The sequence below is a fragment of the Pelodiscus sinensis genome, chromosome 4 (genome assembly GCF_049634645.1).
Source record: "Pelodiscus sinensis isolate JC-2024 chromosome 4, ASM4963464v1, whole genome shotgun sequence".
Lineage (NCBI taxonomy): Eukaryota > Metazoa > Chordata > Testudines > Trionychidae > Pelodiscus > Pelodiscus sinensis.
Window position 1 is genome coordinate 36,261,060 of NC_134714.1, and position 144,179 is coordinate 36,405,238.

Consider the following 144,179-nt stretch of genomic DNA (forward strand, 5'->3'; position numbering starts at 1 on the left):
CAGCATCCAGGTGGAGGGAATTATGAGGTAAATATGTTTTCCAGTAAGACTGATGGTGATAAGTTATTATGTGAAATAATGTTGTGTGTTCTTTGTCTCTTATTTACATTTTAAAGGTGACCTGTAGAGGCAAAGTCTGAAAATTCCAGAAACTTTAGCCTGAGCTTCACCAAACTTCACCTAAAATTTGTAGTTTTTGAAGGAGTGTAGTTTAGTACATAGAACAACAGGACTTTTGAGTTCTGTTTCCAGACAATTTGCTCTAAAGGCACTGGTATTGCTGGTCCTGAACATCCTCAACTGCTGTTAAAGTCAGTAGGTGCAACAGTGTCAGGTGCCTCTGAAAATTAGTCTCTTAGCTCCTCTGTGATTTATTTTTTCAGTGTCTGTAAATGGGGACAGTAATAGCAATACCTACCTCACTGAGAGATGAGGATGGGGGCTGCTACTGCATGAGATTTATTGTTTGCAAAATTACTTTGAGAGCTTCAAAAAGAAGGTGCTCTAAGTGAAAAGTAATAAAGATGAGCTCCCAGAAGAAAACTTGCTCTGAAACTCAGCACCGACTTAAACTTTGGAGAGATTTGAATCAAGATCCAAGCATCCCACCTGAAGCTTCTGGGATAGGCCAAAGTAAAACAGCAAAGGGTGACCCTGTAAATAGTTTGACTGTACTTAATTATTTTCATGCTTAAAAATAAGTACAGGTATAAATGTTGACGTCTCAGAGCTCATATCCAGACAGATTTTGGTGCCAGATACAGAGTTGAACTTCACATCATGGGTCTCATATTGTACCATTATTAATGATTATTATTAATAATGTTTATAAACAGATCCTGCCTATTATAACATTCCTGATTCCTTTCTGTGGTCAGGCTTGGTGCTCCAGCATAGACATAGAAATGGCAATGCCACTGCATAGTGCATGTTACAATGCATTACATTAGACCAGGGGTGGCCAACCCATTCTGGACAAAGAGCCAAGATCCAGCTGGATCCAGCACGAATAGCTGGTGCAAAAAGTTGTAGAGCAAAATAAAAAAGAGCCATTTTGATCCGGACGGCTCCCCTGCCCCAGTGAGCACAAGGGAGCTGGGAGGCATGGGCTGTGTTCAGAGGGTACAGGGGTGGCTTTGCAAGCCATAGGTTGGCCACACCTGCATTAGATTTACAGTTGGCTGGCTGTGCCGGGGAGTGAATGTGTAATCTTAACGAATCCTTTCTGGATCTCAGAAAATTTTGATTCAGATTCATTTTAAATTTGAGGCATAGAGGTGGGGAGCAGTGGCAATGTTTCTTATTGTATTGGAACTAGATCAGTTATCTTATTGATAAGTTCTTTCAATTACATTGGAAGACTGGACCAGCATGCAGGTTTGGAGGACAAACTGGCCACTTTCTGACTCACTGCTCTGTGCTGTATTTTAGGCTCCTTAGCTTTAGCTGATGGTCTGGGCCTGTGTCTCCTTGTCTGTCCTAATCTTTTAAAATATCTTTAAGTCATTCCTCCATTCATCCTTCATGATTTAATTTACAGTATATAGACCCAGATTTTCCTTTAGCTCCAATAGTGCATCTCTATGTTAACTCCACTAAAGTCTGATTTACACAGATTTGTTTCATTGAGTGACATCAGTATAAGTGAAGGCAGGACTGAACCATTTTCCCCTTTCTTCATTGGTTTAACATCCTAATTGGCTTATGCTTGTATATAAGACAGTCTTATGTCATATTGACCATAAAATGTTAATAAAAATGGAACAGGACAAATTATCAAGCTCCATTAACATTATTTAACCAAGTTGATTATACTCCTAAAAAGCAATCATGCTAACTGCAGGCTGACCAATAAAGTAGTGGGACCTTATCAAGAAAAAGAGAGTGAGAGTGAGAGCAAGCTTGATTGTGCTTTCACTTAAAATAGTGTAATGAGGAATAGCTGTATTGGAAGGAGAATTTATTTCCACTGGTCAGCAATGTTACTGACCGCACACAGTTTCAAGGTTGTAGAGCATTAGTGATTACATATTTGAAAAGATGAAACTGTTCACTGATATGAAGAACACCTTTGTTATGATAGTTGTACCTTTAAAAATCCAATTTGCTATTTGGGATTGGCTTACAAATCACAGTGTTTAGATAATAATAAATCTGTGTGTGTGTGTGGGGGGGGTCTTTTTCTCTGCCTTCTTATTTCTGAACCTTTAAACCACACCTAGGTCATGTTGCCAAAACCATAAAAGCTAGAAATATATATTTGTGAGTGAAAGATGAGGTTGTCACCTTAATAACATGACTCCAGGAGCTGGGCATGCCGCAGCATACCAAATATCACAAGCGTCATTCAGTTTATGTTTTTATTTAATCTTTATATGACACTCATTTTAGAAAGTAAAACTGGGAAATCTAGTAGAATATGTTTATATTTAGTCAGTTTCATGACCAGGTTCTCATTCATTGGCATGCAGTGTCATTCTGAAAAGGGTTTTCCTTTCGTGCTTGTGTGCATCTAAAATTAAATCATAGTATAGAATTTAATAGAGGTTTATTTCCTAACTATAGAAATCTATAGATTAGTCTATAATTCTGTAGAAAATTGATCACTTTCTTTTTGAAAGCTCAACTTTTAGGGTATGTCAACACTACTGAGTTTTGTCAGAAAATCAGACATTTTTGTGACAAAACTTGATGAACATCCACACTGAAATCATATTCTTCTTCAAGAAAATTAAAAAGAAAACAGAGAGGTTTTTCTGGCATCTGTAATCCTCATTCTATGAGGAAGAAGCCTTTTTATGAAAGAGTTCTTTCGCAAAAAGGCATGAGTAGATGGGGAAGAGGGAGTTCTTTTGGAAGAAGAGGAAAGAGGAAAAAGAACAGGTGCCCTGGTGGCCATTCTGTCCATAGCAATCACAGCTTACATGCGAGAGAGCGTCTGGATGCTCTCTTTGAAAAAAGCAGATCACTTTTTTTGATGCACTTTTGCTGTGTAGATGCTCTCTACTGGAAAAAGTTTTTTTGGAAGATCTCTTCCGAAAAAAGCTTCATCTGAAAGAACCCTGTAGTCTAGACATAGCTTTAAAGTGAATTCATATTGCTCTGAGAAATGAAAAGCAGAAGCTTTACTAGAATAGAAAGCGTTATTATATCACAGTGTAACTAAACAGAATGAAACACTCTCATTTTAATGATGCTTGTACGTATGACAAAATATCTATGAAAATTGTTCATGTGTGTTGTAAATATAAAATCAGAAAGAAGATAATAATTTAAACCCCTATTGAAAATAATCCTACATTAGGTGAAAGAGTAATTTAGGTGTGCAACAATTCTGTTATTTATTATGTAAACAGCACACTCGCTTCAAGAAGAAACCCTGTTTTCATAACTAAAAACAAGTAATGAGATAAGTGATAATTCTTAACAAGTTATATGCCCTCATTCCTCTGTGCACTGGTTTCTATAGTGGTATGTATGCTTTTTGCAATGAATAATGCAAACACAGAGAAAAGGTATGTTCTGAAAGATTCTGAGATCTGTAGTCTGTTCATATTTGGGAATCCTGTAGTCTAGCTTTGCTATGGAGCTGAAGATCCCTTCTTTCCTCATCTAGTTAGTTTCATCTAGCTCCCCCTAGAGGAAGTGATATGGAGTAATTCTTTCTCCCTTCCTCTTCACAGTGGAGGGGAAAGGGAATTGGATTTGTGACTAATCACTTGTTCTTTCTTCCTGTCCTACAATAGAGCTAGCAGGTCTTCTTTTCACCTACGCAAATAAGGGCTTGAACGTCTTTTCCCGTCCTTCTCACAGAAGCCATAGTTAACTTCTCTTTTTTATCTCAGAGATATCAGGTAGATTTGTTGTATTAAGTTACCACAACTTCAGCCAAAGGAATGGGAGAATGTTGCTCAAACACATTTAGTTCTTCAACAAAGAAAAGATTATCCCAAGCTATGATTTGCTAGCTATGAGTGGTTTCAAATAAGTGGTATTTAGATCCCTCAATTACAGTAAAAAGCACAATGGATGCAGAATATTGCTTCAGAATAATCCAAAATCAACACATATAAGTAAGCAAATGACTGTTTCTGAATCAAAATATTCAAGAAATTCACACAAAAAATAGTCCTTTAAAAAGCAGAAGTTAAATTTTAGTGAGGAAAATGGAAAAATGCTTAAACTCTGACAAATGAGGTATAAAAATATAATAAGGAAGGTCATAAAAGAATTTAAAGAACAGCTGACTGAACATACCAAAACTAATAGCAATTGTTTAAAATATACCAATAATAAGAAGTCTGCTAAACAATCAGTAGTGCCTCTGGATAATCAAGATGCTAACGGAGCACTCAAGGATAATAAGGATATTTGTGAGAAACTAAATTAATTCTTTGCATCAGTCTTCACAACTGAGGATGGAAGGCTACATCTGGACTACAAAGGTAAGTTGAAAAAAGATATGTAAACAGTGAATCACAATTTGCGTATCTTTTTCTGCTTTTCTGTCAAAAGAGGCTTTTCTGAAATGTGATGCATCTTCATGGTGCCAAAATTTCAGAAAAATGTGCTCTTTTGATACATCCCTTATTCTTTGTAGAATGAGGTTTGCAGGGATGGGGAAAGCTTTCCAAAAATTGCTTTTCCAGTGTCCCTGAAAAGCACTACAATCTAGATGTAGCCTTTGGGCGATTCCCAAAACTGAGCCATTGTTTTTACGTAACATATCTGAAGAGCTTCCTAGACTGACCTGTAATGAGAGGAGTGTACTAAGTCAGCGTGGCCTCCCGCTGACCCAGAAGAAGAAGCTCCTAAGACCCCTTGGTGGGCAGTGCCAGAGCACCCTGGCCTCAACCACAGGCAGTATGAAAGGCTGAGCTCAGTGCTCAGCATGTGGAAAAGAGGGATCCAGTGGATATAGTGTACTTAGACTTTTGGAGAGCATTTGACAAGATCCTTACCAAAGGATCTTAAGTAAAATAAGCTGTCATGGGATAAGAGGAAAGGTCCTCTCATGGACTGACAACCGGTTAAAAGACAGGAAACAAAGAGTAGGAATAAAAGGTGAATTTTCAGAATGGAGAGAGGCAAATAGTGGTGTACTCCAGGGGTCTGTACTGAGATCAATCCTATTCAACATATTTATGAATGATCTGGAAAAAAAGGGATAAATAGTATGGTGACAAAATGTGCATATCATACAAAACTACTCAAGACAGTTAAGTCCAAACCAGACTGTGAAGAGCTACAAAAGGATCTCTCAAAATGGGATGAATAGCAACAAAATGGCAGATAAAACTAATGTTGTTACATACAAATTAATGCACATTGGAAAACATAATCCCAACTATAGATGCAAAATGATAGGACCTAAATTAGTAGTACTCTCTCTCAAAAGAGTCATTGTGGATAGTTATCTAAAAACAACTACTCAATGTGTAGGGGCAGTCAAAAAGCAAAGTGAATGTTGGGAATCATTAAGAAAGAGAGAGATAATAACACCAAAAATACCATATTGCCTCTAAATAAATCCATGGTACACTCCCATCTTGAATACTGTGCAGATTTGGTTGCCCATCACAAAAAGATATATAAGAACTGGAAAAGGACTGAAAAGGGAAACAAAAATGATTAGGAGTATGGAATGGCTTCAGCAGGAAGAGAGATTAGTAAAACTGTTACTTTTTAGATTGGAAAAGAAACAGGTAAGTGGTGGGATATGATAGAGGTTTATAAAATCATGACTGGTGTGGAGAATGTATTTAAGGAGGTGTTACTTATTCCTTCTTATAACACAAGAACTAAGGGTCACCTAAATAAAGTTAAAAGGCAGAAGGTTTAAAATAATTTTTTTTTCATAATGCACAGTGAACCAATGGAATTCCTTGCCAGAGTGTTGTGAAGGCTAACACTATAATAGCCATTGATGGGCCTATCTTCCATGAATTTCTCTAGTTCTTTTTTGAATACTATTTGCATATATGAGTAGGGATGATGACTCTAGCCATTGTCAGAAGCTGAGAATGAGTGATAGGGGACATATCACTTGGTGACATACCTATTAGTTTTATTCTTTCTGGGGTACTTGGCATTGGCCACTGTCAGAAGACAGGATATTGGGCTAGATGGACCTTTGGTCTGATCAATATGGCTGTTCTTGTGTTAATTCAACTGTCACATACACCTGTATAATGGACAGTGAACCATCTTTTTTATGGGCAAATTTTCCAAACCAAATCATAGACATACAGGGATTGAAGGAATATCAAGAAGTTGTTTAGTCCAGCATCCTGTGATGAGTCAGAGCCAAAGTAACCGAGACCATTTCTGACATGTGTTTGTTCAACATGCTCTTGAAAACCACCAATAATGGGGATTATACAACTGCCTTTGGTAACATAATCCAGTGCTTAACTATACTCATAGGCTGTGTCCAGACTCAGGGTTTTTTTCGGGAAAAGTAGCCTTTTTCCGAAAAAACTTCCCCTGCGTCCAGACTCAAGCCGCGTTCTTTCGAAATTAAATCAAAAGAACGCGGCTTTTCTTTCGATGGCGGTAAACCTCATTCCACGAGGAAGAACGCCTTCTTTCGAAAGTTCCTCTTTCGAAAGAAGGCGTTCTTCAATGTAAATAGGGCTTCTTCAAAAGAGAGCATCCAGACTCACTGGATGCTTTCTTTCGAAAAAGCAAGCCACTTTTTCGAAAGTTCAACGTGCAGTCTAGACGCTCTCTTTCGAAAGAGGCTTGCAGTCTAGACATAGCCATAGTTAGGAACCTTTTCCAATATCTAACCAAATTAAGGTGTTTCTTCTTGTCTTGTCTGCAGTGGATGTATATAATAATTAATTATTACTCTCTTTATGAGAGCCCTTAACATATCCGAAGAGTGTTACCTGATTCTCCATCCAATTTTCTTTTCTCAAAACTGAATATACATAGTTGTTTTAAACTTTTCTCATAGGATGAGTTTTCTAAAACTTTTTTTTAATCATTTTTGGTTTTGCTTTTGTAGTTACATGGCCTCAATGAAAGTGAAAAGAATAAAATAAGGCCACATAGATGTCATTATGCTCAAAGTTCACATTCCGTGAAGTGCATGTATGTCCAGAAGAGTCGGTAGAAAACTAATGTAAAATTAAGTTTATCCACAAAGGATCTATGTGTTGCTCTTGGACTGGCATGTGTAGCTGCAGGCAAGAGGTATTACAGAGAATAACATAAAGTGGTATTAATGAGCAGAGCTGGACGGCTGTCATGGAACTGAAAAGAAACCCAGTCGGAAAAGCGACAAGCGAAGATAGAGTAGTCATAGTGCATCAAAACATCAGAGAAAGAGGCATACATTTTTGGGTGGACTTTGTGCTTTGCTGTTTTCTGGAATGGTATTTTCTATATACAAGGAATACTTTATTTACCTTGAAGAGGATTGCTTTGTCTGAATTGCCATCTTAGGTTGTATTTCTTTTTTATCATATAAAATCCAGGCCCAGTGATATGTTTTATTTAGATGTGCCACAAATCACATTTTTTCTGCCATTCAGGAAGTCCTTGACTAGTCTATACTTTCTCAACACATTTCCCTACTACTCTTTGCTTCTAACATACTATAGGTGAAGAATAAAATGCAGCTTTTTAGGGTTTCATACTTCACAGAGCCTTATCTCATTATGAATCACTTTCTTCTAACAACTTTGAAAACAGACATGCATGAATCAAAAATGTACAGTGTAAACATCAATTACTTTTATATTCATATTATGCCTTGAGAGATAGAGGAACTGTCTTCATTGGAGATTTCCAAAAGGAGGCTGAATAATCATTTATCCTGGATGATTTTGACACAACAAATCCTGCATCTCAGCAGGGAGATAGACTAGATGACCCTGGTGGTTCTTTCTAGCCCTATGATTCTATGATTTTAAGTAACTTTGGAATCCCAGAGCATCATATTGATTTCCTGAAAAAGTAGCCTTTTTTCGAAAAAACTTCACCTGCGTCTAGACTGCAACCACGTTCTTTCGAAATTAAATCGAAAGAACGCGGCTTTTCTTTCAACGGCGATAAACCTAATTTCACGAGGAAGAACACCTTTTTTCGAAAGTGCTCTTTCAAAAAAAGGCGTTCTTGAAAGCAAACAGGGCTTTTTAGAACGAGAGCATCCAGACTCACTCGCTGCTTTCTTTCGAAAAAGCGGCTTGCTTTTTTGAAATTTCCGCGTGCAGTCTAGACGCTCTCTTTCGAAAGAGGCTTTTTCGAAAGTATCTTTCAAAAAAGCCTCTTTCAAAAGAGGCTTTCAGTCTAGACATAGCCTTGGTGTTTTCTCTCTGCCATTCCATAAAGATTTGTTTGTAGAAATCACTGGTGGTTCTGCTATCAGGTCCCGTATAGCTCAATGGAACTGGAAAAAGACAGGACTGTGGAGGCCTGGCCCACCTGCTAGAGTTGCCAAGGATGACAAAGGAGGTGCATGGCTTGGGTTTGCTTTTCCATCTTCCACCTCTTAGGGTACATCTTCACAGCAACATTATTTCGAAATAACTAGAGTTATTTTGAAAAAACTTATTTTGCATCTACACAGCAGGCAGTTATTTCAAAATAAATTCATAATCCTGTAAAGCTGGAGGACTTCTTACTCTGACTCCTGTAACCCTCATTGTACAAGGAGTAAGGAAAGTCAGAGGATGACTGCTCTATTTCTAAATAAGTACTGTGTAGACACTCCCAATTTTGAAATAAGCTATTTTCATATAAGCTGTGCAATTGATGTAGCTCAATTTGCATGGCTTATTTTAAGTTAAGCCCTGCTGGGTTATAAGCACCCTTAGAAGCCAATCTGAAAGGCTATTCCATGCTATGGAAATGGACCACTTGAAAGTAATTCCAGTCTTGGGCTTTATTTGCTGTTCCCTAAATTCCCTGTGGACTTGGTACATTTTAGGGAAGAAATTTAAAAAAAATAAAAGGAAAATGTTTAAAATTTCAGTACTAAAAATGTAACAATGTAAAACCAACCAACCAACCAAATAAAAAAGTAATTGGGTCTGAGAAATAAAACCCATTTTAGCCCTGGGTCAGACACAGCGAAAATGATGTCTTCCGATTTTCCTATGTTCATTTAAACAGCTCTTCAGAACCCCAGGATGCTCAAGGACCCCCTAGCACACCCCTTTTATTTTAAATGGACTTTTCACTGTTCAGATTTTCCAGGGAAACAAGGCATGTGTCTTCAATTGGACCCCTGAGAACTATTAATGAGGTTCCTAAAAATAAGCACAGGTGGGTTTCCCACCACATTAGACAACAAAATAGCTCACAGAAATTCTTCTGTAGCAGAGGTCACTGCAGAAGGAATCCACTTTAGTCCAATTCAGATTTTGGTTAGCAGATGTCTTTGGACGATTAATCCCTTTTCAAGTTTCCCTGACTTTGACAGAATGTTCATTTTAGCATTCTGAAAGTCTCTCTGTTTCTCATTGATAAAAAGTGATGGAAAGAATTAAGAACAACATATCTTTCCAAAGCCCATGCAGCTAATAATTATGGAATAGTAGTAATTAAGAATAATAAGTAACATATGCATCAACAAATGCAGTTCATAGTTTCTGGGGTATAGTTCTACCAATGACTATATGAATGGTCACATTTTAGATGAATTAAACCAAGTTTCTTAAAAAAGTATCTACCATTTCCAACAATTGGCTTGTGTGAGCTATTTGTGTTCATAGTGTAAGTGGTGCAAATTCTACTTTCTTGGCTAAATTGTGTATTTTCTCAGACCAGAAATTTGCTATTCAGGTGGGATTTTTTTTCCAGTGAAAATACATATCTGTAGGAGGGCATGGAATTGGTTGGGAGGGGATCAAAATGACACTTTACTCCATAAACTTGAGAAGAATGAGACTGTATTTTCAGTAGGGTATTGATTCATGTAGAGAATTCCACACGTTGCTCCTTCCGCCAACACTATTTGTGAACTTTCTAATGCTGGGGGGTCTATGCCCTGAATTACCCTGCAGCAGGAAAAACAATCCCAGATTAGAGTCTCAACTATAGGCTTTAAAATGTACTTTAGTTCAATTAAACCATATTATTTCATTAATTAGAGCTAGGTCTGAAAAAGATTCCCAATATAGAACATCGCTAACTTTGTCTCAATGTAAAACTGCTTCTCATTCTCTATTTCACAGCTAGTCTGTATCTCAGCAATAGGCTCAATCAAAATCTGGATTTGAACATCTGATCTTTGGGGAGATGAGAATACAGAGTCACTCCATCCATGTACCTATTTGCTTTATTGCCACTGACTCTAACTCTAGACACTCTATGGTTGGCATACACAAGGACACTTATTTTCAGCTACTTTTAAAAACTCACATACCTTAGTCCAGGATAATGCTAGTTATGCAACCTATGGGTCCTGTGAACTATGTCAACTGATACTTGTAATGTCTTTGTCTTGACTCCAGATGTATAGTGCTTTCTTTTTTAAACATGTGTATCATGGACTTGATTTCAAATGTTAGCTTTAATAACATTTTTCACTAAAAGGTTCAAGATTAAAAAAAAACATGTTCATGACCAATGGTTTGTATTCATTGGATATGAGACAATCCCCCAGCTAATCCATGTCAGGTTTCAAATGAGGCCTACTGATCGGGCAACTTGGGAGCATTTATTTCAGGGCATATGTGTCGTATGAGTGTTTGTGCTCAATAATACTGATGTACTTGATTACTTTAATATTGAATCTTTGAGTATTAATTCTCAACTTCCAAGGAACATGGAAACCAGTGAAACTACTCAGATGAATGCCACCAATCATATTCCAAATATTTTGCAAGTTTTCTGTTTTTAAAGAAAATCATTAGTATCCGAAGAAATAAATTTTGTAAAAGGTATAAAGGAAGGGAAAAGTAGCATATTTGTCACATAGCTGTTTCCTTGTTTCTTGTCTTCTGATGGGTTTAAAAAGACATTAGGTTGCAATCCATAACAAAGCAGTGTTTTCCATTCAAGGTGAGTGTAACTTCAATTCTGTCTTGCAGCACAAATTATTCACCTCTCAAGTTTTCCTTCTGACACTGAAATCTGTTGCATGAGAAAATGTGTCTAGCAGCCTTGAAGTGGAAACAGACAAATTATAAAGAACAGGCAGTGAGGCATCTAAGTGATTTGACGGCATCTTGCTAACAGATGGAATCTATAACACCACACACTGGTACGCATAAGTTCAGTGCAGTTAGGGAAAAGAGAGCATCCATCAAGACATTCATTCCTCATTCCTTGAATGGAAGGCTGTTTACAGCATGTCTGCAAATGCTTATCCTCGACTGCTGTTGTGCTACCTATTGAAAAGGTGAAGAGGTTATGTTTTGATATCTCCTGGTGATGTTGATTAAAGAAACAAAGGAAGCTGGTTCTTAACACCCCAAACAAGAAAAGGGAAATAGGCATCATCACACTCTCATCACACTAAAATGAGAAATGGGCCCTCTTGGAGATTACAATAAGGCACCAGAAGAATGATCCATAACACAAAGAGGATATGTACAGAGCTCATTCACCTCCCATTGGATCAAGTCCTGATGTCCTTGTGTAGTTTATATCTAGCCCTTATCCACAATCTGACTCCTGTAGCAAGATGATTATCCTGAATTATCACCAAGGCCAAAGGGAGCAAAGAGTTTCCAGCACTGCTCAGGATGTGCTCCATACACTGCAGAATCTGCTTTACTGAAGGCAGTTACCATTTGGTTAACCTGGGTGTTGTAGGTATTCAGGTTCTTTGAGGTTTAAGTCCTCAGAGAGAGGGGGAAAAAAACCCAACAGGAAACAACTGGACTACAGAAAGTGGAAACTAGCTTAGTTTGAACGTCCCACATCTAACAATGTCCAGACATGTTGGGACTTTTTCTGTATGTTGTTAAGTATGTTCAAGATAGACTACGTACTGTCCAAACTTTCTGCCTATTGTTTTGTTTGAATGTAATTTTTAGCTACATTTCTGTTATGGTTAATTCCTTTTCTGTGTTTCATCATTCTTGGTGTAGTACTGTTTCTCTCTGAGGGTCTGAGCATGATTAAAAAATTGGGAAATGATTCTGGCTTCTTTGATTTACTATGCAGCTATAGCCAAGGCAGAAAACAATATCCTACAGTTTAATCTGGACAGACATTTGTCCTTTGCTTCCTGTTCTAAATTGTTGAGTAAACAACTGACAGTTTTCATTCCAATGATGGCTACTTTTTGACACCCTCAGGCTGAAACTTTCAACTTATCCCATAAGGTATTTCCTGCCGAGCAAATTTAATTCCTTTGAATAAAAATGAATTCCTATGAAATAGTACTTGTTTCCTGCACAACAAATGAAATACAGTGAAAGCTTTGTTATCCAGCACTCCTGGGGAATGGGGGTTGCCAGTTAATTGAATGTGCAGGATAACAAATGTTATTTCTCTGGCCCTGCCACCTAGCAGTAGATCCGGCTCCTGGCAGCTCAAGGCAGGCTGAGAGGGAAGGAGGCACTTGCTGATGATGTCAGCTGGCAACGCCAACTGTCCGAAGCCCCACACAGGCCAACTGGACAAGCAGGAGTCAGACTTGTGCACCTGAAGACATGGCAATTTTGCATCTGGGGGCAATGCTGGTTAACATTTTTCTACTTAACAGAGTGCCAGATAATAAAGCTTTCACTGTAATAGGATTCTACTGCTGTTCCTGGGTAAGGCCAAACTATACCACTAAAAGGGGATTCTTTCCTATTCTTTAGATCCAGACAGCAAAAGTATCCTTATCCTAATTGTTAGGGCCTGATCCTGCTTAGGCACTGACAAAATTCCCATAAGTAGGAAGGACTGGGTCCGATATCTTCTACTTCAGTTCTTTACACTTTCACCCACAGCACATAGCAGATTTCAGTGTTGAAACTATTTTGCTTTTATTTGTGGTGCCAAAGCAGAAGGTTTGACTCTATATTATTTCTATTCCCTGCTTGGCTGTCTTGTATAACTAGCCAGCACTGCAATATTCCCCTCTAATAAAAAGAGGAAACTTCATTTTCCTTGACATTGGAGAGTAAAATATATTTTTGTCAGTATCCATGCAAATAAATCTGAATCATTTGAAGATTCATGGAAAATGAATACCAATTTATTATGTACATTGTCAAACTGAAATTTGCTTTGACTGGGAGGAAAGATTGTCTTGATGTCTTTCCCCATTATTTACTTAAGTCAAATAAAATTAATATTATAAAGAAAGCTGGAGCCACCATTTTCTCATTGTTTGGGTGCCAATACAATGGCAGTGATTACTGTGTTTGTATATGACATAATGTGTTTGGGTAAGCATGAATTTGTGTTTGCACAATGTCTTTCACCCAGAAGTTCCCAAACTGAATATAGAGGGAACTTTTTTCCCTACCATTGAAATGTAGCCACTGCTAGAGGAGAGCAGTTATTTCATAGCACATATCATTACATAATAGTTTTGAATACACCCTATCCAGTAAAGGTTATCCAGAACATAATTATCCTGAGAACAGAATGACTCAGGCACTAGATCCAATACGTGCTATTTTTAATCACTGCCTATGGTCACCATCTAGATGTCTCATCCCAAAGACATATCTTTAAATAATGTTGAAAAATATATTGCTAAAGAGTTTATAGTAGTGCCAGGTTGTCTGAATATCACAGAAATTGTTCAGCTACATTTTATTTTGTTATATTGTATATATTTCATTATTTGATATAACATTTTTCTAAACTTTATGTAAAGAAAGCAAACCTCAGAACAGCCCCACTAGAACACTCACAGTATTTTGATCAAACAGGATGTAGACATTGTATACAGAGCAAAACAGACATATTAAACAGGTAACTGGCTCCTTTTTACAACAAAACCCTAACCCTTGTTAGCCACAATGATTTCAAACAGCAGGGAATTGCATACTGACAGTTTTTTTTTTCATTAATACTATACAATGCTATTTCTCTTGTTGTTTCTGAACCAGTATTCATGAGTTTTCATTTGGCAATTGTCCTAAACAGTGTTCTGTTTTTGATTCTAAACCTCAGGTGCGTGTTAACTTATAAATAATACTGTAACTTCTGCTGTATAGAATGCAAGTAGACTTTATGATGGTGAGTTAGGTAATTCACACTGCTGCTGCTGATGCAACGAATGGTCAACATAAAATGAGCACATGATTTAAGTTTAACAAATCACAGACATTGACAATAAAACTCTAATGTGCATGTATAAGTGCAGATAGTTAAAGCAGACCCTATAAAAGAGTTGGACAATATTAGATGGACTCTTTCTTAAAAATTTGTATGAAATCAATACTTGAGACAGACAAATAGATATTAAATTGAAATAGACACACGCATAATATTTGTGGCCATAGGTGTGTAGGTAGCGGAGTTTAAAGTATTGTTATACAATTATAACCTAAACAATATCACTGGAAAAAGACCATTATGCCAAACCATCTCTTAATGAGTGCAGAGTGCACTTCCACATCTGGAACTGGTATAATGTCTGAATTGAGTCCGGCATTTGGTAGTTTTGGATTCCTGACAATTTTATCCTTTATAGGGAAACTGGATTTTCAGATCCCTCAGAGTTGCATGCCCAAATGGAGAATGTCCTTTTGAGTTCTCAGAGAAAAGCCAACAACCATTTCGGAAAGTTGTTCACTTCTCAAAGCAAAACACTAGGGAGGAAGGGCTAATGCATCCTAGCCCTGAGCAAAATCAGAAATTGAGGTATTTTCAAAAAAATTATCACTGAGTGAAGACTGAGGGTAGTGTCTGTGTGTATGTGCGCGGGGGGGAAGGTGCAGAAAAGCGGGAGAGAGCAAACTCACTCAGCTCTCACTAGAAGGGCATAACAAGTGGGGTTCCACAGGAGTCTTTTTTGGGACCAGTTTTGTTCAATATCTTCATCAGCGATTTAGATATTGACAGAGAGAGTTCGCTTATTAAGTTTGCGTAAGATATCAAACTGGGAGGGGTTGCAAGTACTTTGGAGGATAGAGTCATAATTCAAAATTATCTGGACAAACTGGAGAAATGGTCTGAGGCAAATAGAATGAAGTTTAATAAGGACAAATGCAAAGTATTCCACTTAGGAAGGAACAATCAGTTTCACACATACAGAATGGGAAGCAATTATCTAGCAAGGAGTACTGCTGAAAGGGATCTAGGGGTCATAGTGAACCACAAGCTAAATATGAATTAACAGTGAGACTCTGTTGCAAAAATAGTAAACAGAATGCATTAACAGAAGTGTTGTGAGCAAGACATCCAAAGTAATTCTTTCACTCTACTCTGCGCTGATTAGGCATCAGTTGGAGTATTGTGTCCAGCTGTGGGCACCACATATCAAGAAAGATGTGAAGAAATCGACTCAGTAGGGCATTCTAGGACATGTGACCAGATTATATGGCACTGATCTTTATTTTTGGTATCTGCATTTTTCCACAAACTGGGCTGGAAACGGATTTCCATCACATGTTAAAGATGTATGGTGTCTGATATCATTGAGGGACCTTTCACCCCACACAAGGACAATCCTGAAAACACTTAGGGTGTGTCTAGACTACATGGCTCAGTCAACAGAGCCATGTAGATGAGGCAGGACGACAAAGGGAAATGAAACAGCGATTTAAATAATCTCCGCTTCATTTAAATCAAAATGGCCACCACACTGTGCTGATCAGCTGTTTGTTGGCACAGCACAACAGTCTAGACAGGGATCTGCCGACCCCAGAACCCTTCATCGGCAGATCCTTTGTGCCTCGTGAAACGTGTGAGGTCGGCAGATTCCTGTCTAGACTGCCGTGCTGTGCCAACAAACAGCTGATTGGCACAGTGCAGCAGCCATTTTGATTTAAATGAAGCGGCGATTATTTAAATCACTGCTTCATTTCCCTTTTTTGAGTAAACTAATCTACCTGGCTCATTCGATGGAGCCAGGTAGTTTAAACGTATCCCTAAAGAACAAAGACTAAAGTGTGGGAAACAAAAGACAGAACTATGTAGCACTTTAAAGACTAACAAGATGGTTTATTAGGTGATGATGAGCTTTTGTGGGCCAGATCCACTTCTTCAGATCAATATGTAGAAGAAAATCGGCACAACCATATATACCAAAGTGATTCAATCAAAAAAAAAAGTGAACGCATGTGAAATTGACAAATCAAATTTTAGAACAGAGTGCAGGTGAGGGGAGAAGGTAAGTTTCTGTGAGGTAATGACATTTGGGGTGATAAAAGGGGAAGCTATCTTTGTAATGGGTGAGATAATTAGAGTTCCCATCCAGAACACACCATAAAATCCATTGTCTATAGCCAAGCCCTTAGATACAATTGCATCTGCTCTAATCCCACTGACAGAGACCAGAAACTTCAGGATCTCTACCAAGCATTTATAAACCTCAATTACCCACCCGGAGAAATAAAAAAACAAATTGAAAGAGCCAAACGAATACCCAGAAACCATCTACTTCAAGACAGACCCAGGAAAACCAACAATAGGACACCACTTGTCATCACCTATAGCTCCCAACATAAACCCGTCCAACGCATTATCAATAAACTACAACCTATACTGGAACAGGACACTACACTCCGAGGCTGTGTCTAGACTGGCAAGTTTTTCCACAAAATCATCTGCTTTTGAGAAAAAACTTGCCAGCTGTCTACACTGGCCGCTTGAATTTCCGCAAGAACACTGACGATCTCATGTAAGATCGTCAGTGTTCTTGTGGAAATACTATGCTGCTCCCGTTCAGGCAAAAGCCCTCTTGCACAAATCATTTGCGCAAGAGGGCCAGTGTAGACAGCAAAGTATTGTTTTGCGCAAAAAAGCCCCGATGGCTAAAATGGTGATTGGGGCCTTTTTGCGCAAAAGCGCGTCTAGATTGGCACTGATGCTTTTCGGCAAAAAGTGCTTTTGCGGAAAAGCTTCCGTGCCAATCTAGATGCTCTTTTCCGAAAAATACTTTTAACGGAAAACTTTTCCGTTAAAAGCATTTCCGGAAAATCATGCCAGTGTAGATGTAGCCCGAGAGGCTCTGTGAGACAGACCCATAGTCTCCTATAGACAGCCACTTAACCTCAGAATGATTCTTACCAACAACCACAGGACATATCACACTAATACCAACACTGGAACTTTCCCTTGCAACAAACCCTGGTGCCAGTTTTGTCCACATATTTACTCTGCTGACACCATTATTCGACCTAACCATGCCAGTTACAAGAACACATATTCCTGTTCATCCAGAAATATAATTTATGCCATCATGTGCCTAAAGTGTCCGTCTACTATGTACATTGGACAAACGTGTTAGACACTTCGCCAAAGAATCAATGCACACAAAACAGACATAAGACTCTCTCACAGAGAGAAAGCTGTTGCCTGCCATTTCAGCCAGACTGATCATTCACTTAATGACCTTAAAACATGCATATTGCTTCAAAGAGACTTTAACTTCAGAATTGTTATTCATGCTTAAATTTGACACTTTATGTATGGATTTAAACAAAGACTCTAATTATCTCACCCATTACAATTATCTCCCCAATTATCACCTCTAATGTCATTACCTCACAGAAACTTCCCCTATTATTACCCCTATGTTACTAGCTAACATAAACTTACCTTCCCCCCTCACCTCCACTCTGTTCTAAAATTTGATTTGTCAATTTCACATGCGTTCACTTTCTTTTTTTATTGTATCACTTTGGTATATATGGTTGTGCCGATTTTCTTCCACATATTGATCTGAGGAAGTAGGTCTGGCCTACGAAAGCTCATCACCTAATAAACCATCTTGTTAGTGTTTAAAGTGCTGCATAGTTCTGTCTTTTGTTTCAGCTACACCAGACTAACACGGCTGCATCTCTATCACTAAAGTGTGGGAAGTGTTGGTACTAGTCTAAAAGGATTTCTAGTCCATGTATGGAAACCTGGTGTGCTGATAGTATGATTAGCTATAGTAAGCATTTGCTAATTCACATCCAGTCTTTCTAGTAATTTAGGCTCAGTTTGTGGTTTTGTTTATTTACTAGGAAATCTGCTTTAATCTGTTTGCTATCACTTTTAATTATTTAACATCTATCTTCTATAGGTAAAAAACTTGTTTTATGTTTTAATCTAAACCAGTGTGCCTTTGACAGATGTGTCTGTGGAAAAAAAATCTCAGCTTGGTTTAACGCGGGCTTGTGGAATATTCTTCTGAACATTGCAGGAGGGGTAATGAATTCATATTGATTGTTGTTTCACAGGGCAGGATGGTACAGCTCTGAAGACCTAGGTGGGGCATTATTTTGGCTGCACTTTCCCTATTTTTGGTTCATGAAGTGGCTGGCCAAAGCCGGCATGAAACTGCAGCAGTTGTAGATGTCCTGACAGTGCAAAAGCTGATGGGAGTGTAGGACTGGGATTGTTCCATAGCGTGTCAAAGCAGCACAGTGCTGAGAGGAAGCCCAAACTCATGAGTCAGAGGCATAAGTGTGGATGGTAGTGGTAGAATAGGTGCAAAAGCACCCCCAGGTTTAGGGAATCCCAGGCCCATGCCCCTGCAGCCCAGGGTTCCAGCCACCATCTCCAGACCCCTGCCACCTGGAGTCCAAGCAGCTGGGCCTGTTGCTGCCCAGGAGTTCTAATTCTGGATCAGTTTCTGACTCAGCCATGGTCCTCGGTCCCATATGGTTTTGGGCCCTGCTCGGCCACTGACCCCAAACCCAGGGACTCCGCTACCTACCCAGGGCCTTGGTTGGCAACCAGTCCCAGTGGCTCTGCCACTGGCCTGAGGTCCCAGCCACCGGCTTCACATGTGAGGTTACAGCTGCTGGTCACCGCTCTAAGGGACAGTGAGAGGCACGGACAAGGTCAAGGGAGTTCAGCAGTTCAGTTCATCATCCTCATGCCAAAAACTATTCCAGTGCTGCTAGTCAGAGGGCTCAGAAGTGGTGGCTCCCTAGGGGGAACCTCTCACACAATGGGCAGATTTTATAGTAAACCAGGATTGAACTCTCTCAGGGAAGGCAAAGGGTTTTAGGTAAAGCAATGATCTGAGTAGGCCACTCTATTATTGTAGGACCCAGAACTTAAATAGTAGCTGAGATGCAGCAGCAGAGCCATACAGATGAGGACTGCTGTAGAAGAAGGATGTTTCAAAATCAAGACCAAAACTGGAACTGCCACAAGTTAGGATGAAACTAGATCAGTAGAACTATGGTGGACCACAGCAAGTGAGGATTGAGATAGGTTTGCAGGTATAGAAAGCAATTTTTGTGTCACCTATTAGTCTATATGCTCTTATTAGTCTTTAACTTACTGAGCATAAATTGACTCAAAGTTTAAATCCAAAAGTAAAAAGAAAAATAGGTAAACTCTCACAAATATTTGCACTGATCTCATTTCTTTCCAGTCACCACAGTTCTCAACAGGGAGGCTACAACATTACCATTTGAACTGAGTTGCTTTTTTATATTTTAAAGTATTTCACTTCAATAAAACATTCCGTGAGGTGTCTTGTACAAGAATAAAAGTAGTGTGTGCCAATAGCTTACTTCTCTCTCAGAGTCCAGAAAAGAGCAAGCTGCTCTGAAGGCAAACCTAATCACCCAGAAACATTAACAACACATAACCTAGGCTAATTAGTCCTTAATGAATGAGAGAAGTATGACCTTATTTTTCTCGGCTCACTGGCCTGATCACTCCACACACTGCCTTTTCTGTCCCTTAACATGGTCTTGCCACAGTTAAGCCAAGAGCTTCCTACTCCTACACTACAGCTCCTTTGATTTGGAACAACCTTCCTGTAACTCTCTGCATCATTGACTACTCTTGCACAGTCTAATTTGAAAATGTCTCTTTTCTCCCTTGATTCATCTCTGTCACTGACCTTACAACAGTGCTATGGTCTGTGAGTCAAGCGATCTTAATCTTTATTCTGAATCTGGTAGGCTTGCTTTTTGGCAAACCCATTGTAGTTTTTTTTAAGAATCTATGATGAAAAGTAGCTATCTACATGCCATGTATTATTGTTATTTCTTTATTTCAGTCTCTCAAATGCGTCCACATCAACATAATTTTTAAGGAATGATTTTGTAAATTCATGACACAATGTCCTTGCACACCTACTATATACATATGCATAAAAGTGTTTTAGGAAACAGTTTATATGAATGATTCTTCTTCACATGACATCTCCAATATGGAGACTGTCTACCCGCACATTTAATCTTTCACAGTTTCAAAGAGTTAAACTTCCATTTTTTTATGATTGGTTACTAGTCCCTCTAGCAATGTTTCCAACATAATTGGATGTCTTTCTTCCTCTTCCTACTTTGCCTATGATCTTGCCTAATAGTATGAAAGCTGTAGTCATTCTGCAATTGGCAAGCAATGTGTCCACAGAAAAACGTTCTCTTACCTGTATACTTATTAAATTCATCCTTTTCATCACCTCATCATTCATAGTTTTGGTTATCCAGCTATTTTTTAACATTCTTCCACAACACCAAAACTCAAATGCTCTGAGTCATCTCTGTGTTCTTTTTAAGTGTCCTTTTCTCACATTCATATCAGAGGGCTGATCCTATGTAGTACTTCAGCAATCTAGTCTGGATTTGTAATTTTAACTATATGAATGATGTTACCCACATTAAGCCTGAATTACATTATACTGTGATGAAAGTAACTGATAGGTGAACATCTCTGCCATTAGCTTGTAAAACTGATTTGTTACCAGCCTTTAGGACCACATATTCAAAGTCATGCTCTCACGCATGTTTGCACAAATCTCGATGACCGAATTGCATGTGCAAAGCACATATTAGCTTGTTCAGTTGGCTAGTTATAGTCTAGTGTTTCTTTGCACATATTTTCAGTTACACATCATATGTAATTTTATGCAGCTAATTTTGAAAATTTGCCTACGTCTCTCAGGGGTAAATTGGTTCAAATATATGAAATCCAACCCCAGCCATTGCCCAAAATTCAGCCCCACCCCAGCAAATACCTTTAGTGAGGCTTTGGATGGTTGAAAATTATAGTCTCTTTCCATTTTCTAGACATTGTGGTTGTGGTGTTGAATACAGTGCATCTTCTTTTTAAGCATAGAGCAAGCAAATGTGACATTTTTAACAATCTGCCTTTATAATAGCTCCCAGGGTTTGGAGGAAATGGATTTACTGATGTTGTTAACCATATTGAACAGTTCATTGATGCAAAAAATATATATATTTTTCTTCTTGACATGGCAAGGATAACTGAACAGAAAGACTCTTCTTTATTTTGGCACTTAACCATCTGTTTTTCTACCAATCATGCAACAAATATATTTAATATTCTTTTGAAAGGAATTCAACTGCATAGTATAACAAGACAACCTGTCATTTAAACAACGCTATGGTTGCATTCCAATCTCTGACAATAATATACTGTGTAAACCTACCATAGATAATTTACTTAACCATTGTAAAATAGATATACTGATAAAGACCTATTTTATAGAAGTGTTATGAGGTTTAATGCTCTAATGCTTGCTGAGGTGCTTTGAGACCTATGCCTGGAAACTGTTCTAGAAGGGCAATATGTGATATATTTAACTGACACAATAAAAATTACATGTACATAAGAAAATAAGCAAAATTAGAGAATCAGAAAATACAAAATGTTAAAATGGTATCAATATTGCCTGATTTAGTCTTAGGAGCTTTTTCTATGAGTGTGCATGTGTGTTTGGATATATGATTGTTCATGCAGAGTGCGTTTACACAGCACCCTTACCTCAAAATAAATTATGCAATTTGTGCTACGCAAATTGCGTAGCTTAGTTCGATGTTATTTTGAAATAGCTTGTTTTGAAATTTGGTGCTGCCAAATTTCAAAATAAAGCACTATTCTGAAAGGTCTTTTATCCCGCATGCAATGAGGTTTACAGGGATGTCAGATTAGCAAGCCCATTATATTTCGTTATAAAGAGCTTGCTCTTAAGATGCAGAATAGCTATGTCAGGATACTTCTGGTATCCTGAAATATCTCCTCACTGTAGATGTAGCTCCAGATCTGAAAATGGACCCAAATATGAATGTTTTCCAAAGTTAATTTTAACTCTGTGAATGTACAGAGTTATCATTTAAGTGGATCCAGAGGTAATATTGCTTTTACCTTTTGACTTAAAGAAGAAACTAATATCCTCTAATTTCACAAAAATCAGGATAAGGGAAAAGCTTCAGTTGTAAGGCTCCAATCCTGCAAACACTCACATGAATGATTAAGTTTATGAACCTCAGTAGTTTCATTGGTTTTAAAGGGAACCACTCTAGCATGTTAAGTAGTGTATTTTCTTAGATGTTTTCAAAATCAGGGCCTAAATGTGCTGAAAATTGTTAAAATTGTGTGCTTCTGAAAAAAATAACCTTTTTTTGAAATTCAATAGTGACTGTCTTCTCTCTCTCTCTCTGTGTGTGTGTGTGTCTGTATGTGTGTGCACACATGCACAAATATATATATATATATTTGTATTGAAGAGGATTCTGAAATCTATTGAAAAGTGAAATGTTCAACAGTGAAGTGAATGTACTTTCACTGAAAAACTAAAGGCTTTTCCTATCCTTAATAAAGAAAAAGCCACCACTGTAGACTATATTGCTGCAAGAAAAAGACCATGATTTATGCTCTGATATGATGATAAAGGTTTCTTATAAATAAAAAAAACAAATTAAACTAACCCCAATCATCCTAACAAGAAAAAAAATGCCTTGGTTTCATATCAGGTTTACTTTTGCAATAAAAGGAAACAGAGGAAGAAAATTGTGCAGAGAAAATGGAAGTTTTTGCTCTGAAAGATAAAATGATAAAGGCTTAGGCAAGAGGAATGAGAAATTTGGATCAGCTATGTGCAGTTTTCGGAAAAAAAATAGAAAGTTTTTTGTAAAGCTTCTTTTAGCTGATAGAAAGCATCCTGACCTAGGGCTGTTTCTAAGAATCTTTATGATATATATTCGCAGAAGCTGTTTGAGTCCAGCTTCTGTTATACACAGTAGATATTACTGATGATTGAATCCCACAATTTTCATTTTTCTTTAATTCAGTGTGGATAAGATCTTAAAATGTAGTAGCTTGATTCAGTGTCAGTCTTACATGTTCTTATAGAAGAACACGAATTACTTTGGAGGGGTCAGGTTCTTTAAAAATCTTCCCTGTCTGTCCTTAGCTGGCCCTCACTACTCACTCCTTCCAGCTCTTCCTCAAAAATGGAAAACATACTTGAATACTGCTGCTATTAGTCACCGTGATTTGCCCAACAAGGCAACATCACAAATAGAGAGACTACAGATAACTGTTCTCACAGTTCTGATCTGATCTGATGTGTATCTGGAGCATCCATATCACTTGCCACAGAAATTTTTGTAAGAACAGCACCCCTTGGGATAGATCTGCTGCTCCTTACTTCTTGTGGTGCCAGAAATAAGATGAAATTGTTATTTCATGAGGTATGTCACTGGTCCAGTCCTGGACTTTTTCATTGCCTTAGAGTTAGATCCTGAAAAGAAGTTCACAGATGGATCTGAAATTCACCAGTGTTCAAATATGCAGAATCTAATGCTCTTATTAACACTGATTTCTAATCTTCTGGGTTCATATCTGTTTGCTCATTTATCATGATACAGATGTAGCTTTACCAAAAAAAAAAAAAAAAAAAGACTGAGGTATGATGTGTTCAAATTTACAACCTGGATCAAAATTAAAATAACTACCTATTTGTCTAATTGTTTGTATTGTTAGTCAAAAGTATAAGTCACATTTTCCTAGTAATCTGACCACAACCAACACACAGAAATCTCCAGACTGAGTTAAGTGGAGCTTTAAATTTGAGCTCACTCCCGTGTCACAGAGAATGTGTGTAGAAGTGGGGGTTTTCCTGATATTGGACATCATAACGCAGGAGAATGAAGCAGCTGGAATTGCTCATCCAAAATCCAGTCATTCTGTATAGCTCATATGTTGTTCAGCAGAAGAGTCACTCTCACTCCACTCTCATTTGAGTTGTCCTAGCCAAGCTAACAAAGTGGAGTAACTGCAGTGTACTAATGCTGTAGTGAAGACAAGCCCATAGATTGTGTCTGCACTACAGAGACTATGCCAGAATAACTATGTTAGTTTAGCTATCCTGGTATAACCTCATAGTGCAGGCAGTCTACACTGATGGAAGGAATTTTTCTGTCAGGCCTGGTCTACACTAAAACTTTACATTGAATTTAGCCACATATGGTCAATTTTCTAAGTGATGCGTCCACACTACCAAGCCTGTTGCGTCAACTTTAGGGGCCATTGAAGTCAATTTCAGTACTCCTGCTTTTCTCGAGTAGTAACGCTATTCCTGACCTTGCAAGGTTAAGTTTACAGTAATGTAGATACAGTGTTGGGCAAAAGTTGAGGTTATTGGCCTCCGGGAGACATCCTACAGTTCCCCACTCTGACCACTCTGGCCAGAACTTGTACCTCTTCTGCTCTCCAAGGGCATGTCTACACTAGGAAATTATTTTGAAATAGCTTATTTTGGAATAATAACTCATGAAATTAGCTTGAGGCAGGCTCCATTAATGTGGACATATTACCTCAATTTAGAATCCCAGGAAGCACTGGAGAGTAATTAGTTTGAATGACTCTGTAGAGCACTTATTTTGAAATAGAGGTACTGGACTATTCCTAATAACTATTTCTAAATTAGCATTATTCCTCATGGAAACAGGAATTATTATTTCAAATTAGCCAGCCCATTATTTTGAAATAACAGGCTTGGTAGTGTGGATGCTCTGCTTGTTATTTTGAAAGAAGGGGTGTTAGTTTGAAATAACTCCCTAGGTTAGACCAGGCCCAGGTGAGCACAAAAAGTTTAATTGCATTTCCCGTGTTCCCATCATTGCAAGCACATTCAGAGTGAGCAGCATACCACGTCACACATGAACATGACTTTGACCAATTTTGGTAACACTGTGATGAGTCTGAATAAATCTGTGAAATGGCCCTTGTGATCCATCAACACCTGCAGCACCATGGAGAAGTACCCCTTGTGGTTTATGTACTCCATGGCAAGGTGATCAGGGCCAAGAAGAGGAAGTGTATTCCATTTATCACCTCACCACAGTTAGGGAACTTCATCACAGCAAAGCCATGGTTTACAATATTTCCCAGGGTCACAAGCCTGTGCAGCAGAATGGTATTGATCACCTTCGCTACTTGTATAACGCTGTCGATTTCCCCACTACATACTGAGTCCCTACTGAATGGTAGCTGTCTGATATTGCATGCTTCCATAGGGCAATTGCCACAAACTTTCTCCATGGTCATAGGGGATCTCATTCAGGTATTCTGGCACCTCATTGCAGGTGCAAGCCATTCACAAAAATCCAAGAACATGGCCTTGTGCATTCGGAAGTTCTGCAGCCATAGCTGATTGTCCCAATTCTGTATCACAATGCAACTCCATCAGTCTGAGCTTGGCATTGAGCTATGTCCAGGCATTGACTGGTGGCTGTGTGCCATTAGACACATCACGACACATATTACCATCACAATGGCTTGTTGCAAAGTGGGCTCCATGCTGGCACTGCTAAAGCAGCTGCACAGGCAACCAGGTCACAAAAAGGTATGAGCACATTGCCTCACCTTTAACTCATGCAAAGGGAAGGGATTAGATAAGTTCATTATGGGACATTGCCAACATGAGCCCATATCTGCACAATTTTGATCCACGTGGGCACCATGAGCATAGCCTAAAATGCAAAGCTACCCATGGTTCATCACTTTCTGAGTCAATGGTAGGCAGTCAATGGGGACGTGCTACTTCAAACTGCATTCAATTCTTCCCCACAGTGAGAACATGGACCTTCAATTTCACAAAATCAGATAGTAAGAACCATATTAGGTTCGACTTTACCTCGCAGCATAGACGTGCCCTCAGTGTAAGAACACCATTTCCCTAAACGATGATAACAATATCAATGGGCATTCTTCTATTCTGATAAGTATGTCTACAGTAGGTTGTTCACATTAGATCAACATAGTTTGCTGGATAAGTGTGGGGATTTTCACATTCCTGACTAGCATTGCTATTGCAACCTAACTTTTACTTGTAAATCAGAATTTTCTGTTTTTAAGCTCTTTGGGTATGTAGCACATGTCTACACAAGTATCAGAGGGGTAGTCATGTTAGTCAGAATATGCAAAAGCGGTGAGGAGTCCTGTGGCACCTTATAGACTAACCGAAGTGTTGGAGCATAAGCTTTCGTGGGCAAAGACCCACTTCATCAGATGCATGTAGTGGAAATTTCCAGTGTATCATAGAATCATAGAACTGGAAGAGACCTCAGAAGATCATCAAGTATAGCCCCCTGCTCTAGGCAGGACCAATTCCAACTAAATCAACGCGGCCACGGCTTTGTCAAGCTGTGACTTAAACACCTCTAGGGATGGAGAATCCACTACTTCCCTAGGTAACCCATTCCAGTGCTTCACCATCCTCCTAGTGAAATAGTTTTCCCTAATATCCAACCTGGACCTCTCCCACCACAACTTGAGACCATTGCTCCTTGTTCTACTATCTGTCACTACTGAGAACAGCCTCTCTCCATCCTCTTTGGAACCTCCCTTCGGGAAGTTGAAGGCTGCTATCAAATCCCCCCTCACTCTTCGCTTCTGCAGACTAAACAGACCCAAATCCCTCAGCCTCTCCTCATAAGTCATATGCTCCAGCCTCCTAATCATTTTGGTTGCCTTCTGCTGGACCCTCTCCAATGCATCCACATCCTTTTTGTAGTGGGGGTCCCAGAACTGGACACAATACTCCAGATGTGGCCTCACCAAAGCCAAATAAAAGGGAATAATGACATCTCTGGATCTGCTGGCAATGCTCCTCTTAATGCAACCTAATATGCCATTAGCCTTCTTGGCTACAAGGGCACACTGTTGACTCATATCCAGCTTCTCATCCACTGTAACCCCCAGGTCCTTTTCTGCAGAACTACTACTTAACTGGTTGGTCCCCAGCTTGTAACTATGCTTGGGATTCTTCCGTCCCAAGTGCAGGACTCTGCACTTGTCCTTGTTGAACCTCATCAGATTTCTTGTGACCCAATCCTCCAATTTGTCTAAGTCATTCTGTACCCTATCTCTGCCCTTAAGCATATCTATCTCTCCCCCCAGCTTAGTGTCATCCACAAACTTGCTGAGGGTGCAATCCATCCCCTCATCCAGATCATTAATAAAGATATTGAACAAAACCGGTCATAGAAATGAACCTTGGCACTCCATTAGAAACCGACCGCCATCCTGACATCGAGCCATTGATCACTACCCGCTGGGCCCGGCCTTCTAGCCATCTTTCTATCCATCTTACCGTCCATTTATCCAATCCACATTCCTGTAACTTGCTGGCAAGAATATTGTGGGAGACCGTATCAAAAGCCTTGCTAAAGTCAAGGTATATAACATCCACTGACTTCCCCATGTCCACCGAGCCAGTTACCTCATCATAGAAGCTAATCAGATTGGTCAGGCACGACTTGCCCTTTGTGAATCCATGCTGACTATTCCTAAAGTGTACCTGTAGAGGAACACTTCAATCTCCCTGGACACACAATTGCAGATCTAAAGGTAGCCATCCTACAGCAAAAAAACATCAGGACCAGACTTCAAAGAGAAACTGCTGAGGTACAGTTCATCTTCAAGTTTGACAACATCAACTCAGGATTAAACAAAGACTGTGAATGGCTAGCTAACTACAAAAGCACCTTCTCCTCTCTTGGAATTCACGCCTCCAGATCAGCTACTAGAAGTGGGTCTCATCCTCCCTAATTGGATCCACCTCGTCATCTCTAGCCTGATTCTGGCCTGCATATTTATATCTGCCTTTGGAAATTTCCACTACATGAATCTGACGAAGTGGGTCTTTGCCTATGAAAGCTTATGCTCCAACACTTTGGTTAGTCTATAAGGTGCCACAGGACTCCTCGTGTCTACACAAGCCGCCCGTTATTTCAAAATATTTTTCAAAACAATGGGCATGCTATTTCGCCATCCCAGTAAACCTTGTTGAACGAGGGATAAGGGATGGCTCGAAATAGCACGTTATACATCATTGGCTGTGTAAACACGCCAAATTTCAAAATAAGCTATTTCGAGTTAAGGGTACTATGTAGATGCACCCTTTGGCTATGTCTACACTGGCGGGATCTTGTGCAAGAAGAGCTGTCAACACTGTTCACCCTTACTTGCGCAAGAATATTTACAGTATGGTGTTGGAAGACAGGGCTTCTTGTGCAGGAGCTATGCTCTTTTCTAACAAGTTTAAGCCCTCTTGAGCAAGAAGGCGTGTGGATGGGTAGCAGAGGTTTCTTGTGCAAGAAAGCCCTATGGCTAAAACGGCCATCAGAGCTTTCTTGCGTAAGAGTGTATCCACACTGCCATGGATGCTCTTGAGGAAAAAGCACATGGCAGTGTGGATGTGTTCTTGTGCAAGAGTTCTTGCACAAGAACCCGCCAGTGTAGACATAGCTTTTGAGAATAATGAACAAGAAAAGGGGCTCAACTCTGATCAGTTAAGCATTTCAGTATAATTACCTAATGCTAGTTCTTAGTCAACTTTTATTCATTGATGACATTTTTAACCAAATCTTTTCTCCTAAATTGTCTGATGTTTTTGTCTTGTTTCCAAAAATGGGACCCCATTCTGTCGCTTAGCAATGGGGACATGGTTTGCACTTTATGCTGCTGTCAGGCTACTGCAGTATCTATAATGTCCCTGTAGAGAGAATCAGCATGTCAGAGTCACAGACTTCACCTTCAGCATGAAGTATAGTACCCAGTGTTGGTGTTAACAAGAGCTCTGTTGTAATAAGCACATTCCTCACTTACAAAGTTGAGTCTGAAGACACTGTTTTAGAATGTTGTAGTTCAGCAGATGTTTCTAGTCAATATCAGAAGTGCCTCGGTTCTTTGAATGATCAGGAATTAAATGCCTTCCATGAAATCTGCAAAATGGATGTTTAAAATAACACAGCAATATTTTATTTATAATGTACCTTTCAGTGTCAGTTTAGGTACATGGAGGAATCTAATACTGTTGTGGAGATTTCTTTCTGAAATCGGTGATTGCTGATAGTTAGAAAGAGTTGTTCTTGGTCTTTTTGTGATTAAACAAAGGCTCTAAAGCTTTGTGTCTATACACTGTACTATTTACATGTCTCTGAATGCCTGTATTTTCTATAAATGGTAGCAAAGTAACAGAAAAACGGATCATTTCTACCTTTGGGAAACACTGGTGATGTGGAGAGAAAATCCTATTATTCAAAAGGTAGAGTGAGCATTTTGTTGCACATAGCAGTGAATGTCTATTAAGTTTAATGTTTAAGGGGTGTTTGAAAAAGAGGCTGGCTATCTACTATGCACACATACTGTTGTCTGCAAGCATTGAGTCAGTCATTAATATAGAACTTCAGATATCTATATTCATTGACCAGAATTATGCATGTTTGAACATTTTCAAATGTGCTTGTCTTTCTCTTTGTTAAATAGCAGATTGGTGTGCACAAGATGTGGTTAAGTCACCATGAGTTTTTCTAATTCCTTCCTTAACTTTTTTTAAGGTGCTGAGAGACCATAATATAGACATGAATTGACTTACAATGCTAATGAATTTTTCAAAAGTAGTGAAAAAAACTGTCACATATTTATGCAGCAACAGTAATCCCAAGGAATCCAAAAGCACTTTACTGAATACACATAGGGTAATATCATTTCACCCAACACTGACATCCTACCACACTTTATGAGAGCACAGAAACACTTTGCAATAGTTTAAGACAGGAAGAGAAACGGAAAGCCAGATCCATTTAGAATTTCAGAAGAAAGGTTAGCTGGACAGACTGTAATTACATATTCTGGAATTTGGCCATGAAGCAGTGTTTAACACCCTACTCTTCTGAAAAGGCTATGTGTTCTTTCATGACCAGGAATGGTCAGGAAATCAGCTTTAGGTCTCACACAAAAAGGGACTACCTTCAGCAACACACTTAGCTCAAACTGTTTTGGAAAATGGAGATGATATTGACACAGAGGGATCTGTGTCAGTTTACATCATCTAAAAGCCTGGATCCATAGATTTAAATGGAATTACTTCTGATTTACATTAGTATGGATGTGGTAAGAATTAGACCCAAGGTTCTTTTGTTATTTTTCTTGGGGAAAGGCAACTCACTCATGAGACCCTAGCTCATTTGTTAGGTATTTCCAGAGCAGAATAAAAGTTGTGCCAAAAGTTGGAAATGACATGTGGTCTGAGCTCAGAGACCAAAAACTATTTAATTAACAAGCATATAAAGTTTATTGTAATTTGAAACATGATCACACAGGAGAAGACTTGGTGCCCCATTCACCATGTTAAGTAGACTCTTCGACATTTCCTCATGGACTTTTAGGCGGTATTTGTTCAAGCCATTCTTTGACACATGGATTTTTATCATGTTTAATTGGGACTACAAGGCCAAGTGAAACACACCACACTACACACTTGTTTCTGAGGCAATTTTAAGAGTCAGTTTATATCAACTATAAATTAACTAGAAAGACAACTCATATTGTTTTAAAAAAAAGAAAGGCACAAACATTTTATGATAATGCTCTTACTGAAGTAGCCAGTTTGCCTTTAATATTCAAATGGAAATAGAGAATGATTCTGAGCAATCCTGTATTGTTTAAAACACACACATTGCATACTTGTAATCATTTTGATATAAAAAGTTATGCTGAGAATTAAATTGAATGGAATTAAGTCCAGCAAAATTTGGTGGCACTTTTGACCTGACAGTTTTCTGTGAAGTACTTATGTTGGTCCCAGGATGTGTTAGAGAGAAGGTAGATGTTTAATAATATCTTTTAGTAGACTAATTTCTATTGATGGAAGGGACAAACTTTCAAACTTCACAGAGCTATTCCAAATCAGCTATAGGGTGTATAATCAAAATGGCTGAGCTTAAATACATGGAGGGACAGATTATTCAATGTAAGGGGTTGACACATGCTACACTTGAAATGAAGTGTATGATTAAGGGTTACCAGGCAGAAGGGTTTGTTACAAACTGTTGTAATGAACCATAAAACCAGTGTTTCTGTTAAGTCCAAGATGTTCTGAATGTGTCTCTTTTTCTCAACTGAATTCACAAAGCAAAATGATAAAAAAGAAAAATTCCCTCTTGTTCATGGGTGGATACTATTCACCAAGTGATGGCTCCATATTTAATCTCTCAGGGTACGTCTCCACTTGCCCCCTAGTTCGAACTAGGGAGGCAAATGAAGGCGACCAAAGTTGCTAATGAAGCACAGAATTTAAATATCCCACACTTGATTAGCATAGTCGCAGCTGGTCGCCATTTTGGAAATTGACTGGTCCAATTTAACTTGCTGTGTTTAGACACGGTACTCCAAGAAAAACCCCTCAACTCGAATTAACTAGTACTCCTCCTCATACTGCATTAGCAACTTCGGTTGCCTTCATTTGCCTCCCTAGTTCGAACTAGAGGGCAAGTGTACCCATAGTCCCTGAATATTATCAAAACCTCAAATGAAGAAACCTGTATATCAACTTGAAAAGACAAGTCTGGGAACAAGTCTGTGGGATACTACAGGCACGTCTACTCTTCAGACAGAAGTGTACACATGCCTATAGTTTGACACTTCAGGAGATATTACTACATGAAAGGACAGCTTCTTCCAGTGGTGTAGTTAATGTGCCTCTACAAGAGATGGTAGTTATAGAGACTGAAGAAGCCCTTGTGCTGAGAAAGCATTTTCTATACCAGTATAACAGCATTGCTCAGGGGTGTGGTTTTTTCACACCTCTGAGTGAATGTAATTATACCACTGTAAATTTATAGTGTAGACTTGGCCTGAAAAACATGGATTTCACAGAGATACTGATTTTACAGCTCATTGCAACAATTTCTATCACACCCTATTGCCTACTAATCCTTAATTGAACACTTCATTTTAAGTGGTCTCCTATAACATGTGTGAACCCCTTATGCTTAACAATCTGCCTCACCTTGTATTTAGCTCAGACATTCTGGTTACTTTCTTCAGACCTGAGGAAGAGCAGGAGGATAATTAAAAGGAAAAAAAGGGTTGTGTGAAACTCTATAAAACTCAACTTTAAGGAAGAAGGTTTTAATTTACAAATGTTTTTCTTCTGAGTGAAATGCCTGTTAGAAAAGTAAATAGATCAAGAAAGCACTTGGCATTTTGAACAATTTCATTACTTGAGGCCTGCCTCAGAGGGAAAAAAAGCAAGTCCTTTAGACTTAGAGGTTTTTTACAGGTCAGTTCCGTAGCCAAAGCTCCAAAATGTTTTACATTCCTAGATTCCCTACACTCTATATCCTTCCTCTTTAGAACTATTCCTGCTGACTGTCATTATCAAATTTTCCCAGAATTCAAATTTCCCCAAAAGCTGCTGTTATGAGTAATTTCAAGAATTTATCAGTAAAAATCTAATCAAAGACTGTGATAGTTTCCTTTATCCCTGACAGGGAGCCAAAGCTGAGGGTAGCAGGTCTGGGATATCTTCCAGTTTCACTAAGTTCTAGGGACACTTCTGCAGTTGATTTTTTGCTCACCTGCCCATGTGTTTTGTGTGCTTCAATTGATTATAAAAAGAAAGAATTGATAACTTTAAAATCATTTTAAAGTTAACTAAAATGAACTGTTTGTGAAAAGTTTTACAAAGTCGTAGGAGTATGTGTCTGAATTCTCTGGGCCTAATTCTGATTTTTGTATGTGAAGGAAAATTCAGAATAACACCAGCAAGCTCAGAGCAGATGCTCCATAAAGACATTCATTCATTCAAATGAAAGCAGAAGGTAGCTCTTTACTTCTGTTATTTGCAGTCCTCAATTTAAGTCACCTGTAAAATATGTATAAAGCTACATATTAAGTTTCATGTATTGAAATACCTGATCCTGACCTAATTTACACTATTGTAAATTTGGAGTTAATAGAGTTATACTAGAGTAGAGAGCAAAACAAGATCCACCACTGTTTGTGAAATGATTTGTGACCCCCCAAGTGAGAGATCTGGAAGAGATAATAATATCTACAGCAATGGCAGCCTCATCTTCTTCTCTTATCTAAGGGTACATCTACACTAGCCCCATAGATCAATCTAGGGAAGCTAATGAGGGCAACTGAAATTGCAAATCAAGCCCAGGATTTAAATATCCCGTGCTTGATTTGCATGTTCCCAGCCGGTCGCCATTTTAGAAATTGACTAGCCCGAAGTAACTGCCCGCGTCTACACGCGGTAGTGAAACGGGATTCCGATTTAAAGCCCTAAATCGAATTTGCTGGTATTCCTCCTGCAATGAGGTTTACCAGATAATTCAATTTAGGGGCTTTAAATCGGAATTCTGTTTCGCTGCCATGTGTAGAAGCAGGCAGTTACTTTGGGCTAGTCAATTTCTAAAATGGCGACCGGCCGGGAACATGCAAATCAAGCCCGGGATATTTCAATCCCGGGCTTGATTTGCAATTTCAGTAGCCCTCATTAGCCTCCCTAGATCGATCTACGGGGCTAGTGTAAACGTACCTTAAGTAAGTTTTGAACATACCATATACCCCTAAGGGTAAAAGGCAGTACACTATCCCACTGGATTATTTCATTTTAGTATGTAGAATGTAAGTGGGGGTTACATTCCATGTCATTTCAACTGGGTTTCTGTGAAATCTGTTATTTCAGATACAGATCATTCATCTTCAAGAGTAAAAGATTTCTGATTTAGAAAAATGTTAGTAATATTACTGCTATTTTATAATGGATCAGGTTAAAGTTTACACATTCTTGATTTTAACCCCAGCTTGCTGAGATCATGCTACTGTATATTAAAGAATTAAAATACCACTCACCTAGACCTTCATTAGTGCAACAATTTATTAAACCATCCAAGTGTGAAACATGAGGACTTTGATGACTCAAAAGATTGGGAATAGCATATGGAGTTTTTCACCTCTAGCTTGCTGGTGTGAATCCAGCCTTGGTCAGGAGTCAGCAATTCTGAATTATTACCATCTAATCAGTGACTCTTCGGATATTATTTGGTGCTTTCAGTGGAGTTGCAAGATGTTTACATCACAACATTTGCCACTGCATCCAGTACCTGTCATGATTTCAGCAAAGGGGCTGAAAAGGAGCAAACAAATTGAACTCGGAGGCACACAGGGGAAACAATCTTAGAGGGGTAGCTGTGTTAGTCTGCAACAACAAGCACTCTGTGGCACCTTAGAGACTAACTGATCTATAAATTTGTTAGTCTGTAAGGTGCCACAGGACTGCTCATTGTTTTTATAGGGGAAACACTGTGGCAAAACTCACACCTTGGTCAGCTATCCCCCCTGGGTCACAGAGAAAAATGAAGACAATTTTGAAAGGTTTCAATCCACTATCTTTCTCAAATGCTACATTCACTAATAAACAGTGGTATATGAATAAATTTAGGCAGGAAATTAGATGAAGGTTTCTAATCCTCAAAATAGTGAAGTTCTGGACAGCCTTTCAATAGGAGGGGGGTCAATCACAGGCATAGCGAAGGAGGACTGGGAGCAGCAGTTGCCCCCAGGGCACCAAGCTAGGGCCAACCTCTCCTAATTGCATTTAAGATGGAGCTTTATATGATTATGAATGGGATTATATGATGGGGACACTTATGATAGCAGGGATCTGGTCTTGATGATCAAGGAGGTTCCTTCCAATCTTATGACTTAGGTCCTACAATTCTGTTTTCTGTGTTCACTACTTTTATATGTGAATAATTTTACTACCTGTATGCCAGAGGAGAGAGCCGGGAGGCATTTAAAGATGGAAGGCTCTACAGAAAGAAAGACACACTCTGGTCTCTCATGTGGGAAAAACATGCAGGTAATTTGCCTCAGTTTTTGATTACCGAGAAGCACAAAATTTGGCTGATGGAAGATTAAGAAGCAAAGTTAAATGCTAAAACCATAGCCGAAAAGTAAGATATAATAAATTTACCCCCAACATTAAATCTGTACTAATTTTCTTTAGTTCAATTCAAATACTTACACTCTTCTAGGGAATTACTAATCTCTCTCTCTCTCTCTCTCTCTCTCTCTCTCTCTCTCTCAGTAATTCCATAGAAGCGGGAATACATATTTATAGTCACTTAGGCAAGAACTCTGCCCAGGAGTGTTGCTGCTATCCAATTGGGATTGAGCCATCCTTGCTGCTTTGATGTAACATAAGTTTCTGTGTAGCAGGTGGTCTTTCCTGCTGTTTATAGTGCAGTCATGGGAGGTCTGTCAGATGTAACAGCTCTTCTATATCTGCATGGAATCTGGGCAAATCACAATGGAACAGATGGAAATATAGTCATGTAGCCCACCCCACCTCCTAGTTGCAGCTCGTAAAATTCTGCAAGTATGCCCCACTCACCAAGGAGAGAGAGAAAAAAAAGTCTGATAGGTTGGTTTCCCAACTGCTAGGGGATAATCATTTTGTTTATACAAAACTCTAAATATGGGCATTAGGAAAAGAAAACAAAACCAGCAAACAGTTTAAATGATCACAGCTGCTCTGTGCATATATTTTACAATTACATTCCAGATTTCAGTAGGTAAACATTAGGAAATTGGAAATTACCCCCCAATACACCATGCCAATTCCAAGGTTTTGATTCTCCTGCTAGAAGCTGATAACCCCCTCCCAAAACCATTTTACAACCGCATCAGTTTTTAGTGCAGTGAGACACTTGTCAGGGGGCTTGCCTAGAAAAACTTGCCAGTCTTCTCAGGTTGTTCACACACACAGAGGCCTGAATTTGTAATAATCCTCACCTCCCCAAAGGGTTAAAGATGGGCTGATAAGTTTTTTTCACATTTTAAATCACACTGAGAATTCCAGATTAGTACAGTTTGTAACTTACAACAGTACATGTTAAATATCCAAAACAAAGAGTTATGGATCAAATGGAGCTGCTGATTTTTTTAAAAAAACAATACTTTATTAATGACAATAGGTCAAATTTTCAAAACAGCTCTGTTACCGTTTAAGTTTAAAATAAGTGGTTGCATTAAAGAAATTTCAGAGTACTGCATATGGAAGCTTTTTTGGAAAATTCAGCCCTTATTTAGGGACATAACAGGGATCTGAGTTCTTTTAAAAATGTATCTGGCAATATAATTTAATTAAAATCCTCTTCTGCCTCAATTCTGCCTTACAGGCAGTCCCCGGGTTACGTACAAGATAGGGACTGTAGGTTTGTTCTTAAGTTGAATTTGTATGTAAGTCGGAACTGGTACATATTATAGGGGAAACTCTAGCCAAACATTTCTCCAGAGCTCAGTTTTATTCTCCCACACCTCACTTCCCTCAGTCCTTTATTCTCAAGCTGAGGTGTCTGCTGAGAAAAGCCGCTCCTTGTCTCCCTGGTCTGCTGGAGGGGGGGCGCTAGCTTCCCGTCTCCCTGGTCTTCTGGGGGGAAGCAACTAGTGCGGGGTTGCCTCACTCCGTTTGTAAGTAGGGATCTGATGTAAGTCGGATCCATGTAACCCGGGGACTGCCTGTATTTTCTTAACATTTCTCTTTGTCCTCTTCTTGTTTAGTCTCACTTAATGGTTGCACAAGGAGAGAATTTGTACTGCCATCAGTTCTATTTATCTTTGATAAAAGCATTCATAGCTACAATGCTATATAGATATTAACTAATTAACTCTTATAATGTCCCTGTGTGGAAGAGGAAGAATTAGTCTGTGATTAGGGCACTAGCTTTAGTCTCTTAAAACATGGATTGAAATACTACTTCTATCATAGACTTCTATGTCTTGAGCAAGTCAGCCTCAGTTCCCCATCTGTAAAATGGGGGATGAGGGGCAGTGCTCAGAGGCAATGGGAATGGGATATTAAAATACACTACTATTGTTTGCCTTAATAAGGATTTCTATTAATCTTTAATGGACCCTTGGGTCTAGTGACTTGTGACCATTAATTATTTCACTAATCAGAACTGTCTCATTTTTGTCTTGAACTTCATTATCTGTTTGTTGTATTCATTTATTGCTCCTGCTGGTAACTATGAGAAAGACACATCCATGTTAGTTACTTTTTATTGGATGCCAGCAGGAATATCTTTACATTATATGTATATACCGTGCTAGCAAAATGGGGTCTTGATACCTTATTGAAGGCCTGCATAAATACTAATAATAGAAATAATGGTGATAACTAAGGCTACGTCTAGATTACATACCTCTGGCGACAGAGGCATGTAGATTAGACTACCCGGCATAGGAAAATGAAGCGGCGATTTAAATAATCGCCATTTCATTTAAATTTAAATGGCTGCCGCGCTGAGCTGATCAGCTGTTTGTCGACTCCGAGCGGTAGTCTGGACGCTTTGCGGTCGACATCAAAGGCCTTTGTTGACCTCCCAGGTATGCCTCATCCCAGGAGGTCGATAAATAACTTTGATTTCGACCACGGAGTGTCCAGACTACTGTGCTGAGCCGACAAACAGCTGATCGGCTCTGCGTGGCAGCCATTTAAATTTAAATGAAGTGGCGATTATTTAAATTGCCGCTTCATTTTCCTATGCCTGGTAGTCTAATCTACATGCCTCTGTCGCCACAGGCATGTAATCTAGACGTACCCTTAGTTACGTTTCATATGCAAAACCAGGAAAATAAGGAATAGTATTTTGCACATATATAGCTTCTTTTGCCATGTTACACAAAGATGCATATAACACAGGCTTACTTCATTCAGGCTTACTTCATTTTCCTGGACTACTGGGATTCTTTTGTCAGCTACTTGTAATGCAAAGCTCTCTCTTGAATGTAAATCTTCCCTTTAGGCATTCTGTCACTCCGTGGACTGTTTCCTTAATTAAAGGTAGCACTGCAAAAGTCCTGTGTACAGATTTAAAAAAGCAACTCAAAAATGGAAGTGTCTCAGCAATTTCAAGTTCTTCTTGGAAGGGCTACTTAAGTTTACTCTTTGTTTCAAGGGAATAACAAATGAATATAGAAGCACCTACACATAGAATTCTGTTCATTGGAATATAGAGTAAGAAATACTGCATGTTAGTGAAAACATGCACTTCAAAAAGAAGTGAAATTCGTTGGCAACTATGGTATAAATATAAAGATTCTCCTATTTCAACTGAAAACATAGCTGTTTAAGTGAAGGTGCCACTTGTGTGTCACATGATCTTTAATTAACCTCTGTATGAATTATTTAGGATTAATGCATCATGCTTTGGAGGGTAAATAACAGCTTCTGAAGGCAGTTAATATTTTAGAATTTCCCCTCCCCCTCAGAACTCAGTTAATACCATGTTATCAAGAAGGATGTTGTTAACAGAGACTGGCCAGTGGTTAGAAGATGTTCAGAATAATTTGGTTCTGCCATTCAGTGGTTTCAGCTGTTGATTCACCATGGGACCTTCATGCCATAACTTAGCCTTTCTGGCCACAGAGGAAGTTTTTAATAAAATTATATAGCCAGATACATTTTTTAAAAGAACACAGATCCCCGTAACATCCAAAAAAGGTCTTTGCATTACAGAACTTAAGTATGTGTCACCTTAAGTATATGCTTAAATATATGCATATGTTGTTCTAAATAAGCTTTCTTTCCTAAACTGGGGCATCTGTGCTCCCATATTTAAAATTAATAACATTATATCTACTCTACAAGGCTGTTGGGAAGATTAATTACCATTTAAGAGTTGTTTTTGAGATCCTTGGACAAAAGATCCTGTATTAATGATGTCATGCAGCTAAGCAATTATATAACAGGACAAAGAACATGACTGCTTAGAGATCTCTTTGAAAAGCATTACACTGTAAATTGTCCATGTTTTTTACATTACATTGTATACATAACAGATCATTTCAAGATCTGAAGTAACTCCATGAACTTCAATGGATCATACTCAGCAACATTGAAAATCAGGCTACTGTTTAGGTAACAAAATGCACGTCTATTTTAGCACCCAGTTAGAATATTTTAATCTAATTCATTTGCTCAAAATTTAATAGCAAGTCCTGGAGAAAAAAAAAAAAAGCTTGGGGTAATGGACCCAGAGAAAGATAGACAGAGATTGCATTAAAACAGCAACAGATAAGTAAATAATTTAGGTCTTAAGTGTCTTATTTCTGTACTTTAACCATTTAACTTGAACCATCCCTAAGGGCATGTCTACACTAGGAAATAATTTTGAAATAACTCAATTTGAAATAATAACTCCAGAAATAACTATTTTGAAATAATCATTATTCCCAAGTGTTAGGGGGCTGCTTACCCATCTTTGCAATCCCCCTCCCCTTATGAGGGGTGCTCGCTAGTCCCCGCAGCCCCCTTCCCACACGAGTGTCTTTTAGTCCCACCATTAGGGTTGGTTTGTCAGTCCTTACAATCCCCTCCCCCCAAGGTTGTCCTACAGTTCCACCTTGCCATTCCTCTTAGCTGTCAGAGTCATCTTAATCTCTGCAAGGAGAAGAGGACCTGGACCCTCCCTCACTCCAGGTAACAGCCCAGGACCCTGAAAACAGGAATAACAATGTCCTGTTCAACCAGGGGGTGATGCTGCAACTTACTGGCTCACGGGCTATCCTTGTCCCCATCCTGGGTTCATTCCTCCCCTCGGGGTTGCTCCATTGTTCGGATCAAACCAGTGGTCCTCAGTTGGCTCGGGGCCGGGGTCACCCTTTTCTGATGGCCCATCCTTCTGACTGCTCCGGCCCCCTCCGCTCCCTCTGGTACCCGTCACCTCTCCACTCTTGGCCTCCAAGTTCTCACTGTCCTCTGGGTCCCCTCTTCTCCCAGCTCTCCAGAGCATGCCGCCACCCGCCTCCCCCTCTTCCTCCCAGGAGCAAGCACGCTCCCTTTTCAAAGCTGGTGCCATCCTTCTGGGATGCCGGCGCATGCACTCCCCGGCCCTCCGGCATGGTCGCCGGGGGAATCCCAGTGCCGGTGCAAGTGGCGGCCACCGAACAGGTGCTGCAGAGCAGCTTGTGCACCACGGCACCGGGTTTAAGTGCCGCTCCAGTGAGAGTGGGGCTTACCCCTTCAGCCTCCATCACCCCATCACACCCAAGGAAAGCAGTAGCACAGATTTTGAAATAACCAGCCCATTGGTTAGTAGTGTGGACTACTTTGTAGTGTGGATGCTCTGTTTATTATTTTGAAATAACTCCCTGGTGCAGACCAAGGCTAAATCAACAGATGGAAGGAAACATTGGGTAAAAATGTTTGTTTGAAAAAGAATAATCCCTGTAAAATAGCAGCCTATGAGAGAGAGAGAAAGAGAGAGAGAGAGAGAGAGCAAGTACCGATGCTGCATATGTATCCAACTTAAATATTGTTGTGTTTGTATTTGAGCACTTCAGTGGGATGGCTAACTAATTTATCTCCAGCATCAGGGCCACTAAAATGTAATTTGCTAAAAGTTAAAATATCTTCCTTTGTAGGTATTCCAATTAGATTTCGATGTATGGGACTTTCAAGGTACCAGGGTTTTTAAATCATGGATTAGCAAGATTTGCCTTGCAGTGTGAACTGTAGTTTATATTAGGGAAAGGCAGCACACTGATGAATACAAAGTATGAGACATGTATCCACAAAATGAATATGGATAAAATGTTGTTTAAAATGCTGCTATTGCTGTGTTTATTCCAGTTAGAAAGACAAGCTGAGTGAAGTAATATTTTTACAGGATCAACTTCTCTTGGTGCAAAAGACAAGCTTTTGAGATACATAGGGAGAGCTCACCCACCTTGTCTCCGCTATGGAGAACATAAATCTAAAAATCTTTAACAAACAATTCTTGATCTCTATAGTCCAGTAGATTTCATTGTTCTTCCATAGACTAAGTTACTCGTCCATCCTTTTGTGGAATCTTGCACTCCCCAAAAAATTAATGGCTCTGTATCTTCTCATTCCATGTCTGTTTTGTTGACAGAGGAAGGCTATAAAGCTCTTGCACAGTTTATATCATCCTGTATCTGACTTCATTGTCTAAACAAAAGAGAAAAGAATCCTTCTTCATGATAAAACATATATGTTCGTCTTCCTTAGATTCTGTAGACATTTTCTTATTAGGAATTCAGTCTGTCAGGAGAAACAAAGTCCATGTGAAGAAAGTTTTATTGGCTCTGTGTTATGTTACGGTACTTTTATTAGATGGTGACATTCCTGAGACAGCACCTGCTGTGTGGATTTGGGCTGTAATCCAGAAAAGAAATAAAAAAGAAAAGTGTGGTTTAAATGAGAGAGGCTATGGGCTTGCCTTACTGTAACAAAAACCCACATGACTGAGCAGTTGGAAAGTTAGAATGAATCATATTTTCTAAACACTGAGGATAAGTATATGTATTAGTGGCATTGTTATTGCTATAGCTTTTGGAGCAACAAAAATATAAAATATCTCTCCCACATCTCCTCTTCTTTCCTCTCTGAATGCCATTTTCTGCTCAGTAAGGATGAAAACAGAAAACTTTTTCTTCTCCAATATCTTTTAATTTGTTAGGGCTCTCTAGCCCATTTTCCTGCCAATGTGGCAGAATATGTAGTCAGTGAGGGCCAAATTCTTCTTTCTATTGCACTCCTGCAAATCTGAAATAGCTCAAAATTGGCAGTTTATGGATGTGACCAAGAGCAGAATTATATCCAGAGATATTTGGGGCTCCTAGGATTGTTGCTTTCTTCTAAATAATTGTTCTCTACAATTCTTTTCAGTCCCAGAGAATCAAAGATTCTTTGCACAAAACAAAAGGTCTTAATGAATCCAAACCAAATTTACTCTTAGTGCTATAATCGAAAAAATCATTTCCAATGTGTCAGTTCACCCTCTGTCATATTACAAGAGGATCTGGATATATGGACAAATCCTAAAAGACAGCCCATAAAATTAACAGGCTAAGAAGCTGTAAAACTGGTGAAAGAACTACAGAGGCATTTCAGAGTTGCAAATTGTGTGTGTGTGTGTGTGTGTGTGTGTGTGTGTGTGTGATTGTGTGTGTGTGTGTGTGTGTGTGTGTAAGTAAGTCTGTCAGCTGGTTGGATTTTTTTTTCAAACTTATCCAGAATTCATTCTGCTTTAAGTAAAGATAAATTGCTTTTGTAAGAAACATCCAAGTCCTCTGGTCCATTAAGAAGGGAGAAGAGTTATTGATTATGAAACTACTGTCTAGCAATGAGGCTCACCTCTCCTTTCTTTGAACTACTTGATAATTTATCCCCTCTGAACTGTCCAGCTTTCATTAACTTTTTAGAGTGGCACCATTTCAGCCTTTGATCCATATGTCTGTTTAAGTTCAGGGGTGCTGATTTTATAGGATTCCTACTGCTGACCCTAAACTGCTAGGAGGCAAGTATGTAATTCCACTGTGCTTTGATGGAAGACTAGACTTCAAGAGAAGGATACAGGTCACTTGTTCTTGATGTGATATCCACTGGATCTGTCACTACATTCAACTGTGTTGAATGCAGTCTGAACTATGCATTTTCTTAGTGGAAGAATCATTATTTTAGGTAAGATGAACAAACAATCCATATTATTATTTGTTAGAAGCAACACTCACTATGTGCTATGCATTTTCCAAAAACTCAAAAAGGTGCCTGAGTTGAGAAGCTTACAATTTCTGGTTTGGTCCCTGGAAGTACTTTTGCTGTGCACAACAGTTGTGTGCATAAAATCATTATGCAAGTAGCTAATGGGATGAGGTAGAATGTGGGTGTTTCTGAAGAGATAAGCTAATGAGATGCTTAGGTATGTGCCCCTCACTTATTCTTTACGGCTACGTCTCCTCTGGCATGATTTTCCAGAAATGCTTTTAACATAAAAGTTTTCTGTTAAAAGCATTTTCGGAAAAGCACGTCTAGATTGGCAGGACACTTTTTCGCAAAAGCACTTTTTGCAGAAAAGCGTCCATGGCCAATCTAGACGCGCTTTTCCGCAAAAAAGCCCCGATCGCCGTTTTCGCGATCGGGGCTTTTTTGCGGAAAACAAATCTCTGCTGTCTACACTGGCCCTTTTGCGCAAAAGTTTTTCGGAAAAAGACTTTTGCCTGAATGGGAACAGCACAGTATTTCCACAAAAGCACTGACAATTTTATATGAGATCATAAGTGCTTTTGCGGAAATTCAGGCGGCCAGTGTAGACAGCTGGCAAGTTTTTTCCGCAAAAGCAGATGATTTTGCGGAAAAACTTGCCAGTCTAGACACAGCCTACTTGTTAGTGGGCTGCATTCCTGATAATGCAGGATTACCATCCTCTTTTCACTTCCTGTCTTGCTGACCATATTTTACATACACTATTCTGCATCCTAACTGAGCAGGATTCAACCCTAAGAGCTATTCTGTATGCATTCTAAAACCTGTGATGTATTATATGGGGAGGAAGGAAAGATACGTGAAAATAAGATTCTCAGTATATTTGGCATAACCCTTAAATATCTCCCCAACATCAATCCAAGAGAGTTATTTCTAGAACACTGTCAGATTTTGAGAATCTTAAAAGCCCCAAAATATCTTCCTTAAAAATAGAGTGCTTGTGATTAAAACCTGGAATCAATTCCATTGATTAAATTATTGAAGATAACTGAAAGCTAATTTTTTTATGTTCATTAACCCCTCATTTACATAACATAATAGATATTAATATTGTCTTCTGAGGAGAACTTTTCTGACTAAGTTAGTGAAAATGTGACTTCTTTTTCCTGTTTTAAAGATTCAGTAGTAGAGAAATTGAACTATATTATCTCTACCTAACATCTCATACTTTCTTCTGTCCAAAAATGATCTAAGCAATGGGTTCATGACACTCTAGCCTTACCTATGGGTCTCTTGCTTTTGGGAAAATTCTGATTGATATATTACTATTCTAACACTAAAATTAGTGATTAGCAACTCTCAAAAGATTCAGGGTGCATCTACACAGCACTGTTAGCTTGAAATAAGCTATACAATTTGAACTACACAAATTGCATAACTTATTTCGATGCTATTTTGAAATAGCTTATTCGTAATTTGGCGCAGACTACACAGTGCCAAAATTCAAAATAACTTGCTATTCCAAAATTCCCCTTAACCCTCAGGTTACTGGGATGTCAGAATAAGCCACCTGTAATTTCAAAATCTATTTCAACTTAAAGGGCTGATTCAATAGATGCGGAATAGCTATTTTGGGATACTTCCAGTGTAGGCGTACCCTCAGTGTAGGTGTACCCTCAGAGACTTCTCTGTCTTGTGTGTTTCTGTTTTGCATCCTATGACCTGAAGAAGAGCTCTGTGTAATTTAGTATTTCAGTGAAGCATCCACTACAGTCTCACATGGGACATTACTAGTTAAATTGGAGTAAGTGAGGATTAATATGAGAATTGAAAATGGATAAGGAACTGATTAAAGTGGATCATACTGAATTGTGAATGGAGAGGTTGGAGGGTAAGTATTTGAGTGGACTCCTCAAGGACTAATTTTGGGACCAGTCTTGCTTATTTGCTTAATGGCTTTTGTACAAAAAGCGAGAGAGTGACAATAATGTTTTTCATTGATACAAAATTGTGAGGTATTATCAATGTAAGGAGGTCCAAAATATCACACAAGATTATTTGAATTACCTTGAAAACTAGAGAAGTAAAAATTGAATACAATTTAATAGTGTGAAAAAAGACTAAGGGTACATCTACACTACCGTGTTAATTCGAGTTTACTTAATTTGAAATAGTTAATTTGAATTAAGCTAATTTGAATTAATGCATCTACACACAAAACCTATTTCAAAATAGCGTTTTGTTATTTCAATATAGCGCGTCCACACTGAGTGGACCCTGAACCAAAGTTAAGGCTGGCCGGAACCAGTGCCGGCAGGGCATCAGGTTAGGACTTAGTGTGTGGGGCTGCTGCCTAAGGCTAACTGAGCTCCATGCTTAAAGGGACCCTACCCCCACCCCGGAGAGACAGTTCTCAGGGATCCCCGCTTGCTTGTCTACCTCAATGAGGGACAGCAAAGCAGTCCTGTCTTGGAGTGCCCTGAGTGCCCGCACTCGGGACACCACAACACTCGGCCACATGGAGCCAGAGATGCTCTGGGCATGCTGGTGTACCTTGTGGGGTCATTGCCATCAGCCCGGCTGCACTTGCTGCAGGCTGCCATCCAGGGGGTCCATCGAGGGGCCCTCAGAGCCACCCCGGTCCTCCCCACCGGGGGTTCATGCCCTATTCCTCCCTCACATCCTTCCACTTACCCCTCCCTAGACCCCCTTCCTGATGTCAAATAAAAGATACGTATGTTCAAATGCCTCTCTCTGTGTCCTCTGTCATTTCTCTTTCAGTTTGTCTCTGATCCAGAATAGATCGGTGCCCCAGAGCTACATCCCTCAAAGCAACATCATTTCTCTCTCAGTCTGGCCACAGCTTTTCACCTGGGTCACTACAGTTCAATTCCCCTTCTGGGGTGCCTCAAAGTCCAGGGCATTTTCCCAGTGGCTGGTGTAGGGACCTGGGCTCACCCTCTACTGTGGATTCCAACCCAGGAACCCTACAGATAGTAGCCATTTTCAGTGTCCCTTTAAATGAACTGCATTGATGATATAATTCCCTGGGCTATAATTTTCCTAACAAATTCCCAGCAATCAGCTTGGAGCACCATCCTCTCTCCTTCACCTCTAGCCAAGTACTGAACTAGCTCTGTCCCTGCTTCTCTTCCTGTATTAGCCTACTGGTCTCTGATTCACTGCTTCCCACACAGCTGCTCAAGGCACACTGGAGGACCTTTCTAGTGCCCTTTTCTGGGAAGGGGTGTGGCAGGCTATAAGGCCTCTAAGGGTATGTCTACACTGCAGAGTTTTTTTCAGAAAAACTGCCATTTTTTCCGAAAAAACTTCACTTACATCCACATGGCAATTGTGTTCTTTCAAAAAGAATTGAAAGAACAGAGGGGTTTTTCTGACATTGGTAATCCTCTTTCTACAAGGAAGCAGCCTTTTTCTGAAAGTCTTTCGGGAAAAAGGCATGTGTGGACGGGGAAGAGGGAGTTCTTTTGAAAGAAGAGGAAAGAAGAAAAGGCACAGTGCTCTGGTGGCCACTCCATCCATAGTAATCACAGCTTACATGCAAGATAGTGTCCATTAAGTGCAGATGCTATCTTTCGAAAAAGCAGATCACTCTTTCAATGCGCTTTTGCTGTCTATTCGATCTTTCAGAAGAAGTTTTTTCAGAAGATCTCTTCTGGAAAACCTTCATCTGAAAGAAGCGTACAGTCTAGTCATAGCCTAATGGGGCCACAGGAGCTTATCCACTCATCACACCTTCTCATAAGCAAGCTACAGAAATGCAACCTATGTTCCTAACTGGTTGGAAAACTGTTCCCAGAGAGTAGTTATCAGTGGTTCAAATTTAATAAGGCAAAATGCAAAGTACTCCATTAAGGAAGGAACAATCAGTTGCACACATACAAAATAGGAAATGACTGCCTAGGAAGGAGTACATTAAATGAGGATCTGGGAATCATAGTGGATCACAAACTAAATATGAATCCATGATATAACACTGTTGCAAAAAAAGGAAACAATTTTGAGGTGAATTAGCTAGAGTGTTGTAAGAAAGACGTGAGAAGTAATTTTTCTGCTCTACTCCGCTCTGATTAGACCTCATCTAGAGTATTGTGTCCAGTTCTGGGCATCACATTTCAAGAAAGACATGGAAAAAATTGAGAAAGTCCAGAGAAGAGCAATAAACGATTAAAAGTCCAGAAAACATGACCTACAAGGGAAGACTGAGAGGGGTCATGATAACAGTTTTCAAGTACAAACAAAGTTATTACAAGGAGGATGGAGAAAAAATGTCCTCCTTATCCTCTAAAGATAGGACAAGATGCAATGGGTTTAAATTTCAGCAAGAGTGATTTATGTTGGACATTAGATAACACTTCCTGTCAGGCTGCTTAAACATTGAAATCTAAGGAGGGTGTGGAAGGTCCATCACTGAAGATTTTTAAGAGTAGGTTTGACAAACATCTGTCTTGGATGGTCTAGATAATACTTAGTTCTCCTATGAGTGAAAGGAACTGGACAATATTACCTTTCGAGGTCCCTTCCAATGTACAATTCTATGATTCTTTCCCAGGCGTCTGGTCCACATGACTAATTGCCAAATTTGGGTTCAGGGAGGAATTTTGTCCAGGTCAGATTGGCCAACACTTTGAGCTGTTTTCTCCTTCCTCTGAAACATGGGGCACAGATCCTTTGCTGGTTTGAACTAGAGTAAATTAAACATTTTCTATAACTTGGAGTTTTTAAATTAATATTTGAGGGCTTCAGTAATTCATCAGAAGTTATGGCCTGTTGCAGGAGCAGATAGGTGAGGGTCTGCAGCCCGATGTTCAGGATATCAGACTACATGGTCATGATGGTCCCTTCTGGCCTTAAAATTCTATGAGTCTGGGACAAACACAATGGTAACAAAACACTGCTGAATCAGAATTCATGGGGATAAATGATTTTACAAGGTGAAGGCAATAAAGAACAAGGCACTCAGAAGTTTATTTTGGTTCTGGTAAGCATGCTATGCTTCATGGTGATCTTCATCTCTTGAAGCTTCTGGATCAGACTTTCTTGAAAGATTTCCAGATGTGTAGCCAGACAGGAACCCCCCTTGTAACATCCATTTTTGCTTGCCTGGAGCATGCAGGGCACACAGAGCAGAAGGCCCAGGCTGCGTGACCGTGAATGGCTGTAAACAGAGAAACGCCAATTGCTGACCAAGAGGCTGCCAAGGAGTGCCCTTGACTCAAACCCATATTGATTCGAACACACATCCATCCGGGGGGGGGGGGGGAGGGAGGAATCTCTCGCCCAGTAAAAAAATATCTAGTATTCACAATTTAGTTATCTCTCTTGCAAGTGTAAATTACCTTGAAACTTGCTTGTAAGAACTGGCACCACAAAATGGACCAGTACAATTCGGCATCTTAGATAAGAAAGAGGATACGGGCCCCCAGGGGTATAAAGATGGGTCCAGCAGCGCATTTTCTCTGAGTGTCAATCTACCATCTATCTGCTGGTCGGGTTAGGTGTTTGATCTCCCGAGGTTCCAAGGGGACGCCCACCTCGTATTCGTCTTTCCTAGGAATTGAGAGACCAGCCCTGGCCTGACACGCTGGAGTCCAGAGGCACAGAAAGGGGTAAAAATTGTACCTAGATGTGGTCCTTTGCTTAAGTATATATATGTAGATAGTGTTAGAGCTCTTTAAAAATTAAGCTGTCACTTGGTACCATTATTTCTATTTTCTATCTTTACCTTTTTCCTGTAACCATTTTTAAAATCTATATTTATATTTGCTAGCATTTAAGAAATAGAGCAATAGCCATTGTAACCATATGCTTTTATAAGTCTTTTAATAAACCTGTAACTGTTTAAGCTTTAACCTGACTCCTTCAGTTGCTGTAACAGAACCAAGCACAATTTAAAAGAACTTCAGCCGGTCATAAAAGGGACAGACATAGAGAGAGCTTGGGCGTTTGGATCTGTGTCACTCCCAGGTGACAAGATCTGTTGGGGCACCTTTTCAGCCTTTCCTAGGCTGCCCGCTGCGAAGGAACTTTGTGTTCTAGCAGCTAAAATCTAAGGTGTAATAAGCTCTTCCTATATAACGGGGTGTCTGTTGGCCTGCTGGCCACCCTCTGCGATGGGACCCCGGTCCTAGCAGTAAAGACACGGACGTTAAACCTTTTCTCGGAAGCATACACACACACACACTGCCCTGACCGTCGGCTGACAAGATGATAACAGGAAGGCTGTGTCCAGACTCAAGGGTTTTTTCGAAAAAAGTAGCCTTTTTTCGAAAAAACTTCACCTGCGTCTAGACTACAGCCGTGTTCTTTAGAAATTAAATCGAAAGAACGCAGCTTTTCTTTCGACGGCGGAAAACCTCATTTCACGAGGAAGAATGCCTTTTTCGACGGAGATCCGTCGAAAATAAGTGAGTGTGGATGCAGAGAGGCCTTTTTTTCTAAAGTAATGGTCTCCAGGAAGAAGCCCTGGTGGACAATCTGGGGCATGCCTTGCATGGCTCTGGTTCCTGTCTGCAGCCATTTTTTAAAGGGACAGGCACCCTCACAGCCACTTATGACAGCAAAGCAGCCAGAGCACACGGCTACTTAGGTGCAGCATGTCCCAGTCCCAAGACCCTCCTGACCCTTCTAGAGAGGCTTCTGGGGACCCAACCAGGGGCTCCAAACGCCGTTCACCAGCATGGTCTGGGCCAGAGCTCAAAACCCTTCTTGAGCTCTGGGCAGAGGAGGAGGCCTTACAAGCCCTACAAACCAGGGGGCGAATTGCGGACATTTTTGCCCGCATGGCAAAGGCCCTGGCCAAAAGAGGACACTACCCCCGCACCCAGCACCAGGTGCGCTCCAAAGTTAAGGAGCTGCGCCAAGGTTATGTGAAGGCCAGGGAGGAGAGCTCTCGTTCTGGGGCAGCCCCCCACTCCTGCCCCTATTATTCTGAGCTGGACCACATCCTGGGTGGTGGTGAAGCATGCACACCACTGCATCTTGTCCAGTCAGGCTTGGGAGACCCTGTGGTGGACGCACCAGAGCAGGAGCCAGAGCAGTCTGGAGACAGGGACATGGTGCCGGAGGAGGAGGACAGTGAGGAGACGGGGACCCTCACTCTGGAGCCAGTCACGCAGACCCCAGAGGCCTCCCAGGTGTCATCTGATGACAGAAATGAAGCAGCAGGTGAGTGCAGAGAGGTTGTGTAACACACGGGGGTGGGGGGCGGGAGGGAGGTGCACAGTGGGTGATGCACAAGGGAAACCTGTTATGCTCAGGCTGATGCCCAGGTCACACATGGTGTTACCTTCAGAATGTCTGATTCCCCTGTCTGAAGGAGAGGGCATGCCCTTTTGGACAGCTGTTGCACACATGACTGATTGTGATAGAAATGTAGCCGTGTTAGTCTGATCTGAGGAAGTGGGTCTGGCCCACGAAAGCTCATCCCCTAATAAACCATCTTGTTAGTATTTTAAGTACTACATAGTCCAGATTTTTATGACCGATTGTGTCTTCCTCTTTTCCTCCACAGCCAGACCAGCCGTGCAAGAGGGCCGCAGCACCCCAGCCCCACCTCCATCTCGGGGACATGGGAGCCGCAGACACAGGCGTGTGTATGCGGACATCCTGAGGCAGCATGTGGCGGCTGTGCAGGACCTCAAAACCATCCTGCGAGAGAGGGCCGAGGCAGAGGCTTGGTGGCATGATCAGCTGATGGAGGAGCTTGTCCAGCAGTGCATGTCCCTGTGTGCCACTCACAGGGAGGTCTGCGGCTTGCCTGCACCTGTTCCTGGTCCTGCTCCTCCAACACCCCATGACCCCACCCCACCAAACCCCCCTTCCACAGCACCATCCCTTTCCCCCCTTGTACCTCCCTCTCCCCTAGCCCCCTCAGTGCCCCAGCGCCTTTCTCCCCCTGGCCCTCCTCTCCCCCAGGCCTCCCAGTCCCAAGAGCACCTACCCTCTGTTGTCCTGCCAACGGACAGTCGCCCCATCCGATCCCGTGGCCATGGTGGACCCCGAACACAAGGCCCAAGCAGGAGACTGCGAGCAGGCAAGCACCGTGCAACCTGATCCCCTTCACCCCTCCAGGTTTCAAGCACCCCCATCACCCCAGTTAATTAACAAGGATAGTGTTAAAGAAAATGTTCATTGTACATAGTTTGTCATGAAAGTATATTTTATATACCAAAAATCAACAAAAGCTTTGTTATGTTTGCAATGTTATACAATTTTTCAGTGACTGATATTTATAACAATAAAACAGAACTTATTCTTTTGAGACAAACCCTGGTGTTTATTATTTCTACCAGCAGGGTCAGGAGATGGGTTGAGGAGGGAAGCTTTTATTGGGCCAGGGCCCAGTCCCCAGGCAGAAGCCCCACCCTGGTAGGAAGGCCTCCCCTTTCCTCTCCGCCAGGTTATGGAGAACGCAACACGCGGCCACCACCTCAGGGATGTTGTGCTCCCGCATGTCTAGCCGTGTGAGCAAGCACCGGAATCTCCCTTTTAAACATCCGAACGCACATTCCACCTGGTTGCAAGCCTGGTTAAGGTGAGCATTAAACTGCTCCTTGCTCACATCCAGGTGGCCGGTGTAGGGCTTCATCAGCCACGGCATCAGGGGGTAGGCGGCATAAGCCACTATGCACACCGGCATGTGCACATCCCCAACCGCAAAGTCGTACGGGAAAAATGTTCCTGCCTGAAGCCTCCGGTAGAGGTACGAGTTCCTGAAGATGCGGGCATCATGTGCCCTCCCTGACCACCAAACACAAATGTCAGAAAACTGGCCACGATGATAGACCAGGGCTTGGAGGACCATAGAAAAGTAGCCCTTTCTGTTAATGAATTGGGCTGCTCGATGGGGCGGTGCACGGATTGGAATGTGTGTCCCATCGAGTGCCCCTCCACAATTCGGGAAGCCAAGGGCAGCAAAGTTGGCCATGACGCTGTCCAGATCTGCTAGACAGACGAGCCTGTTGAGCAGCTCAAAATTGATGGCCCTCACCACCTGCAGAAAGAGACAGACAACAAAATTTTAGAAGGGGTGCCTTATCTCTTAGGAGGAGAACCCACCACCCACCTTTCCTCTCAAACACCCCGAGAATCCCCTCCTCAGAACTCCCCCCCCAGCAGTTCAGGGTGAGTGGAGGAACTCCCTCCCACTCCCACTCCACTTTGCCCTTCCTGACAGTCTCCCTTCCCCCCACCCCAAACTGTGACTGTCCCCAGACATTGACTTGCCTCCATCAGGATGTATCCAACTGTAGACCTGCCCACTCCAAATTGGTGTCCCACAGAGTGGTAGCTGTTGGGGGTGGCCAGCTTCCAGAGGGCAATAGCGACCCTCTTTTCTAGGGGGATAGCGGGCCGCAGGTGGGTGTTTTGCTGTTGCAGAGCCGGGGCGAGCCAGGTACACAGCTCCTGGAAAGTGGTCTTTCGCATCCGGAAGTTGCGTAGCCACTCTTGGTCATCCCAGAGCTCCATAACGAGCCGGTCCCACCAGTCAGAGCTGGTGTCAAGCCTCCAAACATGCCTGTCCACAAAGAAGTTTGGAGGTAAGGGCAGTGGGGCTGCATAACGGATGATCCCTTCGTACCTCTGGTCTGGGTCCAGATGGGGAAGTAGCCTCATGACTGTGTCATGCAGATGCAGCAACACTTGCAGTATGATGGTGTGGGGCCATCGCCTGCTCAGGGGCAGCTCTGGCTCCATGCCAAAAAAACGGGTCTAAAACAGAAAAACCTCCAAACAAAAGATCTGCTGGGGTGTCCCAGGAAGCTGAGCACTCCAAACAAGCACTACAATGCCTTGCTTACCTCCTAGAGGGACAGCAAAGGCAGCTGCAGGAGCAGAGCAACGGGTGTTCAGGGGCGTCCCTTTAACCACGCGTCTCTGCAAAGGGCCGGCAGCAGCACCCGGAAGGAAATGCTGCCCCCATACCCTGGCAGAAGCGGTTCCAGGTGGCTTTTCCTTTGAAAGAGTGTCCAGCAGTCAGGACGCTCTTTTTCGAAAAAGAGGATCGATTTTCTGATCCGCGTATTGTAGTTTAGACGCTCTTTTTCGAAAGAGGTTTTTTCGAAAGTATCTTTCAAAAAAGCCTCTTTCGAAAGAGGCTTGCAGTCTAGACGTAGCCGAACTGTGGCCTTGTGGTTGGTGCAAAGCATTGTAATTTGCCATTTATATTTACCCTAAATATGATGACAATCTGTTAGAATAGAATTACCATAAAGAATAGCCTCTCTTCCTGACATGTCAGTGATTTTTCAGAAAGGCATGTGAGGATAACTGGAAAATAATGTGGAAAAATAACTGAACACTTCACAATCTTGGAACAAGTTCAGTTGGAATTTTAGAAATGGGCAAAAGTTAAGGAAGGTCCTTGTCTTTGTTTAATGATTCCTATGTACTACTTCTGCCCCCGCCCGCTAAAGACACAAGTAATTGCATAGGGATACTAACTGGAATATTAGAAGACCTTGCCTTTTTCTGCTGTGCTCTCGTGCTTTTTTTTTTTTAGCTAGATCTGAATGGAGTATTAGCTTGACCTCAGCTGGTGCTAGCCTACCAATGTGGGATGGAGCGGGGAAGAGTGTAGTTGTCCTGTCACTGATATTGTGGCAGTAACAGCATCCAGAACTCTGTGCTCTTTAAATCACTGCCATAGCATCACATTATGTACTCTGGGAGATTCTGAAGGCTGGGGGTGGGGTGGGGGACACAGTCTGGGCAATTCTGAGAGCTAGTTGACCCTGGCTTCAGTCCTTTGACCTAAGGCTCTACCCCTTCTGGGAATGCAGAACCAGCCCCTCCTTCCCCCCGCATACCTTGCCCATGGGCTTGTGGAAGCTGTTGGACCCCCTGAGCTGGCATAAATAAAAATATTGCCATTGATGACTATGGAGTTATGTTTAGTTATAGCCATTAATGATCTGGCCCTTATCTTTGCAGAACTCCCTTTTTATTCATTTCTTTTTCAGATAAAGCACTTTGTTCTCACTGCTCCCTTCCTCCTATTACTTTGCACAGACTACTCTTATTTACCAAAGAAATAATAAAAAATTTTCCCCTTGCCTCTATTTCCCTTCCAGATTGGGCTGTTCTTTCTGGCCCCAATACACGAAGGTATACTGATTGCTATAAGCTACGTAATCTAGAAGCCACTGCTTCACTCATCCCTTCTACCTGGGCTATCACTGAGAAACAATGCTGTTTTCACTAATTGGACAAAAGGGAGTAAGCCATTGAGTGCCTCCCAGGCCTGTGCTTCATTACAAGGCACAGCATTCATTTTAGACCAAAAATCTGCCTCTGTTTGACACAAATCTCTTGTTATCTCTCTTTTTATTGCTATAAATAATTAATGTAAGAAGCAACACAATTTGAAATAGAAGTTGCAAAAAACTTTGTGTTTAAGTTAAAGCCAAATTCCCTGTAATTTTTCATGCTGTCTCCTCTACTCTTGGAATGGTGTCTTTCACTAAAGATTTTTTACTCACATTTTAAACGCTAGTAGAAACCAAAGGGACATGAATCTCAGAGTACCATTTTGCAAGTGACTTACAGTGGGCAGACTGCTTCGTTGTCATTAAGGTATATTGTTCAGAAGGAATAACATGTCATAGGACACAATAACTGATATAACTCTTGCAGAGATCATCCTGTCAGGAAGCAAGACAGAGCACTGGGCTTCGTCTACACTGCGAGATTTCCGACAAAAAATATGCTAATGCTGGACTAATTTGCATGAGTCATGATCTCATTAGCATATCTTCTGCTGTTTCTTTTTGCGCAAGGGGTTTTTGCAGAGAAAGAAACAGTGTGGACAGGGGTTTTCTGCCTTTGAGGCATAAGGATCTTGCGCAAAACGGGGTTTTGTCCACAAAAAAATCCCATCCATGCTGCTTCTTTTTGTGCAAAAAGAAAGGGCAGAAAATATGCTAATAATATCTCAACTCATGCAAATCAGTCCCGCATTAGCATATTTTTTGCTGGAAGATCTCTCATTGTAGACGAAGCACAAGAGAGAGGGAGCCTGCATCAGCTAAACCTTTGTGCAGCACTAAGTGCCTGTAATTTTCAGAGCAGCAGCATCAAAGCATGCCACTTAGACAAAAACAGCTCTTGCACAAAAGGGTAGGTGTGGACGTTCTGGAGGGGTTTTTGTGCAAGAAACTCCTATCAGAAAAAGCACAGGTACTCTGATGGCCATTCTGTGAATAGAAATCAGAGCTCTCTTGCGCAAAAGTGTCCATGTAGTATGGACACTCTCTTGCACAAAAGCACTTCACTTTTGCAATGTGCTTTGAGGTCTGGACATGCTTTTGCGCAAAAGATCTCTTCAGCAAAAGTCTTCTTCCACAAAAACCCTGCAGTGTAGATGAAGCCCTATTGTAGGCCTGTCTTCAGAGGAAGTGAGTCTTGTTATCAGCCCAGTACGAGCAGGAGTTCACAGAGCTAGAGTCCATAGAATCATAGAATCTTAGAACTGGAATGGACTTCAAGAGGTCATCAAGTCCAGTCCCCTGCTCTTAAGGCAGGACCAACCACTGTCTAGATCATCCCTGGCAGGTATCTGTCTAACTTGTTCTTAAGTATCGCCAGTGATAGAGATTTCCCCAGGCAATTTAGTCCAATGATTTTTTCCTAATGTCCAACCTAAAGCTCCCTTGCTGCAATTAAAGCCCATTGCTTCTGATCCTATCATCAGAGACCAAGGAGAACAATTTTTCTCCCTCCTCCTTGTAATACCCTTTTAGATACTCGCAAATCACTATGATGTCCCCTCTCAGGGTACGTCTACACTTGCTCTCTAGTTCAAACTAGGGATGCAAATGTAGGCACCAAAATTGCTAATGAAGTGGGAATTCAAATATCCCGCACTTCATTAGCATGATCTCGCCGGCGTGCTACTCCTCTCAACAGCTGTTTCGAAAGTGAAAGTGCACGCCGCGACGCTTTAGTTCAAACCAAACTCCTTGTTTCAAAATAACGTTACTCCTCAAAAAATGTCTAGAACCTTGCAAGACTGAGCTCTATAGTCCTTCTTCATTTTACTTCCTGTGACTGCATGTCATCTCACAACAAACGAAAAAAGTAATTTCATAATGGTTTTGTGGTTTTCCCTCCTAAATGATTAATCAATTATGTACATGTTTCCCATATTCACCTTAATTGTGAGGTGCGATTTAGAACAATAGTCAATAGTCCTGAGGGCAAACTCATTTACTAGGGTGTAACTACATTTAGAGCAATAGTGCTACAGTGTTATAAGTGAAAGGAGAATCAGGTCTGCATATGTTGCCTTTTTTCTTTGAGGGTTTCTTTCTTCCTGTCTATGAAAAGACAGGAAAGAGAGGGAGATGGTGGGGGATGGAGAACACATATTCAAATACCCATTATCCTTTCCTGTTCATCTCTTCTGATCTGTCACATATCACATGTTACATCCTTGCAGGCATATGGTGAGGATTAGTGATAATAGCTGCAGCATGTCAATCCTGGCCCTCCACACCTCTGTCTGACACACTAGATTGCTGAGTGACATTTGCCTTGACAGAAATAGTTTTGTTTTTTACACTGTTCCATACGCCAAGGATGCCCTCAATAAAGGTGAAGAACAGAGGGTTGTGTTTTTGTCATAGCTGATTTTCATGATATCCAGGCATCCAGTTAATACTCGGACTGCAAGGTAAATGGATAAAGCTGAGCCATTAACTCACCAAATCATGGATGTGATGGATGTTCTGATCATAAAATAACTATAACAGGTCTGTGGTTCTCTCAGTTGTTCATGATTCACATTTATTCGATTAATATTATGTAGAATCTTTCACTCTGTGAATTGATCATGACTATTCAAAATTACACCTGAACTAGTCAAACTACAGAGAAAGAAATATAGACATAAGACTGCAGATGTGGGAAATTGATCAGAAGATTGAATAATCCGAATAAAGGATGTCTGGTCTGTACTCCAGAAGAAAGCAAAATCATCCATTGTCTCCACAATATATTTTGGGGGAAGCCCAAACTGAGTGTTATGTATTTATTTTAACAAATGGGGCTGACCAGTAAGTTCAGACCTAGAGACAAAGTTCTGCGGGGCTGGATGGACCTTTGGTCTAACCCAGTATGGCCATTCTTATGTTCTTATATTCTAGGTTCTATTTCTGCTCTAACATGGCTACCCCTCTGATTTCTGCTCTAACACAGCTACCCCTCTGATTCTTGTTCTAGGTTTGTTTCAGATTTGTCTCTAATTATAGACAGAATCATAGAATCATAGAACTGGAAGAGACCTCAGAAGGTCATCAAGTCCAGCCCCCTGCTCTAGGCAGGACAAATTCCAACTAAATCAACCCGTCCAGGGCTTTGTCAAGCCGAGACTTAAACACCTCTAGGGATGGAGACTCCACTACTTCCCTAGGTAACCCATTCCAGTGCTTCACTATCCTCCTAGTGAAATAGTTTTTCCTAATATCCAACCTGGACCACTCCCATCACAACTTGAGACCATTGCTCCTTGTTCTGCCATCTGTCACTACTGAGAACAGCCTCTCTCCATCCTCTTTGGAACCTCCCTTTGGGAAGTTGAAGGCTGCTATCAAATCCCCCCTCACTCTTCGCTTCTGCAGACTAAACAGACCCAAGTCCCTCAGCCTCTCTTCATAAGTCATATGCTCCAGCCTCCTAATCATTTTGGTTGCCCTCCGCTGGACCCTCTCCAATGCGTCCACATCCTTTTTGCAGTGGGGGGCCCAGAACTGGACACAATACTCCAGATGTGGCCTCACCAAAGCTGAATAAAGGGGAATAATGACATCTCTGGATCTGCTGGCAATGCTCCTCTTAATGCAATCTAATATGCCATTAGCCTTCTTGGCTACAAGGGCACACTGTTGACTCATATCCAGCTTCTCATCCACTGTAACCCCCAGGTCCTTTTCTGCAGAACTACTACTTAACCAGTTGGTCCCCAGCTTGTAACTATGCTTGGGATTCTTCCGTTCCAAGTGCAGGACTCTACACTTGTCCTTGTTGAACCTCATCAGATTTCTTGTGGCCCAATCCTCCAATTTGTCTAAGTCATTCTGGACCCTATCTCTGCCCTTAAGCGTATCTACCTCTCCCCCCAGCTTAGTGTCATCCGCAAACTTGCTGAGGGTGCAATCCATCCCCTTATCCAGATCATTAATAAAGATATTGAACAAAACCGGTCTTAGAACCGAACCTTGGGGCACTCCACTAGAAACCGACTGCCATCCTGACATCGAGCCATTGATCACTACCCGCTGGGTATGCTAGATGGAGCAATACTCTATGGATCATTCTTCTGGATCAGAATCATGAGAGTATATTATACTTCAGGTTTGTACCAGCATTCTTCTTTACCACCTATTCTATATGATCTCTCTGACCCTGCCATCTCCTTTATACCAGAACTAGGAGAGCCGGTAGCATAATATTTCACATATGTCAACATTCATTTAGGGCTGAATTAAAATCTTTTTTTGCCAACTCTCTGGATGCAAATATCTGGCCTGTATATGTGATCTGGCAAATACCCACATGCTCCCCAAGAGGAGCAGAGTTAAAGAGTCTTTTACTGGTTAGGTCTCTGTAAAATATGATACTGCAGGGAACAAGCTCCTTTGTGCTTAAAAATCCCAGACCATTCTCCATTCAGAAATCAGAGAAAACTCCTGTTAGGTTATATATAAATCCATCCTTCAGAATCTAATACAGGATTATTCCCTACCTCATATTTTACAGTGCTTTATAGTTCTAAAAAATTCAGTTTATGAGGCTTCTACCATTTTTCTTTCGTGGGCAAAGACCCACTTCGTCAGATGCATGTCATCTGACGAAGTGGGTCTTTGCCCACGAAAGCTTATGCTCCTACACTTCAGTTAGCCTATAAGGTGCCACAGGACTCCTCGTCGCTTTTGCAGATTCAGACTAACACGGCTACCCCTCTGATACATGATACCATTTTTCTTGGGACTCAGTACAGTTGACCATTATTTGTCTCACCAGTACATAATGTCCCTAATAGTCAACCTCATTTTTTGCATCTACATTGCACTGTTTTTCCAGAATAATGGCCATTATTCTGGAAAAACAATACTAGCTAACACACAGCAATTGCATTATTTCAAAAGAAAATCAAGAGAATGGAGGGTTTTTTCTGATGTTGGTAAACCTCATGCCATGAGGAATAATGCTTCTTCTGAAAAAGCTCTTTCGGAAGAGGGCATATGTGGACGTTCCACTGTGGCTATGTTTAAATAGCTCTTCACTGAGGACATTCTAAAGTTTTTCCTCTCAAGTGTCTCCTGGGGCTCTAAATTGAGGTAGAGTGACCACCTTAGAGGAGCCTAATTTTGAAGCTTCCCCATAGTGTGGACGCTCTTTTTTAAAATAAGCTATTCTGGAAGATACCTTCTGGAATTGCTTTTTCCAAAATATGCTTGCAGTATAGACGTACTCTTAGCTGCTTTCCATTGCTCCTTACTATACTTGTGGTAAAAGAGTGTCTTAGAATTGTACCCCTTTTTCAGGTTCCACAGTTCTCACCTTGTATAAAAAAAACACACATTATATCATTAACGTGCACAAAACTGGATCCTTTCTTTCTTTTTTGCTGATTCTTACACAAAGAGCCTTGATAAATGAATTAGGGTGCGGTGGGGGGGAGGGTGTTCCATTAAAGCTATCTACGTTTATTACTTACAGGTGCTCATTAGCTCATCTTGATATTGAATCTGTCTGTCAAGTAAAAGAATGAAATAAAAACACTGGGTCAGTTCCATCTGCTGTTAGTCGTATGAATAATTTTCACACTAAAGAAATCCTACCCACCTCAAATATTCATTAGACTGCAAGCTGTTTGTGGCAGTTACAATGTATCTGTATGTCTTTAAATGGGTTTGTACAATGGGATGGTAATGTTTAAGTGTATGATATCACTTCTGTGACTCAGGCTATGGCTAGTCACTGCCTTACGGTTTGGATTACCGAAGTGTGAATAGCAATGTTTACCACAGTCCTTCCCTGAAACTTTGTAATGTAGATGCTTCAAGTGTGAAATAAAATATACTACTTTGCATTAATATAGTTTAGAGAAGCCATAATGCCACATTTCTTCTACTAGTAGGCATTGTCATTTATTGACTTCACTTGGAGTTGTCAGTACTCAGTGCTTCTCACATTCAGACTGAAAATATCTGAGGCTGGACACAAAAGAACAAAAAAGATGCACCCCTAAATGAGCGGCCACTTAAAGAAATTTTGATAGGCAGCATTCCGTGCCTTATCCCTGCGGGGAAAAAGGTACTTTTGTGTCTCTGTAAAGTATCTTTTGCCAGATTCCAATAACTTTACTCACACTAAGTAGCATTCTTTCTCCATGAGCAGACACATTAAAGTCAATAGGAGTTACTTGTGAAATGACATGATCAGAATTTGGATTTTAGAGATAAACCTCTGAAAAGAACTATACAAGAACTAATTATTATTGTTAATATATCATAGTTATTGTGATCCCTAGGTGGCATGTAGACCTTAAATATTAAGTCATTTATTAACATTTTCAATGTTTGCCACAATTGTGGTTGAGGGAGCTTTTATTGTACAGCGAACTTTTTCCAGTGATGGATGTAGAGAGATTAGCTTTAGCCTGTATTAACCACACAATTTGAGTGAAATCTGATGATCAGGTTTTCTCACTTGTGAAGTTCTATCCTGTTTTCTTTTAGAAAGGTGGTACATTCCTACCCCACTCCCAACACACTCTCCTCTAGCCCCCTCCAGCCTGCTCACAGAATAAAGACATCTTTGTAATAAGAATGGCTCAATTTTAAGTGGGACCTGTATCCCCAGGATGCAATTCTCTCATTATAACTACTTTTGTGTCTAATAACTTAATTAGGTAATTGCATAATTGCTATAAGTAATGAACTTGTGCAAAATAGAGTAAATCATCAATGTTCATTGTTCCTGGACAGGAAAGGGTAAATTTTATGTTGCATAGGTCTTGTTAACAAGCCTCACAGATTAGAGATGACAATTTTAATACCTTTTATTAAACACAATTATTGATAGACTATGAAGATTCATTTTTGTTCACTGGCACCTTTTATGGTGTCACAATGAAGTACTCAAACAGAAAAAAAAATCCAGAATTCAAGTTTTCTTTCAAACATGCTATTAATTCTACCCATTTCCCATTCTTCTCTGACTGCTGGGTAAAAAAATAGCTAAGTTTGTGTGTTGTAGCTTTTTATTTTCAGTCTCATTTTTTTTTATAACTAGGGCCAAATCCTGGAACCCTTTCAGAACCTTTCCTTACTCAACCTTTCCTTACTCATTGAGCTGACTGTGAGTTTTGCCTGAGGAAAAAGTTAAGAATTTGACTCAGACAATGCATAAATGGTTCCAGAATATTGCTCTGCTTAAAGTTGCTCTTAAAAATGACATTGCTAGAGGCCTACAAATCTGTGGATATCTGCTTTATATCCACAAATATCCATATCCATAGATATCCTAAAATTAGTCCCCTAAAAAGTAGCCTGATTGTCAGTGATACTAGGTATCCACGGCTCCCACTGACTTTACAAATATTAGGCTACCAAAGGAAGTGAAATGGCTATGTACCATCACATTTCAGGTATGTCTGTTAGGCCTAGTTTACGCTAACTCCCGCTGTTGAGCTAATCTATATCACTTTAGTTATGCAAAGAGCGTAAATGAAGTTAACATACTTATTGTGCTGTCTTGCATACAGTAAAGTCAGCAGGGACTGCTCTCCCATTACTTCCACCTACTCTTCTGATCCTGGTGGAGTAGCAGCATCAAAGGGACAGCTCTCAGAGGTTGATTATTGCATCTAAGTAGATACAATACATCAGTTGCCAGTGGATCAGTCACTGCTCCATCGATCCCTGACATAGTTAAGGCAAGCCCACGAACTGCCCTTACCCTATGTAGACACTCTTCATTCATTTTAAGAAAGGCTTTTTGTTTGTTTGTTTAGCTAAGCCCCATTACTAATCAACTTAAATTAGATTGAAGTACTCCTAGCTCAAAACTGGTTTAACCCTGCCTTTTTCACCAGTTTTAATGCATTGATTTTGAAATTAAATTGGTGCCACTCTGTATGTAAATAAGCACTATTAGACAAGCGTTATTAGAAACAACTCAGAATTACTCACTGGAAAGGGCCAGATCCAAAGCCCATTTATGTTTCCAGGAATCATTCCATTGATTTCAGCAGGTTTTGGATCCTGCCTAAAGTGCTGAAAAAAATGTTCCTATTTTCTTTCGAATAACAAGTATCAGATTCCAGCATTGTCATTAACAATAAACGAACAAACAACCCCTCCCCCCGAAATTTAACTTTCTCCCTGAGGTACAAATATATAATACAAAACAAACCCAAAAAACCCACCCTCCACTGAAGACTAAATTAACAATACCATATAACTATTCACCACTAAAGAAGAAATAAACTAACTTTGGAGGAAACATATCTATTGTCTGCTGTGTCATGGCATGTCTCTTTTATATACCTTGCAATTCCAAAAGAAAGAAGAAAAAAATCATCTATAACGAAACAACGACACCTGCTTTCATGCTTAATGATCAAATGTGTTAATTTCTGTCTGTTCTAACTAGCGTCATCTTAACTTTTTAGTCTTTCATATGAACAGTGATCAATGTCCATATTTAAGCCTTTTTAAAATTCGCTTTAACATTGATCACCAAATTGCTGCCTTTATTTCTGCTAGTTTCCAAATGCCAGGAGGATTATATTTGTCTGTAAATTGTTCATTGTAGTGATGTATATTTACTTATTATAGTTTTTACCAAGGGCATTATTGCCAGGAAAGACCAGACTTGGCCAACAGCATTTCAGAAAAGGCTTTTTTTTTCTTCTTCTTCTCAACAGCTTAGAGCCTTGTTGAACAATTTAACATGAAATTAAATTCATTTTCCAAGCTCCATTCAGTCTTCACTTTTATTATGCAGGCACAAAAAAGGCTGATCAGTCCAAGTGGTGTTCTCTAACCCTGCCACACACAACTATAGTAGCCTGATTGCAGTGAATCGCAAAAGCTATACTATGGCTCAGCTTGTCTCCCCAGTAAACTACAGCAAGGAGCGTGATATAAGATTGAATCCAGGGTTTTCACAATTAAATATCTAGAGCTGAAATGACTTTTATCCTTTCTACTACATGCTTCCCAAGACCTAACATTGTTCGGAACACACAGCCTTCCAGGTTTCCTAAGTGATTTGATAGCGAGTTTGGGCCACTTTTTAAAATTTTATATAGAAAGAGAGCTTTCCTTTTAAAAGTCACTTTTCAAACTACATGAACTTGGGATGGAATAGCGACTCTTCAAATACATTTAAAGGGAAAAAATAACCTTACTGATCTATGCTGTGCAGTAACCAATAACTAATTACATATGATTTATTCAACCTAGTGTTTTTCATTAGCCTATTAATGTATTTTAAGTGTCTGGGTTTTTTTGCTGAAAAATTTTTTGAGGTAAGAAATTCAGTCAAACAATATTTGATTATACTCATTTGCTTAGGCCCAGATAATGCAAAGACTAAATCATAAATCTATGTTTACATGTGTGAGTATGCCAATTAAATTCAATAAGATGATTCAAATGTGGTTAAAGCCTGGCAGAATCAGGTCTAGGGCTTAGTTCTACTCATGTTTTAAATATTGAGGCTAGATCTTGAATCCCTCATTCATATGAGTACTCAGTGGGATTTGATGAATGAATAAAGTGAGCAAGGCTTGACCAAATATTTGTAAATTATAAGGTAATTTTTAAAAATAATATTTTCTTTTATTTTCCTATACCTAGTTGAAAATGTCTCCATAGTTCATTAAAGACTGACATTTTCCTTATTAAAAAGATTTCCTATTAAAATGTAAAAATGGAGTATTTTCATTAGATTTTTTCCCTCTTTTATTAATTTAAATAACCACATGCCCTTGAACCTCTTCTTTCAGTGACAGAGGAACAAGCAGACAGAGGGATCAAGAGACACTGTACCTAGATATCTCAGATCTTATTTGCTTTATGAAAAAAAGTTGATTACCCTGGAAAAGTATGCTATTACAAACAAAAAGTACAGGAAAAACAGATGGTACACATTCCTCCAGCATATACTGATGGCTGTTTAGACACTAAACATTTGTCTGATCCAGTTCCTTCTAAGACTCTGCTCACAGGGGGTATGTCTACACTACCCTCCTAGTTCAAACTAGGAAGGTAATGTAGGCATACCGCACTTGCAAATGAAGCCCGGGATTTGAATTTCCCGGGCTTCATTTGCATAAGCGGGGCTCCGCCATTTTTAAATCCCTGCTCGTTCGAACCCTGTGCCGCGCGGCTACACATGGCACGAACTAGGTAGTTTGAACTAGGCTTCCTAGTTCGAACTACCGTTACTCCTCATTCCACAAGGAGTAACAGTAGTTCGAACTAGGAAGCCTAGTTCGAATTACCTAGTTCGTGCCGCGTGTAGCCGCACGGCACAGGGTTCGAACGAGCGGGGATTTAAAAATGGCGGAGCCCCGCTTATGCAAATGAAGCCCGGGAAATTCAAATCCCGGGCTTCATTTGCAAGTGCGGTATGCCTACATTACCCTGCTAGTTCGAACTAGCGGGGTAGTGTAGACATGCCCAGGGTGACTTTCTTTGAATGCCTCTTATTAAACAAAGCCTCTCATCGCTTGAGGGGAATGTGGGGGAAATGATGAAAGTAGGATGGACTCATTCCACCATTTAAAAAGAAAAAACCAAGTGTTCTTACTTCACTGAAAATCAATAAACTATCATGGGTGAAATATTTGTTTAAAATAAAATGTTTAAAATATGCAAATGGAAACACTTAAAAAAAAAGAAAAGAAACATCAAAACACTTAATTATCCCTACTAAGGACAAGATCTCTTTCTACGCAGGTAGTAGGGTCATGGAGACATATTTGTGTGGTCCATTTATAAGACCTACCTCCTCATTGACTTCAAAGGAGATTTCATATTGAGGCATGCTTGTAATTGGAAAATATAGCTTGAATCTGTACATTTTATGTTGCTATTATGATAACAATAGCAGACTCCATCACATTTTACAAACATCCCTCACACCCATCACCTGTGGTTATAATGAGTTACTGTTACTACTGTACATGGTTGTTGTTTTTAAGTCACCATGGATTAAAGAGGAGAGAAAAAATGTACTATGTTGCTAGTCCATGAAATAGAATGTGTGAGAGTCATGCACAGTGTATATTTATTTACTTATGATGAGCCCCAGCCATGAGCCATCACCTTACTGATTCCCTTACAATCACCTTCATTGGCTATTCATGAGCAGGCCATGAATAGCAGGATTATATCCCTATTCATTCTCGTTTTGCTTCCCAAGTAGGAGCTATTAAATAGTCACTTTTCAGATTGGTATTATTAACTGTTTGTTAGTGCCACATTTTACCAATAGTATTTTCCTTATAGTTTTACACATGCAGCATACAGAACTGGAAATGGTTCTAGAAAGGAGTTTAATGATTGGTTATTTAAAAAAGAAGAAATAGCTAGCATATATTAGCAAGTGTAAACTGAATAAAATAATCCCCAAGTGGCTCAATGCAAGGCCTATTCCAGTGAGAAGAAAGGCTTAAAATGTTAATCAGAAAAATCTGGGTCTCCAGCATTCACCTTGCCTGTCTAAGATTTAAGGCCTGAAGGGACCATTATAATCATCTAGTCTGATCTCCTCCTGCATAACACAGACAGACCATTGAATTTCACCAAGTAATTCCAGCATCAAGCCCATAACTTCTGAGTGAGCTCTGTTTTTAGAAAGATATGCAAGTACTGTATGATGTAAAGACTTAAAATAATGGAACATCCACCACATTGCTAGGAAGATTGTTCCAATGGTTCATTAACTCCACTATTAAAAATGTTCATCTGATTCTAGTCTAAATTTGTCTAACTTCAGCCGCTCCATCCCTGGACCTCTACACCTCTCTGTAGTGTGTCAGGTTCCTGAATGCTTTTTGAAATAAAAGCACCTTTCCATGTGGAGCTGTACAAATGTGAGTACTTGAGGAATTCTGGTTTAGTTAGGATAGCAGTTCAGTGCTCTCCTCCTGTCTTGATTTTTTAGAAACTTTCGATTTCTTTCACTCATGTTTGTTTATTTCAAATCTAAGTTAAGTTGTATTGGCAAAATTAAGTTGTATTTTGTGCAGCTGCATCATTTTAGGACCTGTCCACACTATGGTGACATTACCTGAACAGCTACAGCGCTGCCAGCATGAAAACATAGTATAGGCGCTGCCTACTGTGATTTGTTTTTTCCAAATTATCTTTGGAAATTAGTGGAATTTTGGTATATCCATACCAAATTATGAGAGATTTAATACTGAATGAAATATATATAGTAATTCCAGAGGGAAAGTATCTTTCCCAAGCTGATGTGGCACAACCTGAAACCCCCAAAATATAGGAGCTCTTTCTATCACATCATTCATATAGGCTACATCTACACTACAAAAAAAGCCGGAAATAGATATGCAATGTGTATATCTTTTTCTGCTTTTCTTTCGAAAGAGGCTTTTCCGAAATTTGGCGTGTCTACACGAAACCAAATTTCAGAAAAACCTCCTCTTTGATGCATCCCTTCTTCCTCATACAACAAGGTTTATATGGATGTCAAAGGAATGCATCCACTTTTCCAAATTTTTTTCAGAAAAGCAGATGCGTTCCTTGGATTCATCATTGCTTTTCCAGGATACCTCTGGACAAGACCTGCAGTCTAAACATAGCCTTAGAATCTCCAAGAAGGAGGAAGGAAGGGAGGGATGAACAGACATAAATATTCTGGCTATGTCTAGATTGCAAGCCTCTTTCGAAAGAGGCTTTTATGAAAGATACTTTTTCAGAGCATCTAAACTACAACCAGTACTTTTGAAAAAGTAAGCCACTTTTTCAAAAGAGAGCACCCAGGCAGTCTGGATGCTCTCTTTCGAAAAAGCAGAGTTTGCATTACATAGCGCCTTTTTTTGAAAGAGCACTTTCAAAAAAAGGCGTTCTTCCTTGTAAAATGAGGTTTTCCATGGTCAAAAAAACTGCTGCGTTCTTTTGATTTACTTTCGAAAGAACACGACAGCAGTCTAGATGCAGGGGAAGTTTTTTCAAAAAAAGGCAACTTTTTTTCTACTACTACAAAATATAATTGTTATATTATTTTTAATATTATTACAAAATATAATTTTGCCTTTTTAATTTAAAGAATTTTAGAGTGGAATTGTTTTGTATTTTAAAAAGCAGGTCAGAATTTTGTAGGTTAAAACAAGGTGTGTCAGTTAATATCTCTAATAGTATGATGCCAAACAAACAAAGATGCTTAAAAGAATATTGTACTAATGTATGATGTGGTAGGGCAGAAAAATAGTACTCTATAGGATAGAGATGGACACAAACCCTTAAGAATGAGGCTGGAAACTTTGATTCTACAAGCTACCACACTAGAAAAAAAATTAGAAAACAAAGCTGCCTTCCGCAGCTCAGTCAGTAGGCTAAGACGGAGTGATTTGCACAGCATGATTGATAGAGGCATGGCATACAAGTCCAGGAATTTTTATAATGACAATGTTAAAAATCCAACAGTTTCCATTCAAAGCAGTGGTGAGAAGGCTGCAGATTTGTTTTTAACTTTTTAATACCCAAAGCCTTCTTTGGACAATCAGTGAGAATAGACATCTCTCTCTGATTTACAGAGAAGCCAGTACACTCTCTTCTCACACATTTTTGGAAGTAACGCAATCTCTGCTAGTATTTACAGTATAGATGGGAGTGGAAAGAAACTACTAATTTTTCCTTGATGATTGGAAATAACAGTGATAGCTATTGCTTGATACAAACAAGAAAAGGAATTAGTATGAATGAGTGAACCTGTGTAGACAGACTATCCAGCCCAACATTTGAAATTTGTAAAATATGTATAACAGACATGTTGGTCTGTTTAGGTGTATAAATCAACAAGTTCAAATAGATCATTTAGGTTATCTAATACATTTTAATAGAACATTTTACTTCTGAGCCTTTGTTTCACATGCACAAATCGGTCTTCGAGTAACTAAAAGGTTGTTACAATAAGGAAGGAGAAAAATTATTTTCCTTAGCCTCTGATGATAACATAAGAAGCAATGGGCTTAAATTATAGCAAGGGAGATTCAGTTTGTACATTAGGAGAAAACTTTTCTGTCAGGTTGTTTAACCACTGGAATACATTGCCTAGGAAGGATGTGAAATCTCAGATTTTTAAGAGAAGGTTAGAAAAACACCTGTCAGAGATGACGTAGATGGTGCTTGGTCCTGCCGTGAGGGCAGGGAACAGGACTTGATAACCTCTTGTGATCCCTTCCAGTCCTGTCATTCTATGAGCCTATGACTGGGCCCTTTCTGTCCTAATGATTGTATAGCACTGCTGTACACTGTTAAAGAGCCAGCACTTTCCACTTTAGAGGTGGCTGCATATCACTGATGACGGAACTATGCAAACATAATTTTCTGTGTTTATTAAAAAAAGGTGTGTCAGGATTGACGGTACTACATATAATTATAAGCAGATTTTATAGGTGATACCAGCCAGAAGAAGCAAGTAAAAGAGAGATGATATAAAGCTGAACAAAATTATCACAATTGAAATATTAATTTCTCTTTTGAGAGATCTAGAGGTTAAACTTTCTCCTAGCTGGCAAAGTTGGAGAGCATTAAGTAGAGTAAGAGAGATGGTTCACCAGCTGAGTTTGGTTTTTTTTTCTCCAAAGTGTCACAACTTTCTTAAAAATTTGATTCTCTAACAAAATTTACACCACTCCTCCCCACTGAAGATGTAGATGCTGAACTTCATTGGTTCAGGTGTCCTTAGCTTTCAGGCCCAATTTTACAATCCACAATTAACCCTTTTATGGACCCCCTCCATTTTTACAAATACACAGTGAGGGGTTTTTTTACATAACTTCCCCAGCCCCCTCTCCACACTTCATATCATGTTAATTCTGCTTTAAGATCTCCTTTAATCAGCTTCCCCAGGCAAACATCTTACTCGTAGAACTTGAGCCATTAGAAACAAGACTAGGATGAGTAGGTTCTGTTTTCATCTGGCGGTAGGACAAAAACACACAAAAATTGTTTGCATTTTGATGCCACATGAGAAAGAACTTCCCTTCTGTCTAGCCAGCATGTTTCTTCATCTCTGCAGCCAGCCAAGGTTAATAAAAGTGTAACTACTAAATTTTCAACAATGAGCTTATTCATTAGATGGAATGGGTGGGGGAGAGGGAATAACCTCACCGCAAACAACCATGTTCCACAAGTAGCACTGCAGCTGATAAAACAGATATTTCAGAGGGGGCACGCAGAGATTGTCTGAAAATACTAGCCTACTTGTGTTTGTATCACAGGGCTACTAACTCTCTTCTTTTCCCAATGGAGAACACTTTGAAGTGGCTGAGATGGAACATAGGCATAGTTCACAGAAGTGTGTGATGTGTCATCTGTCACTAGGCTCTGTCAGTCATCAAGCTGTGACACTTCCAGTTGCCTCTGTTATAACTGAACGAGGACTCTCCCATCTGCTTTCATAGCTACACCTGGATTTGTCATTTCCATGTATCTGACATTGATTGTGAACATGCTCTTCTCAGTGTAGGAAAGATGGCCTTCAGTTTTTAATAGAAATTAGATAATCCACAATTCAGATTCTGTTGAGGTTCAAATCATGATCCAAAATTTGGGATTGGACTTTTCATCTATAACATTGGATACAACCTGATTTTGGGGGTCTGAGTATCTTCTGCAAGAAATAATCCAGCAATGGTATGACACAGTCACAATATCTACCAAATGCTGTTTTTATAAGCACATAAATCACTAGTCCAAATTCATTTAAAATGTGAAACTCCATTCTCTGCCATTGGCTTATAGCAGGGGTTTGGCAAAATGTCTTGGACAGTATCTCATTCTGTTCATAAGGAGCTACACATGCCCAGGAAAAGAAAGACTTAATGTAAGCCTTTGAGCCCTTGTCTACACTTCACTGTGAATCAATGATGCAGTGATCAATCTACCAGCCATCAATGTATTGCATCTGCTGTAGTGCAGTCCCCCTCTACCTTACTGCACAGGACACCACAATAAGTATGCAAACTTCAGCTATGCAAATAGCGTAGCTGGAGTAGATTGGCATTGCAGGTAGGTGTTGCCAAGGCCTCAAAGATGCAGGTATCAGAAACAGTACACTTATAGCTTTGTACAGCTATGAAAAAACAATCCTGTCATCAATGTGTAAAGAATAAGTGTGTATTGGTTAACAGGGGCAGGGGATGGGACAACAATGTTTTGATTTTGTCTTTTTTCCCCCACAAATGCCACACAACAATAAAATCAATGTTTAGTCTTATCTCCAACCACAATTTCAGATTTCTCATAAATGTTTAAGAAATGGCAATTTGATTAGTGGAATTAAGAAACTGTCCTGCAATCCCAGTGCTGGCACTTACCATGGTATTTTGGGGTGAGAGGAAGGGAAGAAGAAAGTATAGAATGTATCACATTAATTGGGTAATTTAAGTAGAATTAGGGATTAAACATCATAAGTTAAAGAAGGAAGCCTTTGAAAATGTATTAGTGTGAAGAGACATAAAGCTCAGCTGGAAGTGTTTCTGAAGGACCGAGGGCAGAAATGGTGAAAGAGTCAATGGAAATGGAAATGACCTGTGTGGACTAAATGTTTTTGTGTGTTCACTAAAGACCAAATTTTAATATCAAAACCTCAATTTTTTCACACACACTCACACACACAGCAAATTTCTTCCTCCTGTGGGTGTAAGTACTGCAGGCTATTTATCCCAAGTCTTTTCAACTTTCAGGTAGATTCAAAGTATGTGTGTGTGCATCCACATGCATGTGCATGTGCATACAAACAACTATACCAATAGTGCTTAAATATTATTCATAGGAAATTATAGCTGCATCATGATTGATTTCTTGAGAATTCAATTGTTTCACTCTTTTATCTACTATTTAAAGAAATCTGCAGTCTTGCTTGCAAAATCAGGCAGACAATGAACAAAGCCAGTGAGCAAGAGAATATCTCTTGTTAGGCAGAGAAAGAAGCCTTTGAGCTTATTCAAGTCTGTGGACCAAATTCTGCTCTCACTGACAGCAACTCAGCAACAATGAAATCAGCTTCAATAGAGACGTGCCATTGTGAAGAATTTGACTCCCTATCTGTCAGAGGGCTATACTGAATCATCTAGAGATTGTATACCTGAAGCTAGCTAACTAAAAGCACCACATGTTCTAAATTGAAAGTAATGATGTTAACTACTAGACTAGATTTGACGATGGAGCTCTGCTTCTTACAAATCCAATCTGTGTAAGCAATTAGAGAAACAGATAATTATACAGAATAATTAAAATCAATATTATAATCTCATCTCCCCTCCTCTAACATTCCTCCTCTGTTTGCTTTCTCCATGTATGTAGATTTCTTTCTGTGTTCTTTCTCCTTGTAGTAGATTTTTCTGATTGGTTTGAATGACAAGATTTCCATCAGCTAACTCTGTCTAATATGATGGCCAGTATTTTACAATTAACATTGATGACTGCTTCTGTCTACAGCTCTTAATCTCTTAAGGTATGTCTACACTACCACCCAAGTTCGAACTATGGTGGTAATGTAGGCAACCGGAGTTGCAAATGAAGCCCGGGATTTGAATTTCTCAGGCTTCATTTTCATAAAGACGTGCGCCGCCATTTTTAAATGTCTGCTAGTGCAGACTCCATGCCGCGCGGCCACACGCAGCACGGAGTCCGCACTAGCGGACATTTAAAAATGGCGGCGCCCGGCTTTATGCAAATAAAGCCCAGGAAATTCAAATCCCGGGCTTCATTTGCAACTCTGGTTGCCTACATTACCACCCTAGTTCGAACTAGGGTGGTAGTGTAGACATACCCTTATTAAGAGATTAACGCTGCCCTCATTGAAAATTTCTAGGCAGGACTAGATTTGATTCTTAAGTAAATTACAACTAACTCAAAATGGAATTAAGCAAACATTTCAAATATTAATATTTTGGTAAATCACTACAACCACAGCAGCAAGATATTGAATGGGTTGGCTTGTTTTAAGAAATGAAATTATTTCCTTCCTTAAGGCTTCCTGGGCTAGCCTGTCTCTCTTTATTTCTCTTGGTAAAGTTTTAATAAGTAACAAAATGCCATGGCTATCAAACATTGGTGTAAAAAATAATACAAAAGAGACAGATTACAAAGATTTTTGGTGCCTATAGATGTAGCTAAGGACCTACTGGGATTTTCAAAAGCATCTAAGCAGGTCAGGTGCCTTTGTAACTTACTCTTCACACCTTTTTGGATCTTTAAATATCTAAATGCCTTTGGAAATCTGTTCCATTGTGCATAGAAGGAAAATTACTAGGGAAATAATGGTGAACAATTTTAAACCATTCAACATTTAATTTTTATAATAGTCTGACCTGTGACAAATTAATATATATACTGTAGATGGACTTTTAAAATGAGCCTGATGATTTTTTAGAGAGCAATAGTGATGTTTGTTGTGATATATGTTATGGAGGCAATCTAATCTCAGGCACTAGGACATCATCTGATCCTGAGGAAGTAATCGCTCCTCCTATGCATAGCATAGGGAAACTAGCTAGGCTCATGACCTTATTTTATGCTTTTCTCTAGATATTAGGCTAGTGATACTGAACTTGATAAAGTATTGATATGCTCTGTTGCAGAAAAATCCTACTGGGATGTCAAATATGCATTTTCCAGCTGAGAAAATTTAGCATGGCTACTAGTATTTTAGTCAAGGCAATGTACCTCCATCAGAGCTTTAAGGGCTTCAACTGAGGTTTCCTCAAAGTCTCATTGAATTTAAAGGTATACCCCTATGCTTACACACTCAACCAAAAGACTGTGTCACTCCTTCAAAACCACACACACTCAACATTATGAATAGCATTACACTCAATTAAAGCTTTTCAATGGAAAATGTTTTAATCAAAATAGCACCTTTGTAAAAACTGATTTTTTTAAAAAAAATGTTTTTCTTATATAAACGTAGGATATGAAAAATATAGTTATTTTACTTTTTCCATTTTTATCAGGTTTTTTTTGTGGGGGTTAGATCAGAAATGCTGTTTATTGTTTTTCCTTTTTTTCTCCTCCATGTTCTTTCATTATACTTTCATCACTTTCCTTTTCAGTGTCAAAATGGAATAAAATAAAATGGAAGAGAAGGGGTGGGTTGGAGGAAGAAATCAAAACTTTTTAAAGTGAATTTTTAAAAAAATATTTTATTCAAATTTTCATTGATAATTTTGAAAACATGGGATTCCATTCCCTTTCAAAGTCTGAGCAGTGAAACGGACTTTATTTCCATATTTGTTACGTTTGGCACTTCACCGATGGTTGTTTAACACATAGATATACAGACATGCATACAAGTTCTTTTACAAATATTTTCATCACCACCCGGTTTCTAGTCAGAGAAACCCATCCTCTTTTTTAGAATATGACAATGAACCATTTGAGGAATGGCTTATTCCCTTGGATCTGCTTCCAAAGTCTGAGCTCAGTGGTCTGTCTGTTTTATTTATTTGTGTCAGACAGAGGCCGCTACCAACCATTTACAAGTAAGGTAGAATATAATGTCACTATTGACTACAACAACAGCTCTGCTGCATGTAGTCAATTGCACAATAATATTCCACACACACAATTTAGTTTTTTATCCACTTTCTAAAACTACATATATTCTAAAGAATGTGGGAGTGGGCTGAGGAAAGTGAGAAGACAAAGACTACCAAACACATTGTGACAAAATCAGTTCCCAAGGAATGGTAAATAAAGTCACATGAATGATGTGTAACATATTGTTAACTAGTATGTTTGTATCTGCAAGTGAGTGTGAAAGCCTAAAAAGGATGTTTTATTCTTGCTTAATCAAATATTTTCAGTTTGAGACAAATTTGTGACTCTGAGGGTGCATCTATACTACAGCATTATTTAGGGGATACACCTGCTATCCCAAAATAGCTATTCCGTGTGTTCGCAGCATGCCTATTATCTTTCAAAATAACGGGAGCACTATTCCGACATCCTTGTAAACCTCATTCCATGAGGATTAAGGGACATTTCAAAATACCGGTTTATTTCTAAATTTGCCTCTGTGTAGACAGCGCCACATTTTGAAATAAGCGATTTCTAAATTAACTCAAAATAACCTATGCAATTTGCATAGCTCAAATTGCATAACTTATTTCAAGCTGTGGGTTCAGGGTAGATACACCTTAATAGAGAATCTGGCAGAAGGATATTTTCCTTGGTATTGCATTCCCATTTCAAATCTGAGCTAATTAAGCCTGTTGCTGGCTGGGGGTGATAGGATGTATGAGAAATCTACAGCTCTGAATTTAGGAGAAAAATATTAATCTTTTGTGTGGGGGGAAAGTTCTTCTGAAGAGAGACTAAGCAGGTTCAATTTTGACGCAAATGTTTGAGGATCATATAATGTATGGCTGATGACCCATTTTCTATTCTTTAAAGCTTTATGAATTGTGCCCTAAATCTCAGTAATCTATAACGTGCTTTTTCAAGGGAATTTAAAAATAAAGAGTTGGAGTGAAGGCAAGATCGTGATGCCATATTAGTCGGATAATATTATATTGTACAAAATCTTGAGATAATAGTAATAACTTTTCTTGGCTAGGAAAAAAACCACACACAGACAAAGCACTATCTGTTCAAATGTCAGATGAAGAGGGTTTTTTTAAATCCCCAAGGTGTCAATTCCACAGTTTTCTTTTATAGACTGATGAAAAGAATATATAGAAACACAAAAGATTTTTGCAACCAGAATGAAAGACTTTCAACACCAAATGTTATAGTTATGTGTATTCCACACATAGAAGCAAGTCTAAGACAATGGAAGGAATATATGAACAGTCTGAGGGCCTTTTTAATTAGATGGATGAAGTGAGATGGAGTCTCAATGTTTTATCACTGTCCCGGGATAGCTTAGTTATTATTAAAATGCTAATTAGCTAAGTCCAACTCTGGAAAACTAGGGAATGGCACAACGTTCTCTCTCACACTACTTCTATTCATCAAAGCCTGTAAATAAATAATTCTCACTTGTGTTAATGCACTTTGCTGTGTAAGCAATTTAACCATTTGTGTAAATGCTTTGCTGAACTGAGACACTGCCAGGGAACTCTTAGAATCTTAAACGTCACAGCTGCAATACAATTTTAAAGGGGAAAAAGTACACATCTAAATGTAAGAGACCAAAAATAAGGGAATGAAGTTAAACATAAAGGAACAAAATACAGGACTATGTAGTACTTTAAAGACTAACAAGATGGTTTATTAGGTGATGAGCTTTCGTGGGCCAGACCCACTTCCTCAGATCAAATAGTGGAAGAAAATTGTCACAACCATATATACCAAAGGATACAATTTTAAAAAATGAACACATATGAAAAGGACAAATCAAATTTCAGAACAGAAGGGGAATGGGGGGGGGGAGGTAAATGTCTGTGAGCTAATGATATTAGAGGTGATAATTGAGGAAGCTATCTTTGTACAGTAATCATAGAATCATAGAATCATAGAATAATAGGACTGGAAGGGACCTCGAGAGGTCATCGAGTCCAGCCCCCCACCCTCAAGGCAGGATCAAGCTCCGTCTACACCATCCCTGACAGATGTCTATCTAACCTGTTCTTAAATATCTCCAGAGAGGGAGATTCCACCACCTCCCTTGGCAATTTATTCCAATATTTGACCACCCTGACAGTTAGGAATTTTTTCCTAATGTCCAATCTAAACCTCCCCTGCTGCATCTGTCCTTGTCCTGTCCTCAGAAACCAAGAGGAACAAATTTTCGCCTTCCTCCTTGTGACACCCTTTTAGATATTTGAAAACCGCTATCATGTCCCCCCTTAATCTTCTTTTTTCCAAACTAAACAAGCCCAGTTCATGAAGCCTGGCTTCATAGGTCATATTCTCTAAACCTTTAATCATTCTTGTCGCTCTTCTCTGTACCCTTTCCAATTTCTCCACATCTTTCTTGAAATGTGGCGCCCAGAACTGGACACAGTACTCCAGCTGAGGCCTAACTAGTGCAGAGTAGAGCGGCAGAATGACTTCACGAGTTTTGCTTACAACATACCTGTTGATACAACCTAGAATCATATTTGCTTTTTTTGCAACAGCATCACACTGTTGACTCATATTCAACTTGTGGTCCACTATGACCCCTAGATCCCTTTCCGCCATGCTCCTTCCTAGACAGTCGCTTCCAATCTTGTATGTATGGAACTGATTGTTCCTTCCTAAGTGGAGCACTTTGCATTTCTCTTTATTAAACTTCATCCTGTTTACCTCTGACCATTTCTCTAACTTGCTAAGGTCATTTTGAATTATGTCCCTATCCTCCAAAGAAGTTGCAACCCCACCCAGTTTGGTATCATCTGCAAACTTAATAAGTGTACTCTCTATCCCAATATCTACATCGTTGATGGGTAAGGTGATTAGATTTTTTATTCAGACCGAAGCGTAGAGTGTCGAATTTAAGCATGAATAACAGTTCAGAGGATTCTCTTTCAAGTGCGGTCTTAAAAAGCTTTTGAAGCAGGATGTAGGTAATTAAGTCGTTGAGACAATGTCCTTTCTGGTTGAAATGGCAAGAAACTGTTTTTTCTTTGTGATCCTGTCTAATATCTGTTTTGTGGGCATTGATCCTTTGGCGAAGTGTCTGAGGGTATGTCTACACGACCCCGCTAGTTCGAACTAGCGGGGTAATGTATGCATACCGAACTTGCTAATGAAGCCCGGGATTTGAATCTCCCGGGCTTCATTAGCATAAAGCCGGCGCCGCCATTTTTAAAAGCCGGCTAGTGCGAACCCTGTGCCGCGCGGCTACACGCGGCATGGGCTAGATAGTTCGAACTACGTAGCCATTCCGAACGAGGAGTACAGATAGTGGAACGACAAGTGCAGATAGTTCGGAATGGCTACGTAGTTCGAACTATCTAGCCCGTGCCGGGTGTAGCCGCGCGGCACGGGGTTCGCACTAGCCGGCTTTTAAAAATGGCGGCGCCGGCTTTATGCTAATGAAGCCCAGGAAATTCAAATCCCTGGCTTCATTAGCAAGTTCGGTATGCATACATTACCCCGCTAGTTCGAACTAGCGGGGTAGTGTAGACATACCCTGAGATGTTTGTCCAATGTACACAGCAGATGGACACTTTCGCCACATGATAGCATAAATTATATTTCTGGATGCGCAGGAATATGTGTTCTTGATCTTATAACTCACTTGGTTAGGTCCAATAATCGTATCAGCAGAGTGAATATGTGGACAAAGCTGGCAACGGGGTTTGTTGCAAGGGAACCTCTAATATCATTAGCTCACAAACATTTACCTTACACCACCCCATCCCCTTTCTGTTCTGAAATTTGATTTGTCCTTTTCATATGTGTTCATTTTTTAAAATTGTATCCTTTGGTATATATGGTTGTGACAATTTTCTTCCACTAATTGATCTGAGGAAGTGGGTCTGGCCCACGAAAGCTCATCACCTAATAAACCATCTTGTTAGTCTTTAAAGTGCTACATAGTCCTGTATTTTGTTTCAGCTACACCAGACTAACACGGCTACATTTCTATCACTTTTCTACATAAAAGAACAATTTCTAATTTTCAGAAAGTCAGCAAAATTAGCAAATATGCCTTCTCCGTGTGCCAAATGAGATTAGTATTGTTATTCCTATTCTAGTTACATTCTATCCAGTACAATTTAAACAAAGTCTCAAGTTCTCCATGACCTAACGTTTTACCCAGAGAGCAGTAAAACTTTTCTACCATTCACACAGACTGAAAAAAGCCAACACTAGTAGTTAGTGGCTTATTACAAAAAATTTACATTTTAGGGTCATTTCAATTTTATTTGATGATTTAGTGTTAGTGAATGATGTCTGACTGACAAATCCAAAGGATGGAATCTCTTGTTTATCCTCAGAGATCTTGGGTAGTGGGAGTTACCTGTACTTTTCTTACTTAACAGCTCCCAATTGCTCCCTGAAAAAGTCTATTTCCCTTCACGTGAAGGGAACCATCTTTGTAAAAGAACATGATGCAATTCGTATCAAGAACCATATATTCCTTTCTATTGAGATTGATCCTCAACCAGGTGCACACATGTCCCTGGGGATATAACAGTTCATCTAGACATTTGCCTAGTTTTGCAACAGGGAACAGAAAAAGCACTAGCAAAATCACTACAAAGGAAAATTCCATATAATGACTTCTTCATAGTGTGTTATATACTATTAAATGAAATGTGAGTACAATATTTAAATTCAATTTATTGATTTTATAATTACATGGTAAAAATCAGAAAGTAAACAATTTTTCAGTAATAATGTTCTGGAACATGTTTGTATTTTTATCTATGATTTTTGTAAGCAAATAGTTAAATGATGTGCAACTTGGAATACATAAGACATCTCAGACATCTGAAAGGGGTACAATAGTCTGGCCTACAATTAGGAATGTAAAATTCTGTTTAATTGGTTAACCAGTTAAACATAGTGTTCAACCGGTGAATCGATTAAAGGCGAGGCGCGTGAGCTGAGGCTGCTCCAGCCAGCTGGAGCACTTTGGGCTGGGCTCACAGAGAACAGTGGCTTTTTCACCTGGCTGGAACTCCCCTGCCTTCAGCAGGCCCTGTGAGGCTTGAGAGCCACCTGCCCATGATGGAAGGAGAGCTGCTCCAATCCCCACTGGTTAATCGGATCCAGTAAGCCTCACCCATGAAGGAGGAGGCTTAGTTAACCAGTTAACCATTCACATCCCTAACTACAACATGGCGAATTAGTGCCTGTTGCATTGGTGATTATTCTGATGTGCACATCTAGGCACATTTATCAACACATGACAAACGTTGGTAGAACAGCAAACAGATTAATATAGTGAAACACTTTAAATTTTATACATACTTCACTAATAGATAGTCACCTTCAGGCCCACCATTGGGGTTTAAGGGGACAGCTGATTTTAAAGGTCACAATTGCTCCCAACAGCCACTGTTTCAGCAGCGATGGCTGGGAGGACTGGGCCCTTTAAATTTCTGCTGGTGCTCCAGGTGGCACATTCTGGGTGAGTCTAAGGGCTGAAAGGAGCTAGTGGGGCATCTTCTGGGCAGCACTGAGGGCTGGTTGCCCCTGGCCCTGTCCCTTCCACTGTAGGAGCATGGAACTGGCCTCTCCCCTGCTCCCCTAGCCCAGGGGCCAGGCATGGCTGCCAGCTCCCCTAGCCACATTAATCATAGTTGATGATGGAAGATATAATGGTCAGCTCCCTGCACCAGCTAAGCCTGTTGCTATCTAAGGAGGGGTTTAGCTTCTGTGAAGGGAAGACATACTACTTCCATTTCTCTATTAAAAGATTTCCAAACATCTCCACTAGTAAACCATTTCTGAAAGAAAGCTGGTCTTTCAGGATTCTTCTCTTAGAAGTGGTGACGGTGTTCCACAAACCCGACCCCCATGTGTCTTCTGCTGTTATTTGCACTGGTTTAAGAAGGTGATTAATTTATAGAGGAAAGATAAATGTACAACACATAGAGTTATAAGAAAGATAAGGTCTTAGTTAAAGTTGAATTGCTGGTAGACAGGTAACTTATGCACTGTGTGTAGGTGGTACTTTTCAGTAAGGTTGGTGGTCTAGCACAAACCTTAATAGAGGTAGGAATCCTACGGATGTGGCTCAATTTTAATAGGATTACTATAGCTGGCTATACAGCACACTGAAATCAGACTGAAGGAAGTGTCATGTCCATCATTGGCCAGTGATGGATTTTCATCAGTTCATAACAAAATGGAATTGCTTGGACAGCTTGTTGAAATAAATTTAATACTATTTTGGAGAGAGAGTGTGCTTAGTTTTGGCAGTTGAACTTCAGCATTGCACAGAAATGAAGCTCATGTAGCAGGAATTTGGTCTATTATCATGAGACTCATAAATCCCATGGCAATTTTCTTTTCTGTTTTTTTCTTTTAGCTTCCCATTCTCCCATCTTTTTCCCACTGGGAATCATTTTCAACCACTGGCCCATGTTCTTAAATATGTTTTCTCAATTGACCTATGGAGGGCAAGATCCTTCCTATCTGAGGCACATTCTGGCATAGCAAATATACTGCCAATATAGAAATAAAATCCTGCCCATGTTTTCAGGGCAAGTCTATACAAAGAAGTAAGGCTGCGTCTACACTGCAGGGCTTACCTTGAAATAAGCTATGCAAGTTGAGTTACGTCAATTGCGTAGAATAAGTTGAATAGCCTATTTCAAAACTGGGAGCATGTATATAGAACTTACAGTATTTTGAAACAGAGCGCTCTTCCTCCGACTTCCCTTAGGGTATGTCTACACTTGCCCCCTACTTCGAAGTAGGGAGGTAAATGAAGCATACCGAAGTTGCAAATCAAGCCCAGCATTTAAATATCCCATGCTTGATTTGTATGTTCCCGGCCGGTCGTCATTTTAGAAATTCACTAGTCCAGAGTAATTGCCCGTGTCTACACGCAGCAGTGAAATGGGAGTCTGATTTAAAGCCCTAACTTGAATTAGCTGGTATTCCTCCTGCAATGAGGTTTAAGAGCTAATTCGAATTAGGGGCTTTAAATTGGACTCCCGTTCCACTGCCACGCGTAGACACGGGCAGTTACTCCGGGCTAGTGAGTTTCTAAAATGGTGACCGGCTGGAAACATGCAAATCAAGCATGCAATATTTAAATCCTGGACTTGATTTTCAACTTCGGTATGCTTCATTTACCTCCCTACTTCGAAGTAGGAGGCAAGTATAGATATATCCTTACTCTTTGTACAATGAGGGTTACAGGAGCTGGAGTAAGAAGTCCTCCAGGTTGACAGTATTTTTACATTATTTCAAAATAACTGCCTTCTGTGTAGACTCAGACTATGTTATTTCAAAAATAACAGTAGTTATTTCTAAATAATGTTGCTGTGTAGATGTACTTTGAAATAACTCCCCTTATTTTGAAATAACAAGGGTAGTGTCCATGCTAGCAAGCCTATTATTTTGAAATAAAGTGCTTGTTATTTTGAAACAATAACTCCTGCTTGTGAAAAGGAATAGCTTATTTCAAAATAGTTATTTTGTGAGGGTATGTCTACGCTACAGAGTTAATTCGAAATAACAGTCGCATGGCTGCCAGCCTGGCCACCAGACGCAACATGTGCAGCCAGGAGCAGGTATGCAGCAAAGTCAAGGAGCTGTGGCAGGCTTATTCCAGGGCCTCCCAACCAGGGGCTGACCCGGAGGCTTGTCCCTACTATGAGGCCCTGGACCGCCAGGGATGACCGCGTCCAGGTTGGTGAGGTGGACGACTCTGTGGAGCAGCACCTTGTTGATGGCCCTCACCACCTGTAGAGAGGCACACAAAACTGAAGGTTGCTGGGGTGACTGTTTGGCTGGGAGTGTTTTTTCCCCACCACTTCCCTGTGCCCCACTCCCAGGAACAACCCCCGCTGCAATCCTGGCCACTTCCAACTCTTAAACACGCAACATAAAGTTGTCCATGTGAAAAGCAAGATGACTCCAAATCAATTCTAACTACTTTAAGTGACTATCCTTGTGCCTTGTCAGTATGCATTGTTGAAATATAAGTTGACAGTTGATATAACTGAGGTGAGGAGCCTGCCGCCGGCGCCCAAGCCCGGCCTTAGTGAGTGACTGGCACCACCACTTCCCCCAGGAAGCAACCTCTCCTCGTACTGCCAAGCTCCAAAGCGCCCCAGAGAGAGTCTCTCATCTCTTCCCTCCCAGTCTGTGTCTAAACTACATGGCTCCATCGACGGAGCCATGTAGATTTGTTTTTTTTTTTGCAAAGGGAAATGAAGCTGCTATTTAAATAATCGCGGCTTCATTTAAATTTACATGGCTGCCGCGCTGAGCTGACAAACAGCTGATCAGCTGATCAGCTGTTTGTCGGCTCAGCGTGCTAGTCTGGACGCTCCCGCGCCGACCTGAAAGCCTTTTATCGACATCCCCGTTATGCCTCTTAGGATGAGGTTTACCGGGGATGTCGATAAAAGGCTTTCAGGTCGGCGCGGGAGCGTCCAGACTAGCACGCTGAGCCGACAAACAGCTGATCAGCTGATCAGCTGTTTGTCAGCTCAGCGCGGCAGCCATGTAAATTTAAATGAAGCCGCGATTATTTAAATCGCGGCTTCATTTCCCTTTGCAAAAAAAACAAATCTACATGGCTCCGTCGACGGAGCCATGTAGTTTAGATGTACCTCCACAGTCCCTTAAAACGTGGATGAAAGGTTTTCCCATGCAAAGTCTGGTTGCAGTAGCTCTTATAGTGTCCAAGTAATTAGTGCACAAACATACAAACACTCTCCTTTATATATTAGATAGTGGCCAGCTTCCCCATCCACTAGTACTTCACTATTGCAAAGGGGACCACAGTCATATTTCCAGTATGAAGCATTCAAGACCAGTTTTACACTCTAAAGGATCCAGATTTGACCCTGAATACTTACACCTGGAATGACCTTGCATAAATGACAATTAACTCCACTGCAGTCAATGGAGTTTCACTGGTGTAAAACATGCCTGGGATCAAAATCAGGCCCAAGTCTAGAAGGAACAAGTATTCAAATACTGGGTGCTGATGACATGGAACAAATCTTTTGGCAGCCCAAGGAGTTCAATTGTTCCAAAAGGCTGACATTCTCAGAACTAAAGAAGCATGACACTGGAAGAAAATTTACCTTTCTATCTATAACAGTGAACTTTACATTTACCAATACGAATATGCAAGTAGAAGTTCCACTTTAATAAAGTTCTGGGATTAGTGACAAAGTTTAATTTTGCTCGAGAAATTGAAAGTTATTGTACTGCTCTTCCCGTATATAATTTTCTCAGAATTGTCTAAGGGCCAAGTTCCAGCAGTCCTTCAGTTAAAACTCCCATTAAAGTCAATGATGGTTTGACTGAGTAAGGATTTGGCACTTATAAATTATTATTATGTTTATAGAGGCAAGATGAGAGATAGAACAGCACTTTCCCACATGACACAAGATTCATTTACAGGGAGGTAGGAAGTTTCATTATTTGTATATTGTTATTATAACAAGATTGATAAGCATGGGTGTGTGTGTGCAGATTAGGCTTGTGCTTGTTTGTATAATGGAATGGGAGCCTGCCGCAGAACCGACAGCCTCTCCGGACCCCAGGTAAGGTTGAGGGCAGGGCAGCTCTGTGCTGCTGGAAGGGGCAGGGCTGAGGGCAGAAGAGGTAGGGCTGAAGGCAGCCAGCGCTCAGAGCATGGCGTACCCTCCCCAGACATGAGCACTGCCCAAAGGACATAGCATGGCACTCCAGCAGCAATTTAAAGGACCCAGAGGTCTCGCTGCCACTGCTGGTACTGAGGCAGTAGTGGCAACAGGAGCCCAGGACTCCCTTGAATTGCTTGGCTCTAGGGCAATTGCCCCTTTTCCCCTTCCATCAGCAGCCCTGGGAGCCTGGATCTCACCTTATCACACTGGTTTTCTGATAGTCTGGCCTTTCAAGCAGGGATGAGTTTGCTGCTCTTCCAGCTGGACAGCCTTTTGGATAGATAGACTCTGAGCTCTTCCAATAGCCCTTGTGAGCTGTTCAAGAGGCACAAGTATCCTTTCTTACCCTCATGGTGATGGACATGCACTTTAAAGTTAGGTTGACATAACTGTGATGCTCAGAGTTGTGAAAATTTGCATGAAACAATGCAGCTACATCATTGGCAGAAAGATTGTGTTGACCTAGATACCATTGCTTGGGAAGGGGACGTCACCAAAACAATGGTAAAACCTCTTTGTCACTGTCGAGAACAGCCTTCTGTGGTACTACTGCTATGCTGCTACAGTGCCTGTAGCATAGACATGGCTTAAATTGTGTAGAAACTCTTTCCTGTTCCTCCTGGCTCAGTTAGGAAAACACCACCAGAACTTTTACCTGAGAGAAATGGGGAGGGATCAGAGCTCCAGGATTTGGGAATGGCCACAGAGTTTCCAAAATTTCCAACAATTTATCCCTCCCAACTTATGGCATAGACAGGACCATGTCACAGCAGGACTTGTCAACATCTTAGAATTCACCCCATTCCTCTAGAATGTTGCACCCATTCATTTCCACAGTGCTGCTTTCATCCCTGTATTCTTCCTAGTACTGGAACAACTAGTGTGCTAACTTCTAGTTTAACTCCAGTTAAAGCTGCTTCTTTTTCTCCTGCTCCCACAAGGTTTGGCCTTCTCTCTCCTTCTGCTCTTTGGGACCTGAACATCCTCTTTTCCTGGCACTACCACACTACCTGTATGCAAGGATTAGTGCACATCAGTGTCAGGACTCCCGGGTCCTGTTCCAAGCTATACAATTGTCTCTCTAGGGGTATGTCTACACTGCCACCCTAGTTCAAACTAGAGTGGCTAATGTAGGCATTCGAAGTTGCAAATGAAGCCCGGGATTCAAATATCCCGGGCTTCATTTGCATCTTGCCGGACGCTGCCATTTTTAAATCCCCATTAGTGCAGACTCTGTGCCCGCGGCATGGAGTAGGTAGTTCGAATTAGGCTCTCTAATTCGAACTACCGGTACACCTCGTTCTATGAGGAGTAACGGTAGTTCGAATTAGAGAGCCTAATTCGAACTACCTAATCCGTGCCGCGTGTAGCCGCGGGTACGGAGTCCGCACTAATGGGGATTTAAAAATGGCGGCGCCTGGCAAGATGCAAATGAAACCCGGGATATTTAAATCCCGGGCTTCATTTGCAACTTCGAATGCCTACATTAGCCACCCTAGTTCGAACTAGGGTGGCAGTGTAGACATACTCTAGGTGAGTTGAGGTAAATCACTCACCCTGTCTCTGCCCTATTTACAAATTATCAATGAAAAAAGGACAACTTGATTTGGTGTCTTCCCAAATAGATTTGATTTGATCAAAACACAGTCAGTAATCATGGCCATTTGCCAAACTGGAAGTGAAGGAAATTGTTTATTGTTTAAATGAGAAGTTTCCAGATGATATTAGTCCATGATCTTCCTTTGTATTCTGCACAGGAAGGCAATTCCCACCTGCAGGACTTTGCCTATCTAATCTGGGGGTAAATTCCTTTCTGACCCTGAATCTTGCACTCAGTTTGATCCTGAGCATGTGGGCAAGAGTCACCAGATAAGCAACTAAAAACAGTTTGTCTGTGGCCAATACCTGATTCTTTTGCAAAAGTGTACAAAATAACCAAAAATGTATTGCACCTGGCCAATTGTGCATTTAAGAGGGGACAAATTTTGACCCCTACAGATGATAAGCTAAAGTCCTGAAGCAGTAGATTTGATTGGGATCATTGTAGTATGTACTATGAAGATGGTGAAGGCACTGAACATCTTTCTGTTCTATTTAGGGCATAGAATTGAAGGAATTTAGAAGGAAGGGAGCAATTTGTTGTTTTTTCCTGGTGTAGAAACCTGGGTTGCAGGAGAGGAATGGGGTTAGTCTAACTCACAGGGGTAGAGCTTTGAATGTCCTCAGCACTTACACAAAGCAGCCTCTAAATGACCTTGCCCCAGAGAACTCACTGACTGAAAAATGCAGGAGTTACAAACAGAAGCTTCAGAGGGTAGTCGAGTTAGTCTGTTACAGAAAAAAACAAATGGTCTGGTAGCACTTTATAGACTAACAAAACATGTAGATGGTATCACGAGCTTTTGTGGGCACAGCCCACTTCTTCAGATGACTGGAGTTATGAGTAGGGGATGTAAAAACTCGAAATAAATAGGAGAGGGGAAGGAGAGGGGGAGAAAACGAAAAAAAGAAAAAAATGAAAAAGGAAAAGGGGGTATGAGACAGGGCATCATTAAGTATTTGGAGAATGGGTATTTGAATCTAAGCAGATCAAAGTAAATAGACAGATGCTAAGACAGGAAGGATACCACTCACAGAGCTGTTAGCACCTTCAAAAATCCCATTTGATCTTCTCCCTGGCTCACTACTCTGTGACGGTGAGATCTGATGGGCTTTGCTGATGGGCTCCAGTTGTGCACTCTCTCTTTCTCTTCTCCATTTCTCTCCACTTCTGTGTGTATGGACTGTGCTTGCCTCTTCACTGTTAGACCTGTGGAGAAAAATTACATGATTATTACAAGAATATCATGTTCCTCAGGGTATTGACTGTGCCTTCCCTTCATCATTCTGGATCTCAAGGACGGGGAACAGTCAACAATGGAAAGATGGTGCTATCTCCCGTGGGATAGCTCAGTGTTTCAGTCCCTTTTGTAGCCTCTCTTTGATCTGTTCCCCTCCAAGAATTTTGCTTGCTATATTTCCTCTCCACTATCTCCCTGAAGCATCCGTTTCAAATCCCATCAGGATGCAGTCCTTGTCATCACATTTACACTCCATGTATTCCATTGCTATCAGAGGGAGCTTGATAAATTCACCAGCAGTTGGACCAAGAACACCCTCCTTGGCCAGAATTTTATTCTTTATAGAAAACCTTTGTGCTGACACATTTGAGATGTCAAAAAGGGAAAAGTAGCTCATTAAGGGAGCATCTTCACAGCACCCTAAACTCGAAATAAGATACACAATTTGCACTCCACAAATTGCATATCTTATTTTGATTGAACTTTGAAATAGGGTATTTTGAAATTTGGCACATCTACACAATGCAAAATTTGAAATAACACACTATTTTGAGACATCCCTTAACGCTTGTGGAACAAGGCTTACCAGGATACTGAAATTGCATGCCTGTTATTTTGAAAAACTTTTTGAAATAATGTGTGGCTTGTTAAGATGCAAGGTAGCTATTTTGAGATACCGGAGGTATTGCGAAATAACCATGCAGTTTAGACGTAACCTAAGGATACGTCTACACTTGTGCCCTCTTTTGAGAGAGGGATGCAAATGAAGGCATTTGAAATGGCAAATGAAGCAGGGATTTAAATATTCTGTGCTTCATTCGCATATTCGTGTTTTGAAATAGCACTATTTTGAAATAACAGACACTGTTAAGGCAGTTATTTTGAAAGAAAACCCTTCTCTCAAAATAACTGGTAAACCTCGTGTGAGGAATAAAGGTTATTTCGAGAAAAGGGTTTTCTCTCGAAATAATCGCTTCTTAACAGCATCTGTTATTTTGAAATAGCGCTATTTCAAAATAGCTCCATATTGCTAATATGCAAATGAAGTGTGGGATATTTAAATCTCTGCTTCATTTGAAATTTCGAATATCTTCATTTGCATCCACCTCTCGAAAGAGGGTGAAAGTGTAGACATACCCTAAGGGAAGTGTCAAGGAACATGGGCTCTCCTCCCTTAGTTTTTTACTTTGTTTAATTTCCTATTTTTTCACATTTCTTATTTACTCTCGGTTCCTTCGCCTGACTCGCCAAAGATATCTTTTTTAACAGTGGGCTTGGGCCTTCCCACCAGTACAGGCAGTCCCCAGGTTACATACAAGATAGGGACTGTAGGTTTGTTCTTAAGTTGAATTTGTATGTAAGTCGGAACTGGTACATATTGTAGGGGAAACTCTAGCCAAACATTTCTCCAGAGCTCAGTTTTATTCTCCCACAGCTCACTTCCCTCAGGGTATGTCTACACTACCCCGCTAGTTCGAACTAGCAGGGTAATGTAGGCATACCGCACTTGCAAATGAAGCCCGGGATTTGAATTTCCCGGGCTTCATTTGCATAAGCGGGGAGCCGCCATTTTTAAAACCCCGCTGGTTCGAACCCCGTGCAGCACGGCTACACGGGGCTCGAACTAGGTAGTTTCACGAGGTGTACCGGTAGTTCGGAATAGGAATCCTAGTCCAAACTACCTAGTTAGAGCCCCGTGTAGCCGCGCTGCACGGGGTTCGAACCAGCGGGGTTTTAAAAATGGCGGCTCCCCGCTTATGCAAATGAAGCCCAGGAAATTCAAATCCTGGGCTTCATTTGCAAGTGCGGTATGCCTACATTACCCCGCTAGTTCGAACTAGCCTCACCCCGTTTGTAAGTAGGGATCCGATGTAAGTCGGATCCATGTAACCCGGGGACTGCCTGTACTTACCAGAGTTCTTCTACCTTCACATAGATCTGAATTTCTGTACTGCTCCTTCTTCATAAAGAGGTGAACCAAAAATGCCAGAGCCAATCCTTCTGTCTCCGCCTTTTTCTTTGGGGTGTCAGAAATCCATATCTTAAATGGCTATTGTTGTGGGAAATTAGATTTTTAACTAATTTTTAAAAATATTTCAGCACCCAGAAGCAGAGTCCAACAAAGTCACTACCTGTTTCAATGCCTAAGTAAAAGATCATACTTTTAATAATAAATCTGGGAATTCTAATGGGAGGTGCTGGAGCTGAGCACCTTTGGAATGTCTGCTTCCTATCTTTAGTTAAATGAGAGCTGATCTCTTCAGAAAATCTGACCCTAGAATTTGAAAGTTTGAGCACTTGAAATCAGCCACTCAGCTTTTTTGTTTTTTTGTTTTTTTAAATCTAGCTCATGGAGCCTATCAGCTCTGTTGGCCAGATGACCTTTCCCTCTCATTTTGAAGGGCATGGGAGGAGGCCAGAATAAGGAAAATCCCATTAAAGTTACACAGAGTAACAAATTCCCACCTACTTCTCCCCAGCCAACTTCTGATAAACCCAGCGGAGTCTTTATTGTTTGATAATTTTAAAATGATAGCTAAATCATATTATAATTATGAAGATATTAAATGCTCAGAATTCAGAAAGTAAAGCTCAGGGATAGGTGCTAGTAAACTGTACCTTTCATGTAATAAATTATGGTAATTTAAGAAGGAGCTCTTAACTTGAGTTTATAGCATGTTTAGAATGTTTCCCATGCATTTGCAAACAGTTATATACTGTGGTTTATAATTGCCAACAGAATTTCACTTGCAGAGGAAAGTATTCAATGGAACCTTTTAAAGTTCTGCTACTTTCTAAAACTTTTTAGAGCCATAACTTATTGAATACTAGCTATGAAAAATCCTCTCAATTTTCCCCACTCCATGGGATAAATTAATAGTCAGCAATCAACTTTGATCTGTACCAAACATACCCTTTCAAGCCTGCATTTCAAAGCACGGTTCAGTTTCTAGAAAACTCAATAAGGATTTTGCCAAGCCCTAGCTTTGCAATGAAGGGTGAGCATGATCACACGACAGCTGCCACATGTTATGTCTTCATCCAGATAGAATACACCTACTGATGCTGTCAAAAGCTCCAGGTTTACCGAGGAAGAACAGCTGCTATAATGCTGAAAGTTATAGCCCCATACAAATAGAATACATGCACCATGCTCTAAAGCTATTGATTAGATCTCACTTGAACTGAATGGGTATTTGCATGTAGAACACAATTGCTGTGCTGCTGAACATGCAGGGTATGTTAATGTAGAAGGTAGTGTTCTGCTATTCTGCTGAAAGCATTAGCTATAGAACATACAAACTATGCTGGTGCCCCTATCAGGAAAAATGTACTTTTTCATGATGCTGAACCTGATGCTGAATGTACATCCCCTGATGTACTTCCTTATGAATATATATCCAGGTATTGGCACCTTACATGTTATTGAGCAACAGTCCCATTGCCTTAAGAAAATTGTTAATGGATTCTGGCAGAACAGCAAAGTGTGGCAGACAACCAGCAGCAGAAGGGTTACGAAATAATGCTGGCTAGAAATCCCAGCCTTGATAAGTGTAGGCATTTAAATCAATGTTGAGAAATGAGGTTGTTGGTTAAAGCTCTCAACTTTCTTATCATTTTCATTGACTATATCCAGCAAACTTTTTAAACACTAGAAAGCAGTCAGGTATACTGAAAGCTTTCCCTAGTCAAGCTTGGCAGCATTCAATTTTCCTTTTCTTATATTTTTTTAGGGATATTATGAATGTTTATTTTGAAGCACTTATTTTCTATGTTTATCTATTTAAATTTTCACAATTGCAGGAAATTATAGGGGCATCAGACCATAGTGGGCTAGACAATAATTATTTAATGATTTATATAGAGATTCAAAAACTTACAACTTTATAACTATTACAACAAAAAATTGTCAACATCGCATGTCAAAATACAAAGAGTAAATACCCTTAAGGTAAATTCTAAAAAGTTCTCAAGAAGCATTTTTCTCATTTTACTTATATGTAAATGTTCATTATTGCCAGTGGAAATATTTTTCATCAGTTTGTGCATGTATAATAAAACTGATGTTTACAAACATTTACAAGTAAAAAGCTAATGCTTTCAAGCCTACATATAGTCTCATTTTCCTGTGAAAGACATTTGTTTTTTATCATATCAACTCATTTGGCAATGAGAATTGCTTTTTTTCTAAACTCAGCAGCACAATGGTGGTCAAATGAATGTTGTGGGAGAAATGAATAAAACCAAATGGTTTACATTTCCAGAAAACATTTAAAGTCTGATTAATGAGAACTTGGATAAGAATCAGTAAATGTTAAACTTATAAACAGTAAGTATAGAACATGTCTCCAAGAATAAATTTCAAAAGGTGTCAAAGTTAGTTGGCTCAAAATGTAACACTTTTTCTTTCTCATCTGTTTACAAAGTCAATGTGATTCTTTAGATGATGTTAGACAAATATTTTAATACTTCTGATGTTAAACAATGACAGAAGTTCACCACTTGTTTATGGCCCTAAAAACCAATATAACTCTCTGAATGCTTAGAAGCTACCTAACATTAACAAGCCAGGCTTCAAGGTACAACATTCATAACAATGCTCAAAATATACAAATGGGACCATACAGACTACAACTCAAAAGTGACAAGTAACCCTACAATAATAAATCAATATAAATATCTCTGTGCTCCTAACTACATCTATAGTAAGTTTACGGCTACATCATGGCACTATTTTGGGATACTTCTGGTATCTCAAAATAGCTATTCTGCATCTTTTAAGCAAGCCCATTATTTCAAAATATAATGGGCTCACTATTCCAATGTCCCTGTAAACCTTGTTCCTTGACAGTGCCAAATTATGAAATAAGCTATTTCAAAATATACTCAAAATAAGCTACACAAGTTGTATAGTTCAAATTGCATAGCTTATTTTGAGCTGCGGGTATAGCGTAGTAAACACACCCTAACAAATTATTGTAAGGAGTTCAAAACTGGTGAGCAATTCTCCAAACACAAATTTGAATATACATAGATCAAAAGTTAACCCTACAACAATAAAGCGGGATGCATTTGCAAATGCCCATATAAGGAAAAAATACTTACACAAGCAACAGATGTCAGTTTTCAAGAGATCAGTACTAAAAATGGAGAGAAATTAGGAATTTTCATGACACAGAAGATTTTTATATTTCAGCATTGGTTTTTATTTGAAATCATGAAGAAAAGTTGAAATACGACCATATTTGTAAAACAAAATATCCATAAAAATGTTGATTCATAAATACTGAAATGTTTCATTTTGTGTTACTTAACATTAACCTTCATTTTACTATTGTGGTGCATTGCCTCTTGCGAGTCGTAGTTTTTCTCTGTTGTCTTCTATGGCTGGGCTCCCTAGAGAATTGCTTCTCCCATAATGTACAGGAGATTCCCCATTGTCAAAGCTCACTGGTTCATCATAGGAGTCAAATGACTGGAAAACCTAATCTGGCCTGAAAATCTAACATAGGGGGCACCATTGTCCAGAACAACAACTCCCATCAGGCAATGCACCACAACAGGCAGATACAATTTAATGCTGATTGGCTAGAAATAAAATCATAGACTCATAGAATACTAGAACTGGAAGGCACCTTGAGTGATCTTCAAGTCCAGTCCCCTGCCCTCATGGCAGGCCCAAGCACAATGTAGGTCATCCCAGATAGATGTCTATCCAACTTGTTCTTAAATATCTTCAGTGATGGAGATGCCACAACCTCCCTGGGCAATTTATTCCAGTGTTTAACCACCTTGACAGTTAGAAAGTTTTCCCTAATGTCCAACCTAAACCTCCCTTGCTACAATTTAAGCCCGTTGTTTCTTGTCCTATCCTCAGAGGCCAAGGAGAACAATTTTTCTCCCTCCGCGTTGTAACACCTTTTTAGATACTTGAAAACCACTATCATGTTACCTCTCAGTCTTTTCTTTTTGAAACTAGACAAGCCTCATTCCTTCAGTCTTGCCTTATAGGTCATGTTTTTTAGACCTTTAATCATTTTTGTTGCTCTTCTCTGGACCTTCTCCAATTTCTCCACATCTTTCTTGAAATGTGGTGCCTAGCTCAGGACACAATATTCCAGCTGAGGCCTACTCAGTGCAGAGTAGCATGGAAGAATGACTTTTCATGTCTTGCTCACAACACTCCTTTAATGCATCCCAGAATCATGTTTGCTTTTTTTTTTCAACAGTGTCACACTGTTGATTCATGTTTATCTTTGAGGCCAACTCAGACCCCTAAATATCTTTCAGCAGTACTCCTTACTAGACAATCACTGCCCATTTTGTGTGTGAAACTGATTGTTCCTTCCCAAGTGGAGTCCTTATTCATCCTATGTACCTCAGACCATTTCTCTAGTTTGTCCAGATCAATTTGAATTTTGACCCCATTCAAGAACTTACAACCTCTCCCAGCTTGTTATCATCTGATAACTTAATAGTCATACTCTCTGTGCTATCATCTAAATTATTGATGAAGATAGTGAATGGAACTGGTCCCAAATCAGACCCCCATGGAATCTCCTTGTTATGGGTTTTTTTTTTTGGATCAGTTCAATAAAATGAAAATTTCTGCCTCAGGTCAAAAAGGTCTAAAAACATATATTGTTTTGACTTTCCATCAGATAAATTGAAAGTGTTCAGCAAAATCAAAATTTGGCTCAGGAAAACTTTTTTTTGTTTTAGTAACTGTATTCTCCAATTATTCCAATAAAAAATCTCCAATGAGATCTAATCATTACAAACAATAGAGAAAAATAAAATAGAACAATTATGCAATTGAATGGTACCTAAAATAAATTTAATTTAAATTAATTTTCAGAAAAACAGCAACCTTGAAGTGTAATTCTTATGTCCCTTTACTTTTGGCAATAAAGACTAAATACTGAGTTTTATGCTATGGTTAAAAATAGGTCTTTTCTACTGCTTTATTGAAATATTGCATTTCTTAATGTTTATACTTATTGTTGCATAGAAAAGGATGAGATTTCAAAATGCATTTTAGACTGAAAGCTTTCCCCCTACATATCATTGGTTATAAAACTTTTGTGCTGTTTCATAGCAGCTACTTGTAGATCAGTTAGACAATGCCATACACAAGCATCTATCTCATTAGTTTCCCTATGGCAATACACAGTGACAAATATCATGCTAGATGCATTAAACAGTCTCGTGTCATTATAGGCCACAAATGCTGCATTCCATTACAGATATTCTTTGGATGTTATTGAGGGAGCCTTGGCTTTGTCCTACATGTTGTCACATTAAACAATCCCTTATAACTACTTCAAGGACATTTTATTTCATTTACATTGGTGATCTGGGTAAAGAAGTGCAGAATTATTGAACCACAGAGCAGTAGATATATGTCATACACTCATATATGCAATTCTGAGTGTTGTTCAGAAGAAACATCCTTTTTATTTATGTTTGTATTTTTATGAAGTCAAAACAACTAGCAACAATTTTTCTTATCACAAAATATTGGAAAGAGGCTTTCAGTCTTTCTGTCTTTTCCCCAATTAACAAATAACCCCCCATATCATTATGTATGATGCAAATACTTTTGTGCTGCAAAATAGATTAAGACTATGATAGTTCCATGCAGACTGAAATATGGGAGAAATGAGACACATCAGTACCCATCTGGCATAACCTAGACCTCTGATGTATTCAAGGCATCATTTTTATGCAGAAAACTTTGATTATGGAGAGGTTTTGAGTTGAAGACTTTATTGTTATTATTATTATTTGTTTATTCATATGAAGTTGCAATCAGAGGAAAGTCTTATGAAATAATCACACACAAGGTAATATGAAATACTATTTAAAATACCCAAAAATACAAGAAAAATCACATGCAATAATCATTCACCTATAGAAAACAGATGAAACAAAACACCTAACAGGGATCAAATCACAGTAGATTTTATTATTTTGAGACATACATTAGATTCAATAAAAATAATAATCAGCCAACGAGGCTGCCATAAAATAAAGGACTATGATACTAATCCAAAGTACAATGAAGTTAATCGAAATTCTCCCATTAACTTTAATGGCTCATGAGTTCCAGCTCCCAATCTGGAAGTTTCTAAAAAGTATCAAGATGTTTTTCTAATTAAAAAGTATCAATTTTCATTTTGTAATTGCCATCTGCTAAAATAGAATTTAATATATCACTCTGCATTTGTTACCTGGGATAGTGAATGGTAAAGTTGAAAAAGATAATTATTGTAGGGAGACTATTCAGTATAAAAGAGACAATCATTTCCCTGAAGGGTTTTGTCTGAGGGGAACATTGCTTTGGAAGCACCTCACACCATTTTTTTAAGAAATACTGTATCTTGGGTGAATTGAAATGGGATAGTGGACAGGCAAAGGTTCTAAGTACATAATAGTGTAAAGCCTTAGTTATAATGATATTTGAAGAGAACTGGAGGAGCATTTGTGTTTATATAGCACCTAGCAAACAAAATAAGATTCCTGTTCTTGATCTGAGATTACATTAATGAAATTAATACATATTATTAATATTAATAAATAAATATTTGCTCATTTCCATTTTACAAAACAGCCGAATCCACCACTGTTGTTACCCCTCTCATTTCACTAAAGCAACAGCAGAGCTGAATTGAGTTCATTGAATCTCACATCAAGATCCAGGAAAGAGCTGAAAAATACAGATAAAACACAAAAAACAAACTTCAGAAGGAGAGAGAGAAAACAGCAACAGGGAGTTAAATGCACTATTTCATGTCCCCTAGACAGTCATGTCTTAAGCAAAAAATTTTAAAGCATCCTCATATTTACAATTTTGTTTAGCATTTAGTAGTCCTACCCATCTCTAACAAGAAACTAATTTTTGTTGATCCCTCAAGTGGTCATTTCACACAGGATTCATTTCATATTGTTTCACTCATCTCAGAAAATGTTGTGATAGCAAATTTTTATGGAGATGAGATTTATTATTGTGACACTAGATAAATACTATAATCCCTTTTCTACAGATGAAAAATTGAGGGACAGAGAATATTATGCCCCTAACATAAAACAAGAAGTCTGTGGCAAAGCAGGGAAATAGAGCCTGCATCCCCAAAGTCCCAAGTTAGCACCCCAAGAATGAGATTATTCTTCTGGAAGGCTGAATAGTAGCCATATGTGACAACCAAAACAAAATACCATCCCTAAAACAAAACAAACAAACAAAAAGATTAATCCTCTCCAAAGCTGTAGATCCACAAGGGTTACTATGCATGCTAGACCACACAGCTCCATGGTTTTCAATAAAGATACACTCAGGTCTGGTGGATATGGGTAATAATTTATATTTTCATATTTTTGTCCCTTGAGAATAAATAATGGTTAATTACTGCCATTTAAGGCAATTTTATGATATGCACTCTTTAGTACCAGGCAAGGAATTAAAATATTTTAAAATTACATGAATGTGCACATGCACACACACACTTAAAAAAACCCTAGAAAGCTTTTTCTGAATTTTGCTTACCCTGTGAAAATGAAATATCAAATCCCCTCCATCCCATATGTACATCCTCACATTGCCATCAAGGCTGATAATGTTAGTAGATTTCACACATCTTCTACATTTTGAAATACAAAACGGTGAGCAAAGGTGACTTATTCTCCTGGAATATAAATGGCAAAAGTTTGTGACTGAGTTTAACTTCCTAAAAGTATTCCTTCTTTCAAGTGTTTGGGACACCCAATGAAACTGACTGAATTAAGCTGTCATTCACAACATCTGAGGGACAGCACACTTTTCTTCTCTAGAACCTTCTGGCCTCTGCCTTTCGTTGATGTGATATTTCAGAGAGCAATTCTGCCAAAGGTGAATTGGAGAGATCCCCACTTCTCAGTAAAAGATTCCAACTCTGAGTGGCAGGTTTCACACATGGATGCCTTTTCACTGTTTAATCCATCAATGATGGCAGTCACTGTCTCTAAGGGGAGAACTGGTTAACAACAACAACAACAAAAAAAAGCACACCTCACTCTTGTGTCATTTTACATACCTTCAATTAGATTGGAATCGATTGCAGAAGCAGGTTCAAGCTCAGTTCTAATGCCCATGAGAGAATCATGACGCTTGAGTTCCATCTTCTACAGCTGGGGAACAGTACATTAAAAAGAGTTTTAGAGCCAACTTGGGAGTCACCTGAGCCTTTAGACTCAGATAAAGGCTACTAGTGAACCGCTAAACATGGAATATGTATGTTAGTTGCTACGTTCTATAGAAGGATTTGGACAAAAATTTCAGAAGTGCCTAAAAACCAAGTGTTCACTTGCAAAGTTGAGAGACCCTCATCCACAAAAATAATTAGGCGCCCAGTTCCAATCAATTTCAATAGGAGTTAGGTGCCTTTGAGGATTCGGGCCTTAGACATATAGTAAAATTTTCAAAAGGGCCCAGGAACCAATTTTACAAAGGTATTTTAGGTATCTGAAGATTAAGGTAGGTATAGTGGGATTTACAAAAACATCTTGGCTATGTCTACACTGGCCCCTTTTCCGGAAGGGGCATGTTAATTTCAGCTATCGTAATAGGGAAATGCGTGGGGGATTTAAATATCCCCCGCGGCATTTAAATAAAAATGTCCGCCGCTTTTTTCCGGCTTTTAGAAAAGCCGGAAAAGAGCGTCTACACTGGCCCCGATTCTCCGGAAAAAGCACCCTTTTCCGGAGGATCTTATTCCTACTTCAAAGAGATCCTCCGGAAAAGGGCACTTTTTCCGGAGGATCGGGGCCAGTGTAGACACTCTTTTCCGGCTTTTCTAAAAGCCGGAAAAAAGCGGTGGACATTTTTATTTAAATGCCGCGGGGGATATTTAAATCCCCCGCGGATTTCCCTATTGCGATAGCTGAAATTAACATGCCCCTTCCGGAAAAGGGGCCAGTGTAGACGTAGTGAGTTAAATGATTAATTCCCATTGGCTTTCAATGAAACTTAGGCTCACACAGGCCAGATTTTTCAAGGTTCATGGGGTTTTAAAGATGTAAATAGGCACCTAGTGGGTTTCTGAAAATTGACTAGCTTCCTGTTTCACCCTTATTTCAATATAGCACCCTTGAAGGGACAAGCTTATGAGCTGTCTCCCACTAAATTGTGTACTTTTCAGAAATGTCTGTAACATTGTTCAAATGTTGCCATTCTTCATCAAGGATAACTGTCAATCAGCACTTGACTCAATATAGGACTGCAAAATTGCCCCCTTGCAATTGTAATAAAGTTGGGCAGATTACTTTAAAGTATTTACTTGCTGAGACTCAGCGCATTCTATACAGTGAGGTACAGTCAAACACAGTCAAACAGATAAAAGTCAGACTGATAATGAATCAGACTGCTAGCATGTGGGGCTGCTGGGGAGTTACACTGCCCTCTCAATGCTGAATGTCTGGCAATACAGCTTATTGGCACAGTAGAATCTAGAGAGTGCTATACAAATTGGGTCTATGAACATTACAGTGGCATATTTCACTAATGCATTAATGTCTGGCAGGAACAGGGAGAGAAAGAAAGAGAGAAAGATGAGGGAGTTGGTCACAGGCCTCCGTTAGTCTTAATTATCTTCCATTTCCACTCCTGCTTCCCAAATCGGGAACACAGATGGAAAAGTAATTAATGCATAAACTAATTAACATTCTCATTTGCCAGTTGCTACATGATAAAGTAGGCCGTGTGAAGAAAGGCTTCTGCAGGTGGAAAAAGAGGGTCTGGAGAGTGAAACTGGAGGAAAGCTGAATAACTTTTCCACCTGTTAAAATGCTGCAGCCAGACTGACAGTTTTCCAAAGGTCCCAGGGAAATGTCAGCACCACAACTGGTGCAACTACAAAATCGACAGGTCCTTGTTGTGCTCTACAATGAGTAGCAGAGAAGAACTAAGAGATGACTACTTGTGCATAAAAACCCTGAAAGGCGCAACAGAACATAGCAATGACTTATGGCATGTTCCCCTTCTTCCCCAGGGGCCCTCAAAGGATTGTCTACAACATTTCCAAATGGCAGGGGCTCCATGCTGCTTTATGGAGGAGCACTGCTGACTGAACCATTAAAAGTCCAGTTGGCGGTGCAGTTAGCCTGGTGCTAAGGCAGGTTCTGCATGGATTCTGGAAGTGGCTCCCCAGTCCCTGAAGCCCTTTGATGCAGGGAGGCTCATCATGCTGCTCTTGCCCCTGCCCCTGACTGCCAGCTCCAAAGTTCCCGCTGGCTGGGAAGTGTGACCAATGGGAGATGCAGGTGTGGTGCCTCCAGGCGTGAGGGAAGCACATGGAGCCTCTCTGTGACTAGATGCTACAGGGACCTGACAGCAACTTCCTGGGAGTGTGGTAAGCAATACTAGGACCTGACAATCTGGATCTCCTCCCTCCTTAGTTGGCCCAGAGTGCTAAGAGGGTGGGCTACAGCCCACCCATGGTTACACCCCTGACTCACATGCTCTCACACCCCGGCCATATACACCAGTCCCAGCCCCAGCCCCAGCTCAGTAAGAGTGGGGAAAAGTGAGCAACAGAGAAAGGAGGATTGTTCTCGCAGGGGGAAGGGCCTCGAAGAAGGGTCAGAGCAGAAGTGTGACTGGGGGCAGGACTGGGGTGTTTGATTTTATGTTATTAAAAATTTGGCAACCCTATGAGAGGATGGTGCATTAAGGTGCAGATATGGCAGGAGTGACCACAGCTCCCAGGGGAAGTATGCAGTTAGTAAAAAGGGATGGGAAGGTGAGCTACAGAACAGCACAGAGTGGTTAGAGTCCATGAGATTAAAACTCCAAGGATACTTTTGGCTTCCCAAAAATCCCTCTCTGATGAGTGAAACACTGAAGGGAAGCACTTCAATGTGATCCTCATGCAGTCTCATGGGGATTCTCCTTCCCATGAAGGATACAAAATTATAAAAGGGGAAAAGATCTGTCAAGTCACATAGTCTATGTCCCTGGCTGCTGCAAGATTGTTTCTTTTATTGTAGCATTCAGTGGGGGTTGTCCTGTTCATTTCCACTTTTTAAATAACTTAGGTGTCTGCACATTTGATCCAGTGTGACAGTGCTTGTGTTCCTGCCTTTCCTATGGTGAACTTTGATTAAACTTCTTTGTTGTTTCAGCTGAAGGAAGAGACAGAATAGGAGTAGCAGGAAGGGATGGGAAAGAGATAGAGATGAATGATTAAAAAGGAAATGACTGGGGAAAATTAATAGCTTTAACATCACTCAGTGCAAGGCAAAATGAAAACACTGTGGTGCTGCTCCGAAGTGCACTGAGAAAAAGGAGTGCAGTGTGGGCCAGTTGATACAGCAGAAATACAAAGGTCACCCCTGGTATAAAAAAAAATAGCCAAAAACCAGAGGAGAACACCTTTATCAAACATGCATATGAGGGATGGACAAGTGGAAGTTCTTGCAGAGAGTGAACCTAGAGTGGGCCTAAAGACTAATGGGGGCAATTAACAGGTAACTTGGGAAAAATGTCTTTGTAGGTTGAGCAGCTATATGCAAAACCATGAGACAATGCAATGGAAGTCCACTACTGGTAGCCTTGCAGGAAAGTTGTACACCTGAAAGTTTTGCTTCACAGTCAGTAGTTGGATGTGCAAAGGCCAGAGTACAGACAGGTTTCTAACCAGGAGTTCATAACTACTCAAGAAGATATGTCCCCTAGAATTTAGTCAATCCCATGTGAGATCCCATAAAATCCCATTTTTTATGTGAGACAGGACTTGGATAATTTTACATACACCATATGAATATTACTAAATTATATATACAAACAATAAAGCTTATTGCTTAATGACTTCACTACTGTCTCTGTGCTCTGATTTAAGTTTCTCCCAGTAACCATGGACACATGGAGTAAACAACCAAAGTTTTCAAAAAACAGATTGTAACTCTGACCCTATCCAGTTTAATGTATTACAGAAACAAGGCTTGTGTTCTTTCAGCTGAACCAGGTCCATAAGGAATAAGATGCTTCCTCAGATGATAGTATGAGAAGAAGGTGGGTAGAGTCAAGGAAGGTTTATTTTTCTTTGCTTTATTAGTATTTAACCACTCAATTTTCTATTTAAAATTCTGTTTTTTGAACATAACAGGCTTAAATGCCAAACTCTAAACCCCTGATCCAGAGCAGCTAAGAAATGTCATACTTGAGCGATAATTATTAACATAATTATTTAGTACATTTGTAGCAGAAATTTAAGAGGGCATAGTTTTGTCATATGCTGATGAAGATGATATTTCTCATCCACCCTCTTGAAATCTACTAAGAGTTTTCTTGTTTGCTTGAATTCTGCATAATACTTCGCTTTCTCCGTAAAAAGAGGATTTCCAGTTCTCATGCAAATACAATACTCTGGAAAATTTCTTACTTGGCCAAGGGAGATCAGGAAGGAGAGCAACATATTCTTCACTAGCTTATCACAAGTGTACTTCAGTGCTTTCTAGGGAATATTTCTTGAAATGCCAGAGCAGGTGTTTTAAAATGCCTCAGACCTTGTGCAGTAACCCTCTCTCATAAAAATGCTGCTATGCATGTTAAAAGGTAATAGCTGAAATATATCATATTAACACACCAAGAGCTACATTAGAGTAACATTATGGGACTAACTTACACACAGCAGAAGCCAGGGAATTCAGAATTCAGAGTTAGTGATTCCACTCAAGCCTTATTTCTCTTTGCACTGTTCCTGAGCATTACAGGGGTGTGTAATCAGTGTGTGATGGTGCATAGCTGATGTTCTGCGGGGCTTGAGCCCATCAGGGTGAATAAATGAAGCCAGAAAAAGCATAGAGATTACTAACTGGTGGCCAGTTAGAAGGAATTGGGAAGAGATTGATTAAAATTATTAAGGAGGTAGGGAAATGAGGTCTGAAAAAATATGAATCAGCCCTACCTTAAAGCAACACCTCCACTTTCACCCTCTTTCTGTTCTACACACACTCCTCCCAACACCTGTTTATCTTGAGAAAACAGAGATGACTACATTTCAGAGAACCAGGAAGTCAGAAAGTGTATGAAATTCTGGGGCCATTCATTTTCGTGAGATTAGTCCACAGAAGTTTCAGATAATTGCAGAAAATTCTCCAAATTAGCCTACTCTCTAAGGCCATGTCTACACTACAGAAAAGATTGAAGCAGCTGCAGTCAATCTTCCGGGGTTTGAATGATCAGATCTAGGGTGTATCTAAACTACACCCCTCTGCTGACAGGTATGTAGATTAGGCACGTTGCTATTGCAAATGAAGCGGGGATTTAAATATCCCATGCTTCATTTGAATAAAAATGGATACCGCTTTTTGCCAACACGGCACTTTCCCAGCAAAAAGCAGCAGTCTAGACGGGGATCGGTCAACAAGGAAAGCCTTTTCCCACCGATCCCTTATGCCTCATGCAACGAGGTTTACAGGATCGGTCAGAAAAGGCTTTCCTTGACGATCCGATCCCCGTCTAGACTGCCACTTTTTGCGGCTTTTTGTGGTTCAAGGAGGATATAGGCAGGAGTAATAGGATCTACATGAGCAAAAGGAAATTTAGACAGAATATTAGGCACGATTTCCCAATAGAATTTGGACTTCCATAAACTGGATTTTTCTCATCCAGTAACATTTCTGGGCTTGCATCCATGGATGCTACAGGGCTTGTGGAAAAGCTGGGGGGCCCATATTCAGGTAACTCTTCCCCCTGCTCTCTTAGGGTATGTCTACACTACCCCGCTAGTGCGAACTAGCGGGGTAATGTATGCATACCGAACGTGCAAATGAAGCCCGGGATTTGAATTTCCCGGGCTTTATTTGCATAAGTCGGCCGGCGCCATTTTTAAATGCCGGCTTGTTCGAACTCCATGCCGCGTGGCTACACGCGGCACGGGCTAGATAGTTCGGACTAGCAAGCCATTCCGAACTATCTGTACGCCTCGTGGAACGGGGTTCGAACAAGCCGGCATTTAAAAATGGCGCCGGCCGACTTATGCAAATAAAGCCCGGGAAATTCAAATCCCGGGCTTCATTTGCACATTCGGTATGCATACATTACCCCGCTAGTTCGCACTAGCGGGGTAGTGTAGACATACCCTTAGAGCTTCCAGAAAACTTCAGATAGCTCATTTGTGGCATTTGAGATCGGGGAATAAGGGAGAGGAGCAAGGACTGGCAGGGGAGCACATGGTGGCTACAGATGCATGGTGGCTGCAGACCTTTGTGGCCAGGGCCCATAAGCGCAGCCCTGTGGCTGGCATTAGATAGTAGATAGTAGATAGTAGTGGCCAGAAGCATAGCCCCATAGCTGGGGCCAAGAGTACATCTTTGTAACTGATGATGGGGTAAGGAATACAGCCCTACAGCTGTGGGGCTACATTGACAGATGTGGATCTACACTCCTGGCCTCAGCCACTGAGCTATGCAGTGGCCCTGCCTCTTCCCTTGAGTGACCCTCTGTCTTGGCTTTGTCAATGCTGGCCCCTCTGATGCCACTGGAGAGCAGTGCCACAGATGGCAGCAGCAGAGTGGCTGGTATTGAGCTTCCCTGGACTGGCAAATTCCCTGGGACCGGTCAAGTCCCAAAGGTTCCAGATCAGAAAGGTTCAATCTCTTACAAGATTTTCTGAGCTCTGAAGTAACCTTCAGATTGGCAAGAAGCCCTATCCCTCAAATAATACCAAAGTAGATTAAACAAATCCCTGGAGAAACAAAACCCAGCACTAACTAATGGGGTGGACAAGAAGATCTGATAAGTCTTTGCATCTCTAATTTCTCTAATGTTGTGTTTATTGATCACTTTGTGGAGGTGTGTATTTCACTTAAACAGATGATTTTTAAACCTTAATGTCCTGTTTGGAACTGCTTGGAAATAGTAACCATAATGTAATAAAATGTAACATCCCTATGGTGGGAAAAGCACCTCAGCAGCCTGACACCGTGGCATTTAATTTCAGAAAGGGGAACTACACAAAAATGAGAAGGTTAGTTAAACAGAAATTAAAAGATACAGTGACAAAAATAAAATTTCTGCAAGCTGCATGGAAATTTTTCAAAGACACCATAATAGATACCCAACTTAAATGTATACCCCAAATTAAAAAAACAAAGGAAGAGAATCAAAAAAGTGCCACCATGACTTACCAACCAGTAGATGATGTTGTCCCCATAACATAAAAACTGGGGGGGCACAAAGTGAAATTAATAGGTAGCAGGTTTAAAACAAACAAAAGGAGGTTATTCTTCACACAGCGCATGGTTGACCTGTGGAACTCCTTGCCAGAGGAGGTTGTGAAGACCAGGACTTTAACAGGGTTCAAGAAAGAACTAGGTAGATTCATGGAGGCTAGGTCCATCAATGGCTATTGACCAGGATGGGTAGGAATGGTGTCTGTATCTTGTCAGAGGCTGGGAATGGGTGACAGAAGAGCGATTACTTGATGATTCCCTGTTCTGTTCACTCCCTTTGGGGGCATCTAGCATTGGCCACTGTGAGAAGACAAGATACTGGGCTAGACTGACCTTTGGTGCGACCCAGTATAGCTGTTCTTATGTTCTTATGATCTGTTTTAAAATTAACCATGGGAATATTTTACAGTTTGTTATTTTTGTTTCCACTTTTGCCTCACGTTTTTCTTCCCCTAAATTCACAGAGGAACTAAATTCTCTTACATTTACCTACGCATTCATCCATTCTCCCCAACAATTCTATTTTCTTCTCTACGGCCACACCAACTGCTGTCTGGCTTCCTTCATCCACTTCAATCAGCCATAATCTGTATACAGTAGTAACAGGTCCTTTCTTTTTTCTTCTAACAGAGTCTCCATAACTTTCTGCAATACCTGCAAGTTCCCTATATTTTGGATGCTCTTAAATACATTTGATTGGATAGAGCTTCTGTTTTAGTCACATCTCACATATGCAAGTATTTCCCAGATGGGAGACCACAGTCCATTCTGTCCCAGATGGCATTAGATTCATACGGTGCACAAGTACACACACACTGGCAAGCACCAGCGTGGAATCATTAGAGGTAGAATGGTCTCCAAGGAAGGTGTGGGGTCCTGAACAGGGAAGCCAGGCTAGAAGGAGGTTAGCTAGAAGTAGCAAGAGATCCAAGAGCCTACTGATTTTCACAAGAAGGAAATGGGCATGGGTCTGAGGAGAGGCTGATAAGAATGAGAAAGGAATTATGGAACTAAGCTATATAATAGGTTGATTTTAATTGGACATATTTTAATGGGACTTCTAAATGTATATATCCAGTATTACTTTAAGTGAGTTCAGTTAAACACATTAACCGCATCAACCTAGATTTTGTCCCTGGTAGGGTTCTATGTTTCAGCACCATGTGAAATTTCATGACCAAATTATTTCCCCCCTGGAAATTCAGTAGGGGTTTTATAGTGATACCAATGACAGACAGATTCAACTGTTGTAATGCTAGTAGTGGGCTGCTCAAAAGAGAGTCATTATTAGAGTCCTAGAAGGAACTGCAACTGCTTTGCAACATATATTTTGGCCTCACAAACCTGCCATCCTCATTTTATTGAGGATGTCTTGGAACGCTGTAGTTTTTGCTGCCCTCTGGAGTCTAAACCTTTTAAATAATGCATATTGTAGGACCCGATTCTGCCACCCTTATCTACATTGATAGATTAGATATTAATATAGAATGAAAGCATTCAGCATGAGTAGAGGAGGTGAGTGAAAATAAACCTTTGATGAAGCACTGAAACTTGATCCAGAATTGAGATGAAACCTTTCTGCAGTCCAAAGCAAATTGATTAAGCTTTAATTTCATTATTTTTCACATAGCAGTTCTCAGTTTGTTAGACATAACAAAATGGGAAACTTTTTTTCACATTTGCTGCCCAGCCAAAATCAGAAGGTTCTTAGAATCTCAAGAGAAAATGTGTCCTTGTTTAAAAAAAATCAGAGCCAATCTGACAGATTGAAGAAACTCAAATAGAACAGCATCCAAGCTCCCGAGTGATTACCCATAGTGACCCTGGACTCTTGAGCCTTCCCAATAGTAATTTTAATTTAGGTCAACTGTGGGTATTTTCAAAGGTCTGTTCTTAATAAAACATTTGCTAATAGATATAATGATGTGGCTAGCTCAAAATAACTATACTCAGAGGCAGAGGCTGAGGCCTATGTAGTACTTTTCCTCTTCAAAACCTTATACAAAAACTAACAAAAAAACACCTCTTTACATCATCCCAGTATGAATCATATTTTACCATGGGGAAATGAGACAAAGAAGTTAAATAATTCCCCGTGGTTGACAGCTAGAGTGAAATCAGGATGCACTGAGAGGTCAGAAGTCTCTAACACTCGTCTCTTTCTCCTACACCTACAGTGCCATATATCTGAGATCTCCAACACTATTAATGACTCTGTAATGGCTGACTTATGACATAGCCTGCTGACAACACACCAGCAATCTTAAGAATGGGGTGTGTGGTGTGATGTGTACATGACTCCCACATTCCTGCCAATCTCTTCTCCCACAGAATCACAATGATGATGAGACCAGTGGCAACCCTCATATCATCTGAGATGAAGTAAACTCTTTTTGTAACACTTCACACCTCAGTCATCTTGAGCTGTGGGATTCCAGATTGGTTCTGCATTTCCCAAATACTAATTCAGCTTAGCAGACATCGTCCACCAGGCCAGATGTATGAGCTTTGTTTGCTTTCTTTAGCTATTTTTCTTTCTCCCCTCCTTGTTTCATATTATTAGCATGACAAATATAGCTGAAGGGCTGTTAGAACTGAAGATTTATTCTTTCTTTTCAACAAAACAAAGATTCAGGACTAGAGTTTTAATTAGAGGTCAAAGAGTTCCTAAAAACACTTGAAGTTTGGAGTTCAAAAGTCAGATGCCTTTGGACGGCCATCTGGGTCCCAGTAGAATAAGAATGAAAACTAAAATATCCCTCACACTACGGCTTTATTTTCCCCCTACCCCAGTCAATCTTTGCAAAGCAATGCTTCAACAATATTAATATTTTGCACTTTTCATTCAAGCACTTCAAAGTTGGATAGGTATCATCATAATCCCCACTTCACAGGAGAAACTCAGGCCAAGAGTTATTAAGTGATTTGTCACAGAGTAATTGAATTGGTAATAGAACACAGATCTCTTGACTCTAGTCCTTTGCTCAAACCTATAAATGAACTCTGTTAGGGTATGTCTACACTACCACCCTAGTTCGAACTAGGGTGGTTAATGTAGGCAACCGAAGTTGCAAATGAAGCCCGGGATTTAAATATCCTGGGCTTCATTTGCATCTACATTACAAGCCTTTATTTCAAAATAATGTTGAGCTGGAGGACTTCTTACTCCGACTCATTTTACAAGGAGTAAGGGAAGTCGAAGGAAGAGTGTTCTTCGTTTGACTTCCTGCTGTGACTTAAGCTATTTTGTCTTAAGTTATGCAATTGACATAGCTGAAGTTTCACAGCTTAATTCTAGTTTAGTCCTGCTGTGTAGACATACTCACAGGGTGCGTCTAGACTGTCAAGATTTTGCGCAAAAGCGACTACTTTTGTGCAAAAACTTGCCAGCTGTCTACACTGGCCGCTTGAATTTGCGCAAGAGCACTGACTTTGTAATGTACAAAATCAGTGCTTCTTGCGCAAATACTTTAATGCGCCCGCTCAGGGATAATCCCTCTTGCGCAAGAATACTTGTGCAAGAGGACCAGTGTAGACAGGCATCTTAATTTTTTGCGCAAGAAAGCCCGATGGCTAAAATGGCCATCGGGGCTTTCTTGCACAAAATCGCGTCTATATCGGGCACGGATACTTTTGCACAAAAGCACTTTTTGTGCAAAAGCATTCATGCCAATCTAGACTCTCTTTTGCGGAAATACTTTTAATGGAAAAACTTTTCCGTTAAAAGTATTTCCGCAAAATCATGCCAGTCTAGATGCAGCCCTAGTGTAGTGAGTTGGCCAGATTCACAGCCCTTCTTTGAGGAACTCAGGTGTTACATAGCAGCAGAAATTATATATATATCCATAGCTGGAGATTATCCAAATGTCAGGCAGTCCCAAACTATCATAGAACCTGTGTAGGTGGCTCCTTTGTCAATCCCGTTAGAGATCAGGGGATAGGGGGATGAAAGGACATGGGTGGACCCAGGCAATCAATCAGCAGGTTGTAACAATCTTATCAACATATCCACTTCTCCACTTTGCTAGCTAGATCTCATCTGCAGCAAAACAGTCCTGCATCTTCGTATTCTCATGCAGCCTCATTTTGTGCTCCCACTGATAACAATGGGAGTTTGAGTAAAGCCTTGATTAAAACTGAACAAGAAGCTCAGTATTTGTCCGGGTGAGAAGAAAAGTGGTTTTTACGTAAATGTCTGACTCACACAGGATGATTATCAAAAGGAACTTGTATATTTTACACGATACACTGGTAATCATTGGAGTTATGCTTCAGCTTTCTGTTAACTATTTAAAAAGTATAACATCAGAAAACATACAGTACGCTTCACATTTTCTCTGCTTACTTAAATGCTATTTAGTTGTATATGCCATGTCTACACCAGGAAACTATTTCAACATTACTAAATTCGACTTAACAACTCACAATTTAACAAATTCAAAGTAGCATGTCCTCACTATGGGGAAGCATTGAAATTAGTCTGTGGCAGGCTTCATTAATGTGGACAAGTTACCTTTGACTTAGAGCCCCAGGGAGCACTCTGGGGAGCTGTGAAAGGTCTCTGTATGTCTACACTACCCTCCTAGTTCGAACTAGGTCTCTGGGTATGTCTACACTACCCTCCTAGTTCGAACGAGGTGTACCGGTAGTTCGGAATAGGAAGCCTAGTCCCAACTACCTAGTTCGAGCCCCGTGTAGCCGCGCTGCACGGGGTTCGAACCAGCGGGGTTTTAAAAATGGCGGCTCCCCGCTTATGCAAATGAAGCCCAGGAAATTCAAATCCCGGGCTTCATTTGCAAGTGCGGTATGCCTACATTACCCCGCTAGTTCGAACTAGTGGGGTAGTGTAGACATACCCTCTGAGAGGCCAATAAGTTTGAATTAGTGGCACCAGAGCATCCACACTAACATTATTTTGAAATTACTAGTTCAGAATTAGTGTTATTCCTCATGAAAAATAGGAATATAGAACTTGAATTCCACAGCCCATTATTTCAAAATAACAGGCTTGGAAGTGTGGACACACCGCTTATATATTTGAATGGGGGAGGGGTTATTTTTTAATATGATCCTATTGTAGACTAGGGCTAAGATACAGAAGTTGAGAGATGGGCAACTGGGGATACTTTCTAGGACAAGGTGGTTCTTTTTTTATTTGTTTTTCTACAAAGCACTACACATGTTTTAGACTCTATGAAAAAACATAAATAATAATAGTTAATCAACAAGAGAAGTAGAGGCAAATGCCACAAACATTTTAAAAAATACAGCACCAACTCTCTTAAGCTATTTCCCCCTCAAAACTGTTCAAAACTACTGTCATAATAGCAAACTATTAAGAAAATAAAAATAAATCAATTTTGAGTCTTCTGATTTAATGAAAAAGTTTTCTTCTGTCCACCATGTTAATGTTACACAGTATAATGAGCTTGAGCATTTCTCTATAGATATGAGACCTGCTTGACATGTTATTATTATACAGAATTTTGTAGCTGAATAGAATGCTACCTAGGGAAATTTATATATGTAAATTAGAGTAGTATGGAGATGACATTGCTGGAGGTTTTTTTTCTTTTGCTTTCATTGATAATTATTCAATTCACATTGTTGCCCAAGTAAAAATTCATACAATCTTCTATATGACTCTTATTTTAGCATATTACTTTAATAACTAGTCACTATAAGTCATAAGAGTCTTTAGCTAGATCAGTTGGCCAGCTCCCAAAGGCCATTAGGTCTTTTAATTTTAATTCAAAATAGAGTTTATGTTAAACATATTTGAGGAGTAAATTAAGCGTCAATCTGGTGCTGGCTGGTTGGGGAGGATTATATGACTGTGGTCATATAAAGCAGAAAATGTTTCAAGAAATCTAGCACAGATATTAAACTAATTGAAATTAGCTTTAATTTTATTTTTAATATCCATTTAATTAGTTTATAAATCAGTTTCACAATGTTACCATAAAGCCACAGTGTTTATTAGTTATCACACACTTATACATAATATTACCTTTGAGTTTTCACTGCCAGGCGTAGTGGAATGGCAGAGTTTCCCTTTTTACCAATTTTTAGATTATAGCACATCACACCACAATGGTGCAGACTCATGGGCTGATCTGCCATGGGTCAGGGAATGGGAAATTTGTTTTCATTTCCTGGAGCTATGGAGTGGCAGTAGGACTTCAGGGATGCAGTAATGCACATATCTCACCCTGATAGGCAAGAATGGCCAGTACATCAGCATAGTTACTCAGTGTTATCTGCACTATTCCTAAAATTGCCCATAGTGCCCAGTCCATGATCAAAAAACTAATATCTTGCCCAAACATTACTCCATCCAAGGTCCACAGCTAAATGCAGCAGAAGGATTTCCCACAGTGACCATAGATAAAATAAATCTAGCGAAGTAAAAATGAGCACTGACAATTGACTGCAGTGTGCTCAATGCAGTTGAGCTTAGAGTGGTTTTAGGGTGAAGGCCTTCTCTGAAACAATGAATTCACTCTGACTACAATGCCAGACTACAATCATCACTCTATGAACTGCTGGAATTGCCAATTGACATGTCATTAATGCATGATGCTATGTACTGCCGAATGCCTTGTGATGGAAGTCCTGTGGTTTCACAGTGCTTTTGCTCTAGCAATCATAGAGTAATAATGAAAAATTACGCTAACTCTGAGATAATTCTACCACACCCATTGCAGCAAAAATTTAAAAAACTGACATTGACAAAACTGGTGTGGGATATTCCAGCACTCTGGAGGGAACAGAGCAGGAGGAGAAGACTGTTTTACAGACACTGAGGCACTCAGAGAACACAATGGTCTCACATTGAAACCATTTGTGTCAATTACATTTCCGGATTTTAACATTCCATGGAATTGACTTGTCAATGTGACAATGGGGAGAAAAGAGATGGGACAGGACAGGAAATTAGATCAACTTTGCATGCCAGAGAAATAGTGCATAGTTGTCCTAGATCAGTTGCAGACGTTAGTTGGGGGCTGCTGATACATGGCCCAGATTTTTAAAAGTGATCAACACCCACAACTGAGATCAGATTTTCTAATCATCTCAGTTCCCATATGGCTATTGAAACAAAAGAGCTTGTCATCCAGCAGCTCTTATTGATCTGAATGTTTTTATGGGGAGAAGGTAGCCATTGAGTCCAATCTTCCATTACTGTAGCAATGCTATCATATAATCCCATTTATAAATGTTAGAGAAAAGAAACTGCCCCCCCAGTAAAAAAGTTTGGCCAGGCCGCTCTTGCTATAGTGGGATACAGTACTCCTTGGGAGAAACCGGCCGTACACTTCCTGCATACCATTGCCTTTAGAAAAAGGGAAGGTGTGAAAAGGGGAAAATAGCCTCAGACTCTCCCACCAGTCACTTTGGCATGAGAACTGCGGGGCTTACCTGGTTGCATGAAACCCGCACAGTTTCGGCCCAACCCCTGGGACACAGACCCCCCACTTGGTGACCATTGGGCCATATATGGTAATATGCAAGCGTGGGAAAGCGATATGCAGATTTGAGGATAAATACCCATCGCACAGTTTGCTCTAGGAGGTCTTCGCAACATACGTACCACCGTGCGTGTACCTTCTCGTATACTTCAAAGCGCTGCCGGCCTGATCAACCGACCAGCCACCTCCCCCGACTCTCGGGTGTAACCAAGGCCTTCGCAACTGAACCGATATCTGTGAAATGTTCCGAGTGCTATGTAAGTTGGTATGTATGATTTGATTTTTTCTTGTTGTATAAGCTTAGTGTTGTAGTTGTTTTGGGTAGTACATAGAGTTTGCAGTTATCACTGTTATTTAATTAGTGTAGCTGGATGTTTTTAGACCAGAGACTATTCCCCTTGCCATTCCCATCCTTATATCTCTGACACGTTTAATTAGAAATCATAGAATAAATATAATAAATACTGTAAATTAATTATTAACACGGTCTATTAAAAATCTTAGAATAAATACTATAAATTCATCACTGTCATACATAAATATCCTTTATTTGCTAAAACTGTCCACCTGGTTTTGTCCTTCCCCCTTTGGGTATGCATCATCGGACCTGTGATTCTCGTGACAATAAACATATCAAGCTTCATCTTTAAATAAAATCTACTCAACCTTTCACAGGGGGTGCATATATATATGTATATTGAAGCACATACAGAGTATTTACTGGCTGTGAGAAATTACTTATTAACTATAATTAAAAGCAAATGTCTTGGCTACTGCAAATTATGGACCAGATTCTAACAGATATTTTGTCATTATTTATATTTTGTAATATCTTACTTATTGTTCTCTCTCCCTGAAATCGGTGGGGCTGCTAACATAGTAAGGGATGACAAGACAAGCGAGGTATTACAAAATGTGAGTAAGGATGTCAAAATCTGATCCATAATTTGCAACAAGAAATTTAATCTCTTTTTCTACTAATGGAATAGTCTTAGACATATTGGGACTACCTCAAATTTATTTTTTGTTTAAAAATATTCAGGAAATATTTTGCATTTTTTTACCTCTATGGATCAAATCCCATTCTGTATTTGCTCTTCTATATGGATTGTTTGGTTGCGACTCTTCAGATAAGTCATATGGCATTGTTTTGTCCTTCAAGAAAATTAGAATAAAAGCATTTCTGATGAAGATATTGATATTCACTGACTTAAATTTTGATTCCCTCCCTCAGGAATTTATTATGAATTTTTAAAATTAATTCATTTTTGTTATGCTTCCTCCCATTTTTTGTTTTCTTCCCCTACCCTTTCATGAAATCAAGCTTTACTTGTTTTTAATGAGGAAGAAAATTATTTCCAATTATCATCATCGTCATCAACATCATCATCATCACGAATTTGCAATCTGCTAGCAGATATTCCATGATGAGAAAAGAATGTTATATTCCCTGAACAAATTACACATCACGTTATTTATTCAGTTCTGCTATAGTTTTTGGCTGAGACCAGGAGCAGAAATATCAGGAGAGATGCTAAATTTGAGGTATTTCTAAAATGGGTGAGATCATCTTAACTTTTGTATAAGCTATTGTTGAATAAGACTCAGTTTAATGTAAGCTGATGATGTTTTACTTTGAATTCTATTTGCATTATGTCTTTTCCAAAGGGCTAGCAATGGCTTATTCTGGCTCCAGTAGAGCAATGTCAGTCCAAATAAGTAACAACAGAAGGATCAGATTTAGATATTTTCTTTCTAATTGCTATCCTGTTGTTTCCAGTTTACAGGGTCAAAACTGAGTCTGGGAAATGCTGAGAAAGTTTTAGTAACTTTGTATAAAGCAGTTAATGTACCATGCTATATTAACAGATTTGTACTGCACTGTACATGTTATCACCACCACGTTTACTCTTGTTGCAGAGGCAGAGAAAGTGCAATGGCTTTGTTAAGATTGCAGGAAAATGAAATAATACAGCGTAGTGAAAAAGCTGCTAATGTGATGAAATAATTGTACAGATATATTGATTGGAAATGGTCATTTATTTTTAAATGAGCGATAGTGTTCTCTAAGTATGAGTAACAAATGAAAGTGCTGTAGTTCTTTTGTGAATATTTTTCTTGGCACAGTCTCTGGACTTTATCCAGGGTCAATGAAGACTGTGTGTTTCCAGTTCCTGGCAGCATTAGACACTGACTGCATGACAAAGGAAAGAGAAAACAGAGTGATTCCTTGCTAAGTATACCACCATGAAGGAGGGAGGATTAACTCTCAGCAAACACAGAGTAGATTTTACTGTAATAAAGGAACATGCTGGAGTTCTACAAATATAGCAACTGATAGCTGCAGAAGTTTGGAGTTTAGTTATTGGGTCTCCTTTGACCTTTTGCATGGGTATTTCTCATTCTACATCCACACATATGATCAGTTTGTTCCACCTGTATCTTGTTCCAAAGCTACCATACCTAATAACAGCTGCTGCTATACCAGCATGGCTATTCGGGACTTAGCTCCTCCCACTAGCAGGGTAAAAGACCTCCATCTCTTAAAAATCTTTACTTAAGAAACTGAAACAGCTTGCCACCATTCACACCCTGATTGGCTCGATTTACTTGCAAATATACCTGAAAATGCTTGTTGGTGTTGCATTTTTCATAGCATCAGTCATAGAAACAGAAATGTAGGGCTGGAAGCCACTGAGTGTAATCATAAAGTCAAAGACACTAGGCTGAGGAAGGACCAAATAAACCATATCCATCTCTGACAGGCGTGTGTCCACCTTGTTCTTAGGAACCTCCAAGGATAAGTATTTCTCAATTAGCTCCTGTGTCTTATATTCAACAATTCTTTTAATACATCCCAGAATATTAGCCTCTTCCTCAGCTGAATCATACTTTTGACTCATATTCAGTTTGTGATCTGTTATTATCACAGAACCTTTCCAACAGTACTACAGTCTAGCCACTTAGTCCCCATTTTGGAGTTGTGCATTTCATTTTTTCTTCCTTTGAAGTACTATGCGCCTGTCTATTTTATTCATAATGTTGCTGTACACTCTTTAAGAACTGCTATGTTTCACCACAAGATTGCTTCATTTAAGTGGCAGCTGAGGTAATTTGTATACTGGGCCCAATTCTACTTGCCATATTCGTACTTATAGTTCCATTGAATTCAATTGGATTTTTCTTGTGCATAAATAGAGCAGGATTTGACATATTTTGAAATCCTGCTACCACTTTAATGAAGCCAAGATTTTGGGATCCTTTGCAATTATACCTTCTATCCAAATGTAAGATGTCTCTCACAGGATGGCTGGCACATGTAATTGAAATAGGTCCAATTCCCTGCACCACAGCAGGAGGGTGGAGCTGCACATGGGTAATAAAGAATCAGAAGAAATTTCATAGGTAGGAGAGCTAAAAGGGGACTAGAGAGCAGAACTGCAAGGAGATAGGACCTATTATAGTGACCTATAAAGAAGGGAATTGGGGTGAGCAGAAGGTTTTGTGTTTCCACTGGGACAAGGCAAAAAAAGGCACTCTGAGCTTTACCTTCTCTGGCTGTTGAGACAAGAAGAAGAGATGGTACTTCAGGGAACATGGATTGTACCCAGCTTAATGGTATGTGGAAAATTTGTTTTCCATTTGGTTTTTGGAAGTAGGTGTCAATAAAGAAACCAACCCACATGGGCTGTGATAGGATGAGCAAGGCTGTGTGTTGCATTTTGTTTAAACAGGGGCAAGGCACAGCAGAGTCACCCTTGGCCACAAGGCGATGTTAGGATGATATCCACTGTCTCACAATGACATTAGAACGAGAACCCATGCATACATCAATCCCTTGGGGAAAGGGCAATATTTTTGTTGTGTGTTTGAACAGAATCTAGATGAAGTTCTGGTCCTAACAAAAGCTCATAGCCACTACTGCCACACAAATAATAAATATTAATAGTAGCATAAGTGAATGGTTATTCAGCATTGGCTACATTGAGAACACTTAGAAGCTGATACATTTCATTGCTAAAGCACAGTCATTCATGCAATGATTTATTCATTTTAGTCACTTCTCTATGCCCACTCACACATCCCCTATAATTGTAGTCAATGTTACTTAGCACATCTGATTTAGTTTGTTGCCACCAAAGAGGTTTAATAGATGGCCTTCATTTTCCTTAGGTGACATTCTTTACAGGTGTTTCCCAACCATAAAATCCCCATTCAGGAATCAGCTCATGAATGTGGATGGTGCTTCAGTTCCCAGTGAAATTTTGAAGAGTCAGAGCTCTTTCAAGTCCCTCAGCTCTTCCCAAACTCACCTTTGAACAAGGAAGTGGAGAGAAGTATTGGAGAAAAAAATCATGTGTTGAATATTTATAAGAAGGAAAACAGGCCAACATCTGTCATTGTGTGAATGGAAGACCAAGGAACTTACTAATGAGCTTTTAAACTCTCTCTGGAGATAAAGAAATGTCATAATAACAATGGATGAGCAGTTTAAGGATATTAAACATGGCCCCAAAAGCCTCAGCCTTGAAAGATAAAAGAAGCAGTTACTCAAGTTGCCTGAGATAATTTTCTGCATGTAATAATAGCATTCCTCCTCCTGATGTCTCAGCCTTGAAACCTGGCACATGCTGATAAGGTTCATGACTGAGAATTTCCCAGGTTTTGGCCTTCGCCCACCTTTCTTCCCTCCCCTCTTCCCCCAACACTTTTCGGCAGCTTCAAAGAATTTTATGTTATCTGCTCCTTGACTGGGAGACAAACACATGGCAGCTCTGATATTTAAATTCCTCCCAATTCTTCTAATCGCTTCACCCTGTCAAAGAAAGAGAGAGAGAGAGAGAGAGAGAGAGAGAAAAAACTCTCTGGAACTTGGGAACTGTGAGCCAAGGGTCAGCTCTAACTGGTTTCATCTGCAATCAGTTCGTTCCTGCCAGATTGCTTATGGTGAGAAAGGAATAAAGCTACAGTTTGAACTGTGTCTGTCTGGCTACTGTCCAGGTGTTCAACCATCAGAGATACAAGCAGATCAGTCCTGGTCATTTCTGTCATCTAATTTCCCCTCACCCCCTTTTTTCTTTTAATGATGCTAAGCCACAGAATCAGGCATGTGCTGTTAAAGTTATTCAAGACTGGTACCCATCATTTGATCCAGTGTTCATCTGGAGGCCTTAATGTCCCATTTTGATTGGCACATCAAGCATAAATTGGAAGTGTCTCCAGGAAGAAGGAAAAAATACAAAGTTTTCTTTATGTGGGATTAGATTTAAATGATAATAATGCTGCCAAAATGATCTGAAATTTGTAGGCAAAAGGGGTGATGCCCTTCCTGGCTGACTGGTTTTCTATTGGGTGCCTGTCATAATTTATAAAACATAATCCACAGAGTAATCAGAACAAAGGGACTCCCAGAATGCCAATGTTGATAAGAGAGCTAGGAGAGAACTCTATTAAGTATTAATATGTCATGGGGGTCGTTCAACACTGGTGATTTTTGGATTCTCTCATCCACCTTCATGACCCAATCTAGTCTGGTCAGCTTAAATGAGAAGAGAGGGACGGGGGGAGTTGCGCTGAAGACAGTGGTGGGGTTTGGATTTTTTAAAAAGAATGTTACCTCTTCACTGCAGCCACAAAGCAGCTGAAATTCCTTTCTGAAAAAATAAGAAAGTCTGTTTTAAATAAATCTCCTTTTGCTCTCTGGCACCTTAAAGACTAACAGATTTATTTGGGCATAAGCTTTCGTGGGTAAAACCCTCTTCATCAGATGCATCTGATGAAGTGGGTTTTACCCACGAAAGCTTATGCCCAAACAAATCTGTTAGGGTATGTCTACACTACAGCACTAATTCGAACTAACTTAATTCAAATTAGTTAATTCGAACTAAGCTAATTCGAACTAGTGCATCTAGACCTAAAAACTAGTTCGAATTAGCATTTTACTAATTCGAACTAGCATGTCCACATTGAGTGGACCCTGAACCGAAGGTAAGGGTGGCCAGAAGCAGTGCTGGTAGGGAATCAGATTAGGACTTAGATCATGGAGCTGCTGTCTCAGGCTAGCCGAGGGCTGTGCTTAAAGGGACCCGACCCCCACCCCGGACAGACAGTTCTCAGAGGTTCCCCACTCGCTTGTCTAACTCGATGAGGGACAGCAAAGCAGTCCTGGCTTGGAGTACCCTGAATGCCCACACTCGGCACATCACAGCACTAGGCCGTCAGACTGGCTGCACTTGCCACAGGCTACCATCCGGGGGGGGGGGGTGTCAATCGAGGGGCTGCAGGAGAGCTTCCACCCCGAGGAGCCCGCAGAGCCACACCAGTCCTCCCCATTGGGGGCTCGTACCCCATTCCTCCCTCACCTCCTTCCACTTACCCCTGCCTAGCCTCCCTTCCTGATGTACAAAATAAAGGACACGTGTGTTCAAAAATAGAAACTCTCTTTATTGAACAAAACTCAGGGAGACTGGGAAAAGGAGGTGGGAGAGGGGAAGAGAGAGGCTGGGAGAGGGGAGGGCAACTAAAATGATCAGGGGTTTGGAACAGGTCCCATATGAAGAGAGGCTAAAGAAACTGGGACTTTTCAGCTTAGAAAAGAGGAGACGGAGGGGGGACAGGCTAGAGGCCACTAAAAGCAGGAGTTGGGTGGAGAGGGTGCATACAGAAAAGTTCTTCCTTAGTTCCCATAAAGAAGGACTAGAGGACACCAAAGGAAAGGAATGGGTAGCAGGCTTCAAACTAGTAACAGAAAGTTGTTCTTCACAAACCACAGAGTCAGCCTGTGGAACTCCTTGCTGCAGGAGGCTGTGAAGGCGAGAACTAGAACAGAGTTTAAAGGGAAGTGAGATAAAGTCATGGAGGTTGGGTCCATGGAGTGGTATTAGCCAGGGGGTAGGAGTGGTGTCCCTGCCCAAAGTTTGTGGAAGGCTGGAGAGGGATGGCACGAGACAAATGGCTTGGTCACTGTCTTCGGTCCATCCCCTCCAGGATTCCTAGGGTTGGCCGCTGTCGGCAGACAGGCTACTGGGCTAGATGGACATTTGGTCTGACCCAGGACGGCCGTTGTAAGCTCAGGGCTCAGGGTCGGGGTTGTCACTGGACCCCCTTGATTCTCTTGCACACCTGCTCCTGGGTGGCCAGGCTGGAAGCTTTCCTGCCGTAGATGGCCACTTTCCTGTGCCTAGTGTGGAGATCGTGGACGAGGTCCACTATGTCTGCACTAGCCCAGGCGGGTGCTCGCCTCTTGCGGTCCTGGGCAAGCTCCCGGGAGCCACCAGCCTGGTCCCGGGAAGAGGGGGAGGTCTGGGGGGCATCGGGTGGGTGGCTCTATCCGTGCCAGGTGCAGGGTCTGCTGGCTGGGTGTTGGCAGGCTTGCACCTGGCATGGGCACCATAGCTAGCCCATGCCCCTTTAAGGAGTCCGGGGCCGGGAGGGGGGCAGACGAGTTTCTCTGGTGTTGGCCAGAGTGGCCACCAGGGAAACCTGGGGAGGGCTAGCCTCCCACTAGTTCGAATTAAGGGGCTACACACCCCTTAATTCGAACTAGCTAGTTCGAACTAGGCTTAATCCTCGTAAAATGAGGTTTTCCTAGTTCGAACTAAGCGCTCCGTTAGTTTGAATTAAGTTCGAACTAACGGAGCGCTAGTGTAGTGCCTATTAAAGTTAGTTCGAACTAACGTCTGTTAGTTCGAACTAACTTTGTAGGGTAGACATACCCTAAGGTACCACAGGTTTCTCCATTGTACAGACTAACACGGCTTCCTCTCTGAGACTCTCTCTCTCTCTCTCTCTCTTTTTCTCTCCCTCTTATGTTTCCCTGGTTTATTTTCCTTTTGTCTTTTTACTTTATCAGAGGCATGAGCTTAAAATAATTATGCTCACAAAGCCTTTCCTTTGCTTGATCATATTAATGATTCATGTGTTTTTAAAATGGATAGATAGGATACTATATGCAAAAAAAATAGTCTTTTACTTATGTTTTCTTCGATGTTGGAGGAGTTTGTGCAGCCTTGGCTAAAATCACTGAAGCTGAAAGCCAATTTCCCCAGTGCCCATCCAGAGTATCAGTAGCCTGCCGGATAGGATTTGTCCTCATCCTACTCATATTCTCCATCAATAGACAAGCTTCTGTTTTTTACCCCTGTTGGCAGGTAACATACAATGCTCTTTTTAAAAAAAGAACAATTGCTCAATAAATAAAAAAGTTGATGGTATCCTATTTTCTTGAGATCAATTTCTCAGGATATTTGCTGTAATTTTCTAACCTCTTCCCACAACCCTAAACACACTTTGTGGTACTTGTTAGGGAGCTAGTATATCTACTGAAATTTCTCTTCTGCAGATGAATGGTATCATACTTTTGTCTTGCTTCTAGGTTAGTTCATTAAAAGACTGTAAAACCCTATGTTCATAGGAGATTTTATATGACCTTAGGTCTCTTTGTTATTCCACAATGCACTAGTTGACTCTACCATAAAGGTATCACCCAAGGCAACAAAATATTTTATAACTTCTTACTGTATGAGTGACATTACATTTTGGAAGACACGACTGCCCAGGGCCATGCAAGTCATATTTGTGCATTCAAAAATATAAGTATTTCCTGAACTGTTTGTTTTCCAAGGAATTCTGACTTGTTCTAAAACTGCTAGGTCAGAGTTTCACTAAGGGGAGCTAGAACCAGTCTGAAGAAAAAGAAAAAAAAATCAGGGATCAGAATACAAAGAACAAAAAGATTTATGTTGCACAGAAGTACATGGGATATAATGTAATGCAGGCTGAAGCTTAGTGCCTCTGAACATTAATTTTCACTGGATATCTTTTAAACTATTGACCCACGAGAGTTGCAGGATGTTTGCATGGTTACTGACATGGATTTCCAACTGAAATTATGCAACATTTTTGGTAAAAGTCTGTATATTATATCCTTTGTTTAAAACAACAACAACAAACACCTTTTGTCCAAGCACAAGAATTAGCTGCTTTCTTTCTCATCATTTTTTACAATTCAAGTTAACAATAGTAGATCAGGAGGAGTTAGCATTTAAAATGGAGGATAATAGAAGTAACCCTATAACTCAGGGTATATCTAAACTACATCCCTCTTTCAATCTGCCTAATTTACATCCCTCTTTTGACAGAGAGATGTAGAATAGACATAGCCTTAAAGAAGAGCTTCAAGAATCCATTCAAGGTGTAACTCTCTTAATGAAAGAGAATACAGAAGAAAGATAATTGGGGAATCAGTCAAATATGATCATTAGCCATTGACCAGTGAGAATGTTGCAGAGCAGAGGCAGAACCTCAAAGCAAGTTTGGCACAATTACCATCTTCTTCCAAATTGTACTGGACATGGCAGTGGAGGCCTACAGCATTTGTCTGACAGAGAAGGTAACAACTGCATAAGGAAGCCCCTTTCCTTCGTGTTTAGAAGTGGCTGTTTGAGGGGCATACTTCAGCCAATATCTCTGAACTGTGCACATGACTTTTCCAAAGGGGCATAAGTGAGAGGGGAGACTCCTTAATTATCTTCACCTTTTGTTCACCCCACAAAGGTCAACTGTAATCTATCCCAAAGTGTTTAAGAATAGAAGAAAATCATATTTACCTTGTATAAGGAAACTAAGTCTACATCTATACTGCAGCCTTCCTCTGCAAAAGCTTATGCAAATGAAGCATGGAGTAGAATATCACCATGCTTCATTCGCATAATTAATTAGAAGCCATTTTTGCGCAAGAGGCTTTTGCGCAAAAAGGAGCTATGTAGACGGTTCCTTTTTGTGTTAAATCCCCCTCTTGCGCAAGAGTCGTTCTTCCTGAAAAAATGAGGAAGAACGGCTCTTGCAAAAGAGGGGGGTTTTGCGTAAAAAGGAGCCATCTATACAGCCCCTTTTTGAGCAACAGCCTCTCCCACAAAAATGGCTGCTACTTAATTATGCAAATGAAGCACGGCAATATTATACTCCACATAAGCTTTTGCGGAATAAGGTTGCTGTATAGACGTAGCCTAAGATTCCACTTACATTTTAAAGGAAAACCTTCAATTTGGAAAGAAATCTTTTTGTGTCTGAGAATCTTCCCTGTCCAGGAAAAGTGATTAACTCAGTGGGATTCCATGGCTATGCATCATCATTACATTGTGAGACCAGATAACATCAGTACAGAGTGAGGTCATAAATCAAGCTAGCTCAGGAAGGTAGATTCCCTTTCACACCAATATCACCTCTGTACTTTCTTAAGCTAGAGGCTTTTCATTCAGATGTCTGTCTCTTCTAGACCGTGGGGTACCTTAGTGATGCCATAGTATATACAATACAAAATACCAAGTTGGATACTGCCAGCATATTCATAGAATCATAAAATCATAGAAAACTCGAACTGGAAGGGACCTTGACTCTAGTCCCCTGCCCTCATGGCAGGACCACGCACTGTCTAGATCATTCCTGCCCTTAAATATCTCCAATGATGGGATTCCACAACCTCCCTAGGCAATTTAACCACCCTAACAGTTAGGACCTTTTTCCTAATGTCCAACCTTAACCTCCCTTGATGTAATTCAAGCCCCATGCTTCTTGTCCTATCATCAGAGGCCAAAAAGAACAAATTTTCTTCCTCCTAATGGTCACTCCCTTTTAGATACTTGAAAACCTCTATCATGTCCCCTCTCAGTCTTCTCTTTTCTAAACTGAACAAGTCCAGTTCTTTCAGTCTTCCCTCATAGCTTATGTTTGCTTATTATCTGCAAACTTAATAGTCATACTCTCTATGCCATCAACTAAATCATTGATGAAGATAGTGAACGGAACTGGTCCCACTACAGACCCCCCATGGAACCCCACTTGTTATGCCCTTCCAGCATGCTTATGAACTGTTAATAACTACTCTCTGAGAACAGTTATCCAGACAGTTATGCACCCACATTATATTAGCCCCATTTAGGTTGTATTTCCCTAGTTTATTAATTAGAAGGTCATGCAAAACCACATCAAATGCTCTACTAAAGTTTAGGCTTCTCCCTTATCCATAAAGCTTTGATAGCCTATCAAAGAAAGCTATCAAATTGGGTTGACATGATTTGTTCTTTTCAAATCCATGCTGGCTTCTACCTATCACCTTCTTATCTTCCAGATGTTTGCAGATGAATTACTTAATTACTTGATGATACTGATGTTCATTTTGCCTCACAATCTCTTCTAAAGGGTTACATTGAATAGGAAGGGAGACGGAAGAAAAAAAGGGATCAAGTTTTGCAAAATTCCCTCAGTGAAAGTCATCAAGAAAAAAGAGAAATTGCCTGTCAAATTCAAACAAAAGGTGCACAGGTATGGATAGAGTCCTTATCTTCAATACCAGTATTCAACCAGGCTAAAATCTCCATTGCCTGACGAATCGAAGATAGCAAACCAAACTTTGTAATCATCACACCACCAATGTGCCAGCTCCCTTGACATCATTCAGTTGTGGAGAATCATTACAAAGCTCTGCTTCACAGACTCCTGCGGACTTTAGAAGCCCTGCAGGCTTTCTGCTGCTTGACCTCAGTACTCTGGAAGTTTGCATCTAATGTATTTTGAATTTTATGCAGCTACACAGGCCACTCAAGATTTGGCCTTCAGTTAGCAGCTCAATTCTTCAATAATGGGGTTGTAAAAATAGAGGTCTGTTACAACATATGTTTGAATTTCTGAAAATGTACTCTTCGGCTCAAGTTTTTGTCTCCTCTGAATGTTAGCTTTCTCACAGTCTGTTTCATGTTTTCACTTAAAGTTTTGCTTAATTTGCTAAACGTCTCGCTCTATTCTGGTTCCAGTTTGCTGGAGTAGCATAAGCCACATGGGATGTTTCTAATAGAACGAGGGAAGGCAGGCTTGAATTGCAAGACTACTTTCCACTGTCTCTTTCCTCTCATCCCCTCAAGCTTTGATCAACTATTTCTTAAGTTCTTTGTGTTATCTTTAAAGCTCAAAAACTAGCATAGGCTATGCATTTGAAACAAAATATAGTAATAGAGGGATGTTCACATCTAAAACATAAAATCAAAAGTAGTACCAGTGCCAAACTGAGACAATCAGAAAGCAGCTTCTGGAAAATATAATGGGGAAAAAAAGATGCATTAGAGGGGTTTAGATTTAGTTCCATTGATTAAATTTAAAGCAAACAGGATTCTTCTGCTTAAAAATGCTGACTTTTTAATCTCTCTCAGTATCAGAATGCTGAAGCAATTCCGAAAAGTCTAGCTGTGTTTAACATCCAGGCCCCTTGAGGAATCATAGGGAAGGATGTTAGAAATGTGCCCAGTGTGTTCATTAAGCCATATGATTAACAGTGTTTAATAAACTATTTTTTAGGAATGAAGATGTTTATTTTGCCTAGAATAAAAATGGAAGGATCCTTCAGTCATTTAAAGATCCTACATGTGAACTGAATGCTTGGGAAAGAGTTCAAGCACTCTTGGGCAACATCCTCGAGCTGTGTCACATCGCAACACGAGGCCTTTAGTAACATTTAGAGCAGGTGTATGTCCAGCTGTATGTTGTCCAGCCAGGAGGGTCCCAACAGCAAAGAACAAGCTCCCTAAATTGATGGGAGCAATGAGTACTGTAACATGGCTTTCCTCAGTTCCTCTAAACACATCTGTATGTCCTATTCAATCCCTGACTAATGTGCCATAACTGCCAAATGCAATGTGTCCTCTTGAAACCATTTAAAACTTTGTAGAAAGTGAAGGGAGCTAATAGTTATTTGGTGTATTCTTTCCATTATGACCTGCTACCAACCGAACTGAGATTATCTATATATTATCCATATATCAACAAACAGACATTTGTTGCTAACATTTAGCTGCTGCATTCTGGGGTCGATTTAATCAGGGGTGTCCAAACTTTTTTCAAAGAGGGCCAGATTTGAAGAAGTGAACATGCGTGAGGGCTGTCCCCGCACTCTCAGCCCCAAGGCGGAGGGCCCGCAGGGTCGGAGGCGGGCGGAGAGCGCAGGGCACGCCGGCCTCACGGCAGCCTGGGGGCAGGGCGAACCGGCAGCTGAGTGGGGGAGCGGGGCTGCAGATGTGCCCTACAGAACAGGCTCTAGGACCGCGAAGGCCATGGGTGGCGGCGGTGGCGGCGGCGCGGCCAGAAGTGGCGCGCTGGGCGCGCCAGTTCAAAAGAGCGCCGGGGAGCCAGGAGAGGGGGAGGAAGCGGGTGCCGTATTAAATCGGAACACGGGCCGCAATTGGCCCACGGGCCGGACTTTGGACATGCCTGATTTAAATGAATGACACAGGAAGGCAGTTTTCCTATTCCACAATGAAACTCCATTTGGTTCCTTGCATCAGAGGAAGATGATAGGCAAAATCATTGTGGTGTTTTTCAGTAGACAATGTACTGAGATAATACAATTCTTTTTTTGGTAATGGCACAAGTAACATTTGGAAAGCCAATACTGGGTATGCAGCGTTATGTTCTTAAGTACAAGCTAACATTTCTGCTGGTGTAAATTATCACAGCTATGTTGAAGTGAGTAAAGTTACACCAATTTGCACCAGCAGATAATCTAACTTTATATTGCTCCCCTTTGACGACTTTGTTCATAGATTGCATCACCCACTTTTTCAAAACTAGCTGCATACAAATCCCACGTATAATTACATTATCCCATGTTTTGCATATTAACATGCACTGGATGCTCATGGGATAATTATGCACATACATGATCAGTTTGGCAACTAGCTAGAGATATATATATGTGTGTGTGTGTGTAGGTATTATGGACATATCTGATATTCTTATGCCAAACTTAGTACTGTAGTATAAAACTGTATGTGCCAATGTCTGAAATAATTGTCCATAATGTGAGTTTATCCAAGCCCCTGAGATAAGGCAGCCAGTGAAAGAGGGAAGCTTATTTGAACAGCTGAGGGTTTTTGCTTTGCTTGGAAAAAACAATTATTTTGCTTACCCTATGAGCTGTGAAGAAAAGAGCTTTCTATAATGTTTTAAATGGTTTCAAAAGAACAAATTGCATTTTTCTCCTGTATTGCCATGTTGCCTCTGTCTGTTTGATACGTATAACTAGCATTACAGCATTTTTCATTTATTTATTTTATTTTTATTTTATAAATCTCTTCTCAGAATGAATTTCTCAGCAGGACACACAGCATTTGACATGAATATGATTCGACAAGCTGAAGTGAAAGCTGAAAGGTTTGTAATCCCAAATTGTTCATATGTTGTGTTTTACACATCAAGGACTGTTGTTCAGATGCTTTCAAATATTCAACTTGATTTCTGGTGCATGCTTTTGACAAGAATTCATTCTGCCTCTACCATGGTGTGGAGGATGTAAAATGAGGAGTAACGTTAGTTCAAACCAAGGGGTTTCATTCGAACTAACGCGGCCCGGAGCACACTAGTGATCAGCTAGTGATCGGAATAGCGCGCGGGTGAGACTATGCTAATGAAGCATGGGATATTTAAATCCCCGCTTCATTAGCAATTTCGGTCGGCTACACTTGCATCCCTATTTCAAGATAGGGAGCAAGTGTAGACGTACCCTAAGAGAATATTCCAAAAACATCTCTGAATTGATCACAGGGGGGCCTGGCATATGGTTTCTTACCTATAACTTAACCTAATTTAGTTTTTCCAGAAAAAAAAGTCAGAAAAATTAAAATGAGCCCTATTATAGTCACATGAATCATATGTTCACAAGGTAGATCTCAGGAATTTAGTACATATAGGTCTTACATACTGGAACCATTGGATTCTCTTTGCAGATCTTGTAAGTGGGAAAACCCTGTAGGTTCACTCAGACACTTGGTATTTAGCCTAATACCCTTATCTTGGGAGCTCACTATACACCATCTGAGAATTGTCAGAGAGGAGAGGACATCCACCCCACTCTATCTTAATCCATCATGATCTTTTCTTTTTCCCTACATGTACATATGTGGGTGGCTAGGAGGAACCTGGCAGAGGAACCATCTCCAACAGCTTTATGTCAGTTGAGATTTTCCCTGTGGAGGGAGAATTCTTAATAGGCCAGTTGTAAGCACATTAACATCCCCTTTGAACTTCTCAAGGGAATGGAATCGCCTATCTGTAGATATTTCCCATTGTTACTTACTGTTTAATTCTCTGTGTAGTTCATTGCTTCCTTATACAGAATAAGCAGATTTGTTGTATGAGATTATATACACTATGGGAACACAGTTTACAAACAATAACTGAACAGTTTCAAAAAGCTTTTGTGATGTTGTGTTTTCTTTTAATATTTGTGTTTATATAATTGCTACACAAAATGATTGGTCTCTGCTCACTTTTATTTTGTCAAATAAATCTATACAAGGTACTTTTCTGGAAGGGCTCAAGTCACTCATAAAACCAAAAACAAGTAAAAAACTAAAAGCAAAAAATTGAATCCCACAATGTATGATATTAAATAAATAAAATAGGTTGAAGATACCTCCATTTTGCAGGCCAGAATAGGAGAAGTGAATTGTAATTCTGAAACACAGCTTATTTGTCTATGCAGCAGTTTACATTTAGCTGTATTTACCTCTGGGAACAGCCCATTGCCATTATGTCTAATGACCATTTTCTGACTTGACCTCTCCCAGCCTAAAAACCCTGATGCAGTTGCTGACCAATGAACTGCTCATAGCTGGCATCTGTTGATTCATCAGTAGAAAGTCCCTTTGTGGCAATATAATCACCAACTATAAATGACCCTTACAGAAGCAGCATTTATCATTCATTAACGATCCATTTTTCCCATAGCAAGCTGTGCAGTGGGAAAATCACCCTCTGGAGAAATAGATGGCAGAAGCATTCACTATATAATGTTGGTGTCATTTCACCCCCCTCCAGATTCCCTCAACAACAACATATTAAGGGCACAAAATAACATCTGCCTCATTACCTCTTATGTATTCACACACAGTATTTTTTTCTATATGGCCTAAAAATAGGTGTGGTGGGAAAGGAGTGACTACGTAAAAATGGTACATTCAGATTCAGTGTTTCTGCTTCCTGTGCTTTGAATCATGTCTACTTACCTCCCTGAAACAAATGTGTTTTCAAAGCTGCTATCCCCATGGAGCCAAAACAGCTCAGGAAACACACACTGACTTCTAGTCTAGCAGCAAAGTTGTCAGTCAAGTTCTGTTGGAGAATCTTTGTCGTTGGAGGGTGACCAGACATCCTGGTTTAACAAGCCTGTCTCTTTTCTCCTTTTTTTACCATACCGGGGCAATGTTCCCTTTGATTCCACTGTAGTTTGATCCAGTCCCATTCACCTGACATGGTAGTTTGACTCATGTTGTCTATATTGTCTTCATGTATCTTATACTCTGTATCTGTGTATAAGTCAATAAAGATAATGATACTTAGCTTTTATATAGTATGATCCATAGTATTCATCCATAGATCTCTAAATACTTTACAAAAGAAGTCAGTATCTTTAGCCCTAGTTCAAAGATAGAGGCATTGAGACATAGATGAATGAGATGACCATCTTAAGGTCACCTAGCCTAGACTTGGATCCCAAATCTTCTGAGTTCCAATTTAGTGCTTTATCCATTAGATCACACTGCAGCACCCCAGTAGAGATGGACAGAATAAACAGATGAAGAACAAAAAACAAAACAAAAAGCCCCCCCAAAACCCAGAGTAGGACTCAGAAAGACTTCAAGAGAACTGGGAAGAATACAGTTACAGGAACAGTGAGTATGTCTACACTACAGAGTTAGTTCGAACTAACTTAGTTCAAATTAGTTAATTCGAACTAAGCTAATTCGAAATAACGCGTCTAGAACTAAAAACTAGTTCGAATTAGCGTTTTGCTAATTCGAACTAGCATGTCCACATTGAGTGGACCCTGAACAGGGCTTAAGGATGGCTTAAGAGGAGGACTTAGAGAGTGGAGATGCTGTCTCAGGCTAGCCGAGGGCTGCGCTTAAAGGGACCCAACCCCCACCCCGGACAGACAGTTCTCAGGGGTGCCCCGCTTGAAAACCAGTCCTGGATTGGATGGCCGGAGTGCCCACACTGGGCACATCACAGCACTCGGCCATCAGCCTGGCTGCACTTGCCACAGGCTGCCATCTGGGGAGAGGGGGCAATTGGGGGGCTGCAGGAGAGCTTCCACCCCCAGAAGCCCGCAGAGCCAGCCCAGTCCTCCCCATCGGGGGCTCGTACCCCATTCCTCCCTCACCTCCTTCCACTTACCCTTCCCTAGCCCCCCTTCCTGATGTACAAAATAAAGATAACGTTTCTTCCAACATTGACTCTGTCTTTATTGAACAAAACTGGGGGAGACTGGGAAAAGGAGGTGGGAGAGGGGAAGAGAGAGACTGGGAGAGGGGAGGACAACTAAAATGATCAGGGGTTGGGAACAGGTCCCATATGAAGAGAGGCTAAAGAGACTGGGACTTTTCAGCTTAGAAAAGAGGAGATGGAGGGGGGACAGGCTAGAGGTCACTAAAAGCAGGAGTTGGGTGGAGAGGGTGCATACAGAAAAGTTCTTCATTAGTTCCCATAAAGAAGGACTAGAGGACACCAAAGGAAAGGAATGGGTTGCAGGCTTCAAACTAGTAACAGAAAGTTGTTCTTCACAAACCACAGAGTCAACCTGTGGAACTCCTTGCTGCAGGAGGCTGTGAAGGCGAGAACTAGAACAGAGTTTAAAGGGAAGTGAGATCACTTCATGGAGGCTGGGTCCATGGAGTGGTATTAGCCAGGGGGTAGGAGTGGTGTCCCTGCCCAAAGTTTGTGGAAGGCTGGAGAGGGATGGCACGAGACAAATGGCTTGGTCACTGTCTTCGGTCCATCCCCTCCAGGGTCCCTAGGGTTGGCCGCTGTCGGCAGACAGGCTACTGGGCTAGATGGACATTTGGTCTGACCCAGGACGGCCATTGTAAGCTCAGGGCTCAGGGTCGGGGTTGTCACTGGACCCCCTTGATTCTCTTGCACACCTGCTCCTGGGTGGCCAGGCTGGCAGCTCTCCTGCCCTAGACGGCAACTTTCCTGTGCTTAGTGCGGAGATCGTGGACGAGGTCCACGATGTCCGCAGTAGCCTAGGCGGGTGCCCGCCTCTTGCGGTCCCGGGCAAGCTCTCGGGAGCCGCCATCCTGGTCCCGGGAAGAGGGGGAGGGCTGGGGGGCATCGGGTGGCTGGCTCGATCCGTGCCAGGTACAGGGTCTGCTGGCTGTGTGCTGGCAGGCTTGCACCTGGCACGGGCACCGTAGCCAGCCCGTGCCCCTTTAAGGGGTCCGGGGCCGGGAGGGGGGCAGACGAGTTTCCCTGGTGTTGGCCAGAGTGGCCACCAGGGAAACCTGGGGAGGGCTAGCCTCCCACTAGTTCGAATTAAGGGGCTACACACCCCTTAAGTCGAACTAGTAAGTTCGAACTAGGCTTAATCCTAGTAAAATGAGGTTTTCCTAGTTCGAACTAAGCGCTCCGCTAGTTCGATTTAAATTCGAACTAGCGGAGCGCTAGTGTAGCGCCTATGTATGTTAGTTCGAATTAACATTGTAGTGTAGACATACCCACAGAGAAGTAAAAAGGAGATGTCTTGAGGGGAGGAAGAACGGAGAAGGACAGAATTACTGGCTTTTTGAGCAAGGTGGGAAGGGGGGCAAGTTCCATTCTCCCAGAAGAGGCAGGGCCTCAGGGTGAATGGACAGGGCTAAGGGCTAGCCTCCCCTTGCCAATCCTTTAGCATTGCCCAGACCATGTGGCCAGGACTGCAAGCCACTGCCCCAGCCAGGAGCCCTGGGCCCTTTTGAATCACTGGACCCAGGGAAAGCTTCCCCTTTACCTCCCATCAGCAGGCCTGATGTCTCACAAATCATTTTAGTCATGATAGTGGAGGATTTAATCTCTGAGGCACTGACCAGATATCATTCAATATGCCTGAGGGTCAGTTTCTTATGATGACGTGTATGAGGCTGACACTGATAGAGCTCAGTCTTTTCCAACTTCTGTGTTTCTAACATGGTTGGATGATTCAGACATATTCTCCATATGTAAAGCTCATGCAGTAAACTTCATGCAGTGGAGTTATTTCCAAACCTGTTCTTAACTGAGCTTAGCAACTGAGCCAGGTGAATTTTGGGGATATGGAATTTGTTCTCACCCTACAAGACTTTTCTCAGTTCAGGAAACCAATATTTCATTTTGCCTCCACAGGTAATTTACCACTCCAAAACATATTTTAAGTCACATTTCTTGAAAGATCAAAATTCAATCCCCTCTAATTATTAATGTGACAAAGGGGCATGAGGAAAACTCCCTTGACTTTTCATAATAGGGAGAGTTAATTTCATTCAATTGAATGCTCTTCCAGTCTTCTATTGTTGCTTCAAGCGCTCTCTCATTATATTTAGGCAAGCCAACTGCCGTGTAGTTCCGTGGGTTTGTCTAGAACCACCCAAGAAAAAAAGCAAGCTCTTTGGCATCAGTTTGACAAAAGAAGACGATGCTGGTCAGATTTCAATTTCTGTTATTGTTCAGTTCGGCTTTGCTGGCAAGTTTATTTTTTCAGGCAGCTATTATCCATTGCATCACAGCTATAATTTCAACACATTGTTTTTCTATTTAATTTTTGTAGCACTCATAAAGATGAGTGACTAATAGCACCAATGTGATATGCTGAACATAGACAGGCAGAGTGCAACCTTTTCCTACCATTCTCTCCAGATCTACAATTTCCCACTGAATGTTATTTCAGTCTAGTGTCTGATTTGTGCATTGGTTTGGAAATGCATGAAACTGGGCAATAAGATCAGAGTCCCAGTTTATGGACCAATAGCTTGGATTTGAATTACAGACTTCTCATGTGATAACTAAATACTGCTTTCATCCCACTTTTTCCCAGTTTTATATTTTATTCAAATGTATTAATGTAATTAGCAGTTGTTTGCAATAGAATCTTGACTAAACCATAAGCAACTTCCTGTGCCAGTTAGTTCAGAATTTTCTGAAGCTCTGACCTCCTGTTTGCAGTGGGGCAGAGGAACTTGACACCACTGACAATTATAAATCAAGATTGGGTATTTTTTGCTAAAAGATCTGCTCTAGGAATCATTTTGGGGGAGTTCTATGGCCCTTGTTATTCAGAAGGTTAGACTAGATTTATCACAATGTTCCCTTCTGGCCTTGGAATCTATGATTATACATCACAGTGCCATGTGTTTTATTGGGAGGAACACAAGAAAGGGTCTCAAGATGCCTGGTAGTTTTGCTGATATTCCTCTGTATGGCTAGGAGTAAATGACTGAGAAAGCAGATGATGATATCGCCCTCCTCAAAGGTAGGAACTGAATTGGTAGAGCTCATTTCTTTCCATTTTCTTCTGGATTTCTAAGCAAAAAGAATCACGATTCACTATTGACTGCTAAATGCATCAATACCTTGAAAAGAGTGTATATGCAACGGATTTTAAAATTGAGACAATACACATGCACCCTTCTACAAAAGACTGAGCAGGATAGACTGAAAGTTAGCAGGGATTTGTATTAACACTTAGAATTAACACTAGCAGGGATGAATTCAGCCCTGGTGAACAACACTGAATATATTGAGCTGCAAGGGTGATTGTGACTGACAGCATGATGACATGGTTGGTGAGGAAATGAAAGGAAAAATATCAAGGGTTGTGAATTTTGGGGAAAGAACTTGAACAGATTGCTTTGCAGATATTATTAAAAATTAGAGCTAGAAAAGACCTGTTGGTTCATCAGCTCATATGCAGTGAAATATTATTGCTTTTTTTACAAACTCACTTAAAAATTACACTGTCTTTGATTTTATCACATACTCAAATGCCCTAGTACCAACATAAACAATTACTCTCCCTACTTGGTGTTTACACCTCCCAATTCTAATCAGCAGCTAATGCAGATCAATAGGATATAAAGCAGATCCTAAATTAGCTTAGTTGTGCTTTGATATTCAGCCTTCTGGAATCACTGAGTTTAGCTAGCTATTAAAGTATCACATTTATTGCTGGCAAGTACTAAGCCTCGCAGTACTTGATTCAGGAATGCACAGAATATTCATGCAGTACAGAATGGCTAAGTGGGATTTCACAATGTGAAAAATTAGAGCAGTCTCTTTGTGGTTGCCAAAGTAGATTGACCTTCGTTTTCTCTGATGCTATGGATGAAGCTTTATTAACTGCACTAATCTCAATTAAAATATACTGTGAATCATAAAGTTACTGCACTTATCGCCAATAGTTTTATGAGCATTTAAGAAAAATAGATCCATTTGTGTATCTTCAGACCTGACTTGACATTAGACATGGGACAGAAGATATTTCTGTTGTTGGCTGACTTCTTTTGCTTGGTAGAACACAGTATATGTTATTTGTGTATAATACTGATCTAGATAGGTATATAGAGCAAGCTATTGTATTATATATGCGTAGTTAGATAAGTGAAAGCATTGTTCTAGAGATAACACTCTCATATTTTTCTTATTCAATCTATTTTTAGATGTGGTCTACATTTTAAATAATTTTTATTTTGAAATACTCATTAAAATTTAAAAATTTTCCACAAAATTATTTAAATGATTTTCCCTGGTTTTACCACCACCTCTCTCTTTCTCTCACTCATACTTGTAAAATTCCCATAAAGGATTATTAGTGCATAACTTGGTGTAACACCTTAAGCTTTTCTCAAGGGTGGGCAAGCCTTGGAAAGATTCATTATTTATGGCTAGTATATCACTAAGAAACCTCACAGCAGCTGTGTCCATTTAGTCGCTATAGGATAGGATGATACTTCATAGAGGAAATTCAAGAACAGAGGGTGATCCCAAATAGATATGGGCATCAAGAGAGTGTTCTTTTATGTTTAATGACTATTTCTTTAAGGCATCCTAACAATTGTCTAATGAGATGCAAGAGAAGTCTGGGCTATTTCCCCCCATTTTAGAATTCTTGATCCCACAGTTCAGGAAACTATTAATGGTCTTGGAGCTGAGATTGTGAGATTGTTAACTGGACTGCCAGTCTTCTGTTATCAAAGCCAGGGTTAAGTTGAATTTATGAGCCTCCGATTGGTTCACTTATGCTTATCCCAGCTAAAACAAAAGGAATGTGTAGAAGTCTCAATTTTTCAGTTGCTTCATATTGGACTTGTTAAAGAATTACGTTTAAAATCTTTAAAATAATATCAAAAATACAGAGAATAGCTTCTGTCAGTGCTAGTGATGAAAGGCTGATTACCTCTTTCTGGATTACTCTAGTGATTTAGGACTAGATTAATGAAGGAACTTAAATGTTGTGATGATGAGATGCACAGAAAGCCACTGGGTTTGTCAAGGCTGCATTACATGCTCAGGCACCTTATACAATGAATGGAGGGAGATAGACACCTAAGAATGGGATTCACTGAAGCCAGCATGCTAGGTGAAGCTCCTCATAACCTAACCAATGGGAGATGCAAAAGAAAAAGGATGTTTATATCCCACTACCTCAGGGATCTCATTGACCAAATTTAGTCTGGATGGAGACACCTATATCTGCTTTGAGTTATCTCTGAATCCACTTCTGGAGTTAGGCACCTAAGATTTTTCTTAAAAGCAACAGTAGCACCCTCATAACTTTTAGCTCAGGGCTTAGAGCACTCACCTGAGATGTGGGACACACCAACTCCTGTAATCTTTTTGCTTGATAAGGAGAAGGACTTTGAACTTCAGTGAGTGGCCAAACTTCTGGACTATGGGCTATTCAAATCTGCTGCTTCCTCTGTCTTGCCTGGTTTGCTATTCCGTTTTGGATAAATAGTGAGAGAGTTATTGGTGTAAGGGGACTGAATCTTGTATCTCTGGGTGTGTCTAGACTGCTGGGTTTTTTGGGGGGGAGGGGATTGGGGAAACGGCCATTTTTCCAAAAAACCTTCACTTACATCCACACTGCTATTGCATTCTTTTGAAAGAAAATCGAAAGAACACAGCGGGGGTTCCGACACTGGTAAACCTCATTCTATGAGGAAGAACGCCTTTTCTGAAAGAGCTCTGTTGGAAAAAGGCATGTGTGCTTGCAGAAGAGGGATTTTTTTTCAGAAGAAGAGGCAGGAAAAAACACAGGTGCCCTGGTGGACACTCTGTCCACACTAATCACAGCTCTATAGTCTCTGTTTCCTGCCAGCTCTTAAAGCTGCAGGCACCCTGGACTAGCCTTTTGGCAGGAAGCCGGCCTTGCAGCAGCATCTTGGCTGCACGGCTCTGAGTGCTAAAGGCCTGCTGACCCATGGCACAACCACAAGCCCTCAGAACCGCCTGGCCTGCACAGGGAGCAGCACCAGGACTCTGAGGACCCACCCAGGGGCCCTCCTGGTCTGGGGTGGAGGGTTCCCTCCTGGAGCTGTGAGGGGAGGAGGAAACAATGCTGGATCTCTGCTCCCAGAGGTGAAATGCCAACATCTACACCCGGATGGCCAAGGCTCTGGCCCAGAGGGGACACCACAACTGCACCTTGGAGCAAGGTGAAGGAGTATGGAGCAAGGTGAAGGAGCTCTGGCAAGGATACGCCCAGGCCAGGGAGCACAGCTCTCACTCTGGGACAGACTCCTGCCCCTACTACAAAGAGCTGCACCAGATCCTGGGGAGTGGTGAAGCCCTTTCCCCACCCGTACTCGTGGACTTGCGGATGGAGACACCTGTGCTTGCCAGCCCAGAGCTCCTTGACGAGGATGACAACAATGATGAGGAACAACAGCTGCAGGAGGAGGAGGACACTGGCAGTGTCGTCACCTTCAGTATGGAGCTAGCACCTCAGGCACTGGAGATCTCCCGGGCATCATCAGGTAAGTGCTGTCAGTTTGTCACACACACAGGAAGTGGGAGGCGGGCTCAGAGAGGATGGGGTGCAAACGTCGCTCGGCATGCTCGGCCTGGACAGTGTGCAGCTGTCCGTGCATGTGCAAGCACATGCAGTGGCAGTGTGTACTACGTGGTCTCCGGAGCCAGCCCTGGAGCACACATAGGCTGCTGCTCACAGGCTGGGGGGGGGGGGGGGGGGTACACACACGTCCAACCCCTGGCAGGGACATTCTCTCCCCACCAGCCCCTGCTGGAAGCAGGCTGGGCACAAAGCCGCATGCATGACCACACACAGACTGAGGAGTCCCGCACATAGCACTATGCCTGCATGTGAGAGGCACCACCCACTTCTGTGGCCAGCGTGGCCAGGTGCAGGTGTGTGTGTGGGCCCCAGGGAAGACCAGGCCACTTCAGGCCCCTCTCCCACAGTGGGATTCCACTGTGGCTGGACACTTCCCTGGACTGCTTCTCCATGGGAGAGATGGGGGAAGAAATGGGCAGTATGGTCCCCTGGGCACCGAGGGTCCCTTGTACGGCAGAGCCTGCTGTACAGCCCACACATGGCTTGCTTTCGGGACATCGCCATCCCCTGCTTTAAGGACAGTTGCTCACTGCTCACAGAGGCAGACTTAGCCTCAGGGACAATGTCTGCATGGACGACTGATTTCCTCTCCCTCTTTTCCTCCACAGCTGGACCAGCCATAGCTGAGGGGAGATCCATGCCATCACAGGCAGTTGCCTGAAGCCGGGGGAGCCACAAGTGCTGAACGGTCACTGAGGACCTCATAATAGTCTGTTGCAGTCCTGCATGACATGCAGCAAACCCTACCCCAAAAGGTCCACGATGACTCCGAGTGGTGCAATCACATGTGGGACCAGCTCGTGCAGCAGGGCGAAAACATGTGTGCCACCATCTGGGAAGTGATGCTTCCCTTGCCCTGCCCTTGCCCCCTCCACCTTGCCCCCGAAAGACCTGACCTCATTCCAGCCCCACATCCTGCCCACCCCCCTATTGTCCCAGGCCCAACTCAACCCCAAGTTCGTCAAGGTCCCCGGACCCAAGGCAGCAATTGAAGCTGCACCACGTGCCACTCGCAGCCCTGAACCCCCTCCTCACTCCTTCATCCAGGTTCTCAGCCCCCTCCCCTTGGTCCCCCATCCAGGTTCTCAGCCTCCCTCCTCGCTCCCCCAACCAGGTTATCAGCCCCCCACCTCCCCAGTTACTTTTTGTTAAAAAAAATAAACAAAGTTTTCATTGTTAAATTCACAACTGTTGTTTTTATTGATTGTACAGGGAAGGGGGGGCGGGTTGTGGTGGGAAAGGTATAGAGCGGGAAGGCACGGGTCCCCATTGGAGAGGCCCTGGGGAGCATTACCGTGATCCTTCAGAGAAACTCCCCACAGGGCCTCCTGGACATGCTCCCACAACTGGCAGATGGCAGCTGTCCACGGCTGTTCGAAGGCCCTTCCTTCCTAGCTGGCCTGTGCCTCCCACCTTGGGAGGAAGGCCTCCCCTTTGCTCTTCACAATGTTGTGGAGAATACAACATGCTGTGACTACCTCAGGGATGTAGCTCTCCCCCCACATCGAGGCAGGACAGGAGGCATCTGAACCTGGCCTTGAGGTGCCCAAAAGCACATTCAACCTGCATGTGGGCCTGGTTGAGGTGTGCATTGAATTATTCCCTGGTGGGGTCCAGGTGGCCAGTGCATGGTTTTATGAGCCATGGCATGAGTGGGTAGGCTGCATCCCCAATGATGCACAGTACCATCTGTACATCTTCCATGTGAATGTCCCACTGGGGGAAGAATGTGCCAACCTCTAGCTTGTGGTAGAGGCTAGAGTTCCTGAATATGTGGGCATTGTGTGCCTGGCCTGAACACCAGACAAAAATGTCCAGAAACTGTCCATGGTGGTTTGCTAGGGCCTGTAGCACCATGGAGAAATAGTCCTTCCTGTTAATCTACTAGGTGGCTCAATTCTGTGGTATGCAGATTGGAATGTGTGTCCTATCGATTACTCCTCTGCAATTCAGGAAGCCCAGGGCAGCACATCCAGCCACGATTGGGTTCAGGTCTCCCAGGCGGGTGACCCTGTGCAGCAGGATGAAGTTGATGGCCCTCACAACGTGCAGAAGGAGACAAAGAAACACACAAAACATAGAATGAGACGGAATGCCTGAACCCTTGGGAGGTGCCCGTCTTGCTCTTTCCCTCCTCAAACACCCCAGGAGCCATCCCCTATGAGACTGCCCAACCAGGATCAGGACTGTGTGAGGGCAGGATGGCACAACCCCCCCAGGGATGGGCCTTCTCTCCAACCCCACTCTGCTCCCCACATCCCTTTGCTGATGGTCCCCTTTTTTCAGGATTCCCCCCCACAGGGACTGCAGCCCAAGAGTGACCTACCTCCATAAGGAGGATCCTGACAGTGGACTTTCCCATGCCGAACTGGTGGCCCACTGACTGGTATTTGTCAGGGGTGGTGAACTTCCAGATGGCAATAGCGACCCGCTTTTTCAGGGGGACAGTGGGCCACAGGTGGGTATTGCATCTCCGTAGGGCAGGGGAGAGCCAGGCACACAGCTCCAAGAAGTGACCTTCCACAGGCAGAAGTTGTTGAGCCACTGCTAGTCATCCCACCATCCGGAACTGGTGTCTAGCCTATAGAATCATTTCTTGATTGTGGGGTACCAGGTCAAGGGCATTGCTCCACATCCAGGCAGAGGGACTCACAGATGAGCTCTGAGTTGAGCTGGGGCAGGATCATCAAGACGGTCTGCTCAAACTGCTGCAGAACCTTCAGCATGGCTGTGTGGGGCCATCGCATGCCCAGGGGCAGCTCGGGCTCCATAGCAAAAAAAAAAAAGCAGCTATGGTGTCCCACAAAGCTGGGCTACCAGAGCACACACTGCTAAAGCTTTCCTGTCCCTCATAGAAGTAGGCAAGAACACAGCAGAACCTGAGAAATGGCTGTCCAAGAGGGTCCCTTTAAGTACGCGTCTCAGATAGCGTTAGGCAACAGCACCCAGAATCAACAGCTGACCTAAAGCTCTGGTTGAAATGGTTCCGGGTTTCCTTTTGTGTGAGAGAGTGTCCAATGAGTGTGGACCCTCTCTTTCAGAAAAGCAGATCACTTTTTCAATGCGCTTATGTTGTGTGGACACTCTCATTCTAAAGAAGTTTTGTCAGAAGGTCTCTTCCGAAAAAGCTTCTTTCGAAAGAAGTCTGTAGTCTAGACATACCCTGTGTCCTGGGTATGTGCTCTAAGGCATACAGTCTTTCTCAAGGTTGCTTGCTCGCTCTTTCTCTCTCTGTCTAGCCCAATGACAGAGTAGATATTTCTACACGGTGGAAAGGTGTCAATGGGAAAGACTGAGGGAAATCCAAATAAGAATATCCAATTGTCTACACGGTATGGCAGTCACCTGAGTGGTGGCAGAACCCTTTTTAAATCCCCTTCTCATCAGGCCAGGAAGATGAGTTTTGAATTGAGGGATTTCTTCCCAAGAAAGTTACCTAACTACTGCACTACAAGCTATGAGGGAGGTCCTATTCCACCACCCTTTTGTATGGAGTTAAATGTGCTCTTTTCCATGTATAACTTCTACGAGGCTATGAAAAAAAGGGACAGGAAGTCAAAAGAGGACATGACTGTTTCCCAGATGACTAAATACAGAGCCATTAAGGATGTTAGCTTCATAATACATTTATAAATGTGAGACATTTGTTTTATTGAGTCTGTGATTCCATTTGAAAATTACAGTGAAGGGACACTTTTGTGCACACACCACCTTGCTGATGTTAGCAGGAGAGGAACAAGCAGACCAGAGAGGACATAAATGGCCATAACCGTTCAATTATTCTTGATCTTTTCTTCTTATCATATATCAATATATGTATTAGTTACCTGACACTGGGTTTTGTTTTGTTTTTGTGAAGTTCCATTTGTCCATTCAAAGGATTGCTAGTGTCTGCCCACAAACAGAGTATAGACTCAAGTATTGGGGTAGAAGAAGAAAGATACCCAATCCATCATTTTAGTTGCATCAACTTTTAGGGTTGACATTAGCATTGTACTTCTGACAGTTACAATCAACATATACATTTGTGGGATGTGCTGTGTGATCTTTGTCCCACCCTGAAGGAACATAGAAGCCTGGCCAGACCTCAGCCCAATGGTAGGGTGACCGCCAGTCCCATTTTTAATGGGACAGTCCCATATGTAAGCCATCTTGTAACTTTCCCGACTTTTTTCAAAAAACAGGTGAATTGTCCCATATTTTCAGCTACAGCACTTTCCCCGCTGGCCAGTCGGCATCTGCACAACCTCAAGAGTCTCCTGTATATTGCTGACAGGCAGTGGCCAGCAGGTGGCGCTCTCAGGCAGGGTTCAGAGGCAGGAAGCCAGTAGGAGAGGAAGCCTGTGTGTGATAGAAGGGTAAGGGGGTAGGGATGGGTGAGGTGTGTCACCCCTCACTATAGCTAAAGCAGGGTTTTCCAAGGAAAGGAGTCTGCCACCCCTTTCAGGCTATGGGATTGAAGCCACAATCCTGTGCATCTTCTGTGGACTGAAATCTTGATCCCCTGTGGCTCTTCCCACACTGAATTCTTAGTGCCCGAATGCTGAAGCCCTGATCTGTGATGCACCCCCTGATTCTCCGTACTACCCAGACTGAAGCTCTGCCCTCAAGTACACTACTCCCTGTGGTAGCAGCCCTTATACTTGGCATGACCCTTCTCCCACAGCTGAAGCCCTGATCACCTGCATTCCCCTCCACCAAGGGCTGAAGCCACAAGCCTAAGAAACCCCAGCAAGGCTGAAAGCAGGAGCTGAAGTCCTGACCCGCACCCCGCCAAAACTGAAGCTAGGAGCAGTCAGCTGAATCCTTGATCCCCATGAACTCCCCATGAAGCAGAAGCCCACTGGCAGAGCTACTAATGTTATTGTCCCCTAAACTTCAGTGGAAGTGCAGGGCAGTCTTGGAGACAGACTAACCCCTCCTCTCTCCTCACTCTCAGGCCACTTTAGAGGCAGGAAGCCAGAGCCAGCCAAGGCAGAACAGTTGCTTCTCTGGCTGGTGCAATGGCACAGGCTTGGCTAGGCTAGGCTGCACTGCGTTGCTCTCCTGCAACTCCTTCTGGTGAACTCAAATTAGAGCAAATTTATCAGGTGTTTCATATTTGGCATAGGGAAAAATGGTCACCCTCCCCAGTGGTATGCCTCAGAGGAGGAATCACAAGGCTAAACAACAGCATGGACTGCAGTTGGTCCTGCTCTAAGCATGGGATTGGTGATCTCCTGAGATCTCTTCCAACCCTTATCATCTATGATCTGTGATACTATGATTAATTAACAACCAATGTTTAGAGTGATTTCAGATGGTATCATTTAGGAGCTACTTAGGTTCAGCTGAGCCTTAAAAGAAGGGTGGTTATTTTAGAGAAAAACACAATGGATTGCACTAAGGAAGGGCCAGGGAGGAGCTCTTTAGTGAAGTTTAGCTGTTCTTGGGTGCAGCAAAGTCTAGTTATGCTCAAACTCTTAAAAAGGACAGTCTTTATGGGCTATATTGAACTAAAGTTAATTGAGTCAAAGCCAATACAACACTTCAGGTTTGTGTTATTGTGGTTGCATTAGCAAACAAATATACGTGAATCCCATAACATTCAACAGAGAGTATCCTTTGCATTTCTTAAGATTCCTGCATTTACATCCAACTGTATGTATTCTGGCCCTGTTGTAGCTTCATAAGAGAGCAACCACAGAAAGTCTAAATTGGGCAAATGATTGTATTTATGGTTATAAAAATCCACCACACTTTGGTTATGTGCATACATTTCTTAACGAGAGTCACAGAAAACACCTGGAAAATCCAGGGAAAATGTAAACCAGTGACTAGAACTGAGAAGTAAATGGACTTCCTGTTCGTTTTTGAAATTTCAAAATGTTTTTCCATCCTAACTTGTGGCAAAAAGTCAAGTATCTTGGGGGTTTGTTTGTTTTGTGAACCAAAAGTGTCATGTACCCAATTCTTCTATACTATACTGCTGGCAACTGTTTTTTTAACAGAAGGATGGAAATTCATGAATTGTTAAGCTCTCTTCTAAAAATCTGGTCAGAGTGTAGTCATTTCAGTCTTACTTCCAGCTCTCTTTGGATCTGTTGCCCTGTTTATAATGACATGTTTTTAATTTGTAATATTTGAAAAATTGATCAAAAACTTCTGCTATGGAATCAAATTTATTTTATCATTACTGTTTATTTATATCATCCACTTATACTCCTTCATTCTGAAGGAGCCCAACTACAGCCTATAGAAACAACAGTAATTTCATTTATTCCTGTAATGCAGCTACATTGGAGGTAGGAACAGCAATTAATTAGTTCACAGAAACAATGTCTAAAGGCATCAATTCACCACTCAGAAACTTTATTAGTGCATATATAAAGTTGACTGTCAGTGACTCATACGCTTCCAGGATGTCACCTGCACATTTACTTTAATCTCTGAAAACCAGGATGATTGATGGTGTTTTGTTAAGTGCAGGAGGCCAGACTAGAATCTGACTTTTCCTTCTGGCCTTAAACTGTATGACTCTATGGCTACGTCTACACTGCAGTGTTCTTTCGGAATTCTGCATCTTTTGAGCATGCCTGTTATTTTGAATCATAACAGGCTTGCTATTCTGATACCCCTGTAAATCTCATTCCATGAGGAGTAAGGGATGTTTCAGAATAGTGATTTATTTCAAAATAAGTGCTGTGCAGTCTGTGCCAAATTTCAAAATAAGCTATTTCAAAATTAACTTGAAATAAGCTACAAAATTTATGCAGGTTATTTCAAGCTCTGAGCACTGTGTAGACACATCCCAAGGTACCTTTCCTTGTGTTCACCAAATCTTTGGACCATTCCAACATTGAGTGGTATTGCAGCTATACACATTTCTTTGGTTTTATTCACTGCCATTGTTCAGGAGACCTTCTGACCCATTGCTACCACTGTTCAGTCCTATTGCTCAAGTGAGGAGCATGTAGTGTGATTATATAACCTAGTGCTGCTGCTTACTAGAGATTTTCATCTCTCCTTTATTTTACTAATGATATTTCCCTTGAGTATATTTCTAAAGTAAATATCTAGCCAGACCTATTTGTGCAGGTGGCACCTTTCTTGTTACAGGAAGTTTTTGTGTCTTTTCCTAAGATATTGTCTTTTCTGTATACTATAATAAGCACATTATCTGTGTTAATATTTTTCCCATTCCATTTCCCTTACAGATGGAAAAAACAGTCCATGTTTAGTAACAGAACTCAGCTCTAGTATTTGACTAATTTGAAGAGACTTCCTACATTAACACAATAATCCTTTTCATGCAGTCACAGCTTCCATGTCATTTTAGGTCTGGTTCACATTATGGTACATCATTCAATGTATCTAGTTTGTAAAATATTACAATGAAATACCCATTGGCTGCGTCTAGACTGGCAAGGTTTTCTGCAAAAGTGGCTGCTTTTGCGGAAAAACTTGCCAACTGTCTACACTGGCCGCTTTGAATTTGCTTAAGAACACTGACGATCTAATGTAAGATTGTCGGAGTTCTTTCGCAAATACAATGACTCTCCCGTTCGGGAGATACTTTTCGGAAAAATACTTTTGCGCAAGAGGGCCAGTGTAGACAACCGAAAATGGCGATCGGGGCTTTCTTGAGCAAAACCGCGTCTAGATTGGCACATACGCTTTTCCGCAAAAAGTGCTTTTGCGCAAAAGTGGCCGTGCCAATCTAGACGCTCTTTTCCACAAATGCTTTTAACGGAAATTTTTTTCCGCTAAAAGCATTTGCGGAAAATCATGCCAGTCTAGACGTAGCCATTGTGTCCTGCATAGTAAGAAATAGGCACACTAATATGTAGATCTTCAGAGGATCAAATTCAAACTCCTACTTCCTGTAATCAAGGGGCTGGGCTTTCTGTTCTAAACCATTATGTTTCTAATGGAGTCCCATGGGGATTGATCCTTGCTTCTTAACTATTTAACACTCTTATCAATGACCTGACAGAAAATATAAAGTCATTGCTGATAAAATTTGTACAAAGTTTGCGGGACGGCTAAATAATGAAGAGGACAGGTCATTCATATCTTGCACAGTAGGGCAAATACAGGCCTGCAGGCTGGATCCAATACACTGGGATATTTACCTGTGTCTCCGCCACTGTTTTATTGTCCACCCCGATATAGAATGATACAGAGCACTTAGTAAGCTGAGCACAAGCAAGCAATACCCACTTTAATTTGGCCACACGTAAATGTGCACTTCTAGGGCAGTGCTCACCAACCTTTTTAAACACAAGATCACTTTTTGATTCTAAGTGGAATACCCTTGCCCCGTCTCCTTCCTGTCCCTTCTCTGAGCCCCACCCTGTTCACTCCATTCTCCCTCCCTCCCTTTCTCCCTGCTTCCACCATCCTCACTCACTTTTATCAGGTTGGGGGCAGAGAATTGGGGTTTGAGGGAGGGGATGCAGATGCTGATCTTGGGCTAAAGGATTTGGAGTGTGGGAGGGGTTCTGAGCTGCATCAGGGATTTGAGGTGCAGGAGGGGTGCCGGGTGCAAGCTCTGGGAGAGAATTTGAGTGCAGGGGGACTCAGGGCTAGGGCAGGTGTTTGAGGTGCAGGAGGGGTTCAGAACTGGGGCTGGGGTTCAGAATGCAGGCTCCAGCTGGGCACTGCTTACCACAGGTGGCTTCTGGGTGGTGGTGCAGTGGGGCTAAGACCAGCTCAACCCTATCCTGGCCCTGCACCACTCCCAAAAACAGCCAGAAAACTCACTCCACTCCTGCCCCCCTGCTCTGTAGAGATGGGGTACAGGATGGGGGAGGGGCACCCTAACTGTAGCACACTCTCTTCTCTTTTTCCCATGCCCTGCACAGCAAGCAGGAAGCTCCTGGGGGTGGGGGACAGCTCCAAGGTCGAGGGCAGGAGCAGTATGGCCATGCTCAGAGGAGCAGCTGAACTGCTGGCACTGGATAGCCTCCAGATCTCTTCCGGAAAAATTTCTTTCAAAAGAGACTATCTACACAGCAAAAGTGCATCGAAAAAGTGATCCACTTTTTTGAAAGATAACATCCACATTGATTGGATGCTATGTCACATTTCAGCTGTGATTACTATGGACAGAGTGGCCACCAGGGCACCTGTGCTTTTTCCTCTTTCCTCTTCTTTCAAAAGAACTCCCTCTTCCCTGTCCACACACGCCTTTTTCTGAAAGAGCTCTTTCGGAAAAAGGCTTCTTCATCATAGAATGAGGATTGCCAATGTCAGAAAAAAAAAATCCTGTTCTTTCTATTTTCTTTTGAAAGAATGCAATTGTAGTATGGATGTAACTCACGTTTTTTTTGTTTGTTTGTTTGTTTGTTTGTTTGTTTGTTTGTTTGTTTTTTCAGAAAAATGGCAGATTTTCCGGAAAAAAAATCTGTAGTGTAGACATACCCTGAGTGGACGGTTTCAGAGAACTATCCACAATGACTCCAAGTTTTCTCTATTGAGTGATAATAGCTAATTTAGTCCCCATCATTTTGTATGTGTAGTTGTTGCTTTTTTTTCAAAGATATACTATAGTCCAAACAAGATTTATTTGGAGAAAGTTCTATGTCCTGTATTATAC